The sequence below is a fragment of the Rousettus aegyptiacus genome, unplaced genomic scaffold (genome assembly GCF_014176215.1).
Source record: "Rousettus aegyptiacus isolate mRouAeg1 unplaced genomic scaffold, mRouAeg1.p scaffold_m13_p_5, whole genome shotgun sequence".
NCBI classification, from domain to species: Eukaryota; Metazoa; Chordata; class Mammalia; order Chiroptera; family Pteropodidae; genus Rousettus; species Rousettus aegyptiacus.
Window position 1 is genome coordinate 118490966 of NW_023416308.1, and position 111108 is coordinate 118602073.

Genomic DNA, 111108 nt, shown 5'->3' on the forward strand with positions numbered 1-111108 from the left:
CCAGAGGGCAGGATGCCTGTATTTTATTTATTTTCGCGTGAGCTTGTTCTCTACTGGCTGTGGTGCCAACAGCCCCCCGGTCGCTGCCGGCGCCCTGGCCCTGCGTGCAGGAGGGTTCTGCTTCCAGGAAGGTGTGGGGGCCATCCGGATGAAAATCTGAGGGCCCCACCTATGTGCATCGCTTGACCAGTGTGGGACATGCGTCCCGCTTGTCTGTGGCACCCACCTGGTCGCCACTGTGAGCCCCAGATGCTGGTTCCATGCCCAGGGCATGCTGGACCCAGGTTTTCAGTTTAAAATTTCTGCTTCTCCAGACTGAGAGGCTCCTTGACAAAGTAAACCAAAGCAGAGGAATCCCCAAGTTCTCGACCCCGGCAGGAGGCGCTGACCTGGGAGGTGGGGGTTGAAACTGGCCAGGACGTAAGTGCATGGGGCGCATTTGTTTGTAGAAGAAAAGCGAGCAAGACACCACCTCCCGGCCACGCACCCCCCGCCCCCAGCAGCTGCTGAAAGGCCTTGGCATTTCTCAGACAGTGGCAGGGGGCAGGGGAGTGCCTGTGGCCAGCCCTGCCTGCTCCCCAAGCCGCTACATGCAAGGACTCAGGGCAGCAGAGGGCATTGCTTCCACTTCTCTGGTGCTCAGACTGCTCTGTGTCCTGAACTCAGGAAGGGGGTCCCCTTCTAGGCCAGTGATGCCCATGGGATGTAGAGAGTGCCCACGCCTCCGGGAGGGGGTGCCCCTAGTGCAGCCCCCATGGCCCTCATAGATTTGCTCCCTTTTAGCAAAACAGGACAGGGGTCTGGGTACCTGAGGGCCACTGGCACCCAGAGGTGGGCAGGCTGGGTGCCAGCCCCCGAAGCCGGGGCTCCGGGACTGCTGGCCGTGCCTGGCCTGGACTGAGGGGTGGGCCCTGCCCGGCCCTGCCAGGGTTCCTGGCCTTGGAGCTCTGCAGCTTTCCCCTCACGCACGGGTGCGCCCTGTGGGGAGGGGGACCTCACGCCCCTGAGGACCAGGGGCCCTGGTAATAGGGGTGGGGATGGGGGTCTGGCCACCCCTGGGCTGCTGGGCGTCCAGGGCAGATTTGGGGGACTCTCTCTGCCTGGGGAGATACGGGATCTCCACTCAGGGCGATGGGTCTCTCCCGTGGCGGGGACTGGGGGCCTCTCCGCCGTCCCTGCCGCCCCTCCCCCGCCCCCAGTGCAGGGCCACCGCAGGGCCCTCCGTGGCGCTCCGAGTCCCTGCCGAGCTGCGGTCGCTCCCGCCCTTCTCGGGGCTCGGGGAGGGAGGCGGGAACCGAGCCCGTGACGCGGCCGCGCGGCGAGCGAAGCGCCGCATAAATAGAGCGGGCGGCGGAGGCTGCGGGCGCGACACGTCGAGGGAGCCCGGCGGCGGCGCGCGCCCGGCCTGCTGTCCCGAGTCCCCGTGCCATGCTGTGAGCGCCCCGGGCCGGACCCGACCAGACCAGACGCCGGACTCGCCGACACCCCGCCCGGACGCCGACGCCCCGAGACCCACCGCCACGCAAGGTACCGCGAGCCTCGGGGGTCGCAGCGGGAGGCGCCCCCTTCCTCCGCGCGCCCGTCCCCGCTGCGGGGCGCCTGCGCCCCTCGTTCCTTGCCGGGACCCCGCCGCCGAGCGCGTCGCGCCCCGCCCGCGCGGCAGGGTGGGGGGGTCCGGGCCGCGCCCCGGTGCGCGCGCCGCAGCCCCCCGCGCTCCCCTTGCAGATGCCCCGAGGCGGCGCCCTCCTGCTCGCCTCCCTGCTCCTGGCCGCGGCCCTTCCGGCCACCCCGGGGCTCGCGTCGCCGGTAAGTGCAGGGCGCGGGGCGGCGCGGGCGGCGGGGCGCGGAGGGCTGGGGGCTCGCTGGGGGCGGGGGTCCCCGCCCAGGCGCTGCGCCCCCCGCGGACCGGCAAACGTGCAGCCGCGCGCCCTGGTCGGTTACACCGCGGGGCGGCCGGCGCCGTCCGCACGGAAAGCGGGTAGCGCTGGAGTCACGCTGCGTATGGCGGGGCGGGGTGGGGGGGCAAAGCGAATTCCTAGCTGCTCCCCAAAGCGCTCGCGTCGCCCCGCCTCCTGCGCGGGCTTGGACGGCCGAAGCTCTGTCCCCGCGCCCGCCGCGCTCGCAGCCTGTTCCCGGCCTGACCCGCGTTTCTCCCACTTAAGGCGAAGGAGAAGAGGGGCTGGACTCTGAACAGCGCGGGCTACCTGCTCGGTCCACGTAAGTGACTCGGCACCCGGGGGCGCTCGGGACGCGGCCCCGCGCTCCGCGCGCCCGCCTGGCCGGGGCTGTGTCCAACCTGCTCGTTCTGAAACGCTGGCCTGGCCGCCAGCCGCCAGTCTGAGATGCGAGATTCCAGGTTTAGTCCCATGATGGGAAGTGGGGGGCGTTTCCTGAGACTTCGAGGAGGGGTTCCCCCACAGGTTAATGCTGGTTCCATGCCCCTCCCCGGCGCCTGTCTCCCCCAGAGGTAGCCCTGCCTGGAACGGTCCTCCCCTTTACCCCAGGCCCCTCACTGCAGCAGATGGACCGGTTCCTGGGCTCCCGCACCCCGCCACCCCAGCTGCCTGGAACCCGGACCCGGCTGCAGCTTGGGGGGTGGGGCACCCTCTCTCTCCCGCTGCCTCTGCCAGGCCCCCCCTTCAGCCTCCATTCCTCGAGGCAGAGGCGGTCTCAGTTCTGAATCCCAGAGTGTAAACAGGGACCTTCTCCTGCTGCAGACGGTCCCTTGTCCATCACCTGGGGCACCTTGAGAGCCCCGTGCTTTGAGAATCACAGGCACAGAGATGACCGAACGAGCTGGGGCCGCAGCCAAGGTCTACTAGCATCTTTGGCCTCGGGTCCCAGGCGGTCTTTTCGCCGGCTCAGAGGGTATGCGTTTTCCTGAGCCCTTTGCAAGCCTGGCTTCTGTCACTCAGAAAGCACCTCGGCTCTGTGCGCTCCTGGCCCGGGTTAACTTTGGAGTATTGACAATATGTCAAGATTCTGAATCCCGAGTTAGAGAAGAAATTCTTTTCACTCTCGGGTGTGCGTCTCTGAGTCGCATCACCTGGGCTGGACAGGCGGACCGGCCGTCTGTCAAAACCCTTTACAGCCTAGCGGGGCGCCCCTGACGCCCCCCACCCGGGCGAGAAACCGCGCCCCAGAGGCCGCGTCCGTGGCAGCGGCTGCTCACAGCGGTCTGTGCCTGGCGACTGACACCCTTCTCCAGAACGTAGCACCGCGAGCTCTGCCCCTGGAAAGACGAATTTCCTTTTGTCCAGCCTTGTGGGTGACGCGGCCCACGGGGCAGAGCAGCTGGGCCCCTGTGCTGTCCTTGACCCGCCCCCCCTCTCGCCCCTTCTCTGCATTTCCCAGGCCACTTGGTTTAGAGCCGCCATTGTTTCTTTCTAGTCGTTTCCTAAGGGATCTCTGATTGCAGTCAAGATCATACCACCCAACACACGCGCGCACACACACATGTACACACGCATGCACATGCACACACATATGCTCACGCACACACACACACGCGCACACTCAGCCTCCCCGCGTCCCTCCCTCCCTCCCTGTGTGTCTCTCTCCCTGGTTCCAGTCTATCTCCTGCACAGTTCCTAGCGTGGTCTTTGAAAAACAAGAACTTCATTACGTCGGAACTTGAACTTCCTCAGTGGCCTCGTTGTGTTCAGGGCCCCAGGGCCCCAGGCCCCCTCTGGACGCACCCTCGTGCTCCCCGCTGCAGCCAGCCTGCGTCCCCGCGGCCTGGCCGGCTCGGCTGGAGCCACAGCCGCCTCCTCCCTGTGCCCGCTCGGCCAGGCGGCCTCCCGCCTGTTCTTGCCGGTCTCAGGCCCGGGGACAAGTTCTCGCCTCGGGTTCCATGGAGAGGGACGCTCCCCGTCCTCTGGTTTCCACACCGTGGCTTTAGTATTACGTCCAGTCCTGTGAGCGTTTTGATGATCAGCAGCCAAAGGTCCTTCGGGGGGTGGGAGGCTGTGGCGAGCAGTGAAGACATTCGGAGCTGTCCTCTCTGACCTGCAAACAGATGCCATTGACCACCACAGATCACTGCACGACAAGCATGGCCTCGCTGGCAAGCGGGAGCTCCAGCCGGAAGACGAAGCGAAGCCAGGTGAGAGGTGCTCACTGTCCGTCACCTCCCAGGGCACACGGGGCGGTGGGGGAGTATCCAGCTCTGGCCACCGCCTGCCCGCGGCCTCCGCCCGAGTCTGGCCCGACCACATCTGTCGGCTGCTAGAAATGGAGGCAGCAAAACCCACGAGCGAGGCCCGGGGCAGTTACAGAGCAGAGCCCCTGGGGATTCGGGGCGTCAGGATCGGCGGGCCTGGGACTGACGGGCTCCCCTGCGCTGAGCGAGGCCCTGGGCAGGGCATGGTGATGGCTTCACGCTCTGGGCTCACGGACCCCTGGCGCCCGGGTCCCCGGGGACCGTGAGACCCGGAGCTCCAGCGGCAGGCCATAAACGCTGGTCCCGCCTGGTTCTCAGGGGGCTTTGACAGGCCACTGCCGGAAAACGACGTTGCACGCACGATCGTCGAGTTCCTGGCGTTCTTGCAACTCAAAGGTACGTGAGATGTGACCGAGTGACGTTTCCACCTCTTAGAGCCCCAGGCACGTAGAACGCCAGCTACGAAGGGATTCCACAGACACCCCGGGGAGTAACCGTCCCCTGAGTCCCTGCCGTCACTGCAGCTGGGATTACCAGGCGCAGGGACTGGGGCCAGCTGCCAGTCCTACGCTGTCCCGGGGAAGGGTCCTGGGACCAAACTGCTTCCAGGAAGAGGGCAGGCCTCGGGGGTCAGCCACCCCCCCCCCCCGGGGTCATCATCATGGCGGCAGCCGCCCTGACTGCGGGCGTGCGTGGCCGCGGTGCTGGCCAGGCTCCTCACAGGCCGTCTTAAACCATGTCTCGAAAGCACGGTAAGGCAATAGGAGCCCATATTTTAGACTTTGATTTTGCTGTTTGCTTTCGGGGCAGGTGCATTTAAATCTAATGGCGCTCCCACCCTGGATCTAGTACCCTCTGCAGTCACTGTGGACGAGGCCTCCCCGGGGGCCCGTTTCGGCCCTGGCTTCATGCTTGTCATCCATTCAGCGGCGGGAGTCAGGCCTTAATCAGATAAATTCTCAGGTCAAGACCGCCCCCGTGGAAGGCATGGCACTCCGAGAGCCAGACTTCGCGGGGTGGGGGGACGCGGGAAGGGCTGGATGCGGCGGTGCTCCAAGACAGACGTCGGTCGCGCGGCCTCACACGCCACTGTTCTGCTGTGGGTTTGGAAGAGTCTGTTCCGACCCCTTTGCCCTCCGGCCCCTGCCAGTGGGGCCTTCGGGGGTCTCTGCTGGAGACAATGTGCCCGCGACTTTCCAGCGAGGGGCAGCTCGACTCTTCCCGGGGTTTGTTTTGTTAGTTTGTTTGTTTGCTGTGTTTTACGTTTTGAATTTTGTAGCACGGAACTTCTTTCATTAAGAGATACCAATTCTTATTACCCAGACAGAAATTAAATTTCCTTAAAGCATAATTTAAAAGACTGTCAGTTTCAAAAAAAAGGAAACGTCCTACAGTTCAAGTGCTCACTGAGTATGAGAATTAAGCCGTGAGGAGGTGAGAAGCACGAGGCGCTGTGCCCGGCACGGGGGCTGCGACTCCTCTGTGCCGAGGCCGGGCGCGCCCCCCGCTGAGGGCCCCTTCCCTTTGCAGACGCCGGGGCCCTGGGGCCCGTGTTCCCCTCCGCCGTGTCCTCGGAAGATGCAGAGCGGTCCTGAGGCCGGGCCGGGCCGGAGCGCCGCGTCATGCGGGGTCGGCTGTCGGACGACGGGCCGGGCCGCGCGGAGTGAACCACGCCCGCCTTCCCCGCTCCGGTGTGGCCTCAGCGTTTGAGCTGTTTTCCTTTGGCAATTGTGTCCCGTGGCAAAATAAAAAATAGCAACCGCGGTCGCTCTCCTTTCCTTCGCTGCGCCTGCCGCGTCGCCTCCGCCCGCGGCGCGATTCGCAAGCGGAGCCTGGCCGGGTACCAGCTGCGAACCTGGCTTCCACCGTCGAGCGCGTCTCCGAGACTCTGTCTCACCACGGCCTGCCCAGGGAGCATGAAGTTATCTTGCTGGGAAGCCGAGTCAAACATCCTTACGGAGCGTCGCTGGGGAAAACCGTGCCAGTGCGGCTGGCACTTCGGGGGGAAGGGCGGAACGTGGGAGCAACCCCGAACGTCACGAGTGTGACAAGCGACAAGGAGAAAAGCAGCAGCCAGCGGGGTGGGGCCTGGGCTGAGGCGGGCGCCCCGGGGCACGGCCTTGAAACTCGCGGGGCTAGACGGCCAGGTGGCCGTCCTGAAAGTGGGACCCGCTTGTGGGTGCGGAGCGGGCGCTGGCACGTGGGAACAGCGCCGCTGGCCTGGCGGTGACCGGGCGCGTCTCCGGCGCTTGAATACGAAGGTCACAGAAGATCCAGAAAGAGCTTGCCGGAGATGGAAAGCTAAGTGACCTGACAACGTGGGGCTCTCTGGCATTAACCAGAGCAGGTCTGGGGGGGGGGCTGGCACGTCTTTCCCCGGCTGCACGAGAATGTCAGCTGGCGACACGCAGTCTGGGGGCCGTGTCTTTAATGCAACACGCAGCCAAGCGTGAGGCCTGCCCCCTAGAGACCTGCGCCGGGAGACAGTGGACAGGCGGTGGGGACCCGGGCCCATGCCTCCCTCTCCCCGCCGCCCGCCACTCTGGAAGCTTGCCCTCCGCCACCAGCCATTCCTCACGGGACCCCCATCCCGGCCACCTTCCTGGGGTTCCGAGACTCAGCCCGGTCTCCCCGCTCTGCACGCAGTCGCTCAGACCCGGGCGCCCACTCCAGCTCAGGGCGCAGCAACCCCCCCCGCCCCCCGCCCCCTGCCCCATGCTCCCCTCTTTCATGGCTCCTTAATTCTCCTCTGTTCTCTCAGGCTTGGGTGGCGCCAGGCCCTAGGGTGTGATTCGGGAGGGCCGGGTGGCCCATTCCCGGGTCCCCTTTCCCACCCCAGAGGTGGAGTGGGCTGGGCGGCCCCTGCTCGCGCCCTCCTGCTCGTCCCAGGTGTCCCTGGGACCGACAGCAAGGGGGTCGGCACAGAGAAGAACCGCGAGCTGGGACAAGGCCGTTCCGAATACAGCCCTGTCCAGCGCCGGGCTGGCCCTCCGGTGACTCGCTCGCCTGTGCTGGTGGCCGGCCCTACAGACACACCCCCTCCGCCCGAGCGCCTCAGAGTGAGCTTTCCAAACATGCCTAACACTTTCAGCAAACGCAAAATAAGACGAATTTATTTTCAGTCACTAAGTTAATTCCAACAATGAAAGACATTTGAAATTTTTATTCTTGTTTGCTTTTACAATAGAACCAAAAGAGTCAACTTAATAACTAATCTTACCTGCTGGCTTCTGCAACCTAGTCATCTTAACCATGTTTTACCAACAATAATAGCGTAATAATAATTATGGAGAAGTTAATTGGGTAGTAGAGCTTTTCCACAATTCAACTAGAAACACATAAGAAATGAGATAATTTTCAGGCCCACCACTGCAGACGCCACCACGAGCATGGCCCGGACAGCGGCCGTGCTCCGCGGGGCCGAGGACAGCCCTACCGCCCTGGTCCACGGGACCCCAGGGCACATCTGCACGCAGCGGCTCTTTGAGTTTTCTCTTAGCTGCTCATCTGGAGCATTTACTTCTAAATAATCTGGGGGGAGCTACTATGGCCTTTCCTGCGGGAAGCCTCCAGGGGGCACCCCCAGAGGAGGGTGGGGTCAACAGGACAGACCCCGCCTCCCCCAGGGCTGGCCTCCCTGCTCCAGTGCGGACAGCGCTCCAGGCTCACGGGGGCCCGTGCTCCCCACTCCACTCCCCACCACAGTGGCCATGTGGCCACGTCCTCGGAAGGGGGCTTTCGCTGGCCAAACCCTCAGAGACTACGTCCCCGCGGTGCCCCCGGGGCAGGGGAAAGCTGGCCTTGGCGACGTGCAGCGTGCCTCCCGGCCTCGCAGTCCTGACACTGCCTCGGAGGCCGCAGGGCCCGTCCACGGGGAGACGAGGTCCCCACGCACGCGCACCCCGCCACGCTGCTCCCTACTCGACTTTCAGCCCCTTGGACTTAAACTCGATGTGCAGGATCTGCGACAGGCATCTGCCGAACTCCTCCAGGATCATCTGCTCGGCCAGGCACTCTGAGCAGCGCTCCTTCTCGGCCTCCTCGCCCTGCGCCAGCAGGCAGGCGCACGCGGCCTCCACCACCTCCCGCGAGATGCACGACGAGGGCCACCTGCCGGGGACACACCGGTTACGGCCGCATCGAGGGCTCCACGGCTCGCAGACGCCCATTAGGTTCGAGCGGCCACGCCTGTCACAGCACGTGAAGGAGTGTCCCTGGGAACACCTACGTCTTCCTAATGCCGGAAACCGTTTTTAACCTTAATAACATCAATCACCGGTTGCTTTTAGAAAATAAATACAGAGGAAGGTAAATCTGTCTGCTTCCTGACCTCACTCTCATTGTAGATTCTAAACTTCCTCAAACTTAGGTCCGCTGACAGACCTGGGGGCTCGGGCCCCGGTGCCAGGCCCGGGGACCAGGCAGGGTGAGGAGCAGGACTCTCGGCAGAGACAGTCCCTGCAGACAAGGGCCTTGGTCCAGGCTCTGGGCACAGCACCTGCACCGAGGACAGCCCGGCTGGGCCGAGGCGGCCCCCAGGCGGTGTTGCTGCTGGGGGGCGCTGTCGGCGTGGCCTCACTCCCTGACTGAGCTTCCGGGGGCCGTGGTACCACATCCTGAGGACCAGCCACTTTCCCCATGAGCTCAGGAGGCAACTGTGGCCTAGCCAGACAGCTGCCCACGTCACTCGAACTGAGAAACCTCAGGAAAACTGGAAAGTATTAAAAAGTACTGGATTACGAAGAGAGAGAGAGAGGTTAGGACTGACTAAGGTCTCTGCGAAGACGACGCACAACAGCTTCTGCGGAAGGCGAGGGAGCGGGCTGCCCCAGGCCGAGCCCCGCCACAGGTCGAGGCTGGACTCAGGCACCGCGCCTCCGTCACCGTCCGCTGGACAGGCAGCCCCGACGGAGGCGGCGGCGGCCCACGTGCAGCTCCCCGATGGTGCGGCCGCGCCGGGGGACGCGTCTACTGACAATGAGCTCTGCAGGTCACGGAGTCGCGTGCTCCTGGCGTCCCTCCAACCAAATAAGCGCGAGCCTGGCTTTTCAACGACATTAATGGATGACTTCTCGCGCTTTATCGTGACATGACCTATCGCACTGGATGCAAAGACTTTTTAAATGGATGAATCCAGTCCAGTATGTAGTAAAATTATTAATCAACCTTTGACACCTATTAGGATTATCGTATGGCTTCAAAATAACTTAATGGAAAAATAGCCAACTGAAGCGGAACCCTAATGGCCTTAAGCGAGGCATGTGCTGGGGACGTCTCTGAGTTGTCACTGAACGTGGTGAAGGGCGGCTCAGGCCCTTGCTGTACGGACATCACGCTCCTGCTGCCTGAGGCCGGTGACCCCGGCAGGGGCCTTCTGCTCGGTGTGGACAAAAGGGCCGAGCTAAGAGGAAAAACAGGACAAAGCAGCAGGCCCCCTGGGGAAGGTGCGTGAGCTCCTTGGGATGGCCGAGGATGGCAGATGGCCCCTCTGTCCCTGTCTCTTGCCCGCCCTTGCAGACGCACCTGCATTCTTTCCAGCATGCACAGTGACTCCCCCTAGATTGACCCCGACACCCCTATCAGGAGGGGTAGCTCAGAGCACCCACCTTTCCTTCCTGAATTTGGGCAATCCTGCAAATTTAGTGGGTGACAAATGATGGCCGCCCTCAAAACCTCCAGCTTCCATATTGTTTGGCATGGTCATGAGCGTTTTCCGTTCTGGGCTTTCTTCATAATTTTTGCAACCAATGCATTTGCAAATAGAAGAGCACATAATTTTGGCCTGTAATATAAAATGCTTCAGTAAAATTAGGTTGCCCTATGATTCATCAAAAACAAATTCTAGAGAAAGAGCAAACAGGGAGATAGTTTATAAACTATATACATGTCTAACCAATGTAGTGTATACTTGACATTAATAATAAAATTCAATTTTAAAAAACGAGTTCTATTTGGACCTTCAATAACTCTTTTGTTTATATTTGCATGTGTGCGAGCACCTACAATCTGCAGTTTTTGTACCAAAAACCAAAAAGCGGAAGGGAAGAGGAGCGGCTGCCGTGCTGTGGAGAGCAAGGCGCACGTGTGCACGTTTCCCTGGTGCGGGGACACTGCGGTGCCGCCGACAAGGGAGGGGGTGCCTTGCGAGGCTGGGGGCGAGTGTGGGTGTGAGTCCCCAGGGGGGCTGTCCCCTCCCCCGCCGGGAATGCCAGCCACGGCTTCGTTTGACTCCCGTTTTGAATTAAGCCAGCTGGCTGCGACATTCCCGCTCTTTCCGCAGTCGGGGGGGCTGTGCTGGCCGTTGCAGAGAATGTGCAGACGGGAGAAGCAGAACCCCCAGGGGCAGGCCTGGGCGGGGCGCCCCAGGGCAGGCCCTCCCTGCTTCCTGGTGGGTGGACTGCATTCCCTGTCACATGGCGGCGTGACACTCGGGGGTTGGGGGGGCGTCCTGGCCGTGTCCAGCAAGCCCGCGTCCACCCCCTTGCCCATGCCGGCCCTGCCAACCACTGGGGTGTGGGCTCCCCCCGCTTCAGGCCCTGGGTTTCCGTTCTTTCCAGCTTGACATGCGTCTCAAAGGGTCACTGGGGTTGCTGGGTGTTTTGAGTAGGACCTTTCTTGGAATTTCTAGTTACTCGAATGCCAGGGGCTCCAGGATGTCCGCACACCCCATGGGACTCACTGACTCACGGCACGGCCAGTGTGCCACGACCGGCAGATAGAGACGCCACGTGCACACTTGAGAACGGACCCTGGGGCGACACTACGCGCCTTTTGGATTCTGCAGCTGCAGTAGCTTCGGCTGCATTTCCAAGCGCCTAGCTCGGGGTGAGGGGTTTGCTGACGCGGGTCTCAGTGTGTCTCCAGAATCGCGAGGACTTGTGTTAAGCCTGACCTTCCATGACAACCTTTGAAAAATAAGACTCGCAGTTTCCCCCAAAGGCCTCGTGGGAAAGAGTTCCCCGGCTGCCTCACTGACAGCTTCTGTTGTGCCCCCGGCGCACAAAGCAGAGAGGGGTGGGCTGCAGGGCAGAGCGAGTCCCTGCACTGCCACCAGCGCTAAGGACAAGGATGCTCTTGTGCAAGACCCGGGGTGCACCCCGGTTTGCCGGCACCCCTCCTGCAGCGCAGGCGACCGTGCACTCTGGCCTCCGAGGAACCGTGAGCCAGGGAGGAGCTGCCCGCTCCAATCACCCTGGCAAGTGTCTGCCTGGGGACATGTGCCCTGCTGCCCCTCTGAGAGTGGCTGCCAGCCTCCGATCCAGGCCACGTGGCGGGCACCGCGGGCTGGACGTGGGTGAGCCCTGCTGACCAGCTTGACTCGTAACGGGTAACTCGCATTCGAGACAAGGGTACGGACCGCTGAGAAAGGGTACAGACCATTTAGAAACCCTGAAAGGAGGAAAATGAGACCCTTTCTAAGTTAGGGCGCGGCTTGCAGCGCCGGCTGTGGGGGCCGTGAGCACGTGACGCGCGCCGCCTGCTCCGGGCGCTGCCGCCCCGGCCACGGGCCCCGGCCGCTGACCTCGTAGCACTCGCAGTAGTTCTTGAGGCAGCCCGAGCGCTTGCAGTTACAGCCCCGGTTGTGCCGCGGCTTCGCGTCCCCCAGGCTCCCCGGCCCGATCTTCGGCTGGAAAGCTTCCGGATTCCTGTCAAGACAAGCCTGAGACAGGACGCAAAACCCCATCAGGGCGTAGTTCATTATTAAAAAAGATGTTCAGTGAAAGGTGTCTCGTCTGACTGTCATTTTAACCTAGTTGTCACTTTATTTTTATTTTATTTTTTATTTATTTTTAGGCGAGGCAACCCTTGGTTAACCTCACAGATTGCAAGGACCTTTTCGGCTTACAATCCCCTATTTTTTATTTTTTACGCCTACAGCACCTGGTCTTCCTAGGGGGTCTCCCATCCAAGTACTAACCAGGCCTGACCCTGCTTAGCCCTGAGGTCAGATGGGATTGGGCTTGTTCAGGGTGGCGTGGCCGCAGACTAGTTATCACTGTAGAAGGAGCCACTGTAAGCCGTGTGTCACCTCACATGATTAAGAAAGTGCACCCCCTTGTTTTCTTTAATTCATTTACACACACAAAGGTATGCTACAGTCACGGTTCCTTCATTCTGTGCTTTTTCCCCTGAGTTTCAGAGTCATACATATTCATTATAGAGGATTAATGGTCGGTAACCAGGACAAGGAAATCCTGGTGTCCACGTGGACGCACTTCCTTCCGGCATTTCCCGTGGGGGATCTGGGCGCTCCGCTGACAGCTGGCGTTTAGCAAACATTCGCCGCGTTCAGGCGTCTTCCTGCGTGACTCACGCGCGCTCCCCACCCGCCCGCGCGGCTGGCTCGTGAAGGTGCTGCCGTCTCACATGCGGAGAGACTGAGGCGCCGAGCGCTTGGAATGGGGTCCCCAGGCCCCTGCCAAGCCAGGCCCTGGCCAGGCCCCCAACCACTGGGCCATGCATTCCTCACGCGGCCTACTCGGCTTCTGACCCGGCTTGTTTACTTTAGCTTTGTCTGTCTGTCTGTCTGTCTGTCTGTCTACCTATCATCTATCTATCTCTATCTGTCATCTATCTATCTAGACATACAACTGTGAATACATTTTAATTAACAAAATGATCCGATGCTCTTTATGAGGATTCGGGCAACGCAGAAGTCACAGTGGCCGTCGCTGTCCCCGCTCCCCTCCACGGGCTGGCAGCCCGGCTCTGTGCTGCAGAAGGCCCCCGGCGGCCAGGCTGGCACGTGCGTACGTCTGTGGAGTGCAGTGCGACGGGTTCGAGCAGGTGTGCCCTGTGCAGCCCCTCCCAGGGCCGGCAAGATGTGTCGTGACTTTCCTCTGTCCTGTGGACCCCGCTGTGCCCAAACTGACAGAGACATTTTCAACTGATTTCTCTACAGTTCAAGAGGGGAATTCAACTATTTCAGAAAAGATCAACAGACCAACCAAGGCACAGTACGACAGTCTCAAGTCTACAGGGGATGGCGGCCGACTCCCCTTTGCATAACGGAGGGCACCGAGGGGCGTCCTGGAGCAGGCCGAGGTCCCGAGCCAACTGTCCTCCCTCCTCTGATCACCCCTTGTGCCTACAGAGATGGGCGAAGCCGTAGGCTCCCACATTTAGCCTTTAGCGACTGGCTGCAAGGCTACCGACCCCGAAGGGAGCCTAGCTTGTCACCCGGAAGCCCAGGGGAATCCATACCGGACACATGTCACCCCGTTCTCTGACAGCCGACCAGCCACACTCGTTCAGACTACACTCTGCCATCGTGGGCTGTCCACTACGCATCGGACCCAAATTTCTCAACCCTGAATAGAGATATTTGCATGTCACATCGGGGCCTTTGAGAACCTGCTGCACCTGTGCGGCCACCCTGCCCTGCTGGGGGTAAGGCTCCCTCGAGGCTGCACCCCTTATTACAGCCCTGTATGGGAATAGAGTCACAGTCAAAGTAGAGTTCTCAACACTTCGGGTCCCCCGATATTGAAATCAGGAACCTCTGGATGGTTTTATAAACGTCGTAAGCACTTTTAAGTCATTGATGGAAACGTTACCTTAATGGCCTTAAACCGCTCGATTTCGTGACGTAAGTTGTTGCAGCAGTTATTGCAGTTGCAGTTGTTGCAGAAGTCCCCACTGGCGAAGCAGTCGCAGTACCTGCGGGGAGAGCAGCAGCCCGTCAGGGGGCCGGGTGGCCGCGGGCCAGGCCACCGAGAGCGCGGCGCACACGCGGGAGAGCCGGCCAGCGCTGCGGCCGCGCGGCTCCGTCCGGCGGCTCTGACTCCTCTTTCCGTGAAAACCGGGTCGACCGCGACGGCGTTCTGCAGTGACCGACGCGCACGGAAGCCATCGGCCTCGTGAGGTGGGTTTGCAGAGCCCCTCCCGGGAAGTGAGCACTGCTGTCAGCTCCCCCCCCCCCAAGGCCCAGGGCCACGCCCCGGAGCACTGGGCGCTGCTGGGCGGCCACTTCGGGTGACGCAGGGCGGCTCTCCTATCAACTACCCAAACCACCCGGCACAGTGGAGGTGGCGTCTGGGCCAGACCTCCGCGAGTGGTGAAAGCGGGCGGCACCCAGGCCAAGCCTGGGCTGCACCCGACTTCCATCCCGCCTCAGGGTGGGGGAGAGAGAACGATGGGGGGAGAGCCGCGCGCGTGACAGGGCCGCCGCCGCCCTCCGGGTTCCACCCTGCAGGGGGAGCTCTCGGAGAATGTGTCCCCTGTGCCCGGGGATTCGGGAAGTCGCCAAGGCGTTATTTGGGACAGACAGGCGTTGCCAAAGGACTTCTCTGACGCTTCCCTTGAAGAACCGTCAGTGTCAATGGCCAGTAACTGCCTCGCGTGCTCTGGTCTGTGCGAGGGGCGCTGGCGGGCGGCGGCGTCCTGTTCTCGGTGTGAGCGGGGATCTGACGCTTTCCTCAGCTCACGTGAGACCTCGTTGTCAAGGCGAGGACTCTAGTCCCCCACCTGTGACCTGGACCCCAGAGAGGCTTTGGGAGGCTCATCAGCCTCTCCACGGCTTCCGTGTGTGACGACAGAAGAGCCACGCAGTTCTCTCGAGAGCGCGACTCACCGGAAGGAGCTGCGGACCAGGGCTTTAGGGTCAGCTCTGCCGCCAGCTGCCATGTTTTCTGACGTAGCTACTTATCACTCGGCGTCTCAAGCTATAAGGTGGAAGTCATGGCTCCCGGCCCACCAGCCTCAGAGCACTGGCCAGGGAAGCGCTGCGGGCACGTGGGGGTGCTCCCGCAGAGGAGGGGGCCCTCGCGTAGAGGAGGGGGCTGAGTAAATGGGGGGGGGGCTCTGTGTCTGGCAGCATGGTAGACTAGAAGTCTACAAAAACCTGCCCATCATGGAATCCTAACGCCCTTAGCCTCCGGCCTTGACTCACACTCCTCGGCCAAGCCGCCCTCCTCGGGGTGAGCCTCGCCCGGCTGTCGCCGTGGGTCAGCTCCTCCCCCCACCCCACCCTCCCATTACTGCTCCTTTGCCCCGTTTTCCACATTTGCACTCTGACCTTCATTTGGGTGGGTATTTTATGCACGTGTGCCCCCCCCCCGCCCCCCCTCACCCCCTTCCCCCCCCCCCCCCGCCGTTAAGCCTGAGAGCGCCGAGGGGGCGGGAACCGTAACTATCTTGTTCATTGCTGTCTTCCTGTCCCTGAAATCACAGACAGGTGTTCAAATATTCGTCAAATGCACGGACACATGAGTTAGAGGCACGCGCGTCGGAAATGTCTCTCGGGCCTGTCTCTCCCTTCATCGCCGCCCTCCCCGCCTCAGTTCAGGTCTCCGTCCCCCCTCGCCCGCCCCCCCTCACCCGTCCCCACCTCGCCCGGCCTCTGTGGCTGCCTCCCAACTCCCAACTCGGCGCACTTTCAGCTTCCGCCACTTCGCCACGAGTGCTATTTTCTTAAAATGTGTCGCAGGCAAAAAGCAGCAAAGAAAAAGCAGCCATTGGAAAACACAAAATAAGATGGTCTTGTGCATTCCTGGCGGGAGTGAAAAACGGCGCAGGCACATGTTTCAGGGAAGAGACAGAATTAGCCTCTGACGCACAGTCCCCCTCCCGGGTGCGGACCCAAAGGAGCTGGGGGGACCCCAGGGCGCGCGCGCGCCCATGCGCACAGCGGACGGCGGAACAAAGCGCGGTGCGTCCGCACGATGGCTCTGGGCGCCCGGCCGAGGGTGAGGCGCCGCCAAGCCCTGCGCCGCGATGGAGCCCGAAGGCGTCGTGCTGAGTGCGGGACGGACACGCGTACAAACCCCGCGCGACGCCGCTTCCGTGCGGTGCCCCGAGCGGGCGTGGACGAGGGGCCGCGGGGCTGCGGAGGGAGGCGGCGGAGAGGCGTGGGATGCGTGCGGGGTCTCCCTTCGGGACCACGGGGAGCGCGCTGAGTGGACAGCGGAGGCTGCCCAGCACTGCGGGGGGAACTAATGCCGCTTAAAAATACACCCCAAAGTGGCCAAGTGGCAAACGTCATGCTATGTGTATTTTACAGCAATAAAAAAAGCCAGGAGCGAAGCAGCGCGTGTGGAACGCCGCCATCCCCGCGGAGGCGGACCCTGAACGAACGTTAGAACTGCCCAAGGAAGTGGTACGAACGAATGCGCATGTGCCGATAATGAGACAAAGGATGCCAGGGATTTTAAAAGCCTATTAAAAACACGGGTTATTAGATATGCTAGTTTTTAAGTCCAGCTATATTTAGTTTATAGGAGACACAAATCTACACACAGAAACTGTAAAAATAAAAGATGTTATAAAGTGTGACTTTCTAATACTAACCAAAGAGAACGTGATGCAGTGACATTACTATCAGACAAAAAATAATAATTTAAGGTGAAAAGCAACAGAATACAGAGTTATATGTAACAGCGGATGGAAGAATTCACTGAAAAGATTTAACGAGAATGAATTCGTATGTCCTTTTTACTGCAGACTCAAAATATATAAAATAAAATGGAATTATAAGAAAAAAATAGACAAATTTACAATCATAGTGAGAGGTCTTAACTCACTTTTATCAAAAACAGATAAAACACAAAAATTTAATAAGTATTTAGCAGATTTAAATAATAAACAAACGTGAGCTAATGGGTAGATAACAACCAATAAATACAGAATACACATTTTTGGTTAATATAGAATATTTTAAAAATTGGTCAAACATTAAGTCATAAAGGAAGTCTACATTAATTTCAAAGAATTGATATCACGTTATCTGACCACAGTACACATTTTTAATTAACAATGAAGATATAGTTTTATATATCTTCACACACACACATATACGTACACATACAAACACATCTGGATACCTTGAAATGCACACATAAACACCTCATGAGGTGAGGAGAACGTTACAATGAAAATAACAAAATATTTCGAGTGAGTGACAATAAAAGTACCTCCTACGAACTCTTGGAGGATGCAGTAAAGCACTATATGGGGGTAATTTATACTTTAAATGTACTTCCTTAAAAAATCAAAAATAAATAAGTTCAGCATTTAACACAAAAAAGACAGCAAAATACAAGAGTAAAATAATAAAATTATGAGGGTAATGTAAAAAGTAAAAATTAATGTGCTTCTGAAATAGGAAACAGAAATACAAGTGAGAAAACCAATAAAATCAAAAGCTGGTTCTCTGAAAAGACTACAAAACAGGCAAACCTCTCGTGAGACTGATCAAGAAAGAAAAGATACAACTATAGCAGAAATTCAAATTAGAAAATTAGACAATATAATAAAAGTTTACAACTACACATGCAGAGAGAATTTTAAAATAATATAATAATATAGAATGGTTTAAAAACAAAAAAACAATTTTCAAGAAAAATGTAAAATATCAAAATGGACTCAGTGAAATATCAAAATAAAAGAAAACGGTAACGACAAGGAAAGTGAATGAGGCATCTGCCCCTTCCCCCATCTGACCTCCAAAGACACCAGACTCAGATGGTTTCACAGGTGAAGTTTTGTCAAACGCCAGTGAGAGGGGGTCGGGAAGCCTGCTAGTGCATTTAGTAGGCAATGTAACACTGACGCCAAAACCAGATAAAGAAAATATGAGAAAGGAAAATTACAGATCTATCTCGCTCGTGAAAAAAGATGTAAAAATCCCAAGGCAGCATTAGAACGCTAAATCGCGCGGTGTGTACGGAAGCAGGCTGCACCCGGGCGCACAGCGCGGGCGACACCAGGACGTGTCGTCAGGGCCCCCACTGTGAGATTAGGGAGGAAAACGGAGCCTTTCAAGGAATGCAGAAGAAAGCATTCACTAAGACTCGGTTATAGGAAGGAAAAAGAAAACCTTGGGAAGCCAGCAGCCGGAGGGGAGCTGCAGGGCCGGGCCGGGGGCCGCAGCGCGCTGTCTGCAGGGCCCACCCGCCCCCTGCGCTGCGGTGACAGCAGGTCCGCTGAGCGCGCCTCCCAGCTCCCCGCCCAGCCCGGTCCGCCCGCGTGACATTGTTCCAGCGGATGGGATACGAGTGGGAGTGATGCCGGCCATTTCGGGGTGTGCCTCACGCGGTCAAGAGGGTGCCCTCGGCCTCTTCCTTCCTCTCCCCCATGGCTGGCCTGAACGTGAGGGTCGGGGCTGGGCGGCCTTCCCAGCCCCCCATGGGAGGGCTCCACCAATGCCGACCAACCGGCGGCCGCAGGAGCCTGCGACAGCCAGAGCTCGGCCTTGTCACAGCGTCTGCGCACATGTCCTAACACGGACCCCCTGTCAAAAACCTCAGCAATTCCCGATTCAGGGCGGGGCGAGAGAAGCTGGCAAGCATTACTGCTCGAAGCAAGAGCAAGTCAATGGTGACCAGCCAACCCCAGCCCTTCCATTCAGCACCGGCACAGGCTGTGACCGTAAGGCGAGAGGACGGAAAGGCATCGTGGTCCTCGCCTGCAGAGGCAGCGGAAATGCACGGATGAACCGCTACCGCTGGGAGGTCGGGTCCGCGCCCGGGGCGGGCAGAGAAGCCGGAGGCAGAGCCCCACGCGCACGTCAAACAGGGACCGCGCTGCCGACCCCCGGGGACCACGTCAGTGTCCTGCAACGTGTGCAGCTAGACGACTAAGCGCACATATGAAAAAAGCGGAATTAGGTCTCCACCTAACGCCATCTCAAAAGTCAATTCCAGGTGTATTAAGGCCTCCAAGATAAAAAGCTGGCCTTTAAAACTTCCAGAGGAAGCTCTAACGGTGCATTTATTTAACCTCGGGATACAGCCAGATAACTCAAACAGGTACCAAAAGGCACTAGTAATAGACACGAGTGACCATTTTGACCGCATTAAATTAAAACCTTGTGTTGGAGTCACTGTCCACGTTAAGCCACATGTCGTGAGCACCCACTAGACCGCAGACCTGAGTGCGACCCTGGAAGTGGAGCTGTAAGTTGGACGGGCCCCGGGCACACGTGCACCCCCTTCTCGCCACTTATGTGACTTTGCCTCCTGCCCGAGATCGTGCTCCTTCCCTGACGGGCTGACGGGTCTGCTCCCGTGGGTAACAGCGGAGGAGGCCGCAGCAAGAGGGAGCTGGAACGGCATCGTCCCCGCTGGCCACGGGCCGCCCGCCTCGGCGGGATCAGTCAGGACAGGCTAAAAGGCTCCAAGTCTTCAGTGGCAGGAAATCACCTGCCTGGGGCAGAAATGACTGGGGGTGGGGGGTCTTCCACAGTGTGCCTTATTCCTGGGGGTCCGTGCTTTGCTGCCATGGCACGCACGGTCTATGCCTTCTTGTGCTCAGCATTTGTACGGTCCTTTGCCTCAGTCTACTCTCATGGTTGCCCAGGAAACCACACGGCAGCCATCGCATCAAGTCTGGTGGCCCCTTGTCTGGCTGTGAAACACCAAATGAACATCACTCCATACAGATGCTGTCCCCAAAGTACGGGTGCTTCGGTGCTGGCAGGCGGGCAACATTCCAATGCTTTTTGGGTAACTTGACCATGTCACTTAACAAGGAGGTGATAACACAGATCCAGAAAACACCTGTGATGCCCTGTGTACATTCCTGTCCCACGGGCACACCGTACTCTAGAATTTTAGTCTTGATGTTTGCAAGACCTATGATGACATGCATCCTAAATCCATTCTTGATTCATTGGCTATCCAGACAAATGCCCTGCTATAAAACACTAAAACATTAGATTACATATTTAAAACCATTTTAGATGCATATTTGAGCTGGTAAAAAAAAAATTAAAGAAACCCTTCAAAGGCCAAAGAATAAAAGAGAAGCGAAAATTGGGAGGGGCCTGCTGAGGCGGGTCCCAACAGAGGCTTTGGTTCGACTGCTGTATGCATGGAGGGAAGGCGGGGCAACACCCGCTCCGGTGGGAACACCCACCACGCCCAGCCCTTGCTCTGAGCGCTTCGCATTTATCAACCCCAAGCCCAGGGCACGTTCAAGCTGGAGGGTCAGTGACGAGATCTACACCTGAAGCCGGGCCAGTGGAGTGTCTGTCCCCAGGGAAGGAGAAACCAAGAAAAACTGTCCTGCAAAGAAATGGTGAGGAAATGTGTCTGTCTGGGTGTGGGCTGGGAGGTTGGGGCTACCTAGGATTTGAGACCAGAATTTATACTATGTGACGTAAAAACATACATTAGTCAAAGACTTTAAGTTATCCAAATCGGAAATACCACCAAGCCCCACATGGAAGCAAACCCAAACTTCCTCTGAAGGGAGGAATGTACCCTCAAGCCAAATGCAAATGTTTCCCACATATAAAGTTCCAATGATTATAATTCACAATTTTTAAAAAATCACAAAATACATGAGGTAGCAAGTCATAATGAGTAAATATCCAAAGATGCAAATACCAGAATCAAAAACAGATTATAAACTATCAAATATAAATTAAGTATTTAATATTTTAAAATATAAAAGAAGGAATCCAAGTATGAGTAAGGAAAAAGAGACTATTAAAAATGACCATCTAGATTTGACCTTCCATTCCACAAAATTCTGGTTAATTAATAAGCTGATTAATCAGACAAAAGGCCATTTAAAAAACCAATATTGGAAACTTCCCAACCTATGATCAAAATCTCGATTTAGACTTGATCACAATAAAAAAAAAAAAAGTGGCTAATACAACAAACCCCACCCAATAATCAGCAAAGATTGAGTGAGAATGGCGGATTCTTTTAAAAGATGTTTCGTAGGGGGAGGGTGAAGTGGGTAAAAGGAATCACATATGTGGCCGCTGAAGGAAACTGGACTTTGGGTGGTGATCACACAAGAGAATATACAGATGGCAAATTATAATGTACACCTGAAAATTATATAAGCGTATTAACTAACATTACCCCAATAAACTTAATAAAAAAATAAAAATAAATAAAAAATAAAAGATGAGTTTTGATTTCTTCAGTCAATGCATGAAAACCCTAACTGAGACCGTCCTGAGAAACACCGATGCTCGTAACACACAGCGAAGGCCCCTTTGGGAGCACACGCGGCAGAGCCGGGGGACCTCTGTGCAGCCACCGAAGCGGCTCCTCCTCGCTCTACGACATTACCGCCAAAGGTTCAGCACTCAAGACTTACGTTGCTGCCGATGTCAGAAAAGGCCGTGATATAAAAATGTTTCACAATCGACACTTTACTAAACTGATTATGAAGCAAATCAATGTTTAAAATGCACAAAAACGATCACAGAGGGCAGGTCCGACAGCGATAGAAAGGTAGCAGTGAACTTCTTTAAAAATCTCAAAATCATTTTTAATAACCAATAAATTTTCAATGAAATAATCACAAAACATGTATCTACCTTTCATTAAGTTTGTTTCAACACCATTTTAATTACAACAGATTCTTTTTACCACGTAAAAACAATTGCCAACATCCGATGGCTAACGGGCGACACCGCCAAGGGCTGAGGTGTGTCCTCTGAAGCGCGAGGGTGACGGGGAAGGCAGGCCAGGGGGGCGAGTTACAGACGGACCCTCATCGCACAGCGAGAAGGCAGTGATGGGTCTCCACGGACGTGGAGGCAAGCCTGGAAACAAGCCAGGACGACAGTAGCTTCCGGGGACACGTCCGGGACCCCGGGGCGCGGCGGGGCGGAGCAGGGCACTAATCCTTTCCGTTGTAATCCCGGCTACATCATCACTTTTCACCCATGTGTATGTTTCTCTTTGATGATGATGTGTTTTTTCCTTATTGATGTCCAATGAGTAGCAATCCTTCTTGACCTTTATCCAGCAGACTCCCAGTAAAAGTAGAACAAACGCGCCCTGAGAAAGGTATGCTCCACTGCCTGGGTTGTGGGCAGCAAAGAGGTAAAGGAAACAAGGCTACGAATGGCGACTACGTCTGTCCCGCCTGCTGGTGACGTGAGCACAGTGAACCTGCGCCCGCTGTCGGCCCTCGCGCCGGTTTTCCAGGGCGCGTGCCCGAGGCGCACACGGACACAAAGCGGTGCCTCCACCAGCATGAGGGACCTGGCAGGGTGGCTCTGCTGGGGTGAATTTACACACTCCTCAGTCTTTCCAAAAGCAGCATTTCCAGAGATAACCAGATTCTCAGCAAAGCACGGGATCCAACCAAACCCTGGTGCATGAACTGGGACACTGAGTGCTAATTCGTGGCGGCCCCCTTCCCGTGACAGTGACGCTCACTCCCTCTGTCCGAGGCCCCTTGCCGCTCAGACAGCCATGTGCTGAGCCCGAACCGGAGTGAGAAGCACAAGGAGACGGCCGTGAGCCTCCCCCGGGGCCCGCGCCACTTCCCTGGGGAGGGCAGGGCCACATCCCCAGGGACCTTGCCTCCCTCCCCTGGCAGCACTGGACACACCGGAGCTCCCCTCCCTTTGTGCCAGAGCTGACCGCGCCCCTGTCATGATCTTCCCCTAGCGGGTCATCACCGATTAAGCTGGAAGGCGGCTTCTAGGCAAGAAGCTATTTCTTTGGGCTTCCTCTGTGAGGTCATCAGTAAGTGAAACCATTCCTGGATGCTCAGCTTCTTTCCCAGCCACTAGGGGTCGCCTCACTCTGTCCCCTGTCATAGTCTACACCTTGCTCAGGCTTCATGGATTATGTGGCATCCCTAGTCCCCAAACCCAGCCAGCGGCTTAGCAGCCCCTGTCCATCGGAGCCCACCACCCCCTGGCTCTGTCCACCTAGACACTGCCACCCCGTCCTCCGCCACGTCAGAAGTTTCCATCTGGGCAGGCCACTGGCTTGGCAACGTCACGTGGTCCGGGCTTCTCCCTCTGCTTCCCTCCTTCCTCCTGGCCCCGAGCGGAATTGTCAGTTGTCTCCCGGCGCTTCCGGCGTCCAGACAGGTCTGTGGCTGGCCTTCGCGGACTCAACCAATGACAGCTCAAGTATTTTCAGACAGTCAGCCCTAGATTGCAGCATTACTTTTTTAAAAATCAATTTGTTTTTCCAGTTTTGTTTTGTGAACCAAGTTTCACGGCCTTCTGGATTTTTACCCACTTCCGCACCCCCACATCACTGTCCATGGAGCGCTCAGTGACTTCGGCAGGGCTCTGCAATGGAAAACCATGTGGACATTGTGGTTAGGGCTGTGAGACTTTGGGACAAGGACATGCTCTTCTCTCCAACATGAACTCAAAGCTAAGTGGGCGCTCAGGGCAGGAAACGAGCGGCCGTTAGCCGGAGCCAAGGGCAGGCCGGACAACACGAGAAACAGGCCACGCTGGCGCCGGTGCCCGCTCGTGTGCAAGCTGCTCCTTGTTGCGTCTTCTGCAGACGAAACTCAAGTTCAACTATGGCGATTCGGTCGGCCGGCCTCCTGTTTAGCCCTTCTGCCCACCTGGGCCCACGATGCTGCTTCTCAATGTGCCCTACCACCCCCGTGACCAGGCCTCCTGGGAGCTCAATACAGCATATCAACTCATCAAACTTTTAACAGCTAGGGAGTGGAAATGCTGCAGTGCACCGTCAACGAGGATGCTGTGGTCCAGCACTTGTCTGACGGGCCAGAGGAGATACACCGAGCCCCAGAGAACGACACCCCTTGAGGTGCAGACAGTGTCCCTTCCTGCGTTCATTGGTCCAGAAAAGACCAAACACCTGGGCGGGGTTACATAAAGGGTGGCTGCCGCGGTGCAGGCTCAGGACGGGACTCAGCTGCGGCTGCCAAGTCCCACCTGGAGCATGCGCACTGCTAGCCGTTCGGGTTTGTCTGGGCTCTGCTCCACTCACTGACTTCTAAACAACCTTATTTCTATTTAATAATGAAGGATTTGCGATTACTTACAATTTCAGACACTGGGATTTGGTACAGTTACATGGCTTTTTAGACTTTGTGTCCCATGAACTAAGAGTTACTCTACAAAGATTAAAAAAGAAAATGTATTCAGATTGTTACTCTTCTTAAAAAGAGAATTAGCTAAGCATCTGGCGTTTCTGAACAATTACTGAAAATTTCCACACCAGGCACCAGGCAGTTCTAGGCATTATTTCTGGGTGCCCTATCATGAAATGGGGTGGCATGCGTGTTCACAGAGGGTCAGAACCGCCTGGCCAGCCCCAGCCTGCCCGCCCAGAGACCCAACTGGGGGGAGGAGGGTGCCCTGCTGCTGGCCCCTCCCCGGGAGCCTTCCCAGAGCTTCTTCCCCTGGTTTGCCTACACCTCTGCTGTGCGCGGCCCCCCACACCAAATAGCTCTTGTTATTTTTGTATTTTCTAAAATCTGCAAAGTACGAATTCAAGAACAGCGGTTACACCACCGCACATTTGTACTGCACTGCCCAAGCTGTCCGCACTGCATTATCAGCAACCATGTCTGAGCTCGCTTCGAGGGTGCCGTGTGACCATGGGGACCTCCCTCCTCACTCTTCTCTAGGGAAGGAGCCTGGAAGCCAGCTCCAGGGGCATCAGAGAGGACAAGCAACCGTGTCCGGGATGCCGCTGCCCGTAAGGGGCAGCGATGGCTTAGAAATCGGGGCAAGTCCCCCAGCATGGCTTGGCAGCGCTGCTCCCCAAGGAGCTCAGAACGCAGGTGGGGGGCGGGGGGACACGTGCAGATGCAGCAGCCGGGTAAGGGGTAGGGCTCTCCCTCTCCTGCCCGTGCGGCCGTCTCACTGGGCATCGTGCCCCGGAGGTTGCATGCAGGCTCCCGGGCGGGGCACCCCTCAGCCTCAGGTTCCTGCAGGGACTACAGCAGCACCTGGGCCCCGCCGCCGCACAGAGCACAGGGGTGCTCCCAGCCACTCGCCCCGGGCTTGTGGCTAGTACAAGCCCGCTGAGAGCGGGTGTGGGGCGGACCACTTCTGCAGACAGCTCTGATTTTTAAGATAATGCCTCCTAACTATGTCATCGAACACTATATTAATTATTCATCTAATTTAGTTTTTCCCTTTATAGAGATAGGGGAGTTGCAGCTTTCTGCCCTCATGGGTACCCAGAAGTGGCAGCTCTGGCTAGACGGCCCCTGGCCCATCTGCCTTGGATCACACTTGAGCTGTTTAGAGGAGGGGGTGTTGATACCCGCTCACTACTCTTGCCCTTGGCCCTCTCAGACCTGGCCCTGAAAAGGCACACAAGGCGGCCTGGCACTCCCTGTCCTGAGGAACCGAAATGCCTTTAAAAAATGGGGTGGGGGCACATGGAGACATCCCGGTGGTGACCCGCCACAATTGTGGAAGGAGAGAGTGTAGTTCGGTGAGTAAACACAGTGTCAGGAAGATGCCGACGGGCATTTATTAGGGGGTATCACGTGGTAAGTGCTTCAGAGAACGCCACTAAGATACAATTTTAAAATTTACAGTGCCTGTCCTGGAGGAATCCAGCAAATAATTTGGGACATGAGATTTATACAATCGAAAAATTAGAGAACAGAAGATATTATATAATCAACTGTCAAATTGCTTGATACTGACTGTAAACAGTATAAAATTCAGAGACCAGAGAATTTAATGCAGATGGAAGAAATTAAAACCAAATACTTCTGAAGGAAGGAAAACTCGACATCAACTTTTAAAGTTGTGAGGGTTTTTTTTTATTACTATTATTGGTCAAAAGGACGTTTCAGTTGAAATAAGAGCGCGAACAAAGACACCGCATTTGGAACGAGGAGGTGCATGAGGGGACCATAGGGTGCAAGTTGATCGTAAAGGAAACTAAACTGAAAAAAACCTTCCACGGCTGTAACGACATTTGACCACCCTCTTACGCCAGTCCGAAAACTGAAGAGTTAAAAAAGAACGTCACCACTCTGCCTTGGAAAAGCATCGTGAACACTGTTCCACAATGACAAACGACCTCATCTTTCAGAAAAAAAAATTTCCAGAGAAGCAGAATCTTTAATAGTCTTCTTTATAACCTTATGTTACCAAAAATAATATCATCAACGATGCATCAGAATTCATATTGCCACCTGATTATTAGATTATTAAAGCTATACAGAGTGACAGGAGGTGGACTTGTATTAATATGACGAGCTAGTTAATAAGTTAGCCAGTCCACCGCCCAGCTCCGAAGAACGAGGACTGGGTGAGTTCGCCCCTGTGGACTGCTCGACCTTGCGATCCTGTGGACGTGTAAAGCGGCGGAGAGGCAGGACTGACGCGCGGGGGCCAGGAACCAGCAGAGTGAGACGGCCCCGGATTGCGCCCTGGCCACAGAGAAAAGCAGGCGGGGATTCCAGTAGGCCACAGTACTGGGGATGTGGACACAGAAACAATCGGGGCGGGTTCAGTGCAGCGACACGAAGCGACATCAAATCAGGTAATTATTTGAGGCAAAATAATAGAAAGACAAAGCTTGTGTCATTCCTGGCACACCATTTACGATAGAAAACCCTTTTATGACCTGCAAAATTACTTTGAAATTCAGAAAAGCAGGCGACCGATTGAAGAAACCGAGCCGAGGCCGGACAGGAGGGAGGGGCAGCGGCCACTGCCACGTCAGGCTCCCCGGGGCCCGTCCACCGGCACCTCAGGGCTCCCGGACGCACTGCGGCGGGAGAGCGCACGCGTGGAGGAAAGCAGCAGGGAGTAACCCAACACTGTCACCAGGTGCTCCGACCGCGCGCGAGAAGTAAGAAGCTTTGGGACTGTAGCATCTTGTCTCTCTGTGTGACCGAGCCTGTGATGCTACCAGCAGAATCTGGAAGTCACTTACATAGCTTTGTTTTGTCCAGAAATGTGAAGGACCATGGCGACAAGGCCAGTTACGATAACAGCCACCACATCCTCGCCGACCCATCACCCCGAGCGCAAAGCAAGGAGATTGCTCCACATGGTCATATTCCAGTAAATTAAGTGAAAGTCAGCAACTGACGTGGGGCGGTGTCACAACCAGCCAAGCAGCGACTGCTAAAACAAAAGCAGCAAATCACGTGAGCCAGCGACACTCTTCCGGGACAACCGGGAGGCGAGGCGTCGGTCACGCTGCGGCCTCCGGAGGGTTGCCAGCAGCTTGCGTGGCCTCCTCACGCCACCAGCGCCACGACCGAGACGCACCCACGGCGACACGGCAGGGCCTGGAAAGCTCCGGAGGCCGCCGCCGCAGTGTGGGAATCGCCTGACCTGCCGTCTCCCAGGCCCCAGGACGTCCAGCGGCATCGGACTGAGCGCCGAACATCTCTCGGCGGCAGGAACGGAGTGACCTCCAGGACTGGCACACGGTCTCGGCGAGCGGAGAGGGCTGCCCGCCCAGCGTCAGCGCCTGGTTATGCACGGCCCGCTTGTTAGTTCAGTTAGTTACCATCACAGACAGCACTGTCAACCGCAAGACAAGGCCCCGGGGAAGAGGTGCAGCCCACGTGCGCCTGGAGAGCCGAGCGTCTGCCGGCACCTGCCACCAAGCACGAGCGGCCGCCCGGGGAAGGCGCGCGGAGACCGCCGATGTGAAGTGACTGCCACGTCGTTACTTATGCCGATGGCAGCAAAAGAGAAACGGGCCGGCTCGAGTCGCCCAGTGGGGAGCCAAGACAGAGCCGTGAACGGCAGCGAGCCGCTGGGCACTGGCGGCGGATGGCAGGCGGCGGAGCCTCCCCCGACTGCCCACCAACCGTATGGCGACGCTGCTCGCGGCACCACCTCACGCAAACAATCTTTGAAGTCATGAGCGCTGGCAAAGCCAGTTTTATAACTCCGAAGTAAATCACGAATGTACCCAAGAGCCTCTTAAACTCTTAAAGTAAGTGACAGCTGATGGCTTTAATCCTTACCCAGCCAATGTCATTTTGGGTGGTCCTGGAAGGGTGGGTCCGGAGGGGAAGGCAGACGCGCCGACCGTGGGTGGTAAGGCCCCGGTGTCCAGCTGTGAGAGTCAAGGCAAGCAGAGTTTGAATCAGTACATGTTCTAAAAGTTCCATCCAGTCGGCCCCTAGGTACCGACAAAAATACTTTTTCTTCTAGAGCTTTCCATCATGATCGCTTTACAGCAATGTCTGGGCCTTGTTACCACGGTGGTTGTACTGACCCAGAGCAGGCCCCAGCCGAGGCTGGGCAGCAGCCGTGGGGATGCCTGGCCCTGGTGGTGTCACAGACCCACCTGGCCGCAGGGTACAGAGGCCAAAAGCCCCTGACTGCAGGACAGAGAGAGAAATGGGTCACGGACGCAGGGCCAGGCCACCAACAAGCTGGCAAGCAACAGCAGTTGTCAGTTGGATGGCCAGGGACATTGTAATAGGCATCTTTTTCATTTTTATGAAGTACAAATTTTGAAATAAGTTCAATTATAAATTTCTATAAACTAAAAATGCCCTTTGTTATTATACTCTCGGTATAACATAAGAGAGCTTGACATTTCAAGTCTCATCAGCAACCAGTACTTTTTCATCTATTTGAAAAATATTTTGTAGTCGATTTTAACAAGTTCAAAAGCAACGTCATAATCTCTGCGTTATCCATGTCCTTTGCTCGCTCGGTTCTCATTTATTTTTCTTTCTGTTAGTCTCATGGCTCACAGACAGTATTCACGGGAAAGAAAGGGTAGCAATCACCTAATTTTCTTATCAGAAGCTTGAAGAAATTAGAAGTATCAGATAAATTTAAATTCTGAGATTATTTATATACACCACATTTAAACGTCCTACCCTTATCCCTTCCTCCCTGAAAACTTGGAACTTAAGAATAGCTTTGTTTAAGAAGTATAGGGAGAAACGCAACTTGGCTCCCTCTCCTCACCCTCTGCCCTGCCTCTTCTTGAGTCGTGTGTCATCACTGCCCGCAAGGCTCACGGACACGAGCCCCGGGCCGCGTAGGGCCTCAGCTGTGGCGTGTCTCCCTTAGCCAGTTCACGGGAGGGAAGCGTTCGCAGATCACTGTTCACAAACCAGTGTTTCTTGTGCGGCCACGGTCACCTACTTGGAAGGGCATGTCCCCAAGTGGTGTCCAAAGGGCTTTGATTCTTTGGGAGAAAGAGTTTCGCTGTTCTCAGGGTGGAGGCAATTCTCTGCACAAACCAGGTACAATTTCCTTTTCCCCTTTGTGTCTTTAGACCCAAAGCAAAGCAGAAAGAAAAAGATGTCTTCTCAGCCTTATGTCGGCCAGTTTTACGCTAAGATTGGGGTTTCCTCGGTGGTACAAGGCCACCAAGGTGTAAAGGAAGTGAACCCTAAAGCAGGCCAGGCCCTCGGTCACTTCGTCATGCACCTCCCTAAAATGCAGATCCTGCGTCAGTGAGTCGGGGTGGCTGAGACCCTCGTTCCTGTCTAGTCCTTGGGAAGCTGGCGCTGCTGGTCCCTGAGCCACGCCTCTAGCAGACCGGGGGTTTGGCAAGGAAGCAGGCGTCCTGGGGGTGACGCGGCAAAGGCACTGCTGGAGTAATTGTCCCAAGGGCCACGCCAGATAGGAAGTCGGGGGAGCCAAAATGGGGACGAGGATGAACGCAGCCAAGGGGGCATTTGTTTGCAGCGCAAGGCCCCAGAGGCAGAAGAGCAGGGCCACCGCGGGCCCTGCTGAGTGGGGCTGGATGGCGAGGGATGGAAGCAGTGGCTGGAGGCGGCTCGGGGGACGCACACGGGCTGTCCAAGCCAGACGCGGGGCCAGTGCTCACAGGGCCCGGCTTGGACTCACTCGTCTCCCTCGCTGACTGCAACTCTCCACGCCCAGCTAATGCAGCACCTGAGGAATATTTATTTACTCACTCAACGAATACGTCCCCTACTCACAGCCCCCGCCAGAGATCCCCTCTAGTTCCAAGCCTTCAATGTGTCAGTGTGCGAGGACTCAGCTGCCCGGCCCGGAGCACCCCACCTGGACTCCGGGCCTACGCGGCATGCGACATGGCCACCTGCATGTCTGACAGGCATCTCAGAGCTAATAGCCCGAATGCAACACTCTTAGTCTCCCTCACAAAATGCGCGCTGTCCTCTGTCTCTTGGACGCCCCGTCTTCCCATCCGTTCAGGCTCCTTCGGGGGCCACCCCTGACTCCCCTCTCTCTCCCACATCCCACGTCCAGCGGATCGGCAAACCCTCTTGGTGCGATCTCCAAAGAATCCAGACAAACCGCTTCTCGCCACCCCTGCTGCCGCCGGCGGTCAGGACCACCACCGTCCCTCGGCGAGGCTGTTAGGAGAGCAGCTTTACCCACTTCCACCCCGCCCCTCCTCCGCACGAGCCCCCTTTCTGGAGGAGTGAAAGCCACAGTCCTCCACCACCTCGACTTCCCGCTAACCCCCGCCCCCCCGCCGCCCGCTCCGCGCAGGCCCCACCGGCCTTCTCACTGTCGTTCCCGCAGCAGGCGTGACCCCCGGGCTGTGCCGTCCTCCCACGGGAATCCTCTCCCCGCTGACAGTCACACGGCCCCCCTCCCTCCTCTCTTTCCAGACTTCACTCAAGTGTCCCCTTCCCGACCGAGTCAACCGCGACTGCCCTGCTTAGACCTGTAACCCGCCCTTCTCCCCACCAAATCCCCAGGGCGGCGGCCATCCTCTGCTCCTGGCACCCGGCATGACTTACTGGGTTTGCCAGCTGTCTGCCTCCCACACTAAAATGTAAGCTGCAGAAGGGCAGAGTCATGTGTTGGGTTTGGGTTTGGGGGTTCACTTAGTGTTATCTTGCTGATGGAACTCGAGTGCTCGGACCAGCAACTGCCCTGCCGAATGGGGACTGAGGCCCTGTACTTGCCGGGCTGTGTCCCAGCCCCCAGCTTACAGAGACAAACGATGCTCGCAGCCCTCTGCCCTGGGGAGCTCGCATTCCCGGCTGGACGCATGCCAACAAATCGACCCAAAACACACACGACAGCGAAGGCACCGGCAGAGAACGAGACAGGCGCGGTGACGGCGGCCGCCTACGTTGGGCTCGGCTTAGACGCGCTGGGGAGCTATGGAAGGCTCTTCTAGGGAGGTGGTATTTTACATCAAGACTTAGGGAAAAGAGCACGTTCATCTCATAACTACATCTAATATATGCATCCTATGGTGTAATCATAAAACCATCTTATACTTTAAGAAAGCATTTCTGACATGAGGAAGGTAGGGACAGTCTCCATCAAGTGGGTGGCATGTGCTGATGGCAGAGCCACAAGAGACGCGTTCAGCGAATGGGACAGAACAAGGGCCTGCAGGCTGAAGGGACAAGTCTGTCGCAGAGCTGGTGAGGAGCCCCGTCTGGCTTGCGCCGTCCCCCCCCACAGCGGTGACACAGCAGGGGTGGCGCTGAGCACTTGGTAAATGTTCCACCGCTGATTTTTAAATGGAGTATAAATTATTCCAACTATGACAGCCGAAATTTCAAAAGGCAATAATACCCAATTGTATTTTTTAATTAAAAAAATGACTCACTTGTTGTGTAATGAGATTTAATTTTGCTGGTACTGGCAAAAGTCTTCCTACTAAAGCAGTCATTGGTTTAGGGACATCTGTAAAAAAGACGAAATGAATGGATGTCATATATTGTTTCTTTTCCAATTGCACATGGAAGAAAAAGTACAGATATGAAAATGTATCATAAATTTATCATGTGCAAAGCCATTTAAACTTTTATTTTTTAATTTTTCATTTTTAAACTTACTTTGTATTTTATAAAACCTTTGGGTCAATTTGTTTTAACTGATTACACCCTTTTCTTTGTCATAAAGTTACTTACCTGAGCTTCCAGAGATACTCTACTATGCTACAGGTCCCCAAACTGTGTGCCGAAGCGCCTGGAATGACACAGCTAACTCCCCAGGGAGCTGCTGGATGGGTTCCGGTTTCACAGAGAGCACAGTGACACCTGTTGGACAACTGGTGAACCACCTTCGCTTTATGTGTATTCTTTCTTTCAACTGGATGCTAAGTTCTTAGGATGTGAGTACTTATTAGGCTGTTTGGACCAAACTACTCGGTGACTGGAACTGATAGTATTCCTCTGGCTTAAGGGTGCAGTGGAAAACATTCCTGTGACACTAAGGGCCCCTGAACCTCCATGTTCATGAGTCTGACTGGAGAGAGATGTGTCTTAGCCCCCTGAAGCACCTGCCCACTGAGCACAAGTCCTGCTCCGGGGCTTATGAATCCTTTGAGTGATGCTAGCTTGAGACTCTGGTAACAGGATGTATTTGCTTTAAGGCGATGTTCAGTCTGCTCACAACATAACAAGGGGGCTGGGAAGGGGAGTTCTGGTTATATGACAAGGATGCGGATTTGGAGAGCACCGTATACACCCTCCCCTTCCGTAGATCTGAAGGCATCCTCATTTGCCACACACTGGAATTAGGAAAGGAACCCCTTCCCCAACCCAGGCTCAGCTCTGACCCACAGGGAACCAGAAGGTCTAAAGCTGGCCTGTGGCCAATGCCTCATACTGCTTCTGCATCCTAAGAGAGAGAAATGTCTAGAAGGCACTTTATGTGCCCCTGGACAAAGAGACTATGAAGACACCATAGGAGTCATAATCATTCTTTTTGCCCTGGACTCCAAAGGTCCATTGAAATGACATCCGGAATTAATGCTGATTTAAATTATGGGCAAGGTCAGTGAATCACCTCATAATGAAATAGTCTGGTTAACCTAATTATGTACACGGTCCACACACAGGTGCCCAGGTTTCAAGGTTAGTGTGTGATGTCTGTAAACACAATCTTAAAACTACGCCATTTACTCTTTCTTTAATCACTCACAGGGCATTTCGGGATACTCAGGTACTTATATGTCCTTTATCACTATTATTCCAGTTTTTAAAAGTTTCTGAGTAAATGAATGTCAGATAATTCAGCATTTGATCCAGTTATTTCAGAACTTATGGTGATTAAAGCAGAGTGACAATTCTCATGATTACACAGAAATTTACATTAAAATTTAGTTCATACCACAATGAACAGTCAACCCCCACCTGATCTGGGAAAGGTTGGTGTCTCAACCCGGGCACCTCTAGGCACACTACTTGTTGGTATGAATTGTCACCTGTTAGGATCATAAAGCTCTCTACAGCTTTCAGAAGTAGAAGACAGCTTTCTAGGAATTTGAGATAGTCAATATGATGTACATAAATTAGTCTACAAAGATATTTTCTATTCTTAGCTTACTAATATGGACCGTGAAGTTTTCTAAATTGTCTATTTAATATCCTGCCTATTTCGTTTTACTCTATATACAAAGCCAAACATATTCACTTACCAACTTACATATATGATATAATGTTTTAAATTAATTTGCTTCGTACCTGACTGTAGATAATTATTTTGGTCTTGATACTGAGGAACCAGATGAAGTGCTTTTAGTTCTCTTGTGCCAGAATTGTCGATACACAGCATCTGCGTACCCCCTTTCAGCTGACATATCACCTAAAATGAAAAAGTAATGATCATTTTTAAAAGACGTCCAAAATAAACTTTAATCTGAGAACACGGCTTTAATCTAGAATTTAAGTTTTAATAGAAAATGGGGAGCTGTCCATCGTCCTTGGCTTCCTACCCCCCAGTGGCACGCCCTCTGGAGGAGGGCACCCGAGAGGCGTGTCAGCATGCCGACAGAGGCTCCCGTCACGCCTTTCCCTACAGGTGTCTGACCGTCGAGGGTTACGGTGAGGACCAGGTGTCTACGTGAGTGCTTCCCTCGCCGTCCTCACACCCCACCGTCTGTGCGGGCAGAGACCTGGTCGGCCCAGCCCCGGTCCCTTCGGGACCACTCAGCTCCAAAAAGGACCTGGCCCCCTGACTCTATCTCAGTAGCTGGTCATGTACTTAGAATAACCTTTAATTTTATGACGGTTGTTCTTTCCTGTCGCACACACGTTATTTAATGTGTGATTTTTTGGTATCCATTCACTTTATTGCCTACTTAGAAAGGTTAATCCGAGAACTGGAAAATTCTAAGAAGCCACATCAGTCTCCCTGGGCCTGGCTAACGCTCTCAGATCACCTAGCTGGATTCTGGCTGTGGATGAACCCTCAGGGACCAGGTGAAGCCGTGTTGACAACGTCGGGCAGCGGAGCACGGGTGGGGGCCGCGCTGTGTGCGGCCTGTCCACCGTGATACAAAGGCCAGAGAAGCTGTAGTTTCTGCCCACACACAGCTTCCAATTCCAATGGCAAAACCATAAGACCTGCAGAAGCCGTGGTTTCTGCCCCGCAGGTTGCCTTTGGGCTTCCTAGACAGGAAAATCCCCAAAACCATAAAGAATCAATGTGACCAAAATAACACACATAGGGCCTATGTTAGCGAGGTGCTCATCACTCTGTCAAACCTTCAGATCATCCCGACACTGGACACGAAGCCAGCAAATTCATGGGTGACTGGAATTTTATTTGTCTTCGAGGACGAAGTTATAGCTCCTCATCCCCAACCCCACCACACACACCCTGAAAAAAAAAAATTTGAGAGAAAGGCTCAGAGTGGACTGTCCAGGCCCCTATCTGTTGCACAGCCCCTGGGCTGTGCCCACATCCTGGGTATGTGCTGACACTACTCAGGAGTCTGGTGTAATTATTGGAAGAGGTCCTGCCCTGCTTGCCTTGTCCCCGGGAGCTCTGCTCTCAGAACGTAGGTCTGAGTGGGACCAGAGACAGAGGGCTGAGTGCTGGTATATGCCACAGCTAAGCCAGCATTTGTGATGAGCTCGTTTTCAAGTCCTTTCCAGTAAAGTGTATGCCTTAGAGCAGCGGTCCCCAACCTTTTTGGCACCAGGGACCGGTGCTCCCATGAGAATCTAATGCCTGATGACTTGAGGTGGAGCTGAGGCGGTGATGCTAGCTCTGGGGAGTGGCTGCAAATACGGATGAAGCTTCACTGTCCTGCAGCTCACCTCCTGCTGTGCGGCCCGGTTCCTAACAGGCCGCAGACTGGTGCCGGTTCACAGGCAGGGGGGTTGGGTACCCCTGCCTTAGAGCTAAGGCCTCCTTCCTCAGAATGAAGAGAAGTTCACGGAAAAGCGACCTTAGTTCTCTGGGATCTTTGCTAAAGGAAGGCGTGGGGCCGGGTCCCCTGGCAGCGCTTTACAGTCGTCACTACTGAGACCTGGAGCCCTGGGTGCACCACTTGCCGCCAGACTATGTAACATTTTTGTTTTCTTATCCTTAAAAAGGAGATAAAAATAATGCCTACCCTACGGAGTTGATAAGAGCATTAAAGGGAATCACAAACGTGCAAAAGTATCATGGAAACCACGGATGTTGCCAACTGCATACATACCCGCCCCGAGTGCCAGGTGGTGGCCAGAAGGGAGGTGGCACCTGCCCTCAGCCAGAGCCACAGCTCCACGTCCCCACCCACCCGCCAAGCCACACAGCTCAGTGCTGCCCTGCCCTGGGCCGGCCTGGGTCTGCACTAGCTGATGTGACCTGTGGTTACTGTCCTTAAAAAAACATGGCAACGTCCTAATCTTTTCTTGATTTGCTAAGATCAGTAGAAATGAGAATCTTAGAGGTGAAAGAATATTAGGAAGGCTCTGATAATGTCCTTCTTGATAAATGAAACAACCAATAATGTTGATTCACCAATTAAACAGAATGAAAAACAAAGACTGAAATAACCATTACTGTTGTCTTGGTAATGACAAGGGTCAAACATGTAACACGATGTTGGTTAGTCACATTTTCTTTGACGTAATTACCATTGGGTTATTTTCCTTGTGAGAGCAGCCAGAGGCATCCTCTGCTTCTTGTGAAGACGGGAACTTGCAAGAGGATTCCTGGGCCGGAGGGGTCTGGAAAGTTGCTTCCTCGGCGTTGTTACTGGTAAGAGTGCCACCTCCTTCCTTGAGTTCGACCTGAAAAATCACTCGTTACGTTAGAAGTCGCACTGCGGACACTGGGTTCTGCAGCTGCGTGACGTAGAGAATTCCCTGTAAGTGACCCGTTTAAAGCACAGGGCACGCTCAGCCTCAGTGTCTCTCTCCCTTGCTATTAGTCTTCCGACGGGGTAACAAGTCATGCGAGAACGTGAGTACTCACGCTGCTTTTGTCTTCACAGACACTGGTTACTCTAACAAAAACAGGACTCCTTTCCTGAAGCCAGTGACAGCAATGGGGCCAGTTAAATCACTTTCATGTTACAAGCTACCAGCAGGGCTAGGCCAGGTAAACCAGGGACCCAAGGACATGAGTCACCTCCAGGTAGAATGGCTCGGCTGGATGATAGATCTCAGATTACAAAGCGATGCAGCCTGTTTGGACTGAGTAAACCCAACCAGGGATACTCCTGGCGCAGGAAAACCACTCGTGGAGGGAGATCCTGGGGTAAGCCAGCGGCCTCACATCCCTACACGGGAGAGGTGACGCGGTACTGGGCCTATCCCACGCGGATCTTACCGGAATCACCCGGACCCCGGGGTGGGCGGCTCCTTCCCGGGCCCAGGTGCCCAGGGGCACGACGGCAGGGCTCCTGTGCGGAGTCAGCAGCGAGGACAGGAAGTGCACGTTGTAGGCGGGCGGCGGTGGCGGAGGGGCGGCGGGAAGGACGGCGTCCTCCAGCGGGTTGAGGTCGGGGAGACTCGGATACTCCCCGAGGATTTCCTCCTCGTTTTCATCCACCAGGAGCTCGACTTTGACTTTATTCTTGCAGTCTACGTTCAGCGGGGGGTTGAACGCATGCAGGAGGGGCTCTTTGGGGTCCGCGGGGCTCAGGTACGCGTCTGGAAACACGTGGAACTCGTCCTCCTCGGCCTTCACCACCATCGGGCCTTTCAGCTGAATGTTTTCGGAAACAAACCGACTCTCTGCGCCGAACAGGTCTGGCACGATCTCATCCTCGGGACCGGACATTCCTCCGAGCAGGGGGGCCTCTTCCATGTCGGCTGACGGGGCCTCGGCCGGGGCATGGCCTTGCACCCTGCACCCTGCACCCTGCGGGATCAGCGCGAGCAGCGCACCTGCAGGGACGCGGCCAGGTGAGCAGGGCGCCGCCCCCGCCCCGCCCCACAGGCTGACGCCCGAGGGCCCCACCGCCCCCTACCGGCCGACCAACGGTCCGCCACCCTCGGTCCGGCCGGAGGGTTCCAGCGCCCCGGACGGGCCGACCACAGGGTCCGGCCACCCCGACGGATCGACAAGGGCTGACGGGGAAGGGGTCCCGCTGCTCCCGACGGGCCGGCCAGAGGTTCCGGTCCCCCCGACAGGCCGACGCGGCTGACGGGAAAGGGGTCCCGCTGCTCCCGACGGGCCAGAGGGTCCTGCTACTAACCACAGGCCGACAAAGGGGTCCGGCCACCCCCAACAGGCTGACGGGGAAGGGGGTCCCGCTGTTCCCCAAGGGCCGGCCGGGGTCTCGGGCGCCAGAGGGGCGCCGCGACGGGCCTCGTCAGAGGGACCTACCTAGGGCGGCCGCGGCACGGAGAGCTGGAGAGACAGTTGGCGGTTGGAGTGGGCGGAGTCAGGTGGGCGGGGAAGTGGGCGGGGCGCTAGGGGCGGGGCCTGGAGGGCAGCGCTCGTGAGAGGTCAGGGCCCACGGGGGCGGGGCCTGGAGCGCTGTGCGCGTGCGGGGTGGGCGGGGCCATAGAGGGCAGGGCCTGGAGGGCGGTGCCTGTGAGGGATGGGCGGGGCGACCGGGGGCGGGGCCTGGACGGCCGGGAACGTGAGAGGTGGGCGGGGTGCGGGGAAGTGGGACCTGAGTGGGGCGGGCCGGCGAATGGGAGTGGGTCGCGCCGGCGAGTGGGAGTGGGTCGCGAAGAGGTGGGGCCGGCACGATGGGGCGGGGCGTGAAGAGCAGGCCTGCAGTGGTGTGGAGGTGGGCAGAGAAGGACACTCCTTGGGTTAGGTGAGGAAACTGAGGCCCATAGGCCAGTCTGGTGCTGATGGGACTCCCTCGCTGGACTTATGATCTTAGTCTTTAAAATACAGCTTCTCTGCTCCCGGATTCCACAGGACACAGCCCACCCAGAGCTCCGCGGGCCGACAGAGGGCCAGGGGCTTGCTCAGGCATATTCCCAACGAAGCATATACTTCACGTCCTCGGTGCCGGAGCTTGGGATGTGTCGCTGTAAACTGGGCTCCCTGGTCAAATGTAAACAACCCAACACTGATGACTGATGTTAAGGGAGATGGGAGTTGCTCAGATCTGGAAGTAACCAATACAAGTAACACTAAGGATGAACTTTGGGTGGGGAGTGAGCTAAATCCACCCTTCATAGACGCAGAAAAGAGCAGAAACACTGCTCAAGAAAAGAGGATGAGGGCCCTGACCTGCCAGTCCAGCCAGGAAAAGCTGACAGATGTTCTGCGGATGGAAGTGGTGTGCTGTGGTTCCGAGAGATTCATTGTAACTCTCAGATACTGTTTCACGTGCAAGTATTGTTTGGGTAAAATTAAAATGTAAAACATCAGCTGCCTAATCTCATTTTGTAAATTAAATGCTTTTCAAACAGTAGTAACCAAGACACGGCAACACTGTATACTACTACTTAGCTATACACTTTAGCATTCAAGAAATCCCAAGGAAATTTTGTTGAGAATTTCTAGCCTTAAGCGTGTTAGGATTTCCTTCTCTGAAAAATTATTCTGAGACATCAGTTTAAAAGAACATAATGTAATTAGATCATCAGTGCAGGAATTTTTCTGCTGTGTGAATCACCTGAAATATATTCCCGGCAAGGGGTTCATTACAAACATGCTTGATTTGAAATGAAGTCCACTTCTTGGGGAACTCATTTTCTGTGCCCGTGATCTACAGGGTAGGACTCCATAGAGACAGTCTAGTGGCTTACTAGGAGAGTTTTTTTCTTTAATCAAATATAAAGATAAAACCTCCTACTGAAATATTTAAATGTCACAGGCGAAGCTGACTCCCTTGAGCACCAAGCCACCCCCAATCATGCTGCCTTTCAAAGAGGGGGCACTCTGAAGTCTCTGCATACATGTGTGGATGGATGGCTTTACTCTCATTTTACGGTGGGAACAATTACATCATGTCAAACTCATTTGAGTTCAGGGGCAGAGCCAGGTGCAACCTGGGCATCCCAAACGTAGAGACGTAGAAGGCAGATAATATAAATCCGTGAGCCCAAGTAAAAAATAGTGAATAGTCTGAAAAGTACATCTTCCCTCCTCCGGCCCCAACCTACCCCCATGATCCTCTTATCTGCCTGGGACACTAAAATCCTAAGAGTGGTTCTCTACCTCCTAACCCCGCCCCCGCTGGAATTCGATCTCCGTCCACTGTCAGAAACTTGCTGTGTTCCCAGCACCTAGGACAAAGGTTAGTGCACAGTATCTGCTTGGTTAAGAACTGTTGAAAAAACGGAATTCAAGCATTCATTGAACAGATATTTATTGAGCACCCACTACTATATGTCAGGCACTGTTCTAGGCGTGGGGCAGGGGAGCAGATGGATAAGTGGATGCAGCGTGAAAGCCCGCAGCCCTTCTTAGTTACTTCCCTTCTCGGCCAGGGACATGAATCCGGTGACACCCACTCTGCCTTTCCTACTTTTCTTGGTGTCTCACCATTGTCCTGTATGCCTGAGTTTGGTACCTGACTTGTAACTTCCTTAGCAACAACAAAATAGACAAAAGCAAATACTGTGACAGAATGGGATTAATGTGTTTATTAATGATAACATTCATACTGTATTTCTAAGATTTACATCCAAAAGAGCATATTGTGTTTACATGCAATGGACAGCCCAAGATAACAAATTCAAAATGCAGCTCCGTTCCGTTAAGACCATGGTTTGTTCCAAATTAAGTTAAATACATAATACTCTTACCTCTTCCTTTCAACACGTACAGTAAAAATCCACTCCTTCTAATTGCATTGACAATTGCACTGATTAGCAACAATTCCATTTGAAACATTTAAAACCTGAGATAAGCCCAAATACACTTGAGTGCTAACACGTGTACACTTGAAGGCTAGGTAATACAGGATAGTCAGTGGTCAATCACGCATGATTCGGGTGGCTCTGACAGTGACCTATGGGGCTTAGACTGGAAGCCACTCCCCCTCTACCCCCCAGGTGGAGCGGGCTATTTCCTCCCCGGCACCTCCTGGACTATGTACCACAGATGAACAAGGGTTTTTCTCACTGTGGTCGTTATTTTTTGTTTTTCTTTTGTCGGTTTTCATTTCTTCTTGCTTGTAAGAGAAAAAAAAAATCTTTGGCCCATTCAGGTGGGATTTTTACATTACGACATAGACACAAATAAAATACGCATGTGCTCTGTGGCAAGCACCTTCTCCAATGGCCCAGACCCACCTCGTGTCACTGGAGTGTAGAATCACAGAGGTAAGCCCGACAAGGACAGAGAGGTCAGAAACATAAACACGCGATTTTTAAATGGACAGCTAAGCTTGTCATTACAGCCCAGAGACAGCGGGTGTTCCATTCCGTGATCCTTTATCTTTACATTAAATACTGAAGACGATTCAGTGCATAATTGCTTTTTGGTCATTCCCCCTCTTTCAATAAGGCACACTCATCTGATGGGTGGGCTGTGCTACACCCAGAAGCCTTTGCCTGTGACAATGCCCATCTCCCCGAGAGGACTGGGCACACTGTTTCCGCCCACCCCCATCTCCTGCGGAAACAGAGCGGCCTTCTCTGTCGCCAGGCGGGCCGAGGAGGCAGTGCCACTCACGCCCGGGTGCGGCACTCCCCTGGCTATTCTGAGGTCCCGCTTCCCATTTCTCAAGTTTGGTTCCTTTCTCAGAGGCAAATGGCAGGCTCTCCCTGCCCGACAGTCTGGGTATGTAGCACTCCCGAGGCACAGGTTACATGTTATTCTTCAGGGAATGCTCTAGACACATAACATTTGACCATCCTACCCCTTTTTTCCCCATTTTGACCCCGGTCCACTCTTGAAAGGAAGCCATAGCTGTCCTCACAGGAAACTAGTCTTTCTAGGGGGAAACCACAGCAAAATGGCTGCTTGGGATTGTCCACTCAGCAAATTGAGAAGGGAGTAAGACATCCACGATTCTACCTAAAGACTTCACAGAGTAAATCTTCCATACAGTCTTCCCTGCATCTAGGGCCTTCTGCTTTTAAGGCACTGGGTTTTGAAGACAGGCAAGATCAGGAAAGCTAAAGATGTGGCAGGCTGCGTGCTTCAACCATGGAGAGGCGCACACACGACCAGTCTAGAGTTACCCACAGTGACAAAGCTGTTTCCCAAAGCATACCGTCTTGTTAGTACGCTACATGTGTGTTGGCCACGAGTTGTTAACGTCGCTGCTTTAAAGAATGCTCTTTCCTCTGCACGAATGTTTATACTATTCTGATGAAGTTAAATCCCCATAAGTACCAGGTACCTGGTCGCCACCAAGGAAGTGTGACAGTTCCACGTCCAACACGTGAGAAGCCACGACCCCACTGATTCCTTAATGAGCTCGGCAACATCCTACTCCCTTAATAAATACAAATTGATGCGAAGACTTTCAGGGGCATTTTCTCAGATGTTCCCAAAATTAGGACCTGCCTGGAGGAAGTAGGGTTATAGTTCACGTGGTGGAGCCTGCTGTTCTAGAAAAACAAAAAACACCGAACGCTTGATGGCCGGAACACTTCTAAGTTTTTTTAGAACGATTTTTCATCCTGAACTACGATCAGGATCAATAGCTATTTTTCATGTTTTTTTTTTTTTTCTCTCAGAAGAGCTTGATTTCTGCCATGGCGACTGGTGCGGGCATTACTTTTTAGAATTGGACTTGAAGCCGAACAGAGTGATCATGTCAGTCAACGCTTCTCTCAGGTGCTTCCCAAAGCGATGAGAATCCTTTTCATTTGAAAAACAAAACACAAACACACATTGCAGTGTGGTGAGTCCCCCATTTCAAGCCTTCTGCACCTGTAATCTCACTCGAAGAGCTCGCATCCCTTTTTGCCACGTCTCTAAGCTTTGATTAGTGGCTTAATCGCTAAGCTGTTTGAGACACACATGGAGGGCCGACAGAGATAATGGGCTCCGTGTCTGCATGCGTGCGTTTGTGATCTGAGGCGTTCCCCAACGTCAACATGTGACATAAACACAGTCTCCCCTGTTGACGGTGAACTTGGCGTTCCTTGTCAGGCCACGTACCATGTGAAAAAGGTTGAAAAATAAATGAGGATTAAGAGTGCCGTGCTAAGGAGGAGGGCACGTGCCCCATCCACAGAGAACACCTCAGACCCTACGCTGTCACGTACGTGCATGTCTTGGCGTGGGCTCACTAAGCCTTGTCCACCCTCTGAGGTTACAGTCTGGAAGTTGTTATGCAGAGCCCTCCAACACCAAGATCTAAAACCATTTTTGCGAGCAAACGTAACTGTTTCAACCGAGTCAGATAACTCCTTTAAAAACTAGGTTGAGAGAGTTTTAAAATTCATTAACGTGAACACGTCCAAACCGAGTAAAAGCGCATAACCGGGTTGAAATTTCCTGTCACATTAAGTGTATGCTCCCCTTTCCGAAGACAACAGTAAAAAATGTCCCATCTCTAGACAAGGGGACTTCGGTGCTTACCGTCTCAGGGCAGGAGAACTTGGAAGATACGTGGAAATTGATGAGGTTGTCTCCCACGAGAACGTAGGACACGCCATAGCCATCGTCAGCCACCTGCGGAACGAAGCGGGGGGAAATGCCACCTCGATGTGAACGGGGTCCCTTCTGGCACGCTCAACACGTTTTCCTGCCATCGGGCAGACTTCCGTGGGAGCCGCTCCGAGCCGCGCCGGGCACTTCCTGTCCCCGGGGCCTGCGGCGCTATGTTCGCGGGAGCCCGATCACTTACCGGCCCGAAGCCTCCTCCACTGGACACGTACTCCGGATTCTTGTCCAAATGGAACAGCTCCACCTGCTGCTGAGGGGTCTGGCTGGTTGACAGTCTCCAAGGCTCGGATAAGACCTGTTGTGTTAAATGAGGAAACGTTGCAGGGACACTTTTCCTGGTCCTACCCTCTTCTGTCCCCACGGAGCCCCAGTGGGAGACACACAGAGACGGCCTGCTTCGTTTTGGACTGTTTTGCGGCAGTACACCGGCGGTAAGGGGGGGGCGTAGGGGAGGACACCCGGGCTCGAGGGGGGGCCGACACCAGCTAAGGGTGCCTCTGGCAGGAAAGGTGGCGGATATATGGGATTCGGAGCGGGAGCAGAGCCGCACCAGCCCTGGAGAGATGGCTGCCGATTTTCAGGAGTTTTTCAAGCTGCTTGTTAAACACGAGACATTTTGTAAACTTAAAATTAAACTCTACCAACGACAAAGGTGACACATACTCAGAGCGCGTCGCCTCCTAATTATTTTAGCATGTTTTACTATACTCCATGCTCTGGACGTTATACAGGCCTCACAAGTCAGGAAGGGAGACAAGAGAGCGTAGCGGTCTCAGCATTCAAGACCCGTAGCCCTGAAAACGCGGCGGCCCAAGTTTTCCACTGAGACGACAATTAAGCCCCAAGACCCATGTGCCACGCCAGTTCCGATCTATCAACCTGTCCTACGCATTCAGGAAACTCTGGTGTAGCCGATAAGCCTGAGGGAGCGGCGACAGGCAGACGCGACTCACTTCCTTCAGGAAAGGGGACTCCACGGCGAGATACTTGGACACTACGTAAAGGCAGAAGAGATGGCGGTCGATCCCGGAGCCGGTCATCGCGAGGCGGTACAGATGCTGGTGCTTCTCGGATGCGATCTTGAATAACCGGAGCCTCTGCTCGACCTGAAGAACAAAGGGGGAGATGTTTAGTGCGGAGCGAAGCCCCCAGGTGAAGATCCCGGGCCTGTGCCCGCATGGGTCCCACGGGGAACGCGAAAAACCAGGCGACCGAGAGGGGAGGTTGCCAAGGTGACCTGGCCAGAAGCCCCGCCGACTAACAGCCCCTTCCCCAGGTTTCTGGAGACGCTCACTGGGGGTGCTGGGTACTGCCCACCTGGCATAATGTCATCTTTTACATAAATGAAATCACTAATGGAAAAAAATGGGAATAAACGGAGCCACTTTAAAATGGCGTCAGAGCTGCCGTCCCAGAGGAGCTGCCCGGCGGCTTTGTCCTTGAACCTCTGGGAAGGTCCGTGCTGGGGGCAAAGCAACTTTTGGACTCGGCCTAAGACAACACTGTGTCAAAGAACTGTGTGTACACAGAACAGGACGGCGGTGTTCTGACTGCTCTTTCCGACTGAAAATTAAACGCGTTGTTTAGAATTAGCATCTCTAAGTTGGTCTATCTGCACCAACAGAAACGCTTTCCTCCTAAGGAAATAACTGTCCCTTTCCCTGTCTCATAAACACCCTCGGCCCTCTTGTCCCCTAATCGGAACATTATTTGGGCTTCCGCCTGAATAGCTAGTCTCTTTTTGACCTTGAATAGATACGTGCTTGTTGCCTCTCTCTCTGGCCTTTTATTTTCAGGTTCATGTAAGGAAAGCTCCAGGTTCCTGCGGCCACCTCCTGCAGGTCGTAAATACTCCTCCAAAGTGATCTGCTAATGACTCACTCACACAGCGCCACTGGGCCCTGCGGTCTGACCCCAAAAAGGCCGCTCCAGGTTGTTCTGGGCTCTGCTGGGTCAGTCGCAGAACGGGTGGGACCTGTCTAGGCTATGACCTGCCTGTTCATGACCTGGTCTTCAAGGCCGTTTGGGAAGGCAGCTAGTGATAGATGAGAGTCATCTGTCATGACGCCTGCTGCTTTCTTTCCACAGTGGAAGCCCGTCCCAAAGAAAGATTTACACCTGCCACCAGCAGAGCAGAACGGAGCCACCTGGTCCCTGTCTCCTGGGCATCGGCGTAAGCGCCTGTGCCCACGGCTGGATTCATCCAGTGTCTGTCCCTTTATCTACAAAAATAAACCAATAATGCTTCACAGGCTACGGCCAGGAGGTTCAAGGACAGAGTGTGGGAAGTCCCGGCATCAGCCTGCTCGGGGTGGCAGCGTGGGCAGCGGGCTGCAGTCACCCCACGCAGAAGGCCCCTGGGGCTCGGTGGCCGCTCCCTCGCCTAGACACCGACCTCTCACACTGTCCTGCGGGACCACCCTCCATGCCTTCGTTCACCTGCTGCATACTGTTCCAACTTAAAGACTCTTAGGAAGCATCGCCTGAGGTGTTACAGATGTGTTACAGAACGACAGAGGACTGTAACATTTTAACACTTTCTGTTCCCTTGACAGGGTGGATGGCGGAAAGGAGAACCAGAACCTGAAGCCGCTGGGAAGCAGGTGGGCGCGGGACTTAAGGAGAGACGCCTCGAAAGCCCTTCTTCGAAAGCCCCGAGAAGCCGCGCTCCCTCGGCCCGGCGGCGCGTTACCGTTTGCGTGGGGTCCTCCATGGCCAGCACGAAGTCGCACGACTCAGCGGTACAGGATCGCACCGTCTCCGTCCTCCCCTCTCGGTACAGCCGGGTCATGGAGGCCTCGTACGTGAGGCAAAATTTGCCCATGTCCTGGGAAAGGAAAAGTATTTCCATACAGGGCATGCTGATGCGCCCCGAAGCGCAAGAAGGGGTCGGTCAAGGTCGGTGAGAAAAAGCAGAACTCGTCGTCGGCTTTAGTTCTCAGTCATCGTCAGTTTTACCCGGGGTTATGCGGCAGGCACATGGGGACGCCGTTAGCTTTGGAACGGGTTTGGGCGGGGGCGGGGGGGAGCGGGGTCAGTTCGTGGGTCACCCAGGTTTCCATCTCCAGATGCAGGTGATGCCATGGCACAACTTCCTGGGCCTCGCACACCTGCCCGAGGTGAACATGGTTATGGGAGCGACACACAGCACGGTCTGCGCGCGGCGGTTCCGCGTCATGCCCAGACGTGGCGCGTTGGCCGGAGACACCCCAGCATGTTCGGGTGATGGTGAGAACATCCAGCAGCGAGGCTGGTGCTTCGAGAGGGGGGACCATGGGTCGGGAGGAATGTCCTTCGGTGGGAGGGCGGGAGGCCGGGGCCTGGGGCACGGACAGCCCCGCACTGGACGGGGGGGAGATGGGGCGGGAGGAACCGCTGAGGGCAGCAGGCGGGTCTCTTTGTAACGCTCTCGTTTTCTCAGTGAAACAAGAAGGCCGCCTGCTAAGAGTAAGGATGGAGAAGAGCTGCTGGAAGTCAGATGCAGGGCGAACTGGGCATTTAGGGGCGTCAAGGGAGGGGTACCCCGGGCCCGACAAAATCAGTGCTTGTCAATTAAGTGAGACGAGCCAGGGAATTGGGGTTTTTCTCTGGCCTTACCAGCTTCTCGGGTATAGGATGAAGCAGGGAGAGAGCTGGGCTGCACTCGGGGCAGCTCTGCTGTGCTTGGGGCCACAGGGCTGAGGCACGGGGCAGTGGCAACAGGCTGGGGAATCAACGTCCAGCGAGGAGGAAGGGAAGGCAAGATGGGCAGAGGAAAGCGAGGGCAGAGGCCCTGATCAGCCAGGGCTCTGGCTGGCAGCAGCAGGTGGCAGAGGTGGCCAGGGACAGCCCAAGGAGCATGTGGCATCCAACCGCATGTGCTACGGGAGGAAATCACCTGCGACCTGCCCCAAGCCAGTGCCCACGGCCCCCGGGCCAGCTCAACGATGAGCAGGTTCCCAGCATGGGCAGGAGGGTGCAAGTGGCGGTTTGTGGACCCAAACTAGCCCAGACCGGACCCACATTCCTCAGCATTCGGGTGTACCCTGGCACAGGCCCTGGTGACCCCCGGGTGGCAGACGATGCCCTGTGACAGGCCAACACTGTTAAGTATACCCAGGAGAGGTGCCCCCAACACGTAGCACAAGGAACACCAATTCGCAACACTCGTCCATAAAATTCCGGTCAGTAAATTCCCCACAGGCGGGGCCCGGGGGGGCTTCTAACTCCTCGTCCTCCTACGGTGAGCAGGGGTCCCAGGTTACTCATCGGGCATGCCTTCAGAGAGCTCCCTAGAGCCCCCTCATCACAGGCCTTTCCCAGGGGCTCCCCACAAAGCGCTGGGGCGGGGGAGGAAAGGGTGTAAATACAGCATTTTAGTCATTTAATAAGGGTTAACTGGAGATGCACGATGCAGTACTTTATTTGAAGTCAACTCTCCAACGTCAAACTTTAATTGTGTGAGTGGCCAGCACAACCATGCAATTCCCCCCGCCCCCCTCCCGACTGAAAAAAAATGACCATCTGGAAACCTCTTGGCAAAGGCGCTGGGCATTAGTGTGCGCAAGACCCCTCAGAGCCAAGCCGGCCATGCCTGCCGCCCCACCTAACCTGCCGCGGCCAGCCGCCATCTGGAGGGTGGCCGCTCGTCACCGAACCATCTCCAGTGTCTAAGGAGCAGGATCGAAAGACGACGTCTATGAAGATAGCAACACACGCGGTATGAGAACACGGACCTATCACACACTGGGACCGCCGCGCCGTGGGTGCCCACGCGGGGTGGTGGCGCTGGGGGGCGTTTCCTCCCCCACCTCTAGTTTCCGAATGAGAAATAAGTATGACCCCAAAGCAGGAAGCGAATGGCTGCAGTCTGAAACACCGTGACCGCCACCCGGCATCTTCACTCCATCGGTCATTAAACATGTATTTACTGACACCTCTTTCTCTGTGGCTGGCATGTTGCTGGCACTGGGGACATGGTGGCAAACAAGACAGACCACGTCCCCGCCCTCTGGGAGCAAACATTCTGGCCGGAGAGGGACATGACGTCACGGCGTGGCAGGTGCACAGAACGGAACGACGCAGGGTTTGTGAAGAGAATGTTGGGGTGGGGGCCGTCTCAAACGGGAGAGGGTGGCGACCAATCGCGCCTCAGTCTGGGCGATGGCGGCGGCCGGCGGAGAGCGAGGGCACAGGCCCTGGGGCGGACATGAGCCTGGCTTTTCCGAGAGCGGCAAAAAAGGACAGTGTGGCCAAAACAGAGAGCACGGGGCCCAGAGTGGTATCGGAGAAGATCGGAAGGGTAGACAGGGACCAGGTCAATGGCTAGTAACCTTGGGGATGTGTGAACTTGGAAGGAAACACTATAAATATTTTAATTTCCACTAATGTCAAACTAAAATATAGTCTTTAGAAGCACAGGCAACAAACCACAGTAATTATGAGCAGTGCCTGTGGCTTTGAATAGAAAATCATAGCTATTTGCACATCGCATTATAGCTGTTTGCACATACCCCGAAATATCATCTACGCTTATCACCACTTCAAGATTCCAGCAGTTCCTAGACCTGCTCCTGGAACTTCAGTGCATAAAGAATTACAATGACTGCATCACAAATCTACGTTTAATCTCCTGGCATCTGTATTTTCATTAGCTGGTTAACCTTTGCAACCCGTGCATTCCCTCTGAGGTTTTAAAAGCATCATCCTGGGAGGGAGGGGACCCCAAGGCTTTTCCGACTGCCCAAGGGTTGGGGAAAGGCACACAGGAGGTTCAGGAGCCTGGAGCAGACCCTGGGACGCCTGGATTTATGCTGAGCCACGGCCGGGCCCTACAGCTCCGAGCTGGGCAGAGGTGGGTCTGAATGTCAGCTCCGCCAACAGCCCTGTGCCTGATGGAGTACGCATTAAAACTCCTGAACGGATGCATCTGCCCCGCATTTCTCACAGACCACTTAACTACACGGATCACTTTTCACAGAGTACTTGGTGAAGAACTGACTTGTGAGAGGGGCAAAGGATGAGTCCAATTATTTCTATCCAGAGAGCAAGGAACAGACGTCAGGGTCTGGGTTATTGAAAGGCGTAAACCTTAACTTTTAAAAAGCAACGATTTCTGAAAGAGTGATTGTAATACAAACGTGTGCAAAATAAATAATAAACAAAACACAGAAAAATCTAAGAAAATAAAGATCGACCTTCGCCACACCACCTGCCAATGGTTTCTATCTATGCTTTCTAGACTTTGCATATAATAAACATGCTCTGTAAAATGGGGAACATCTTCTGTAACACGCAGGTAGTAAATCAGTCTCCGTGGGCCAGTCTCTGCCACAACTCTCCGCCTGTGCCACTGTCACTCAAAAACAGCCATGGACAAACTGCCAAAAGGGGGAGTGTGTGATTTTTACGTGTCACAAAACACTACTTCTCTTTTGACTTTTTTCATTTACTAAAAAACGTAAAGCCATTCCTAGCTCAAGGGCAATACAAAAACAGCAAAGGGCTGGATGTGGCCGGCGAGCAAGTCTGCAGACCGCTGTAATAAACGGTTAACTTTCACGGTCCGTTTCACGGCTACCCGTTCTCCCAGGACATACCGCGGGCATCGCTTAACAGTTACGTGACATCCCACTGCATGAAAAGACCGTCGGTTAACGAGTTTCGTATCGACATCCTTTTAGACGGCTTCGACTTTATACGGAGGGGCACACGTAACTCATCTGTGCGAGCCTGTTCTGAAAAGGACCTTCTTCTCCATCGCACGATGCGTTTTCCTGGCCACCGACTCGGCCGCCCCTTTCTCAGGCCACCCTTACAAAGACACGGAACCACACAAAGACCTTAGCATCGACAAAAAAATCCAGTCCTGCGTGAAGCCCGCTTACTCAATCCATAACAAGATGACATTTTCTGCGTGCGTCACGGACTGCTTGGGCCTGTCTTCTCGCGTGAAGCACCAGTTTCTGCTCCGACTTCATTTTTCTATCGGGCGGTTTATTTTCTCCCCAGGTAGAACCATTAAGCCAATTTTTCCAAACCCCGTTTACCACTCAGTGCGTCCCTCCCTGCGATGGCACACGTCTCCCTCGGCACGTCCTATGTCACGGGACCGTTCGGGCACCACTACGCCACGTCCGCTACAATGATGGTCTAAACTCTAGACGTCAGGCTGCGAAAGCCTCCGCCTCACCCTGCCCTGTCTCTGCCTCGTGCTGCCTTTCTTTTTCAGACCATTACCATTTCTTCTCAAGTGACAACTCTTTCACACGCACCTGAAGATCACCTGGTCCAGCCTTCTCCCTACGTTCACCTTCGGATGGCTGACTACACACACACGTGAACTGGGGTCTCTCTATCTGAAAGCATCGGGTCTTTCTACCCCAAATCGCTGCCTTCCCTCCCTTCCTGAGCGCCTTTGCATAGTTCTGCACTGGCCTCTTTACTGAGCACGCTTCTCCATCGTAAAAGCTTTCCCACCTGCTCCGTCTTCCAAGCGGACGTGCAAATATTCCTCCTGCCCCATCGTCCAGTCCCCACTGTGCTCAGGGAGAGACCTTCGAGAGCAGCAAGGCTGCTGGAGGCAGCCTCGCCCTCCTGCTCCCAGGCCGCCTCTACGTCCCCCCCTCTAAAGCCACATGCTGGCCACTGATACGTGGCGGTATTTATCGTGTTAAGGAAATAGCCCCCGTGACCAGGAGTCATGGGGGAATGCGTGCTGCATTCTGAAGGCCTTTTTAGAATCTGCCAAATGACTGTCCAGCATTAATCTGTTACTGGATTTACTAACACCACACCATTCTCCAGCCGCGGGTATGAGCTGTTGCTGGTGATTATCTTTCTCCTGTACTAGTAGGTTCCCCTTGCTAATATCGTTTTGAGGCTCTTTGTGCTTACAATCACAAGCACAACCAGTCTGTGGCTTTCTTTTTCTGTGCATCCCTCAGATTAAGCTGAAGACGAGAGTTCTAGAACTAGCCCACCTGGATCCCTCCCGGCTCAGCCTCGCCGCTGCAGGCTGCAGGATGCAGGCAGGCCACCGCACGCCCGCGTGTGCAGAGCGGGGATGGCCAAGTGCCGGCTCGGGGCTGCCGAGGGTTAACCAGCTGCCGCGAGGCCCTGAGCAGGCGCCGGTGGGCTCCCTGCCGCTCATCATCATCATCATCATCATCATCGGGACCCCAGTGAGGTTGGCTGCTCCCCTTTCAAACTCCCGTGAGCGCTCGGCATGGCCTGGGGCACCAGCGCCTTATCAGTTGGCTCTCTGACACTGTGCCACGTCCAGCCAGGGGCGCTGACCTCGGCCTTTCTCCCTTGTCCGGGGTCAGCCCTTCTGCTCTGTGTTGCCACAGAAGATGATTACTCTGCCGACACTTTCAAAACGTATTACTATGCGACCTGGTATCCACCATTAAAATCTTCTCCGTGTGCGAGGTGTCCGTCACCTCCTCCTGCAGATCTGACACTGCACGTTTAGGTGTAAAGTCTGCGCATCGATGTTAAAAATCAAGCTTATTAATCCTAAAAGGGGATTCCTCAATCCCGCTATATCTTCAAGTCGCTCCATCTGTCAGACGAAGGGCTAAGGGAAAGTCCAGGTGTGAACTCTGGGGCCGCCACCTGGCCCTGCTCCTGCCGCGCACCCAGCATCGCCTGGGCAGGTCGCCTCACCTCTCCGTTCCTGTTTTCCAGCCTGCGCGATGGGCTGAGGACAGCGCCTCGCGCCCAGGGGGCTGCAGAGTGACGTGTGCGTGCAAAGCGCGGAGATCGGGATCTGGCACAAAGCTCAACGCGGACCCCGCGGCCACGGCTACCGGAGGGACGCCGCACGCCGCGCGGCACTCGGGTTTGAAAACGGGAGTTTCCAGCTCAAGACGTGCGTATCTTGCACCACGGCCACAGGGACTTCTGCAGTCCCTGGAAACCCAGAGCCGCCCTGCCTGGGGCGGACCGTCCCCTCCGATGGGCAGGACGACCCCTTCGCATCCTCCTGTGGGCCCGGGCTGCTTCCTCCGATAGGTCCGCCGTGTGCAGGCCAAAATGCGATAGGCCCTAGGCTTTGCTGCTTTGCCAAATTCTAGGACTCGGAGCCTGTTTTCAGGTTCGAGCCTCCCCTTGGTCGATCAATGCGATCTTGCTGTGCGTTTGTCCCAAATGCCCCCGTCCCACACCACGAGGAAGCCGCGCTGCCCGCCAGGGGCCGTGCCGACTCCTGGACCCTGAGCGAGAGACCCTCCGGGGTGCACTCCCCCGGCAGGCGCCCACCTTCCCTTCCCACTGGGCAAGCGGCCTGCATTTAGGGGCCCCAAAGGCGAGCCAGACAAACGCCTGGGCTCTGGGCGCTTACCTTGTAATGAGCCAGCTGCAGGGCGAGCTGCACAAAAGCGTCGGGGCTCGTCCGGCATTTCTTGATCAGCGCTTTCCCGAACGCGGTGAAGGGGAAAGAGTGAAAATCTATGTCGTCGGCCAGACGGTTGGCGCTGGTCAGGGAGGTCTCTATCACCTCCTGGCACTTGAGACAAAGAAGGAAAAGGTTTGCTGAGCGGGGCGCAGCATGACACACGCGCCGAAGGAAAGAAAGGGCACCCTCCTTTCCAGCGCAGCGGCCGGAGCCACTGCTCGGGGACACGCCGGTCACGTCCTGGTCTTGGTTCTTTCCAGAAAGGTTATCCGGACACCGCAGTGCATTAATAACAGGGAGCAGTGGGGTGCCCCCAGTGGGCCGAACACATGGTTCCCGGTGGGACCCCAAAGGGCGTTTCCAGCAGCCACGGGTTTTCTCTTCTTTAAAAAAAAAAAAAAAAAAAATCCACAGCTGCTGCACACTGATCAGGGATCCGATTCCACGCACTCGGACCGCGGTCCGCCGTGTGCCGGAAACGAGCCCCCCGAGCAGAGAGGTCACGGAGGAGTCTCAACCACGGCCCCGAGTGGAAGCGGCCGATCGGAGACGGCCCCACGCCGCATGGTTCCGAAAATGTGCCGTTCTGGAAAAGGCCAAACTAAAGAGGCAGTGGAGCGCTCACTGGTCGCCAGGGGTGAGAGGGCGGGCGGGACGGAGGGGTGGAGCACAGCGTCCCTGTGGGGCGCTGCGATGGTGGACACACGGCACTGGTCACCTGTCTGCACCCACAGAACGCACGCCACCAGGCGCGAACCCTCCTGCAAACTGACGGCTCCGGGGGACGATGACATGTCAACGTGGGGTCATTGATCCCAGCAAACGTACCATCTGGCGGGGGACGTGGACAGTGGGGGAGCGGCAGGGGGTACGAGGGGAATCTCTGCACTTCCCGCCAAGTTTGCTGTGAAACCAAAAACTGCTCTACAAAAATCATTTAAAGTTTTAAAAAGTAAACGGTAAGTAACTTGGCCATGGACAAGGACCCCTCCGCCCACACACGCTGGCAGAGGTAGCACCTCTCTGAGGCACACGCACCAGCCCCGGGGACGCAGGATGGAAAGACGCAATCAGATAGGGCCGTGGCGACAGACACAATGACTTTCTGGGTCAGAAAAATTACTTCCTACGCCCCAGGAAGTCCTGCTTGACTCGACGAGCTGGCGTTTCCAGCCTTAAAATCCCTTCCTGAAAGGGCTCGAACCGAACAGAGTGCACCTAGGAATCTTGACGAGGAACCAAAATGGTTCCAAAGTGATTCCGAGTATTTCAACACGAAAGGAAGTGTGATTCCGCTTTTCGCTTTGTCACTCACGGTGACGTGCAGCAGAGCGTGAGCTGGACACCTGACGATCTGAACTAGAAGCTTCGAATGGAAGCAGCAACATGGACTGGGGTTTCCAAGGCAACAGGGGCTGTAGCAGCTCCCTGGTGGCCCCAGCAAAGACCCTCGGGGCGGACAAACCAGTCTTCCTGGCCTTCAACAGAACTGTGAACTCTGGGGAGAGGACAGCGGGACACCCTGCCCTAAGGAGTAATTAGTGGCTGGGATAACCCGACTTACTTCCTCCGGGAGGTCCCACTGTAGCCGGGTGGGGTACGGGATGTTCGGGTTGGTGTCGCCTTTACAGTGTCCGTCCTCCAGATAACCCAGCTGAAAGCTGTCAGTGGCCATGACGTACTGTGGGGGCGGGCGGAGACACATACGAAAAGTCAGAAAAGATGCTGTAGCTAACGCCGCCACGTGACGCGTAACAGACAGAGCCTCGTTCTTCACAGAGGTGGTATCGGGACTTCGGTGGCTTTTAGACAACTCGGTTATCTTAAGAATTGAACGATGGGGTAAAAGGCATGCCCCGTTTTTATAAGCCAAGATTTCAAATGCTTGCTTCTGTGCGGCCTGAAACTGGGCGGATGAGGGAAATCTAGGAAACACAGCAAAGGAGAGATGGTTTCTTCCCGAGCACCCCGAGCTTCGGCTCTGCCCTGGAGTCACTGCGTCAGGAGCGGCTGCCGCCTCACTGCGCGGACCCCATCGGGAGGCGGCGGTCCGCGCGCTTCTACGCGAGGACCCTAAGCCACACGAAATGAAGACGCGATGTCTTTCACGCCACGTCACATGCGGGGCCCGCACGTGCCCCGCATGACCAGACACGCATCACACGGTTATGCTCACTCCGCGGCTGGGATTTCCAACAGCCGTTTCCTCATTCAAGTTAAACCTGCAAAAAAAAAGAACCAAGCAGCAGCAGCAGCAAAAACCCACCTCCCAGAGGTGGCCGATGATGGGCGCGTCGGCCCAGGAGTGCTCAGCGTTCAGGCCCATTTTCCCATTTTTGAAGATGATGAAGGTGAATGACTTGTCGAACCACCTGCGTGAAAAAACGGAACCTCAGTGTTTACAAAGACAAAAAAAAGAACACGCGCTTTCTGGATGGGCCCAAGGACCGGGCGCCCACCCCGCAAGCGGCTTGCGGACATTAAAGAGTCTCTGTGGACAGATCACGAAAGCACCCGCGGGACTGCCAAGTCCTTCGTTTCTTCCCTGTTCCGGGGAAGCAAGCATCTGTGTTCCGGACACAACAAGGGGAACAGGACACGTAACACGTAACACGCGGATGCCCGGGGCAACCGCGGCAAGACGGGAGGAGGCCCCCCCCCACGTGCCTGCACAGCCCCATCACGGCGATCCGGGCCCCGCCGTGACAGGCAGGCAGGACCTCACTTTACGTCAAGGAAACGGCAGCTCCAGGAGGCCAAACGGCCTCACCACCGCCATGGGGCCACATCCAGGTGAGGCCGCAGCCACCACCCTCTCCCGCTCCGGTGACCGGGGCACCACGCCTCTCTAGCTTCTCCCAACAGGGGCGATCATGCACGGAGACGGCAAGAATCTCGAATTCGCTGCTTCGGCTGTGCGTGTGTGTGTGTTGGTGACGAGAAGAAAATTAAGTTGTATTTTTATTGCTAGCCTCACTCCTTAAGAGTAGGGGTCGGCCACATGTGACATTTCTTCCAAGTTCGCTGTCTTTCAGGTGAGCACAATACCTGTCAAAACACCTGCCGTGTAGCAGAGACTTGGCGTAGGAATCCATCGATGTCACCGGGTCCTCCTCTTTGTACCCCTGCTCGGTTTCATCTAACGTCACAAAGAACGCGGCCTTTTCCACGGCATCCAGGGACTGCTTGTTCTTCCCACGTCCGAAATAGGCTTGGCGACACCGGGCCCAGGGCACTCTGCGGTAAGGATGCGATATGGTCGGCCCGCTGCGACGAGGTGCCATCTCCGGGCACGTGACGTTCAAAACGACGGCGTTTCCCACCGTTTTGGAGAAAACCACCCATCTGTGATTTCCTCCGCCTGCAGCTTGCGGCTGTCGGCCCGCTGGACCGCGGGGCCTGCGGGTGGGGGCCTCGACCTCTCCTCATTGTCTGTCCCGGGACAGGGCATGAGGCCCGGCACGAGACGCTTCGGTAAACGCTGATGGCCCGTGAGCCCGGTCACAGGGGCCGCAGACCCACAGAGAAGGAGACCCTGCACGTCCTCCGCCCCCTCCCCGGGGCCCGTCCTAACAAGTTCTGGCTCAGGAAGTCATGGCGAGCATGAGTGCGCGGTCCCCGCGAGCCGGGTGGCTCCAAGCCTCTTCCGTGGATGGCTCACTGACCTTTGCTCCCACTTCCACCATGAAGGTGAGGAAACTGAGGCACAGAGCTGTGGGCCCAGCGACTCTGTGGAAGGGTGGGATTCAAGCCCAGGCCAGCCTGCCTCGAGTCCACGCTACGAGTGGCACAGGACACCCATGACGAGGGCTGCCCCAGGAGCCAAATCCAGGGATTCTGCCCCGTCCTGCCCCACGTGAGAACGCAGAGCCAACAGGACGGCCCCTCGTCCAGACTCGCCCCGGCTGGGGCTCCTCTGATTGCTCCTGGGCCCGCTCACTCACCCCTGCCACCCCGGGTTCTGTGCCCCAGCCCACCATCCCGATCGGGGGCATCTGTTCTCTGCCCCCGTCCCGTACTCTCCCCAGGAGCTTGGCCGAGGTGGTCCAAGGGCTCCTGCACTCCACAGCACCCATGCCTGGGCCCACCCCCACCCAAGTTTCCACCCCGACGCCCACTGGCTCCTCAGACAAGCCTTCCTTCCTGCTCACACCGCCGTCTCCTGCCCTCACTGCTGGGGGACCCCTCTGTTTCCAGGGCCAGAAGAATCTCGTAAATCTATTTGGGTCCCTTCAGCTTGGTGGTCCTTTTGATGGCACCCGGTCACAGGATTGAGTCCAAACACAGTCAGGCACCCGGGGCCCATCCCACCCCGAAGGCCAGCATCCCACACCCCCCCCCCCAGTTCCCAGCATGCTCTGCTGCCCTGGTGGGCGGTCCACCCTCTGCATGCCCTCGCCTGGGGCACTTGCCTCCTCTCTGCAGGAGAGTCACTCACCACCTTATCCCTGACACTGCTACCCCCGCTGCCACGTTGCTGTGCCTTGGGGGTTCCCAACCAGGGGCGGTACGCACCCCCAGGGACACTGGGCAAAGCAGTCACCCCCGGGGAGTCGCTGCTGGCATCCCATGGGTAGAGGCTCCTCTCCCTACAGTGGCCCCTGAGTAAGGGGAGAGCCACACGACGTCCCCACCCCTCGGCCGAGACCCCTGTCATGGAGGAGCCGCACACCTTTCTCCCGCCGTGAGGGCCGCCAGCTTCGCCTCCCCGGCCTGAGGCTCCGACGGGTCATCCAGAATCCTCTGCATCTGCTGCTCGATCTCGCGGGGCCTCAGCAGCCTGCCGTCGTGGTAGAGCCAGACCTTGAAGTAGCGCCCTTTGTGGAAGACGACAATGTGCTTGCTGTCTCTTACGTGCTGGATGGTGTCTGGAGCGGGGGCGGGGCGAGACAGAAACCAGGAGCACGGGTTAGAGGGCGGGGAGGATGTCGCCCCCGCGGTCTGACTCCTCCCCCTGCGGCGCCCCACGCGGCTCAGGAGCCCGCGCCGCAGGAGTCGGCCCATGGCTGACCCATGGCTGACCCATGGCTGACCCACGGCTGCGCAGCGCCCGTGAGCGCGCCGGCTTCAGACAGGCCGGGCTTCCGCGCTCCGCTCGGCCGCGCGTCGGCCCTAGCGTCTCGGGCCAACGACCGGACTCCTCCCTAGGCCTCCATGTCCCTGCCTGAGCGTGGAGCTCGCTCTCCTCTCCCTCACGTGGTTGTGCAAGAGTTAAGACGGTGTCTCGTTCCTGATCGCGGAGGAAAAGCTGGCAGCTTTCCACCGGTAGGTGCGTTGCGTCAACACGGACAGACCCTGAGAGTGTGTCATGCCCCGTCAGAGCAAGACGGACGCAAGACGCCCTCACTCACGCGTGGACTCGAAAGACAAAAGACGACAACGTCAAAAATGCCCCGAGCTCGGCTGACACAGAGCAGGCAAGAGGCGGGCGGGGGCGGGGGTCCGGGGCGCGGACTTCCGGCCGCGATGGGGGTCGGGGGCACGGACTTCCGGCCGCGACGGGGGCCCGGGGCGCGGACTTCCGGCCGCGACGGGGGCCCGGGGCGCGGACTTCCGGCCGCGACGGGGGCCCGGGGCGCGGACTTCCGGCCGCGAGGCAGCGCAGTCCTGGGGACGCGAGGGGCGGCGCGGCGACCGTGCCGCACGCACGGCTCTCGGCGGCCGGGAGCAGAACCCGAACGCTCTCATCACGAGAAGGACAAAGGCGCGTGGCCGGCAGCGCGGCGAACGCCGCACGACAGACCCTGCGGGACCCAGATGAGCGGTGCGGGGGGTCCCCGAGCCCTGTGGACGCCGGGGTCGGACGCCCGACGAAGACAAAGGGACGACGGGGGTTCACCGGAAGGGACCGTCGCAAGCCTAAAACCGCTACACTCTCGGGAGGTCACCGCGCATCTCGGCCGGTGTCCCCGACGCTTCCTTTGCCGTCTCCTTACGATGACGTGAGGACGGGAAGTGCCGGTCCCCCCCCACCCCCTCCTCGCTCGCCCCAGGGACCCAGGACGCGCCACACACTCACCTGTTTCCTCGCCTGGGATCCGGGAGGTGTTGAACATCCGCTCCCACTGAGCGGAGCACAGCGGGACCGTGGACCCCAAGAGGAGGATCTGTGACAGAAAGCTGTGTCACTCAAACACTCCACAGGGAGCAGAGGGGCACACCCGGACCGCGCGCTCCGATGCCGGACTTGCGATGCCGGACTTGCGGTCTGACGCCGTCTCCCCCGAACTCCGCCAGGGACAGCGCCTGGCCTCGCCGGGGACTGCCTGCCCCAGGCCAGGGCACGACTCCCTGTGTGGCTACCCACTGAAGGACACGCTTCCATCACTCATGCAAACGCTGACCCTTGAACCAAAGGAGCAGCTATGGAAGAAGCTTCTCCGGGGAGGTTCACCAGCGAAACGTCTTTCCTTCGAAGTAAGAGTTTTTTCAAGGGGCAAATGACAGCGCTGAAGCACACCCGACGTGTACCCATTTAAGACACACAGGGAGAATGAAATCTCCAAACGACCCTGCGGAGCGGAAGACGCTAGACCCGCGGCCCCCTCAGAAAAAAAGGGCACGAGCTATGTGATCCCATTTACATAAAGCTTTGGGAAATGCCAAGTAGTCTAGAGGGACAGAAAGCGGGCCAGGGATTACGTGGTGGGTGACCGGTGGGGAAAAGGACGTAGAGAGGGAGGGGGACAGGGTGGGGAGAGGGCGCCGAGGCCCGGGGGAGCTTCTCCGGGGTGACGGATGAGTTCGCGACCTCAGTGGTGGTGATGGTTGAATAGGTGCATGCATATATACGTCAGCGTGACAAATCAGACCCTTGAGCACGTCCAATTAATCAGGTGCAGCCCAATTAACGCCGTCTCCAAAGATTAAAAAAAAAAAAAAGGCAGCGCGCCCGCTCACCGGCTTGATCTCCTCGCGGTCCACCTGGCGCCTGTACAGCAGGATGGCGTGGATGGTGTTGCCGGCTCGCGCTGCCTGGATATGCGTCGGCAGCACGTACAGCAAGTCCTGGAACGGGAAGCCGCGCGTCGGCAGAGAGCACGGTCGCCGGGAAGGGCGGGCTGGCCTGGGCGCAGGGCGGCGCGCGCCCCAGCCCCCAGGACGACGGCCCCCACAGGCGGCGGATCACGCCTGCCCTGCGAGAGGACAGCCTGCGCTTGCGTTTCCTGCACTTGGTCAGTTTCCTTTTTTTTCTCCTAGGACAGAAGGCCCCAGAGGTCATTCTGGGACTACTGACGGTAACAGTATAGTTTAAAGTTACATGTTAGACAAATGTAAGTTTTAAAAAGGTGACGGGATTATTTGTCCCAAATATCTTCACGTGATGCATTTTTTTTTTTTTTTAAAGCAGAAATAAGAGCAAACGGGAAGTTTTCTGGATGAGAAGCGACCAAAAGGTATAACATAACCTTTCGTAGAGAGCGGCTGCCGCGCCTGCAACTTTTCTACATTCTGAGACACATTTTTGACTGTCACTTCCCGTGACCGGAAGTGAAGACCGGGGGACACAGGCCTACCCCACAGGTGGAGGGAGCGTGTCCCTGATTATGTAGGAAAAGTGTCTTTGTGGGGAACAGACATTTCAGTCTTCAGAAATACAAAGGATGCAGGTGGACAGCTTACTGTCAAAAAAAGTTCTACGTCCCACACCAGCCACTGTTTTATAAGTCTGAGATTGTTTCCGATGGGAAAAAAAAAAGTTAAAAGGAAAAGAAGAGAAAATTTTCTAAAAGATAAAAACAAACAAACAAACAAAACATACGAGAAATGAAGGACAAAAAGAAAAGGAAACAGAAAGAATTCGATCCGCCGGTTATTAAGCAGAGACCCAGAACCCCAACCAAGGGGCTTCTGAAAAAGTGGCGTGTGCTGTCCCAGACCGTAACATCTCAAAAGACAAAGACATGTGACCCCCTGGTCCCTCGAGGCATGGGACAAAGTTGAGTGCGGGCCCGGGGGCCACACCCTCGACCAACCCGAGACCCCGGTGGGGTGCATTGGCCATGGATGGTGGAAGCAGGCCCTAGACCCCGAGCGCCCGCAGGCAGCCTGCAGGGCCGCCAAGTCACCACCCAGCGGCCATGCGTCCAGCAGACGCCCGCCCGTCCGGCTGGACGACTCACCATGGCGTAGTAGTTGCTGTTCACCATCAGCGGGCCCCGCCCTCGGAGGTAGATATACTTCTCCCACCAGTCGCTTACCTGTCGGTGCAAACGGACAAGCTCAACGAGCGAGCGAGCGTGAGGTAGGCGCCCTGGGCTGGCGGGGAGCAGGGGGGCGGGGGCGGGGCACTCGGTGCAAAAAAAACAACGGGAAATGGAAAGCGGTCTTTTTTGAAGTCATGGCAGCTAGACAGGAGATCACCTTCGTTTTATAGTTTAAAAAAAAGACCAAATGCAACATACGCGATGATGTTTGTCTGCTGACACTTCCCAACACTACTCTCCAAAACGATGTCACCCTGCTCCCCGGGCTCCCCAAAGCAGCCACCTCTCAATCCCGCAGAGCCTCGGTGCTCAAACGGGGTCCACAGGTGTTGTCTTCACCCCCTCCTCCCAGCACGACGCCCCACCTTCCCCCGAACGGCTCGCAATCTCTTCCTGGTCCCCGACCGAGGGACCGCACTGTTTTCTCACTGTGTTAAAGTGCACGGATGCATAGAACGGTGTGCACATCGGCCTGCGTGTACATGTGCGAACGTGGGGGGGATTCACCACCAGCGCCTGCTGAGCAAAGGAGGTGACCCTCCCGCCCCTGGCCTGCCTCTCGCGCTCCCTCTAGCTGCTGCCCGCGCAATCGATGCCCCCTTCCAGCCCGGGCCGCTGGCTCTGGCTCTGTCGGGGTCGCGTTGAATACTTTCTCTTCCCCACCCGCTGTTTCTCAAAACTGCCACCCATTTCATCTGCCAAATGCCCTCTCTCGCCAGCCACGCATGGGGAAGTCCAGCTCGTTCATGGAACTGATTCCTATTTTCATACAAAGAATTCCATCAGAACAAAGACCATGTGCATAGACTTACATAATTGGTAGCCCACCAGGACTTTAACTTCAGATACCACTGTAACTTTGGCCCAAGATTGACCGCAAAATCTTCTGCCAGAGCCGTCATCCGCTTAAAGTCACCTTCCTTCATAAGAGGCTTCACCGATTCCAGATACTGTGGTTGACAAAAAAAAAAAGGGGGCAAGTTAAAATGCATGGCGTCCTTAGGAAAAAAACTCTCAACGTCTTTAAAAGATTTTAAAATCTTCCCCACGTTGGTTTTGCTGGTCCTCACACAAGCTGGCTAACTCCAAGGTGAGTGATGTTTCAGATCGGTGATAAACAACAGAACTTTCTCGTCTTTTATTGGCTCTACAAGCTACGCAGATCCCGCATCAGCACAAAATCACCAACGTGGCTTGCAGATAATTTGGAAGGAAATTTTGATGGCGCTGCCTCTCCGTTATCTGGCCCTTAACAAGAGCTCCCCTCTCCCTTAAGCGGCCACGTGCCGTGCGGATGAGAACTCAGGACACCAGGGCAGGGAGGAGCCGGAAGGATGACAGGGACCGGGGCTGGCCACGCCCCCGGCCAGGATTTCCACGGCACTGTGGAGGCACCGAACGCCACAGAACCGCACACTTTAAAATGGTCACTGTCATGTCATGCATGTACGTACCACAATTAACACGACTGGTAATGTAATGCAGCAGAACCACTGAACTGGGCACCGGGAGTGAATTGTACGGTATATGAATTATATCTCGATAAAGCGGTTCAAATTTTTTTGCCAAGTGGTTTCCCTATCAAGTATGATGCCTTTATATTTAAACACACACACACACACACATACACCCCCCCCCAAAGGTGTGCTGATACGTTAGGGAAAAAAAACAAAACAGGGCAGCCCCACAAGGCGCCCTGCTGGGAACCGACATGGCCAGACGACAGCTAGCTAGCTGACAATCACCGTGACGTCGTATACGCTGTTCCTACCGAGACTGGCACAGTGGGCATCCCCGCGAGCCCACGCCTCACCTACCCTGTTCACGGTGTCCTTCACGGCTGGGACCGGCAGGCGTGGCAGAGAAGTCTGGAAGCTGTACAACATGGGCTTCCGGCCCGAAAAGATCTTGACCATACACTTAAAAAAAAAAAGAGGCCCATTTTAAAGGACGAGGCTTTGAGACTTCATGGAAGACGCGAAACCAGTTCTCCGGCGTCCGCACTCTGCCGATGGTTCACCGCTTTGTTTTCCTGCTTGTCCGCTTTCTGCCCCCACCCTCACGGGCCGTAGCGAACTAACAGGCAGCCCCCAAATAAAAACCAGGCTGAAGGGAAGTCCAGCTGCAACGGAAGCGCTGTGATGTCCCTCCTGGCCGGGAGGCGGCGGTCTCTGGCCAGGGCCTGGCCCGGGCGCCGTGGGATCACAATCTGGCTGCCCCACCCCACGTGAGGCGGGTTGGCCCACCTGCTTCCGCGAGGCCCTGGCTCTAGGGACTGGCTCAAGGCTCTGGCAAAGGCTGAGCCAGGTGCCTGGATCTCAAGCCCACCCCGGGAGAAGCCACGTGCCCACTTTGGTCTTTGGCAAGCCTAGTGGACGGCACACACTTGCCTGCTATCGGTCTTTGCTTTAGGCTGGAATGACCTAAACTTTGTGTGATAAGTGGTCATCTCGGGCTGACCAGACCACCGAGAAATATCTAGGGCTCACGGTGGGTGTGGCTTGTGTGTGTGAACGAGGTGAATCTTGATGCTAAAAAGCGCTGGAACTCAACTGGACGTCAGCTGTGAACGTCACACTCGGGGATGCTGTTTAACTTGTTTACACGGAATGTATACAGCACCGTCTCGGCATCTCTCCTGGGTGCTAAGTTCTGCTTCTCTGGAAATCAGACAACTTCATCCAAGCAACAGAAGTTGGTTGGGGAAGGAGTAAAAAGGCAGGGGTACGAGGCAGGCTTGCACCCGGGGGTGGCACCCCTGTGTCTCCCAGACTTCTCTCGCCAGCGGACCCCTGGGAAGGCTATCGGCCTGCGGATGGAGTCGGCACTCAGCGGAACCAGGACAATACCGTCACACAGGGCTGATGACCAACACCAGGCTAAGGGCTGCAAAGAGCTGGTGGAACACACTGGAAGCCAAAGGTGAGTCCAGGAGCCTGGTCGGCCTGGTCAGCCAGGGAGACCCGTTAACACCCACGTTCAGGTGAGAAAAGCTACAAAGAAGTGGACAGACCATACTTTCACTTGATGGACGGCCTGGATGACCAACCCAGCGGGCATGAAACGTTCAGAGCTCAACATCGTCGAAGAAAAGCACTCTTTGACCTAACCTCACGAGTCACAGTGAATCGGGCCTCTCCAGCAATCAGGAGGTCACCTGCCCAGTCACTGGCCAAGGGTCAAAGGAGGAAAAGGTCCCGTGAGGACACGTCTTTCACTAGCAAAAGCCGCCCGCATGAGAGACGCTAGGTTAAGTGAGATGAGCCAGACACAGACTAAAATACTCCAGCTCGTGGACGTGGCGACCATAGCGGTGACTGCCCGGGGCTGGGGACCTGCAGGGGTGCTGGGGAAAACACTCGCAGTTTCAGTCACACGAAACACACACGTCCGGAGGTCCACTGCCCCACACGGGGCCTGGGAGCGACTGCATAAACCTCTGCCAAGACGCTAGATCTCGTGTGAAGGGCTCGTCCCACAAGAGGGGAGTAAAGGGGGAGGGGGCCGTGAGGGAACTTCCGGGGGAGAAGGGAAGTGTCCGGCGTCCAACGCGACAACGGCTTCCCAGGTGCACATTTGTCCCCGCGCACGAACGGCCAGGGCTCTCACGTGCCCAGCCCCCCCCCCCCCCCCCCCCCCCCCCGCTTAGCGAACGGGTTCAGACGACGCAGACCAGGGCTGCACCCAGGGGACCGCGAGGTTACCATCCAGACTTTGGTGGCGCGGCTCAATTTGCCGTGCTCGGCGAACATCCAGCCGTGATAGGACAGCAGCACCTTGAGGGAGTAGCGCATGGTGACGATGAGGGCCACCCACAGGCCTGTGCCGAAGATGATGCCGCTGGCCACGTGCTTCATCTGGCTGGACATGCAGCCGCTGCCGGGACGAGACGGGACACCCCGCAAACGCGTCAGCCAGCAGAGGAGGCTGCGGGCGACCGCCCCGCGGGACGCTCCGCCCCGCCCCGCCCCGCCCTCCCCGGACGCCAGCGGCGCCGCAGGCCCGGGTCGGGGACCAGGGTCAGGCATATTAACCCAGCTACTCAGATGCAGGCATTTTTCTCCTCACCTTGAAATGAATGCCATCCCACCCCACCCCACCCCCGCTTTGGTAATCTTCAAAACAAACCTGGGCTAATTTGTGTAATGAGTAGGGGGAGGTGCATCTTCCTCTGGGGTCTGAGGACCACACCAGAGGTGACTGGGAGGCTGTGCCCTGCCCCATGATAACCGCACCCCAGAGAGACCCACACCGGACCCGCACCGCCTCGGCCGGGTGCTCATGGCAGGTCCCTGCCACCCCCATCCAGCTCCCTACGATTTCTTTTCTCGAATTTTGAAGTTCACTGTTATGCATAAAAACTCAGATTGTTTAGCAAAAATATTGCCTCGACGATTTATGTTGAAGAGCTTGTTTTTGATCTAGGCAGGCATGTTTTTCGTGTATAAACAAAGAAACTGATCGTATAAAATGATCGTTTAAATAATAAAGACGATACATTTTCATTTGCTAAGGAAAGTGATGTCTTTTACGGCAAAGACGAGGCTTTAGAAATGAGAAGAAATGGAGCTATACTCGCACCTCTTTTGTGGTTTTGCTTTCGGAAGCCACAAAATGTTTACAAAATAAAAACTAAGTGTGCTTCAAATGATTAAAACAAGCACGGTACAACCTGAAGCCATCGCCAGCATTTTGGAAATCTCCAATTTAACATCTTCTAATCCTTCAGTGACATAGAAACATGGATCTTCAAGGTAAAATGCTTCTGCTTCAAAACTTGTGTCTTTCCAGAACCTGTCAAATCTTGACTTCGACTTTGTCGTCTCTCCTTGAAACCTACACGTCGCTTTCTGTTCATCTCACCCACGAGCAGAACTTGGATTCAGGGGTTTAAGAAGCTGACTTTCAAGTGATCTACATTCAGTTGTCTCGGTGCTACTCACTTACCCGAGCCACAAAAATCATACAGTATCTGAGCATGAACAAATAAATGAACGCTCGGGATTTCCTACAAGTATAGATACAGCACTTCAATTCAAAGCATGAACAGAAAAGCTTCTTGTAAAGAACCCTGTCGTCCGAGGCTGCAGGGTATGGGCAGAGAAGCCAGACTCCTGAGCCTGAGAACGCAGCCGCCCGGGGTTGTGGGTCTCCTTTCCCCGAAGACTGTTCCAGAAGAGCCCTTCGGCCTGTTGGCACTGGCCCTTAACCTGGGCTTTCTAAATTTGGGACAGGGATGGCCCAGTTACCACAACTGGTTTAGAGGGACGAAGAAACAAATCTTATAAAGACCCAGATTATAAGGGCTTTAAATAGCCAACACTTCTAAATACCATCCAGTGTTAAGAGACAGCTCACACTCAAAAGTAAATTAAAAATCTCTGTTAGACCCACGAAAGCCTGAAAAGCAGGTAGGAACAGCACAGTGTGTGGGTTAAATAAGGTGTCTGCAGGCCTGCGGCCTCTGGGAACCAAAGGGTGAGCGGACGGAGGAATGGGGTGACAAGTGACAAGCCCCAGCCCCCACACAGACCAAGGGCTCTGGCAGGTGTCCAGGTCAGGTACACGTCCACTAAAAGGACAAGAGTTTTGATTCCTCGCCTTGCAGACACACATAAAGGCACGAGCCAGTTCTTGTGGCTACAGGCCACTGGGCTGGACTCTCAGTCTCTCCCATGAGTCCAGGGGCTTCTGAAGGAAGAGGATTTAAATCCAAACAACCCGCAAGGTACCAGTTTAGTGACGGCCCAGGGTTCGTCTGTTTAGCTTAGGCCGGACCCCCACCCCCCACTGCAGACAGGGCCCGGGCACCGGGGGGACGCACCCGGCTGCATCTCATCCTTCACAGGCTTCGCCCACCTTCCACACCCACTCCCGGCCCGACAAACAAGGCCGATTACGGGACGAGGATGTGGGGACCATTATGGTCATGGCAGTGGGCGCCCAGACACAGGCCCAGGACATGAGATGGGCAGCGAAAGCATCACGTCGAATCCGCAACGGTGACAGACGTGACTACGCCCCCGGCGAAGCCACCCGGGCACCCTGAGCTAGGGAAGGGTGGCTTACGTCCTGTCGAGGGTCCGATTGATCTTTGCGATGATCCCCAGCGAGGGGTCGACCTTGGCATACATCGTCGACATCACGCCCACCACCACGATGAGCCAGCTGGAGGGACTCGCCGGGTACACGCCCGTGATGACGCCGTTCTGCAGACAGACACAGGTGTGAGCCGCGCCCGTCCCCCAGAGTCCCGCCGGCCGCCGGCGACAGCCCCCGGGGAGGCGACTGCAGCGTCCAGCGGCTGAGTGACCGCACTGACCCCGGAGCCTCCACCTGCAGCTGCCCCCACTTCTGTCCAGCTCCATCCCGTGAGCCAAAAGCGTCCCTGAAAGTTTCCCCGAGTGACCTGTTTGAATCGCCCAAGGGACTGGTTTAACGCAGATCCCAGGTGCCACCCAGACTCACTCGTGATACCCGTGAAGGTTAAGGGCGTCACTGAGCCAACCATGAAGTCCTCTCTCCCAAACCTGCCACCCCTGGGGTGCCCAAACCGCCTCCTCCCCAACTGGGACACCTCTTGGCCCCGAGTTACAAGAGACCTCACTCCATGTCGAGACTTTGCTGTAAGAGAATTCCGCCAACCTGCCCCACACATCCCCAGAAACAAAACCGAAGACCAGCAGGAGAGGAAGGAAAGAGAAATACGTGAACCCAAATCGGTAACACGCCGCCCGCGGTAGCGTCTGGGAGGCCGGTGGTGTGGCTCGATCGGGCTAAGCTAAAACGGAGGGAGGACGGTCCCAGCTAGAGCGGCTCGGCTCTCCACACTGCGCCCGCCCCCAGCGGCCCTGCCGCCTGCGCTGATGATCCCCTTGGCCAGGCACAGCCGGGCGCTGGCCCGCAGAGTACACTTTCACACCCATTGGCCTTGCTTTCTCAGCTGTGCGATGAGGTCCTGGAAGTCAGAGGGCAACATTCCCACTGGGGTGCAATGTGGCTGCCCCCCGCTGGCACCCCGGTTTTATTTTCCTCCGCCTGAGAGTTAGTTCTCGGCCAGGCCGGGCGGGCGAACTTCGCTTCTCCAGCAGGTGGCGCTCTCCCCCACTTCCAGCCAATGGCACTGGATGGTGCGGGCCAGGGACGCGGTGTGACCCAGCTGGGCCCCAGCACCCAGCACCCAGCACCTGCTGGCTGGGCCCGGGGATGCCGGCCCTCCGCAGTCACTGCTCCTGCCTACTCTGGCTCCTGGGCCTGTCGCAGCAGCCCACCCGAGCAGTTACCCACTAAACAGGAAAAATGGAGAATGAAAACACCAACTCAAAGCGGGGGGGGGGGGGGGTCCGTGTTTGACTCGATACTGTTCCTCTTGCTTCAGTTTGTCTAAGCGCTTATTCCTTCTGTGTGTTTCTTTAAAACAAACAAAAACGAACCCAAAGCAGAACACGTGCTCAAAGCAGTGAGTTAATTTCCTCTCTTGCAGGTAAACAGAATCGAGGGCATGTGAACTGTGCTTGAATTTATGTGCGTATCTGCCAATGTCTGAACGTTTTACCAGGGAGATCGCTGTCGAATACACTCGTTGCCCTTTCACACTGCTAGAAAAGGATCTTCTGTCTACAAAGCGTGTAGGATTCTGGACTCAGGGCCTTTACTCTGCTTCTAGAGGACAGACTGCTCACCCTGAGCCGCGCCCTCCTTACCTGCCCAACAGGTGACTCGCCCCACCTCCCTTCCAGAATCCCCCTCCCGAACTCAGCGAGCCCAACAGACGTGACAGCCACTTTGTGAGCCTTAAGCGCAGTGAAAATGCAAACAACGTGCCAAACACCAAAATGCAAACAACGTGCCAAACACCGCTCGGAAACAGCTCAGACTCGGGGAGCCTCAGCGTGACCACCGCACAGACTGAGGCGCGCGTCTCTGAGAACCTTGAATCGGATGAACTTCTTCTTCCACGAGTGGAGTCCAGACAGATAGATCTGCTTGAGGGCCTCGTGGCTCAGCCGCAGGTCGATGCCGTCGGGCGTGACGGTGAACTGGAAGGCCACGGCCTGGTGGGCTTCCGCCATCTTCGCGGTCTCCTGCACAGAGAAGGGGGGACTGTAACACGGCGGACATCTCGCCGGACGTGAGAACGCCCCTGCGCGGGCGCGGCATCCATTCTGGATTTAAGGTTTCCCACCCCGCTGGACAGATTTGACATTTTTCATTAACAGATCCGATTTCATGGTTGTGCATCCCCCGTCCCCAGCCGGTCCAGCTGCCTCTGCTGAGCGGCCCTAGGTTATCGGCAAAGTCTCAGCGAGAAACCCCTCAGCCCTGGCCTGGCCTCCGGGCCCGTGGAAACCATTCCCTCTGGCCATTCCCCAAACCATCCCTCCAGGCCGCCAGCCCAGGCAGAAGCATATGCCATCCCTGCCACCAGCCACCCGGAGGCCACGGATAAGCCCACGATGGCCCCGAACCCTGAACCCTTCAGGTAGGAGCAGACGGACACCGAACACCGTGCTCGGTGTCTTGAGAAACCGTTTTAGGCACCATGAGAGACCTACGGACACCAAGCACAGAGGCCTCAGGACGGAGCCGGACCTTCCCCCTCGGAGGCTGTGACCAAAACCACACTCACGGCGAGGGGCGGCCGTGCCTGGAGCCCGCCTCATCCCCCGCACGCCCCGGCCGCGGCCCGGGCTGGCTGCCCCCCACGTCCCCCACACCCCCCACGCCCCGGCAGATGAAACACGTTTCAATGCCAGAGCTTCGGCATCGGCTGTTCCCTTCCTGTCCCCCATCATTTGGTTCCTGCCTGGCCGACCGCTGACGCGCGGTCCCCAGAGGCGGCAGTCTCCACCCTTGCGGCCTCCCCTCGCCCCGCTGGCCCCTCCGCCACCTTCTGAAGGTGACCGATCGACCGCACCGTCTGAAACCGTCTGCACAGAGCGCCGCGTGGATGCAAAGGCAGCGGAGAGAGAAAAGCCTATCGAGAACTGCAGTCCTTCCTGCTTTCACCCAGTTAAGCCTGTGGAGGGCAGCGGCAGGACCCATCACCATCAACGGAAAACCCCGTTCCGAAGGTGCCCAGTTAGGAAAGTCGGACCAGCCTCGTCTTCCGCGGCCCGGCTCGGAGCAAAGGACTCCACCAGCGGGCCCCGGAGAGGCGCCCGGCGCCCGTTCATGTGCTCCTGACGCAAGTGTCTGTTGACTGCCCCCCTGTGCCAGCTGTGACGGGGTCGAGATGCTGGCAGAAAACGTCCCTTTGCCCACCCCACCCCCCCGCTCTGACGGGAGGCAGAAAGAAGAGGAGGCGCCGGAGGGGATCCATCGGGGGACACTCGCCCAAGAGAGGGATCGACCAGAAGGCAGGTCTTTCAGGCTCGAAGGGAGGCAGACCTGTGCAAGGACTGGAGGTGGAGGTCAAGGGCACGGCGTCTGGGGTCAAGGGCAGGATGGTTGGGGGTCAGGGCTGGTGGCTAAGGTTCAAGGCAGGGCGGCTGGGGTCAAGGGCAGGCAGCTAACGTCAGAAAGGAAGGCCCGAGGCAGCCACGGGAGGCAGCTGGGAAAATGCACAAACAAGGCTTTAAGGCGGGTATGTGCTCCAGTTCTGTTCTAAAGACCACTCCGGATGCTGTGTACAACACGGGTGGGGCCGGAAAGCATGACCGGAAGCCGCCGAGGCAGCGCTCCAGGAGAGAGTGGCCCAGAGCGGGGTTGGCAGGGTCAGGGAGACAGGCTTCGGAGGCTCTCTGGGGCTCCTGGTTTGGATGTCCCGCTCGGTGGAGCCGTTCCCTGACATGGGAGAGTCTCAGCATGTGAGGAGCTCGCAGAACCCAAGAGCTCTGCTTTGAGGAAATTTTCTTGTTGGGGGGGGGGGACGCGTATAATTTTAGCTCAGTGCAATCTGCAAGCATTCCAGAATGTTCACATACTATTCAGCAGGCATGGAGCAAGCTGCCTTCGTCTGGCCAGCTTTGAAGAAACGGATCCCGCTCCTGAGGGCAGCAGGCTCTCTAAGCAAATGCTCGCTTCAGGTCCATCCAGAATGATGAAGAAAGCGCCCAAACCGACCACTCAGGATCCATTTCTCAGAAAGTACCCAAGTGGCTCTAAGGTTCTCCAGGCTAGCTCGGCACGATGAATCCTACACCCGCCCCCCCCCCCGCCCCCGCCGGCCCCCACGGCCGCCACCAGAGCCGTTGGGGTAAAAGGAGGCAGGTTCTGGACAGCGGGCACCACGACAAATAAAAGTGTGTGACCGCTACCCATCAATGAGTGTGCAAGGCTTCTCAGGGGCTTCGTGCAGAACGTGAAGGGATCATTATCGGCCGTAGATCAAGCATAAACACAGTGTTGGCGGCCAGTGCTGCCCACAGGCGTATACAGACCTTTGCTAGGAACCTCGCCTCTGCTGGGGATGCCCACAGGTGTATACAGACCTTTGCTAGGAACCTCGCCTCTGCTGGGGAGAGGCAGACAGACCGAGAACGTTTATGTCTCTGAATTTAAGGATTTGCTTGTTTGGATTGATTCAGACTAAAAACCCAACATAAAGTATCCTAAATGCTCCCTGAACAGTTTGTTTCTCTCGCTCCGCAGTGGCCGAGGTGGGACGTAACAGACCTCCCAAGGCTGACGGGGGCGTGAGAAGCTCCTGTGCGAATCGAACAGGTGAAAACTCCACCCTCGGCGTTGGCATCCACGGCCTGGGGGATGCTTAGGAACATTTATGATCGGGATACCACCTCGTGCAGCCAGCAGAGAAACGCACATCGAAGCCACAGGGAAACGGCAGGTCGCACCCACCGGTGACACGTGTCGGCGAGGAAGGAGCCAGAGAAACTGGGACTCGCACATGCTGCTGGTGTGGAGGGGAAATGGGGCAGCCCGGCCGCTCGGGAAGCCAGGACACCGAGCTCCCCGCCACGACCCCCGGCTGTTCCAGCCCCGGGGTGGGGGGGAGGGTGTGCCCGAGAGAACCGACCACGGCTCCGCACGACAGCGCGAGCCCGGGCGTCCACATCGTCACCACAAAGCAGAGGAAACCCCGAGGTCCCCCCACCGGCGAACTAGAAAACCAAAGGTGGTCCCTCCCCGCGAGAGAAGGCTCCTCGCCAGGCCGGGGAAGGAACGCAGCCGGAACACACTGCCGCACGGGCGGACCAGGAAAGGTTCCGCTTCAGCCGGAGGGGCCGGACACGAGAGACCGCACAGGGTAACGCCTCCGTTTACCCGAAACGCCCAGCACAGGCAAACCAGCGGACAGAAAGCCCAGCGAGGGGTCGCCGAGGGCTGGAGCGGGTGGGGCGTGGGGAGTCACCGCTAAGGAAGGGCAGGAGGGTTTCTTTTTGGGGCGGTGAAAATGTCCCCAAACTGCAGGCGGTGATGCTTGCACATACCTGTGCATAAACTAAAAACCACAGATGTGTGCCCTTTGGCAGGGGTGGGGGGGAGGAGGCGGGGGGGCTGTGTGGACGTGAACTGTATCTCGATAAAGCTGTTATTAAAAAAAAAAAACTCTGCCTCATGAGATCGAAGTGTGGTCTATTTAACGTTTCCACGCCTAAACCCTCCTAAACACGCAACCCGGGACGGGCGGGGGGACGGGTCGCCCCTCCTGCGCCCCCTCACGCGCCCACCCTGGCGCGTTGCTCACACCGGAGACCCCGTCAAGCTGACGGTCACCTCGTGGCGTTGGGGAGCGACAAGCCTCGGGTGTCATTCGACATCGACGTCGTGGTTACCTCCGTCCGGTGGCTGCTGCGTTTCGGCATTCCGGGCCAAAACCGCTGCCGACTCAACCTTATGTTCTTCACGCCTGATTTGCTTCGAAACCAGCGGAGGCGCGAGGCACGGCTGGACACCCCTGCGGATACTTTTCAGAGCCCCTGACCCCTTCGAGTGCACCCCAGCAACCTCGTGGGAAGCATGCCAGGCCCCTGCGCTTGGCCACAGCGTCTGCCACACGGAAATACCTACCCGCTCAGCCCATCCAGTTTAAGAACCGAAGAGGAAGCACGAGGCTGCCTGTCGGGTCCCCGTGCCCCTGGCCCCGCGGCGCCATCGCAGGGACGGCCAGCGCCACACCGGCTATAGCACACACCCCACCCGCTCGCCGCCTGTGGCCCAGGGGGGTGCGGGTGCCGCCTGCCCACACTGCCCTGCCTCCCGGGCCTGAGTCCACGCCAGACGGCAGCCAGGGTAACACAGCTGCCATCCTGTCTCGAAGGCTGACTGCAGCCCCTCAGGAGAAATCCAGTGCCGAGTCACTGGGCTGGAGGGCCCCTAAGGTCCCTAAAACTAGTGACCTTTTTCTTCAAATGGAAACACACAGGAAAGGTGAGCGGGTAAAGCCATTTGCCCTGCTCCCTCTTCCGTCGACCTTAGCGGTTGGAGGGCTCCCAGACCAGTTTGGATAGCCCTGTGACAAGGATCAAAACGGTCCCCGCTTTGGCTGATGCACTCTGGCCAACAGGAAGCCATCCAGTCCCTCTGGGCGTGACACCTGCTGATGTGAATCAGCACAGGAGGGCCCCAGTGCTGGCGCAGGTGCCTGGGGCTGCAGCAGCGGCCACATGTGCCCTCCCCACAGCTGGCCCAGCCACCTGCCTCGGGCACAAACTACCACCAGGCGAAGCGTGTGGGCAGAGCGGGGGAGGAGGCCAGTCACTAACTAAATCGCAGACAATCAGGGAGCACGGGGACCTCACAAAATGTGCCCAGTGAACGTCACCGCATCACACAGCAAGACCGCCTTCCACGGTTTAGGGCGTGGGACACAGCGAACAGAGTGCAGTAACACCGACGGACAGACGGACGGACGGACAGACGCGTCCCAGACGAACGGCCACTGACGTTTTGCCATGCTGCCTTGGGACCGCCCTGTCCCCAAAGCTCCCTTCCCGGCGGCCTCCGTGGAGTCCCAGGACCCACCTGCCCAGGCCGGGCGTGGCTATCGGCCCAGCTGGGAATCCCGACCCGCTGTGAGAGGAAGGGCCCCTGGCCAGCTGGCAGGCCGGGCGCAAGTCCGCATCCGGGCAACCAGCCCTGGACAGCCTCTCCTCTAGTGGCACTTCAGCAAAGGCATGGCAGGGCCCGGGGGTCAGGCGGGGCGAAGGGCCGTCCAGGGCTCCGCCAAACCGACAGTCTCCGCGCCTGCCACTTCCAGGCCCTCTCTCCCCGGGTGAGGTCTCCAGGCGCACAGACCGGCCTCACAGTTTATCTGCTGCCGCCACCGCGGCCACTCACCGCTGTCACTAGAGCTGGGGGTCACCGTCCCCCTTGCGGGCCCTCTGTGCCCATGGGCCCTGCCAGGAGCTTTGGCACTTGGCTCCGCATCTCTACTGATGTCAGGACAAGTCAACTGAGGAGGGACCTCGCCATCTTTCCCACACCCCTCTCTCTCTCTCTCTCTCTCTCTCTCTCTCTCTCTCTCTCTCTCACACACACACACACACACACACACACACACGCACACAAGCACGCCCGCGCATGGGGCCAGAACCCGACTCCGCCCCTGCCCCTCCTCACCCTGGGGCGCCCACCCCCACCTAGGCGCCCAGCTACCTGGGTGGAGAGAGGTTGCTTCCCTGGGGGCACAGAGCCGCGGGGACCCACCTGCATGGCACAGCGTGCACCTGCGCCCCAAGTTCTCAGGCGGCTGCAGGAGAGCATGTGTGTGCTGGCAAGGGAAGCAGGAGGGGGGGGGCGGGCAGGGAGAAAGGCCGTAAAGAAATGAGAAAACACAGACCAGAAGCAAAGCGCGCTCAGCCCGTCCCCCGAGTCAGCAGGAGCAATGGCCCGGCCCGAGGGGTCAGAGAGGAGGGGACAGAGAGCCAGGCACCTTCTGGGGACGCGAGCTGGCTGCCCCTCCCCCAGGGCTGGCTGGGCGACAAGCGAAGAAGACCTTGGGGACTGCTCTCGAGGTAAGGCCACCCCTTGCCGTGCGTCCACGTGGGGCTGTGGACCCGTTTCCCTTCCTGTAGGACGGGACGGAAAGCACTTCCGGCGGGTCAGGTGGAGCCCCCACCTGGCGCCCCACCTGACAGTGAGCCGGCACGAATCACCGCCTTGCCTGGACGCCTGGGGCACCAAAGCCGGGGAGCCTGTGCCACCTTAGAAATCACGAGGCCACGAAGGGAGAGAGGTTCTCCAAGGTCCGCGCAGTGCTGAGCACGTAAGCGTCTTAGGCTAATCGGATTTCAGAAGAACACCCGGATCCGGAATAAGACACTCTGGCTGGGCACAAAGACCTATTTATTACGACTTTCACAAATTCACTTCTCTGCTCTGTGCACTATAAAAACCCTCACTTCTGATCTAGTCCACGGCTGTTCCCTACACCTTCCCAAGGTCACTCTCCCTGCCCCTCGGCCAGGCCCACCGTGGCCCACCGGAACTCCATTTTTTTCCGTTTCTACCTTCCAGCTTCACACCTAGCTCCCCTAAATTAGAGCAGCGCTCTGCTCAGCCTTTCCTTTGAACCGTGAACGGAAAAAAGGGAGCTCTAAGGAAAGTAACCTCACAGGGTGATCGGATCATCCATTCCTACCTGGGCAGGTCAAGGTGGGCAGTGACTCCTCAGGCCTGTCACTTTCTAGTAAAAGGTTTCATCTTTGCCTTAAGCAAGCCTTAAGCAAGCCTTATCCGTTATTTGGCATCTCATCTACGTCAACACATCTTTGAAATAACACACACAAGGGGAGGGAGAGGGGAAGGGGGAGAAGGTGGGGGAGGCGGGGCACACACTCGGAACCTTGCTAACCGCCCCTCCAGGTCGGGGCTCCACCTGACTCCCCAGAAGTGATTTCCGCGCTGGGGGAAAGTTGAGAATTGCCTCACAGCCACGTCGGCATTTGTCTGGTCCTTGCCTTGCTTCCTCCCACCTCCATGATCTTCCTTTCTGTCCCTTCCTTAATCTCGAATGCACAAAAGAAACTACGGAAACTGTCATTCTCTGGAGCATCTGAGATCTCGTTCCCCCGGCACGGGTTGTCGGTTTGGCTCAAATAAACTCTTAATAAAAATTCTCTACAGGTTTGGACATTTCTTACATCAACAGAAACCACATTCACGAAACACGAGGATTCTGCCCCTCACAGGTAGCGATGTCACCTGCCCCCGGACCCGACGACCGCCTCTGTGTTGTGTTCTTCGTTGACTCCCCCGATATCCGTTTCAAGCTGCTCCAGGACAGGCAACCTTGTGTGAGTCTCTGAATCAAATCAGGAGGCCCACAGACATTTCTCCAACCCTGAACGTCAAAGGAATGGTTCTGGTGGGAAACGCTGCGACTCCGCGTTCAATTTCAGTAAGATCACCTTAATTTTCATACCTTTGCCCAGTGCCCCACCCCCCGGGCCACAAACCCTCGGCCAATCAACGGGTCTGTGCTGTGTTTCTCACCTGCGTCCACTTTGACGTTTTTCACAGTCAATTCCTTTTTAACCTAAAACCTTCCACCTCAGAGATCAGAGGCCTGCAAAGCCTAATGCTGGCCGCGTGATCCAGAAGCCATCCAAACGACAGGTCTGTTCCCCTTAAGGATGGGAGCAGGCCGACCCAGCTGGGCTGCCATTCCCCCTGTGCCCTGGGTCCCGAAACCATGGACGGAGGGAGGGGAATTTGACCAGCATAACGCAAAGCGTGGTGCCAGATTTCAAGACGTACCCCGGGAACTGAGACGTAGAAACCATTTCCCGAACATAAAACAATCAACAGAATGTGCCATGTCACAAAAATGGTCTGTGTAGAAACCGAAATGCGTACCTAAGTTTTGTGCTATCAGGAGTCTTTCGACATAGCCTTGAAAAATCAACAGATCAAAAGATAATCTCCCAGTATCTTGATGCTGTAGGGCAGTAGATACCTGTATTGGTAGGTAGATGGGCAGGCACACAGATTAACTTTTTGTGCTATGACCGATGAAGATAAAAAATATTCTTTCTACTAAATTCTGGCATCTGCCAGACGATGTCCCAATTTTACCTTCATTAGACATTTAATTCCCACCGGAACCCCTAGGGGACATGTACTACTGCTATTAATAAGAAAACCAAGGCGAGGCTTGGCAAAGGTCACTGCTAGCAACAGCAAGAGCGGCACACAGGTCCAACTCCAAGGGTCATGTGCTTACCTGCCTAGCCCCGTAGGCGCTCTACATAAACAATTCCACTCAAGACTTCTGAAGTTACAACACGGATACAAAATAAGGTGACTACGTTGTAACCAGAACGATGTGAGTGTAGCCAGCAATAAAATACAGTTAACTACAACTCTAAAATTATCCGCCTGCTCACCTTCCCACTAGAACTGTACCATTCACAGGCACGGAGTGGCAGGCCCTGGCTCCCACTGACACCTAGCCTACAGCAGGCCGACTCCTGTAGTGGGGAAACCAACGACTGCGCTGGAAACCCTGGAAGGCGTGACAGCTTAGTGCAGCATGAACACCAGACAGGGCCTCCAGGAGCACACCCCGTGTCCCCTTTTGGGGAAAAAGGCAGGCTGGGTGACACGTGGGGCATCACCCCTGAAAAAACTCCTGAGAGAAGACACTGCACAGAGAGAATCTGGAGCACCACCATTAGCGGAGGGCGGAGCGGTTATCACAACATCTTCGCCTGTGGTCTGGTGACCAATGCGCAGGAGCGTCCCGTCCTGTCCCCCAGGACGGGCCCCAAGGTGGGGCAACCACATCCCTGCCACATGTGACTGGCCTCGGCGCTCCTGCCCAAAGCCCATCAGGGGAAGTACCAGGAAGGTTCTGGAAGGGCAACACCAGCCCAGGGTATTTCCCTGACACCTGGACGTACGGCGAAACTGGTGGCTCTTCACAGGTCCCTCCTTGTTCTTCGGCATTTAGTATTCCTTCCGTTATGCAGCTGATGGGGACGAGAAGTTAGGTGCGGGCGAACATGAGCAGTAACAGAAAGAAATGAAGAAACGGCCCCTCTCTCCTGGTGTGTGGGCGCACATCGCCCCGCGTGCGCTCCGTGAGCCCTGCCGTCAGTTACACGCACATGCGACACTAGTAATTGCGCCCTTGTGGTTTTTCAGCAAGTGTGTACGCACATCCAAACTCTCATTCCCCGCACCTGCTAGAGGCATCATGGAAGCAAGGCCGTGAGACTCAAAACTCGCTCGCCGTTTCTGGGGACAGGCGGGGAGGCGTCATATACAAGGAGGTGCAGGGACTTTCACTTACGAGAGGTTCCATCTCGAATTCATGACTGAGCATTCAACAGTTGCATTATTTAAACTGGCCACGTGGCTAATTTCCTGCAGCGAACTGGCTCATAACAAACCATTTATATTTACAGAGAAAATGTGTTGAGTCAAGGCAGGTTATAAAGGGAATTCTGAATCATTACACTTTTTTTTTTTTTTTTTTTTACAGCTCTCAAAAAACCACACAGCTTCTGCCTGCCGAGATGCTCTGAAGATAAAGCAAACTCAAATTTAAGCCTCACATTGTTGACAAGTACTGGGTGGTCAGATAAAGAGAGAAATGCGGTCTTCGCAAGAATCGGGGAGAGGTCACCCAGGGTCACGTTCTCATAAAGGAAACAGACCGTCTTGGCGACCCTGGCTCCCGGCGCTGCCTACTCAGACCCCAGACCCATGAAGGGGCTTCCTTGCCCAGGGCCCCAACCGCAGGACTGCAGGCTGCTGGGGGAGGCGCGTGCCTACCCGAACGGGTCCCTGAACTTCTCCTCGTCCCAGGGTGCTGTTCCCACAAACGCTCCTAAAACCATGGGAGTGCCCCACATTCCCCGCTGCACCCGGAAGTGCAACTGAACTCGTCAAACCACACCTTCCGCCCTCTGGGGAAAGCAGAAGGCTGTCACCGCCATTGAACCTGGATTCACCTCTAACCCTCTGCACGACACTCTTCTCACTGGGTCCTCATACAAGCCCCGTGTGACAGCGGGACAGGTGTCAGAGGCACCGCTTCCCAACGAGGAAATGCAAACCGAGACGCGTGCGTGCCTCATTCGGCATCACGTCCAGTGGGCACGGGGGTGGGGTGATGCCTACACCCCGCCCCGGCCCTCTGCCTGCACAGCGGCCTGCGGAAGGAGCCAGGGAAAGGAGGGCCCCAGGCTTCGGGGAACACAGATCCCTGGGGGACCGCCAGCTCTGCCACCTGCTCGTGTGTGTGTGTGTGTGTGTGTGTGTCCCCTTGAGCAAACGTCATCGCCTTTCACCTGGAGGCGGGTATATAAAGTGCAGGTGCTCCTTGACTTACGACGGGGTTACATCCCCATGAACCCATCGTTAAGTTGAAAATATCATTTAGTCAAAAATGCATTTGACATGCGGAACCTACCGAGCATCAGAGCGCACTCGGCCGAGCCTGCTTTCAACATGCCCAGAGCACGACGTCCAAAAAACGCTGGGGACACGTTGGTTGTTGACATTTGAGACCCGTGGCCGACGGGGAGCTGCGGTTCGCGGCCGCTGCCCGGCCTCAGCCTATGCATGCCACCGCTCCCGGAAAGGAGGAAAAACACAGAATTCGAAGTTCGGCCTCTATGGAATGTGGGCTGCTTTCACACCACGGCGAAGGCGAACCATCCTGAGGCGAGACATCCCGAGCCGGGGACTTCTGCACGGCCTCACTTCACAGCAGCTGGAGGAGGACGAGGGGCCCAGGCGCACGCGAGGTCTTCGCTGCGGGACCTTTCTCTCCCAGCAGCAGCATGTGCTGCACGCCGGCCTCCGAGGATGCGGACTTCCGTCCTCCTTCCCACGGCCCGCCGCCCGGGTCTGACGCCGGGCCCTCGGCCCCTGCCGCGCGCGTCTGGGACGCGTAACTTTCAGCAGTGCTGCCGATTTATTTTTAGTACACCTCGTGAGACCGCACGTCGTCCAACAAGGTGTGCTCGGAAAAACTGGACACCAAAACGGCACGCATTCGTTAAATCTTTTTAAAGGGCAGTAGAGGAGCTGACATCTGGGAAAATCGGTGATAAGCACGTAACTTTATAAACGGAAGAATCAATTCACAGAAAAAAGCGAAGCCTGACTTACAGCATGTGACGGTCTCGTAAAAGCAAGGTCGTTTTGTTTTTATTACAAACACGTATTTCTTTTTAAATAAGAGGCAAAGGATTCTAGAGAGAGAATTAATTCGTAACTTGACCCCTCAGAAATCCAGTGTCCCTGTCCTCACAGAGCTTCCCCCCCCCCCCGGGGCCTCATAATACGAAGTGCTGAATGCTGCTGAGCCTGACCCCACAGAAAGCCAGACTGGCGGGAGGAGGGGTCGCTGACCCCCTGATGTGGGGAAGGCACGAAGCTGCTGGTCTCTGGTCCACACATCCCTGACCACTACAGCAACGTGCCCCGAGGAGACCCAACGGCTCCCTCTGCTTCTTGCTTCCCTCCCACGGACTTCCTGTGCCCCAGACAACTCCCGCCTTAGGGAGCTCAAACATTCTGCTCTGGCTCATGGAAACAGGGAGGAGCCATCTGGGAAGAAGAGCAGGTGGGGCGTGGTGGACCTTCTGGAAGAATCCAGGACAAATCTCAGGTTTCTGGATTTGATGGGTGTGCCACACGTGGACAGTACAAGAGATTCCTTTCCGTTTTACGATTGGCCCACAACACTCCGTGACCACCCTACCCTGCAGCCTGAGAGGCAGACCTCACTCAGCAGCACTGCCGTCACCAACTTCCAAGAGCAGTCCAGGACGGCAAGAACAAGCCACACACAAGGAAAATAAAGGTGGACAAGTGCAGAACTGAGGCTCCCAGTCACGGGAAACCAAAGGTCAAGTTGTCCTCAGTCCAATGCCTGCTGGGAACACAAAGTCCACCTAATATTTGCCTAGGGTAGAAGGTGAAGTTCACAAAAGGCAACAAAATATTACAATCCAACAAGCAGAAAACATTCCTTACTTAAGTATTAAGTAAGTTTTTTTTCTTCTTTGAAGCATGCTGCGTACAGTCTAGACTGTTTCTAGAATCATCAGAGTAACTGTTAACAGCGGCGGTTTCTGGAGAGGGCCAGCTCTGCCCAGTACTCCCATATGCACCCCATTTCCCTCTGTGTCCAGCGTTTGTCTTACTTATTTTTAAAACAGAAAGGTCCTTGCTGGACTTGAACCTGGCTCAAGCCACAAAACAGAGGCTTCGTTAAAGTATGAGGCAGATTATCTCCTGAACACACTTTCCACATACGAGCTCGAGCCCCGGTTTCCGGAATTCCAGTCCAGGCTTCGACCGGCAGGAGCGCTCCGGCCTGCCAATAATAACCTGCGGAGTTACTGAACACTTTTTCCAACAAAGGGAAAAAAAAAAAGTGCTCGCGAGGAAAGTACACAACCAGCCGCGGACCAGAGCGGGCGCGCGTTTCCGCCTCCCGCCTTCCCACCGCCTCCGGAGCTCAGGCTGCGTCTGGACAGCCCGCTCGGGACGAGTCCTCACAGGCTCCGCCAGCGACTGCGCCCCGCGCGCTCCGCCCCCTCCCTCCCCCACCGCGCGCGGCGGTCACGTGACGGCTGAGAAAAGTAGGGGAAAGGTTACCGCGAGCCCCGCCCCTGGCCTGGCGCGCCGGGGCCGCTCAGATCTTGTTCCACCAGCAGGGCCCGTAGAGACGTTCCGGACCTAGCTGGCGCGCCTCGCAGGCCCTGCCACCCCGGCGACAGCACGCGAAACGCAGCGCCTCTTTGTGGGAAGGCTGAGTTCTGCGTGGTCAGCCTCGGGGGCAGTTAAGGGCTGACCTCGCCTGATGACATCGCACAGCGGAGAAACCCAGCACCTCGTCCCCGCGTCCCGAAGGGGCTCGCTGCAGATGCCCAGGGGAAAATGAACGGTGTTTCTATGAATGGGCACGCGGGGCTGGGATTGCGTCCGCGCGCGGGCCCTCGCCCCAGGACTCCCGGGAGGGCCCGGTTTGACCCTTCGGTGACCACTGGTCCTGGCCAGGGCCAAGGGCGGCAGCGACGCCAAGTTTCTTCCCGTCAACTCCGGGTTGGGCCGCTTGTTTTCAGAACAAACTCGAAAGATTATTTTGGCCTGTGCATGACGCCAGTTTCTGCCACCCTGACCTAAAGTATGTGCACTCCTACAGACGGCCCCCTTTTGTCTGACTCCAACAGCTGTTCGGATGGAGCTCAGTGGGCACGGTCGGGTCTAGCCACTGCAGCATAGGACGGAAACCAGTTATTTGCATACGAAAAGAGCCCCCGGGGTGCACAGAAGCCGACACTCCAAATGCGGCGTTCAGGTCCTATCACACACTCCCTCGCTCCGCGACTAGTAGTATCAGCATTAACGTCCTCACATGTACGCCACACTCACTGCCAATCACCTTAAATAATTTGGAAAGGGGTTGGGTGATGCATAAATGAAAGACCAGTAAGTTCGGCCATTTTTTTTTTTTTTCCGTTTGTATTTGTGGTGTAGAAGGAAACAAACATGCTTGAATATCTGGAATGACCAGAAACTGGACGCTTGTTGCCAAGAAAATGGTGTAATAAAATACGAGTTTCAAAAGCTTAGATTGATTTTAATTTTATTCGGTATCTTACAAAGTTACCAGTTTCCTACTAAACTCCTCCCTTTATTTTAATAATACATGGAGTGGAGCATAGAGGGACCTAAAGCATATCCAGAGTTGGGAATTTTAAATCTGTTCTGTATTCAACCTGATTAATTACTTGGGATTTTAACTCTTGGCGTTAAAAAAAAAAAAAAAAAAAAAAAAAACACCTCATTTTTGTTCCCTTCGGCTCCGGTAAAAGCCAGCTACCATTTTATATTCCGAAGACGAAAGAAGCTGGCTGTTGGCTAGCGGAGGGAGTTGGGGTTAGGGAAAGGCCGCGTCAGGGTCGCAGACCAGGTTCGTCCGGGCCTGGTCACGTGACCCCACCCCCGCGACTGGCGCTGCACCTCCTGGGTCCCGAACGACCTTGAGCAGGTTCTTCTCGCCCACCCGCCCTGGACCCCGAGAGGCAAGGGAGAGGGTGCGGGCACTCTCAAGCTGGGACCCCGGCCCAGCGCCCTTATCTCGCGCCAAGGGCGTGTCCCGACTGGTGCGCTGCGGAGGGGGTCAGCTGTGCGAGGTCCGAGGGCCCCTGGGCTCCTTCGGGGGACTATTGTATCCCCAGACCTAAGCCATTCCGGCCAAGGCAGTTGCATCATAGGGAAGAAAGCCGGTGGCCCAAGTGTCCCCAGGCCGGAGGCACTCCGCCAAGCCCGGGGAACCAAGCCTCCTCCACCTCCTGCACTGTGCCTGCCCGAGGGTCGACCGACCCTCGGGCTGATCCCCAGACCCAACCCAGTCCTGGGGAGGGGGGTGAGATGGGGCAGGGAAGGGACCGGCAGCCTGACAGGCCCCGGGCTGGAGGCGTCGTGCCAAGTCTGGAGGGTAGGGCATCCCTCCCGCCGGCGCATGGGACCTGCCCGCAAGCAGACCGACCCCGGGGAGGATCCCCAGACCCAAGCCTCTGTGGGGGGGGGGGGGCGAGGTGTCCCCACTCCGCTCCGGCTTCTCTACTGATCCGCCATCCAAGGGGGATGCTGGGGGTTCTCCTCTGCGCCCCACCTCCGGCGGCGGCCCCCCACCCTCCGCCTGGGTCCGGGCTCCCGCAAGCCCCGGCGCGCTCCCGGCCCTCGAGTCCGCCACAGCCCGCAGGGCAGCGCCCATCAGCCTTCCCGGAGGCTCTCGGCCTGCGCCCGGCCTTACCGAGTCCGGGAGCGGATGCGCGGCGGCGGCGGACGCGGAGTGAGCGAGCTGCGATGCGGCGGCCGAGGCTGGAGCGCCGCGAGCCAGGCCAGCTGCACCGACGCCGGCTGCCGCGGATTGGCGGAGGCGGGCGCGGGCGGCGACTTGGGACTCCCGCCGGGCCGGGGGCGGGATCTGGGCGGGGCGGGGCATCTGGAGAGGCGGGGCCTCGCGGGGCTCCCGGGGCAGCGTGTCAGGTGAGGAAACCGAGGCTCCCGCGGGTGCTCATCGCCCCTGCCTCCGCCTGCATGGGGTCTAGGGCGAGCCGTGGGCCAACTCATTAGGGCCCTGCCCACTAAAGCGCTTAGCGCGGCGCCCGGCCGGAGCTCGCCCTTTAGAAGGCATTGCCCTGTGTAATCCTCACGGCACCCCTATATATAGCTGATCCTAGCCGGGCGGGAGAAAGGATGCTAAGTTGGGCAGGATCACACAGCTAAGAAGATGGATGCGACATTGGCCTCTGGGCGACTCCAGGGCCCACGGCCCAAATCCGACCTGATTTCCCTGGGGAGAGTTGATGCAACTCGGAGGCAGTGTGTCTTGTGGGGCCAACACGCTAATGGGGATTCCGGCGACCTTTTATAGCTCCATTGAGGGCTTTGATATGATTTCGTAAACTAATCCTTTAGGCGCCTAACGCCTAGTAGGTGCCAGGAAAAAAAAAAAAAAAAAAGGCCGGAGGTGGAGGCAGAGTGACTGAGAGACCCTTTCCGCCGGCGACTGACTCGGGAGGGGGACGGGAGTGGAAACTGCGCACCGGCGGACCCCAGCGTCTAGGCCCGCGGCGGCGGCGGCGGCGGCAGCGGCGCGGCGGGGCGGGGCTCAGCGGAGAGCGCGTGCGGCGGGGTGAGCCGCCCTTCCTCTGTCCTGGCCCGCAGTGTACCCCAGGCCCGAGCTGCAGGTCCTGCGTACAGCAGGTGCTCCATACATGCACCGGTTTTACGAACAAAGATCCGGCTCTCCTAAAGGCCGATCACCCCTTTTTTTGTTATGAAAACTCCGCTCTTGCCTCTATCTTTCTGTTTGAATCATTTGGTCCTGACCGCTGAAGGGTCTGGAAGAGAAAATGAAAGTTCCCTCTCGTCCCCGCCCCCGCCGCTGCCAACGGCACAGTTAGCGGTCGGTCGGTGCACACTGTCCAGGCCGTTTGCAGTGAAGTCACGGCGCGTGCGCCATGTGCAAAGCTCTTCTGTTTTCACTCGGCTTCTGTCGGGGGCTGGTGCTCCCCGTCGAGGCTCAGAGATGACCGCGTCCTTCACAGTGTATAACCTGCCCCAAGGACATTTAGGTGCCCCCCCACCCCAGCGCACACGGAAAGCAGCGTTGGTTTTCCCTGTGTGTCAGTGAGCGCCCGTTTTTCTCTGCAGATCCCTAGGAGGAAAGCAACCAGGGCAGGCGAGCGAGGCATTCGGGCGGCATGTGCCAGGCTGCCTCTGGAAGAGCCTACTGGCGTCCATGCCCACCCGCGCGTGGGAGCGCGGCCTCGCCTGCCTCCCTTGCTCGCCGGCGCTGGCCGGCGTTTCCCCTTCTTTAAATCTTTGCCAGTCCTGACGCTGTGGGTAGCTATCTCTCTCTCTCCTTATTTTAAGTTGAGTTTCTTTGCGGTTAGAAGTTGGGCCCGATCCCCGCAGATTTCGCTGCCAAGAGAACAGGTGGTCAAGGCCGGGGCACGCCTGCCCCACGTGGCTGCACTGCCCCTGCGCCGGCCGCCCCAGGGGCCCCTGCGCGCCTCTCCCTGCACGCGGGACTTCCTGGAATCTGGACTGTCACCCTCACCTCAAATACCCTTCCCTCTTCTCCCTGGAACCCCAGCCACCTGAAGGCCCCCATCCCAAGGTCACTTTCTCTCTCACTCTGTGCTGTCATGCGACCCGCTGGGATTGGCGCGGCGCCAGGTCTGTTCCCGGTACTCTAGGCCCTGATCGTGCGCCCCTCCCTGCGCCCCGCCTCTGTGCCACCTGCATTCAGGCAGGGCGGGGCAAGAACGCGGATCCTAGTGGGTCCCAGCCCCGGGGCGTTGGGCGTTGCGTTCACCTATGACCCAGTTACCCGGCTCTACCCCGGCGGTAATGAGTTCACGCCCACTGTCAACTCCAGCCCTGCTGTGAAGGAGTCACTTCCCCCTAGAGCTCTGCTCCCCAGTACTGCAGCTTCCTGGGGCGGCTGGGGGCGGCTATTAATACAGAGCAGAGGAACTGGGCCCCTGGCCAGCTCCTGGGTTGGGTCCCATCCCGAGTTCCCTCCAGGCCCAAAATATCCCAAAGTCAGCCTCAGAAACTAATGATCTCTTTCTTAAGCTTTTTTCTTTCTTTCTTTCTTTCTTTTTTTTTTTTTTCAAATTCTTCCCTGGTTTGAAACGGACATATTTTAGCAAACATACTTTAGCAGCTGCCTATTATGGCTATAAGGAAACTTTTTATTTGCTTCAATGCATATTTAATGTTTTTATTATCACTAAGGGATTTCCTCTTTTTTTTTCTCCAAAAATATCTTTTTATGGAAAAAATTCAAACATAAAACATTAATGGGAATAGTATAATAAAGTCCTATATAACCCAGACCCAGGTTCAACAGTAATCGAGCTAGGGCCAAGTGTTTGTGCCCCGGCTCCCTACTGATTTCTTTTAAAACAAACCCAGAAATCCCACCGGTTGGTCCACAAGTTCTCAGGTATGAATCTCTACAAGATAAGGACTCTTTTCAAAACATAACCGCAATGCCATTGTCCAACCCAAAGTGGAGAAGCATCTGTGAGACGGAACTTGCACGGCCCCGTGGCCTGCCAAGAGCTCAGCTCACTCAGGCCCTGTCTCGCTTGCCAGCCTCTTGCTTGCTGGCAGCTCCCAGCAGGTGCCGATTTCCCACAGGAAACGATTTTGTAATCTCAGAGTTCGGCGCTTCCCTCTCTTCTCCAGAGCTTTGACTCCCTCTGAACTTGAAGCGTGAGCCCCCATAGACGTGAAAGGCGGTGAGTAAACATGGCCTGTCCCCGTCAGAGTGCCCATACTGTTCGCTCAGCCAGTATCGCTGGGGTTTGATGAGGATAAAATGAGATAATATAGATGCAAGCAAACAGAATCAGCAAGATGAGGTACCAGGGAAAAGAATGCACAGCAATAGTGAAAATGTATTCCTAATTGAATGGGCTTGCCCGATGACCCCGTAATCCTACTTCTGGATATATACCAGAGGAAGGATGGCTCATGTCCACGGAGACACTCCTGCAGGAACCTTTACAGACAGCTCATGCGAACCGACAGAAATCCAGAAATGACCCAGACAGACAGCGGAATGGACGACTGACTACATGGCGGTTACTCTATACGGTGTACTAATTAGCAGCAAGAAAGGGGAGTCGACTAGTGACACACATGACGTGGATGAATGTCGCAGATCTTACGTTGAGCAACGGAGAGTCGAACACGCACACAGAAAACAGAAATACCGTAAGTTCAATAAGGCGAACGATGCGTCTTAAGGGCAGCGCTGGGCACGGACGGACTGAGCACCGCCCGAAGGAGCCCCCGGCGCCGTGGTGCGGCGGGCGGCAGTGCGTGGTGCGGCGGGCGGCGGTGCGTGGTGCGGCGGGCGGCGGTGCGTGCCGCTGTCTGCTGGAGATGAGTTACGTTCTTTGCTACCTGTATGTTAGGCCTGACTGTTAAGATTAAAAATGAAAAGTGATCGAGAGGTGAGTGGGGCATGGACTGTGGGGTGGCGAGGCCGAGGCCAGCTGGACGATCATGAGGCGAAAGAGGAAGGGGTGAAGCGGAGACGCTGGGACCAGCGGAGTCGGGGGGAGGGGAACGGAAGTGGTCGAGTGCCAGCCCAGGGCTGGCCCGGGGTGAGGGAGAGTCCGGAGCCTGGGCAGGAGTGGGATAGGAGGCCTGCACCCCTCAGCCCCTCCCCCACCCCCTGCCCCACCTCCTCTCCAGGGCAAGACCTTCCCTCTGCTTCTGCTGCACTTCGAAGTATCCAGCACCTAACAGCTGGTCCTAGGCAGAGGTTCGTTCACCTTCCTGGGTGGGCATCATGGTCCAGAAGCAAGAGCAGCGTGCCCAGGAGGGGGCGCGCCTGGCCTCCAGCCACGGTCTGGCTCTGGCTGGCCGCACTGGATCCTCGCTCTCCTATCTGTGCCTCAGTTTCCTCACTTAAAAAAACATGAGGACATGAGGCTAGGAGAGCAACCTTTTCACCACTATTTTTCATTGATTTGAAGAAGCAGTCATTCTCATTGCCGCTAGACGCCACAGCATGGGTTCAAAGCCTGACTCTGGCACTTGCCAGCTGAATGCACTTAACTTCCCTGCGCCTCTGTGTAAATAACAGAAGCCGCCTTGGAGAGTCTCAGGGACGATGACATGAGGGTCTGACGGGAGGTGCACGCCCATGAAGCTGGCCCTGTCTCCAAGGCAGACCCAGAGATCTGCGCCCCAAGGACCACCGTGTGTACAAGCCTCACTGAAACTCTGTGCTTCTTCAGCTCGGGGTCTTACCCTACTGCCCGCCTCTGAGCACCTGACCTTTGCCAGCTCCCGCTGCCTGGAGCGTCTTCCCGCTCACCTCCTCCCTTCGTGCCCAGCTGTGGGCTAAATGCTAGGGAGAGGCATGGGATAGACCAGGCCGCGGTCCTGACTCCCCAGAGGCTCGGAGGGCATTTGGAATCTGGCTCGGCTACAGCCCTGCTCAGCTGTGAGGCCCCGAGAGGCTCAACTTCTCTTGATTGCAAAATGTGTGATGACCAGGATGGTGCCAGATCCGCTCCGGGCTCTGCCTGCAGCCCTTCCTCCCTTTGCAAAAATCTACTAGGATATGACTCACGTCTATCATCAAACTCATCTCTTGAGATCGTACAATTCGGTGGCACGCACTGTATACATACACGACACAACCATCACCACCGTCTGATCCCAGAACGGTTTCCCAAAACCCGCTCCCCTAAAAGAAACCGTGACCCCCAGACCCTGGCTGCCACCGGTCTGCTTTCTGTCTCCGTGGGTTTCCCTGTGCTGGACATCTCCTAGGAGGGAAACCCTGGGGCGGGCGGCCAGCCTTCACTGAGCACCACGCGTGCCAAGCTCACCGGTGCTGCGGCCTGTGTCAGGCGCCAACCCTTTTCATGGCTCAGCATCCCTTCCCCTACGGTCTGGCTGGATTGCGTTTTGCTCACCCTCCCTTCCTTTGATGGGTTGCCCACAACTCTTTCCCTCACCAGCCTCCAATCTGCCTGTGGGGGAGTGGGGGGTGGGGTGCAGCGCCCCCACTCTGACCTCGACCCTTACATGCAACTCCATAGCTCCATGGCTGTCTGTGTCCTTTCCCACCTAGAAAATTCCCACTTAGCCTTCATGGTCCAATTCGGAGACCACCTGCTCCAAGCAGCCTCCCAGATCGCCCCCAGAGAGACTGATAAGCCCTTCCCGGGTTCCAGAACACCCCCCCCCCCGGCTTGTTCTAAGATCTGAGGGGCCTCCCCCGCCCCACTCCAGATCCGCAGCTGCGGCGAAGTCTCCACCTCTGAGGACCCGGCTCGGCCCACTGCGCCGGAACGCTTGCGGCGAGGAGAAGGGGGGGGGTTGGCTGGGCGCTGATGGCGCTGATTGGCCTCCGGAGAAGCTAATTGTTTCCTTGAGGTCACTTGTTTTCTGATGGGAGGAGAGAGGAGCGGGCCGGGATTTCGGGAGCGAAGAAACGCCCAGTTGCCCTGCTCCCTTGAATTTGTGCCTCCCCTGCGGGCAGCTGGGTGGACGAGCCCGACGCTGCACCCCTCCCCTGCCCGCCTGGGTGCCGGCCGCGGACCCTGTGAGCGGCTGAGGTCGTGCGCACGGCCGAAGTGCCCCGCACCGCGCGCTGCTGCGGGTCCTGCCGCTGGGGACAGTGGGCTGCGGGCGTGGCGTGCGGGCCCGTCCGGCCGGGGGACCGCACCCCGCCTACGGGGCGCCCGGATCCGGAGCGGGGAGCGGGGAGCGGGCGGGGCACTCGGGGCGCGCCCGCCCTGCGCCCCACCTCGCGCGGGGCGAGCACTTCCTCGTGGGCGTCCGCGCCGCGCCGCCGGGCTTCCTGCTCCGGGTGCCCTCGGTCTACACCGCAGCCAGCGCCCCAGCGGCCGGAGCAGGAATGGGCCTTTGGAGCCCGCTTCGGAGCTCAGGCCCCTCTTTGTTCAGCCATAAAATTACGCAATTAAGGTGTATTCATTGTGGACAAAGAGGAAACACTGAACCGTAAAATGAGAAGCTTTTTAAAAACTGCCCTAAGTCTCACCGCCCAACTGACGCTCGCCTGCGCTTCCTACTGGTCTTTTGTGTCTTTACAGTCATTTCCTGCTTTTTTGCAAAATGGAAGCCGCGTGGTGTATAAGTACGTGATTCTGTCCTGTTTTTCTTGATCGACCGCCGTTAATTTTTCCAAGGTAATAAATGCATTCTTAGGAATAAATGGAAACCAGGAGGAAGACCCCTGGTCGCCTCCCTCCCCACCCCCACCCGCCTCGGCCCTCCCGCAGTAACCGCAGCCATTAGCTTGCTGTGTATTCTTCCAGACCTTGCCATACTTCCATCGCACCCTGTATACGCGTAGAAATGCAGCTTTCTTCCAGGGATCTCTTCCACGTGTCAGACGGGGTCGCGTGCCTAGTTCTGCAACCGGCCCTAGACCCACCTCCTTAAATTCAATGCCTGACGCGATTCCAGTTTGCTTGGGCCCTCATTCATGTCATTCGTTCTCTGTTGTTTCCTGTTTTCAGTTCGTTTCCAGTTTCTCTAGCCCACCATCCGTCCCCAGCGGGCCCAGCGGGCCCCTCTCCCGGGTTCAGGAACTAAATAGTGAACAGAAAAGATGCCGCTCTCTCTGGGCTCGTTTCCACACGGGCGGGCGACAGACAAGTCCCCTCCCTGCTGGCAGGGTGAGGAGGGGATGTTTTATTTTTTGAAAAAGGAAAATGTTCAAATCATTAAGATGGTCCAAATTGCGAATCCGCATGCACGGTATCTAGGGGAAAGCCTCATTCTCACCCCCGCCCCATCTGACACACAGATAACCGCTCACTAGCTTCTTGTGACGTCCTTTGAGAGTTTCCTTATGAAAATACAAGCGAAATTGAATAGGCGTGTACATTTCCTTCTTTCTCAAATAAAAGGAAGCTTGCTATAGGCCCCTGCCTTGTGTTTGCTTTTGAAAAAAAATTCGCTTATATGTCTTGGTGCTATTTTCCTGTCATTATTATATAGAAAGCGTCTTCGTTTACGTTTCTATGTCGTTTAAGGGTACACACTGTTCCATCATATGATTGATTTTATCGCGGTTTATTTATCCTCCAGGGCATTGGGCTGTTTCCTGTCTTTTGCCCTAGAAATATTGTTGCAGTGAATAACTGTACGAAGGTCAGTTCTTGGTCCTGCAAGTCTATCCATAGGGTGGATTCTCAGGTTAGGTGTGGGCACGATATTGCTGTATCTTACTGAACTGTCAGGCTTCTCCAGAGAAACAGAACCAATGTGATGCTATGCAGATATGTAGAACTTTACACAGAATATACTATAGTATAAAGAGATTTATTATTAGAAAGAATTGGCTCACACAGTAACGGAGGCTGACAAGTCCCAAGCCTACAGTAGGCAAGCCGGAAACCCCGGATTGCCGATGGCATAATTGCAGCGCTAAGTCTGGCAGGCTCAAGACCCAGGAAGAGCCCATGTTTCAGTTCGGGTCCAAAGGCAGGAAAAAAAATCAGCACCCCAGTTCCAAGTCAGGCAGGCGGAGCTCTCTCTTAACCCAGCGTACTCAGCAGAGGGTAGAATGTTCTGTTCTCTTCACACCTTCGATTGATTACATGAGGCCCTCCTGCATTGGGGACAGCAGCCTGCTTTATTTTCCCACTGATTCAAATGTTAACTTTATCTAGAAATGCCCTCACGGACACACCTGGGATAATGTTTGACCAAATATCTGTTATGCAGGTTTAAGTTAGTGGCCTTCTCTACTGATTAAAGATTTGGTCTTCATCCTCTTCCTGGTACAGAGAAAGAGAAACACTTGTTAATGAAGATTTAGCTTATAAACGGAAGTGTCTCTTGCAAAAGGATAACTATTTAGTTCTCAGAGCTTCTTTCGTGTCTGCAGTTTCTTAAAAATGATCAGCTCAAGATCATTCTCATCACGAAAAGCCGTATTTGGGTACAAGACACAAATTCTGCTCCCCTGCAATGTGAAACAGGCATCAACTTCCTCCCCGCCTCCCCTAGAATCCGTGCTGTGTCCTGGCACCCCTGCGGGGGAGGGATTTCGATCAGATGGTCAGGAAGGCCAGCGTGAGGGGGTGACATTTGCAGGAATGAACCTTGCTCGAGAGCCTGCCAGCACTACAGACGAAGAAGGCTGCAGCTGCAGAGGTCCGCAGGTCAGAGGAAGCTCAGCGGGTTCCAGGAGGAGCGAGAGCCGGTGGCTGCAGGCGGTGTGAGGCCCAGAGCCTAGGGCTGGCTTCCAAGAAACGGCCGGATCGGATCCTGCGGGGCCTCATAGGTCACTGTGTGGAGCAGGCCTTTATTTGGAGTTTAATGGCATCGAAGAGCTGCAAGTCAGACCTTTATGGCTGCTTGCTTGATAAGATAACACCTAGAAAGGAGACTTCTGGGTCCAAGGTGAAGGGCACTTCTAAGTTAGCCGCAAACTGCTAAACTGTTCTCCGATAAGGCTGTAGGAAATTATTCTCCCCACCCCTCACTTTGTTATTGCAACGGCATTTGTCATTGTAGTAAATATTTTTAAATCATGGTTTAATGACTGCATTTAAAAAAAAAATCTTTATTGGGGTATAATCGACATACTGTGAACTATGCCTATTTGAGTTACACACTTCTCTAAGTTTTGGCCTATGTATACATATATCCATAAAACCGTCACCACAATCAACATAGTGTGGATGCAAAAGGGGCCCCTTTTCATCCCGATAAGCTCAGGGGAGGCCAGCATGGCAGGCCCCACAAACTCAGAGACCTACAGTAACCACACGGGATGGTCTGAATATAAAAACTCCCAACCGAACGTAGGTCATAGCAGGTTGTCACGTCCCTGGCCTGTAGCTTCCTTGACACAGGCCAGTCTTTACCTTAAGTGAGCCCGTCTGTTGCTTTTTTGCATCTCAGATAACACACCTTCGGAAGGTCAGAGTGATCTGTTTTCTCAGACCCCGCAGGGCGCAACCGGGCACCGGAGCAGAGACCACAGAACAACCGTGCTTTTCTCGGCCCCGAAACGTTACCTCTGTGTGCTGTGAGGTTAACTCTCGGCACCTGCCCGTGTAAAGAAGTGTGTGTCTCTCCGCTTTGCTTTTCATCCAATCCCGGAGATCTCTCCGATTCGCTTTTTCCTGCCTCCTTCATCTGCCACCCATGGGTGTCACGTAACCCTCCCTGCGTCTCTTCCTTGGATTCTAATGCCTAACAATAAGCTGCAGACTGCCATTCTCTGGAGCCTTTTCTCAGTCCGTTGAGATTTGTCTTCCCAGCAGTTGTCATCAGTTAGGTTCAAATAAACTCATACAAATTCTCTACAGGATTTGGATAATTCTTAGGTCAACGACAGTGTTCAAAAAAAAAAAAAATTCAGTGGAGGAAAGGGGAAAAAAATGACGTAGATGACAGAGGCTCTGTTCATGCCTCTGGCGACCAAATCAAAGTTGTGACGGAAACAAGGAGCAGCGGCAAGGAATGATCGCCTGGGATCTGGATGAACAAGCCATACAACTAGGGAGAAATCCAAGAAAGCACCCTGCGACGGCAGAAGGCAGGCCGGGCTGAGGAAGGAGGCTGCCCGTTCCTCAGCGGTCAGTGGGATAGAGGCTGTGGCAGCGGCGGACGCCTCTTAAAGGGACCGCGTGGACTTGCGCGGTGACGGACCTGCTCGCTCTGAGCACCAGTGCTGATTGGGCTGCATGCAGGGGCACCAGGGATTTACAAGGAGAGAGTATCAGAGTGAGGGCCGAGGAGAGACTCGCTCTGTACAGACGTGCCCAGTGCCGGGAGTATCCATTGCTCCCTGTCGAGCTCTCCCGGTTCCCAGCGCCGCCATAGCCGTGACGTCATCAAACTGGGTAACAAAGGTCGCTCCGCCCAGAGGATTCCCCGAAACACCACCTCGCTCAACTCATGACCCCACTCAAGCCATATCCAGGTGTATCCTTAGTGAGTCAGGTGTTCCTTCTTGAGACTCGCATGGGTGGCAGCTGGCATTGGTTTCTGGTGTGGCCTTTTGAGGCTACTATAAGCACAGCATCTGTGGATTGCTTGCTGAATCTTAACAGGTGGCCCCAGAGGGGCAGAGGCTGGGGCTAAGTTTGGCCTGCAGCTGAACCCCTCTCAGGACTGCGCAACTGGACACCTACTTTACAAGTCCACACTAATAAGACTGGGAGAAGTAGGAGCTTTGCTTAGTATATAGAAACAGACACGGAAAGGCAGCCAGAATGGAAAGACAAAGACGCAGAAACCATATGACAGAACAGAACAGAGATCCAGATATAACGGAGTCAAGTAATCCGACAGACGCAGAGTTCAAAACACTGGTTATAAAGGTGCTCAATGAACTTTTGGGAAGTATAGATAAATTCAGTGAGAACTTCAACAAAGATAAAAAAAAAAGCCATAAAAATCAAAATGGAAATTATAAAAGGGAAGCAGTCTGGAATGAAGAACACATTATCTGAGACGAGAAGTATGTTAAAAGGAATAAACAAAGGAATAAACAAAGTGAATCAAGAAAAGGATCCAATGCCCTATCTAGAGGACGGGAAAGCCGGGCACACACCCTCAGAATGGCGAGAGACAAGATGCCAAGACTGTAAAAATAATTTAAGGAGCATGTGGGACGCTATCGAGGGTCCAAATATCCGTCCGATCGGCGAAACAGGAGAAAGTCAAGGTGTTGAACTGTTGCAGGAAGCGACACCCGACGGAGGAAGTCGGGCGCTCAGACAGCTTTGTGAGAGGAAGGAGGAGTCATCGCCGGCGGAGCGCGTGGGGGCTTTCGACAGCGCCAGAGCACGAGCTCTCTTTGGTTAGATTCATTACGCTTTATACACTTTCGCAGTGTCCGTGCAAGGGGCACGCGATTCCTTCGTCCGAGGTGGTGCCGCATGACTCAGGATGGGGAAGAGGAGCTTCAGGTGGGGGCTGCAGGCGGGGAGGAATTTCCGGACCGCTGGTCTTATCTATTTACAGGTCGGTCGTTCGCCTTGTCGACCCCGCAACCTTGGCGGTATCAGCACTGTTATAGGAGAGACGAGATACCGAGGCCAGAGGCAGGAAGTAGCACTGACCGAAGCCGGCGCTGGCTCAGCGGATTCCTATCCAGAGGTTGTGTGGTGGCTGAAAAACGACTGCTAGAAATTTTATTACTTGCAGGAAATTACCGTTTGACTATCGCCATAGGAACTTAAGCTTTTAATTATAGGAACATAACATTCTAATAACAAGCTTTCTGCTTCCGTACGCCCGTTTGCATACCCGACCTGTGGGTCGACAGGTAATGGATAGAAGAAATATAGACTTTTGTGTTCAGATAGAATGAGGAATGGGATTTCGGGCTTAAAAACCCTGTACGTCTACATTTCAGTGCTGCTTAATTTGGAGTCTGCGTACCCCTGGCAGACCCAGCTGGCTGAATAAAGAGTGTGTTTCCTGTAACTCACTGAGTTCTGGTGGTCCGTGTGTCTTTTGGGGGCTGGCAGCTACAACAGTTGAGCCCCGGTCATAACATAACAAGCAGTTTTATACAGTCTTGTTATTCCTACACAGCTACAGAGATAAGGAAGAACGTTAGTTGGGTAGCAAGCTATAAATCAACAGATGTGAGTTGGAGAGTCCTTGAGGTGAGGGAGGGAGTTATGGGAAAACATATTAGCTGGAGAGTCCTGTAGGGAGGAAGAGGGCAGTTGGGAATGGACTTTAGACAGCCGAGTTGGTCATTTCTGCAAGCCCTTTGCTTTGCATATTTCAGATGCCCCCTCTCCTCTCTTGGAACATCTGTTTGAAAAAATAATGAAGATAAACTTCCCTGACCTGGTGAAAGAAACGGCCATAAAACCCAAGAAGCTCAGAGAATTCCAAAACTCAGGGATTCAAAGAGGCCCACACCCAGGCACATCATAATTAAAATGCCAGAGGGTAAATACAAAGAAAGAAAATTTAAAAACAGCAAGAGAAAAACAGATAGTTACTTATAAGGGAACATCCATGAGACTAGCAGCTGATTTCTCAAGAGAAACTATGCAGGACAGAAGGGCTTGGCACAAAATATTCGACAAGATGAAGACCCAGGATCTACAACCAAGAATAATTTATCCAGCAAAGCTATCATTTAGAGTTGAAGGACAGATGAAGAGCTTCCCAGACAAGAATAAGCTCAAGAAATTTATCACCACCAAGCCAGTATTATAGGAAATGTTGGAGGGACTTCTTTAAGAAGTAAAAAAAAAAAAAATGTGTAAAAAACAGGAGTAAAGAATAGCAACAACATTCCTATCAATAAGGACCTTAAATGGAAAAGAATTAAGTGCTCCAACCAAAAGATAGAGTGGCCGAAAGACCCCTACGTATGCTGCCTACAAAAGACTCACTTCAGATTAAAAGATGCACACAGACTAAAAGGAAGGGGATGGAAAAAGATATTGCCTTGATGGACCTAGAAGGTAGTTAAGTCAGACAGAGAAAGATAAACACTATGTGATTTCACTTATATGCAGAATCTAAGGAATAAAAAGAACAGCCTAATCAAAAACAGACTCATAAATATAGTGGACAATTTGGTGACGGACAGAGGGGAGGGAGGTTTGGGGGGCTGGGAGAATGGGGTGAAGGGTTAAAGAAGTACAAATTAGCAGCTGATGAATGGTCACAGGGATGGGGAGCAGGGCAGAGGGAATGTAGTCAGCATTAGTACGTTGGCTACGCGGAGGGTCAGGGGAGGGAGGGAGCAATTGGGGGGATCGTTTTACGAACTATATAGATGTCTAACAAATGTACTATGTACTTGAAACTGATTAAAATAAATAAACTAAAAAAAAAAATTCAACGGAGTAAATGTGAAGGTCGATTGGCCTTATCAAACAGTTCATGAATTGGGCAGCCTCCCATCTTGCAAGTGGCAGGTGCCCCGGTTATCTGTGTGAAACGGAGGACTTTCACAGGCACTGAGACAAGGAAGTCCCAGACACAGGAAAGGATTCTTTCGGGCAAGGTCACCTCCCCCGAGGGGCCGGGGGTGACAGGGGTCTCACCAGGCAGATGACATCGCTGGTGTTGATCGGGAAACTCCAGGCTGGTTGGTTGAAAATTCTACCCCAGGAAGAAGTTGAAACTGTAATTAAGTCTGACTTGGGATCGGCCAAGTGACTCTCTTCTGGAGATGGCTGCATCAAGGATGTTTAAATAAACCTTTGTTCAACTTCTTCCAACTCAGCAGGCTTCTCTGAGCAAGGCTGGGACCTCTAGACAAAGGGTTCTTGAGTGGCTGAGAGCAGACTGAGGCAGACAGACAGGGTTGAGGGTGTGGGGCTGGGGTACCAGAACACCAGAACGTGCCATTCCACCAGACCATGGGCCTCTTTGGCCCATGGATGATTTCGAGCAAAGGCCATTGAGAACCACCAGATGCAGCCAAAACTATAAAACAGGGTATAAGTTTTCCTTTTGTCCAGGTAATTTACATTTATAAAGGAATTTCCCTTTGTAAAGAGTCCCTCTTCCTTAGGGGAAGCAGAGGGCACTTACCTCTCATCAGTGGAGAAGACTGGAACTTAATTCTGCATAACGAGCCTCACTAAGCAACTGTTGGTTACCATGCTCCCCCTGGTCACCTTCCTACAATTTGCATCCTCCACCCAGAAGCCTCAATCCATTTCCTTGGTTTTAGCCTAAAACGGTACTTAAGCCCAAGTTGCAACAACTCCACTAGGTTACTCGTGGCTGGTGCTCCCATGTGTTCATGCGTGAAGCACACGTTTATAAACTTCTGTCTGTGTCTTTGGCCAGTCTCCTTTATAGGGGGGCCCAGCTGAAGAACGTGAGACGGACAGAGAAAAGTATGTTTTGCCTCCCCTACGGGCGTGTTAAAATGAGAAACAGCCAAACCCGTAGAACATTTTTATGAGTGTATTTGAGCCAAACTGATGACATATGCTGGGGAGGAGCACGATTACATTAAGGTGGGAGGAAGCAATGTGGGGCTTTGTAACTGAGTCAGGCTCGTGGGACTCTGTAACTGAGTCAGGTTCGTGTAGCTCACCACACAGCAGCCGAGATGTCGAGTGACAAAGGAAGTGGCTTCGTTCAGAAAGTTACCAAGCCGAGAAGTTGGCAGACTGGTGTCCTAAAGACCCATCTTAGGAGAGTACAGAATTCAGCCTTATTTTTTTTATCGAGGGAAGGACAAGAGGTGATCGACCACGGCAGACATCTGGGTGCCAACAGGAGTCCGAGGACGAGCGTGAAACTTTTCCGTTCTTAGTCCGTTGGCACTAGTTGATGTGAGTCTGGTCACGAGGTTCCTGTGCATCTTTGATAAACGATCGTTATTTTTGTACGGAGGTCCCTATTTCCTCCAGGGAGGCACTTTCTGGGAAGGGGCAATTTTTTGTAAAGCTCAAGCCGTAGGCGGGATTCCTCTAACGGTGAGCATGTCTTCATCCAAGACCAAGCAGACGCTAGTCACGCGAAGGCGATGAGATCGAAGGAGGCTTGGACAGGACGGAGTCAGAGAGGCGAGCATGCCGCTCTGTTCCAGCCAGGTGACAGGAGAGCCAACAGGGTCATGTGCCCTCTTGAGGGTTAACACCCCCCCCCCCCCCCCCCCCCCCCCGTGAAGGGTATCACTTCTGGCATCTCCGAGGTGTGTCGACCCAAACGCACAGGATGACAGACCGGGCAGGCTTAAAACCTTTCACTAATGAAGTTATGTGCCTGGGGCATGGCTGCCCGCTATGACCTGCCCAGGTAGGAATTGACAATCAGGTCACCCTGCGAGGCCACTTTCCATGGAACCCCTTTTTTGCCCACAGGCGTAAACCTCCCCGGCAGGCTTTGCACATAGGCCCCTGGCCTCAAACCTAGGTGTCTTCGTTGACTAGCAGTGTGGCCTCGGATATGTTTTTTCACTTCTTTGAGCTTTGATAAAGTGAATCCTATAGGTTCCTATGAGAACTACGTGAGTGTGATGGTGAATTTCATGTGTCGACTTGACTGGGCTGCGGGACGCCCACAGGGCCGGTAAGGCATTATTTCTGGATGTGTCTGTACAGGTGTTTCCATAAGAGATTAGCATTTGATTCAGTGGATGGAGTAAACAAGGTCCCCGTTGCCGGTCACCAACGCTTGTGGGCACCATCCCACCCACCGAGGGCCTGCATAGGGCGACGAAAGCTGCCTCCCCACACTGAGTGTCTTTGGCATGCAGACGATCATAGGCTGATTATCTTTAAGACATAGAAGACTCAGGAAGTCCTCCTTTCTCTCTCCCCGAACTGCCCGCAAGAATTTAGGCAGAGGAGGAGGAGCGCTATCCCAGAGCCAGTGCCATGGAGTACGAGCCAGGTGGACTGAATTGGGGGAGAAACGTAGTAAGACCAGTTTGTTGACATTCCTCTCTGTCTCCTTTTGTCACTGCAGGGCACGGCAAACATTTGCTTTACCAAACATTTGCTCTTCCCCTCTCCCTGTGAGCTGCCCTCTTTCCCTTTGAAGCCCCAGACCCCTACCCCTGCCCCTTCACTCAGAAGGGCACGTAAGTCTCCGTTGCCTGATTGCCTATGAGTTTCATATTCTTATGGGGCTCTTGTATGTATGTAATTAAATTCGTCCCCCGGCCCCCCCCCCCTTAATCCGTCTCACGTCAGTTTAATTATTAGACTGGCGAGAAGAATCTAGAAGGGTAGAGGAAAACTTTTTCTCCCGACACCTGAATAGAACGAGGAGGCGGAGGAAGGGCGAGTTTCCTCCCCGCGGGAGCTGGGACGCCCATCGGTCCCTGCCGTCCAGTGCTGGTGCGCCTGGTTCCTGGGCCTTTACAAGCAGATTCGGGTTTGTACCTTCGGCTCCCTGGTTCTCAGGCCTTCAGGTCTGGATTGGAACTAGACTCGTCTGGTCTCCAGCTTGCAGATGGCAGAGCATGAAACAGCCTCCCTCCCAGCGTGAGTCATGGTAAAGCTCTTTCTATAGACCTGTACCCAGCCTGCTGCTTCTGTTTCTCTGGAGAGGCCTGACTAATACGAGGGAATTATTTTGGTGATTGCACGTGAAAACTCACGCAAAGTGCCGGGCACGGCGCCTGGACTACAGGGGGCACTGGACGGGAGGGAGGGATGCGGTGGCCGGAGCCTACGTGCTTAGCCTGGCCGGACGCCTTGCAGAGTTGGGGAGAAGGAGAAAGGGGGAGAGGGGAGCCATGCTCGTCTCACACCTGCTATGGGCCGCTAGGCCGTCCACCTGTAACCTGACCTCACAGTGACCCCCCCTGCCAGGTCCCCTCTACTTCCCAGAGGTGGACACTGAGGCGTGGAGAAGGTCGAGCATGGGCCCAAGACCTCAAAGCCCGCGAAGGATTGAGCCCGGAACGCAGAGGGGTCTGGGCGCCGACCGAGGGGCCGCTCGATTCGGGCGACAGGAATGCGGCTTTTATTTCCACAGTCAGGTACTTATTTAATAGGCATCAATTAGTAGCTGCTACATCAAGGCTGCCATGGTTTATGACGAGGCCGAAGGAGGGGTTTAAGTAAAAAAAAAAGAAAATGAGGGAAATTACAGTATTAAGTAATGATGCCCTTGTGGGAGGCTAGGGCAGGAGTCACGAGGACCAGAGCCGAAGGGGGTTTGGGAACGGTGGTGACAGCCGGGGGGTCTCGCTGCGCCATGGAAACGCCTTCCTCCTGGTGTGGACAGCAGATAAGGTGGCCGGATGCAGGTGGTGGTCTCACACACCCATGTGCCTCAGCCTCGCCCCCTGCACACACACGCATGTGCATGCGTGCACACACACAGAGAGACACACATGCACGCATGTACGTGCACGGAATGCACACCTGCACGCATGTGCACACATGCACAGACACACATGCGTGCACACATGTGCACATGCACAGACACACGCACGCACACACACATATGCATGCACACGCATGCGCGCACACATGTGCACATGCACAGACACACGCGCGCGCACACGCACATATGCATGCACACACACATGCGTGCGCGCACACACACACAGACACACACACCTGGCCTGCTGGAAGCACAAGGGTCCCCAGGTCCTACCGCCCACTGTCCTCTGTGTCCCGCAGGAAGACCGGCCCACCTTCCTGGCCCTGCACCCGACCCCAGGCCCCTTCTTGCCCTGCAGAGAAGGACCAGGTCACTGGTCCCAGGTCCCCAGGGTCCCACGGCCTGCTGGAAGAAGGAGGATGTGACAGGGAGGAGCCAGGCATCCCCAGGGGAGGGTCCCAGGTGTAAGGTAAATGCGTGACATGCCGAGAGAAGTTTTAAACACAAGCCTTTATTGGAAGAGCGCTCCCAGGCGAGCATCACTGGTCCCGAGAGGAGAGGGGCCAGAGATGTCGCACCCTGGGACGGGAGGGTGTAGTTTTTATAGGGTTATGTGGGTGTAGGGTATAGAATGGGGAGTGTCAGTTGAGCATCTGGGTTAGGGTAGTGGCTCCAGGGTTTTAGGGCGGGCCCTTATCAGTTGGGCATCAGATTCCGATTTCAGGCTGGGAAGTCTCTAGGTAGGTAGCCAGCTGGCCCTCCTCCACCGACCTAACATCCCAACCTCTGTGGTATAGGGGCGTCGAGTCAAATCTGGCTACTTCCTGCTGGCCAGGGGCGAAGAGGTTGGGGGTCTGAGGCCGGGGCTTTGGTAGGGAGGCGAGGGTATGGATGTAAAAGTAGCTGGTTGACCGTGATCCGGGAGACTTCGCGGATGCGTGCCTGAATGAATCGGAGTACACATGGGGCTATTATTAGTAGTATGCAGAGGAGAAGGACAGGCCCTAGAATTGGTGCAATTAAGGTAATGAGAGGGGATCTCCACCAAGAGGGGCGTGCCTCGTCCTCTCGGTGGGACTGGCGGAGGTCCTCACTGAGCTTCGAAAGGGTATTTACATTAGTTTCAACTAAGGCCGATTCATTGATACAGTATGGCAACATTCTTCTCTAAGGAAGAGAAAGGTACCGCCTTTATCCGCTGTCAGAAGGTCTAGGGCTCTGCGATTTTGTAGGGCTACCTGAGCTACGGAGGCGATTTGGCGTTGGAGCGAAGCTACGGATCGGGCTGAGGCATCACCTGCAAGTCGTAGCTTTTCTGCCAGGTCTCTAGTGGCAGTGACAGAATGGGCTAGCGCACCCCCTGCCAGGCCAGTGGCCACGAGGGAAGATGCCAGGGAAACTCCAGCTACTCGAGGGAGGAATACGGCTCGGCAAGGGCGGCCGGTGATGGGAGGAGGGGATGCGAAATTCTGCCTGACTATGCAGGGTGAGCTGGGGTTCTGAAGCTACAGGGAGACAAAGATCAGATGAGCTGGGCGATGATAGGTTTAGGGCCCCTGCGATGGGTCTCGGAAATAGGAAATTGCGGGTGAGGTGGATAGCGAGAAGGGTCTTTGAGGCGGATGCGGGTAGGAGTGTGATAAATAGCCATGACAGGGTGGATGTGTTCCAGACGGAGGGAGCGGCAGGGTCAGGAAGCGTAGGAGGAGGAGGAGTGGAATCCAGCGCTAGGAGAGGTGGCAGGAGCGGAGAGACCTGTATTTGTGGCCTTGTATAGAAGGAGGCCCCGAACTTGCGTAGGAGCTAAGAGGGGAGCTGGGCTTGAGGAAATGACTGAGAAGGAGTGTGAGCAGGGGAAGCCGTCCAGGGACTGTGAGGGAGGAAGGGTTTCAGGTGGGCACGAGGCCGTGCCGTCGATCCCCGTAACCTAGGTGAGGGGACTGTGGGACCCGAGGGAGATGGCAAGACAGAGAAGGGGGCCCCCGCGTCCACCAGGAAGGAGGTGGACTTTCCTGCTACCTGGAGCGTTACCCTGGGCTCGGCGAGAGTGAGAGGGGTCCCCGAGTCCGGGCCTCGTCAGTCACCCGCTGACCCGAGAGGTTCCAGTGACGATGTCGCCTGACTGCATGATCCCCCATCCGCCGCCGATCCGGTCGTTGGGCAATCAGATTTCCAGCCGCCCGTCTGCCTGCAGACTGGGCAGGGCTTCGTGGGAGCCTGTGGGCTGGGCACTGATGGGCCCAGTGGCCTTCATGGCCGCATTCGAAGCGTGCCCCAGAGGGGGTTGATTTGGGGTCGACCCCAGCTCCTCGGCCCCTGGGGCCCGCCGGCCTCAAGGCAGCTACCAAGGCCTGGGTCTGGAGTGCCACCGGCTGGTGGAGATGGGCCTGGCGGCGGGTTTCAGCCGCCCCTTCCCGGGCACTGAAACTTTAAAGGCCATTTTCACCAAATCCTGTATAGGGGTTTGAGGGCCATCCTCAGCCTTCTTTAATTTTTTTCTGATATCTGGGGCTGACTGGGTAATAAAGTGGGTGGCTAGGACCATTGTACCCACTAGGAAGTTGGATCTAGACGAGTGTATTGAGCAAGGGCCTCGGTGAGGCGATGGAGAAAGAGAGCTGGGTTTTCATCGGCCCCCTGGTTTACCTCCCGAAGCTTATCAAAGTTAACTCATCTTGTTAGAGACAGTTCGCATGCCATTGAGGATGCATCGTAGCATTATCGCCGGCGGCCATCTTGCCCAGCGTGGCCTTCCCATCCTGGGTCAGCTCCCGGGAGGGCCTGAGGTCCAGTGGGCACGGTGGCGTCCGTGAGGTGAGTTTGCTCAGCAGAGGCCCTGGCAGCAGTGAGGATGCGATCTCTCTCTTCAGGCCTGAGGGTCGAGGCCTGGAGGACAAACATGTCGTGCCAGGTTAGACCGTAGGCCTGAGTGAGATGGCGAAATTCTTTGATGTGATTAGTGGGGTCAGAAGAAAAAGACCCTAACCGCTTTTTCATTTGAGAGAGATCCCGTAAAGAGCAAGGAACGTGGATTCGATGGACGCCTTCAGTCCCGGCGACCTCTCGAGGAGGGCAGAGGAGGTCAGAGTCGGGGGCAGGGGCAGAGTGAGGCGGGGATGGAGCAGGTGGAGGCGGAGGAGGGAGAGAAGGGTTTATCGGGTGAGCGGTGGAGTCCGGCGAGACTGACGGACGGCAGAGGAGGAGCTGAGGGACGGGGCAGGGAGGCGGCGGCGGGGTGGGCCGGGGCGCAGGGGAGAGAGGATTTCCGGAGGGTCGTTGAGAGCAGAGGCGGATGAGCTTGCAGCTTCGCCTTCTGCATCACGGGTCGGCGAGGCGGGAGGCGTAGGGCGCCTCCCGAGCTAGAGGACCTGAGCAGCGGCGCGTGGAGAGCGGAGGGAGGGACCGGAGCGCAGATCCCGAAAGGCTTGCACACACGGGGTTTCAGCCCACCTTCCCGTCCTATGACGGTAAGTGTCCAGATCTGTCAGAGTTCGGAAGGTGGAAGTGCCTCCGGCAGGCCACTCAGATTGATGGTCTAATGGAAATCTAGGCCCGGCGGCGACGGTGGAGTGAAAGATCAGTCTTTTACGTTTTAAATCTTGACCGAGGCCTGGACGGCTAAAATTTGTTAAGAGACACCCAAGCGGAGTTGTGGGGTCTGGTTTCAAATTAGAGGCTCCCATGGTCTCGGCCACCCAGACAGGTGAAACCAGAGATCAGGCGTCCCCCCAAGACTCTGATTTACCCCAACGGCAGAAAGGACCGTGGAAAGTTGGAGGCGTCTCTCGTGACTTACCAGGTTGGGAGTCAAATATGACGGAGGCGGAGGCGGGGAGGGTGACCCTGACGCAGCCGTGATTACAAACCGGGGTCCCAGCGGGCTAGGCCCGGAGAGGGTGGAAAGGGAACTTACCCTCTCCGACAGTAGGAGGTGGGCAGCGAAGGTCCCAGAAGAAGAGGGAAGAGAGGCCCCCCAAGGCCGGGAGGCCGAGGGACACAATCTCCTCCTCGGTTTCGGCACCAAATGTAAGGTAAATGCGTGACATGCCGAGAGAAGTTTTAAACACAAGGCTTTATTGGGAGAGCGCTCCCGGGCGAGGTTCACTGGCCCCGAGAGGAGAGGGGCCAGAGACGTCGCACCCTGGGACGGGAAGGCGTTGTTTTTACAGGATTACGCGGGGTTAGGGCATAGAATGGGGATTGTCAGCTGAGTGTCAGGATTAGGGCGGTGGTGCCCGGGCTTTAGGGTGGGCCCTTGTCCGGACTGGGAAGCCTCCAGGTGGGCGTCCGGCTGGCCCCTCCCCCCACTGACCTAACAGTGGCGAAAGCAGCGGAGCCGGGAGGACGAGTCCCAGCAGAAGCAGCGGCCTTGGGGTCAAAGCAGAAGGCCGAGGACAGCGTTGGGCTCGGCTGGGCTGCCGGGGAACGTGGCGAGGTCCCCGGGCGGAGTCCCGGCTTGTAGGAGAGGTGACGATTTCAGACCGAGCGTGTTTACAGTGGATTTACACACACTCGCTGTGTCCCACTGGGGACGCTGTGGGGGTCCCCAGCTCCATTCCGGCTAAGGGTTCGGCAGGGGTGGAGTCTCTGCTCTTAGCTGCCCCTCGGGCATCTGACGCACTGCCAGAGGGTGACTTCTTGGAAGCCTGGTCCGGTGGCCAGCGCTCAAGTCAGGTCTCCTGGGTGTGCTTGCCCGGGACTCCAGCTAGCTCGTGCTGGGCCGCCCCTGGAGGGGTGCAGGCCACCAGGGCGAGGAGGAACTGGATGGCCCCGTGTCTGGCTGGGCTTTGGAAGGAAAAAGCGCCCCTGGACCGCGCGCCCCGCTGGACCCGGCAGGGCCAGCGCCGGGGGACAGGTGGGGCGTCTGACCGTGGGCCAGCACGCCGGGCGGACGCGAGACGGGCCTCGGCGTTCATCCCGCATCTCGTGCCCTCTGCGCGTCCCCGGCTGCTGCGGCGCGTGACGCACTCTGTGGGGCTCCGACCGCAGAACGGCGCCGCCTCGCCGTCTGGAGGCCGGAGGTCTGAGGTCAAGGGTCCATCCCCACGCCCTCTGCTGCCTCCCGGGAGCTCCTTGGCTGCGGCTGCGGCTGCATCTTCCCCAGCTTCACCGATGTCCTCCCCGTGGGCGCGTGTCCGTGTCCGAATGTCCCCTTTTTGTGAAGACATCAGTCGTGGATCAGCGGGCACCCCGCTGCGGGGCGACCTCATCTTAACTGACCACACCTGCAGTGACCTCTCTTCAGACGCGGCCACATTCTGAGGTGCTGGGGTTAGGACTTCAGCTTAGGAACTTTCAGGGGGACGCATTCCGACCCGTGGGGCCACGTACTCCTTGCTCTTTTAGCCAGGCCGTCTGATAGGGCCCCCTCCCTTCTCCGCATCAGCCATGGTGACCTGCACGCGCTCTCGGGTGGGGCCGTGGTGCGCCCCGCTGCCCCCAGGTTGCTCGAGGCCTTGAGCGCGGCTCCTGGTGGCTTTCGGTCACCCCGGGCTCTGATGCTCTCCCTGGGAGCAGAAACAGAACACGCCCCACCCGGGGCCGCCATCAGAGCTGTGTAAATACCTGTGGCTTTCTCACCTGCGTGGCTGTGAGCAGCGTTCAGAAGATGCAGAAGAGAGAGGCCCGCGCACCTGCCCACACACACCTGCCCACAGCCTCCTCTTTTCAGAATGCCACGCGAGAGGCCAGAGGCTGTCCCATCCCTGCTTACGCCCGCCTAGGACAGAGCTCCCCCGGCAGGAACCTATGGGGTGATCGCCGGGAGCCCCCGATGCCGCCGCCGGGACGCCCTCACCGGGCTCCGCTCTGGGAAGCTGGCCCCCCATTTGCATTTTGTTTCACAGCGGGGCTCAGAATTTACTCCGATGCTCAGCTAGGTAGAGAAGCACATTTGCATCGAAGCCTATGTTTACTCTTGCGACAAAGAGGGATCTATTTTTCTTAAGTCCGTCGCTTTGGCCGTTTCTTGGACTTGGCAGTGACCACCAGACGGGCAGGTGCCGGGACGTCAGAGCTCTTTCCTGCCTCTGGGGCATTGGGAACTTCGTGCCTCTTGTTTCCTCTGTGTGGAGTCCCCTCCCGGTCATTCTCTGCCACTCTCTGTTTCTGAGCTGCGGCTCACAGCACTCCCCCTAATGGCCTTGTTTATGAACGAGCGTGTGGGCCACCTGCCTAGGTCACCGCTGTGTCCCCAAAACAGGCCTCCTGGCAGGCCGCCTGGTCTGGGTGAGACCGGGGAACCTGAGAGGGTGCTGTGGGGGGGAGGGACAGGGACGCACCACCCGCAGGGGCTGCCCCTGCTCCCTCGCAGAGCGCAGAGCGGGGGACAGGGCTTCGCTCCACCCTGTGTGTGAGGAAGCAGGCGCGCAAGGCTAACCTTTAGTCGCAGGAACGGCAGGTATCAGGCAGGGCAGGAACCTGGATTCTGAACGCTGACTCCCGTGAGTTCCTCCCCATCACGCCCACTGCCCCCGGGGAGGGCGGCAAGTCATTCTTTTCTTTTCCGAGACACTGGCCTGGGGCCTGCTAGCTGTAGCTAATCCCTAAAGATGGGGAGCAGCTTGACAAGGGTGTGACTTTCAGATGCAAATCGACCATCTGGAGCCAAAACCGACCTCCCCTGTCACACACTCAGGGTACAGTCCCTGGCCCTAGGCACCCCGGGAAGGGCCCCAGACCACCAGGGACTGCTCGCACCCCAGAGCCTGCTGAAAGTGTTCAAACTGGCCACGCCCAGTCTCCCCGCCCTCCTCGCTGGTTCCTTCCCACAGAAACCACGCTCCAGGCCCCTCAGGCCCCTGTCCACAGTCCCCGGCTCCCTCTGCCTCCTGAGGACCTCGGTGTCCCCCGGGTGTGGTGTGCCCCGTCCTCTCAGGAGCTGGCAGTCTCCTGATCCATTGGCCTCACCACTTAATGCTATGACAAAATGGTAAATATAATGAGAAAACCCACATTTTAAAACAGAGGGACGCGGCTTCCTGAAGCACACTCATCGAGGCGCCTGTCACCAGTGCCCAGGGAAGGAGTCGCTGCGCCCTTCCCGCTGCTGAGGCTGATGGCCCAGGCCGAGCGCCTCACGGAGCGAAGACCGCGTGTGCCCCGTTTGGCCGAGGAGGAAGCTGGGGCTCAGAGAGGCGAAAGAGCTCGTCAGAGCTGGGACTCAGGCCCAGGTCACCCGTCCTTGGAGAGGGGAGGGGTCTCCCGAGCACACCCCACACAGCCCTGGCAGAGAGAGCGTGGTAAACGCTCATTCACATCAAGTGTCACTCGTGTGTAGGCACATTAAAACCTGGTGACTGGGGGTGGGGCGGGAAGACCAGGTGGGCTGCAGGTGGGGGGGGGGTGCGGATGCACCGCGGGGCAGAGGCTTCCTGGGGCCCCGGAGGGCTCGGCGCCCAGGCCACAGTCCTGTCTCCTGACACGGCCCCACTTCGGAGATGTTCTCTGAGCCTCCTGGGACCTTTCAGTGCAACTTCAACGTTCCTGGGAGAGAGACGTCCCTCGGCCTGGTGAGTCCTTTCCCGCCCCTGACTGAGCTCCAGGGGGGGCCCGTGTGGGCTGGAGTCAGGATGCCAGGGACACGGTGGCTTCCGGACGGAGCCTCTGGCGGGCCCTTCCAGAGAGCCTGTTCCCTCCACTTCCCTGGAGAGTCGAGAGCTTCTTTATCAGATGCGATGCCAGTTTCAGTTGCAAGGCGTGGGTGTGGCAATTAAGTAGGGTCCCCCTGAAACGGGAGGAACTCGGGAGGTTCCGTTTCTATGCCTCATCTCTTGAGGACAGAATTTTCTGCAAGGCAAGAAATGTCAGCGTGCCATAGAGCTACACGCGTTGACATTGACGATGAGGGCAACATGCACCCCGGCCCGCCCGCCGGGGCGAGGCTGGGCGGGTGCCCCCGTGCCCCCACTCCACAGATAAGGACACTGGGGCACGAGGCATGAACTGGCTCAGGGTCACAGAGGGAGCAGAGGCAGAGGCGGGGTTCAGCCTTTCCGGGCTGACAGGGACCAACTGCGTGGAATTATTCAGGGGTCTGCAGAACCCCCCCCCCTTCGTTCATTACCTACCCCTCTCCCCAAACCTTCAGCCCGAAGCCTTCCTGACCCTCAGTTGATAGGGGAGGCTGTAGCCCAGCCTCTCAACCCCGGCCACATGGATCAGAGTCGCCTGGGAAACCAAACAATTGCCTAGGCTGGTCTGGCTCCCACCTGGACCCAGCGAGGAGGAACTCTGGGGGCTGGCTGGGGGCTGCCACGCTGGCTCTGACGGCCCCGCGACCTTTCTGCGGGGTTCGTCTCCTCGTGTGTAAAATGTGTGAAAAATCACGTACCTGTCAGAGTAAGAAACGTCCAGACTTGTAGAGAACCTTTGTAAGAGTTCATGTGAGCCCAACCAAGGGCGTACGCGGGTGAGCAAGGTCTCAGGTGCTCCGAGACGGAGGTTTGCAACTTCCTTCGTGCATTCGAGAGGGCGGGACAGCTAACAAGGCCACGTGCTCTCCTGAGGGTTAACACCCCCTTCGAGGGGCATCCCTTCCGACATCGCAAAGGTGTGTTAACCCAGACTGCACAGGGCCGGCTCACAACCTTCTCGCCAAGTCACCCTGACCTGCCCAGGTAGGAACCGATGGTCAGATCACCCTGCGAGGTCACTTTCCATAGAACCCTTCTCCTTTGCCCACATACCGTGTCACAGGGCTGGTGGAGGCTTAGCCGAGTCAGCCTGTGTGACATGCCTGGCCCACGCCTGCACAGGGCACTGTCGGAGCCGCCAGCCCCCGACAGACACACGGACCCCCAGAAAGCAGTGAGTTATAGGAAGCATGCTCTTTATTCAGCAGGCTGGGTCTGACAGGGGTACGCAGACCCCAAAGTAAGCAGCCCCGAAATGTAGAGGTACAGGGGTTTCTAAGCCCTAAACCCCCATTCTTTATCCTATTTGAACACACAAGTCTATTTTTCTTCTTTTTACTAACTGTCGACCCACAGGTCAGCTGTACAGGCGGAGGGTATGCAAGCTGATTGTGAGAGCGTGACGTTCCCATGGGCCCTAACCAAGCAGTGGTTTTTCAGGCAGTACAGGACATGCTTGGCAAGCCTCACCACTGTCGCTGTCTTGGAAGAGTGCCTTCCCAGGCCTGAGGTCCCGGTCCCCTGGACCAGGAGCCCGGTCAGACTCCGCGCCCCTTCACCAGCTCAGGACGGCGCCTGTGAGGTCACCTTCTTGCTATCTCCTCTTTGAAGGCCTGGCTCCAAGGCAGCCCCCACGCCATGGAATTTTGCTTTAAAACGGTCCCTCCGACCTCGTTCCTGGGGACGCTGACAAAGCCTCCGCCAGCCCTGGACCTTTATTAGGGTGTAGAGCAAGACCCTCGGCTCGCGAAATCTGTTCCGCACCTGGCCTGGGATGGTTGGCCAGGTGCCCGAGGGGGAGCGCTGTGTCCCCTGGCAGCCATTCGCGGGAGGAGAAAGCGGGTGGCGCCCGACGGGGGACGTCAGGCCTGCGCCCCGCGTCTCCGCCAGCCTCCGCCGCTCTCACCTGCACAGAAAGTGGGTGAAAGGGCGCCCAGCCTGGCAGGCGTGCACGCGTACCTGTGAGTCACCGCCCCAGGGGAAGCGGAGCCCGGAGGCCGTGGGTGTGGAGACGCTGGCAGGGTGCCCCAGCCCGGCCTCGCCTCGGGGCTCTGCCTGCGGGAGCCAGAGCAGCCCCAGGGGCGGCTTTGCTGAGCCCCGCCGGGCGGGGCGCGGCTCCCTGTCCGGTGGTTCTGGAGCTGTTTTCCTGTGGCTCCTTCCCAAAAGGCCTGGACCATCGGCCTCGCTCCCTGACCCCGCTCGTCCCCGACGCCTGCACCGCATGGAGGAGCCACTGTCGTCATCCTGGGTCCGAGCCTGGTCGCCAGCACTGTGGACGCGGACTCGACAGCGACATTCGTCCACTCGCAGAGGGCCTAAGCCCTGGGCTGTTGGCGCCTCGCTGTCCCCTCTCACGGGCTCCTTCTCCACCTCACCCCCACTGCTCTCTTGGCACATCCTGGGATTGCCCGGCAGGTTTCGGGTGGCACAGTCTGGAGCCTCGGGCCGCAGTCCAGGGGAGCACGCTGGGGTGAAAGGTCGGGGACGGTGCTTGCAGAGGGCAGCCGCAGAGCCGCAGAGCTGGGTGGGGCCGGGGTGGGTGCCGACCCCACTGGTGGGCAGCTGGGTTAAGGGGGGCCAGGCGAGCAGGTGCGTGGTGGCCCCTGGGGGACGTCTTCGCTGTTAATGGGGCAGCAAAGTGTTCCTGTGACCAAGGGGACAGACCAACCCGGGCGGGACAAGACGACGCGTCCCGGTGTGGCCACGGCGACCCACTGGCCCGGAGGTGGGGCGCAGCATGCCCGTGACCGCCCGCCCAGAACGGCTGCGTCAGGAGCCTGCCGGGAACATTCATGCTCCGCAGGCAGTGACACAGGCGACTTTGTTTTTCCAGTTAGCCGCGTGACGAGACGCTCGTCCGGCTGTGTTCCGCCTTAAGTGCATGCACCTCCCAACTTGCCGTTGGATTCGACACTTCCCCCTCGGCACACCACCGAAGACATGGCTGTCGCCAGGGGCCGCCGCCCCTCCCGGGGCTGCTGGTACTGCAGGAAAAGGCTGCGCCCCAAGTCTCGCTTCTGCCCAGGCGCCCCTGACCCCAAGGCCCGCTTCTCGGACCTGGGGCAGAAGCGGCAAAGGCGGACGAGCCCCCGCTCTGTGGCCGCCGGGTGTCCACACCAACCAGCTGTCCTGTGCCCGGCGGTCAGACCCGGACGGGTATGCCGCGGCCTTTGGAGAGCCGCAGGGCACGGCGGCCGGGTCCACACTGGCCACCTCGTTATGCCCGTCGACACCGAGCTGCAGAGCACGGAGCCTGTGACTGAGGGTCTTCGCAGGGCCAAGTTCAAGTCCCCTGGCAGTCGGAAGGAGCCTGCCTTTCCCAAACCCAGGCATCCTGACTCTCCTGTTCCTTTCCACAGATCACATGGGCGAGAGGTGCGGCTTTGCTAAGCTCCGTACTGAGGAGCTCGAGGACGTGGTGGCTGAACGTCGGACCCCCCCCCCAGATGGCTGTGGGGGCGCACCGTCCCTGATCGTGGCCCCCCGGGACAAATGGCCGGCCAGCACTCATGAGCCTCACTCAGCGCTGCCCCTTTCTTACACCCACCTGGAAACCCCACTACCTGTCAGAAACACCCCAGACTTACCACTTC

At 56.4% G+C, this 111108-nt stretch overlaps 3 protein-coding genes and 1 pseudogene across 3 annotated transcripts; 1 reads left to right on the top strand and 3 right to left on the bottom strand.

Moving 5' to 3' along the window:
• The first annotated feature begins 1725 nt into the window (after nucleotides 1–1725).
• GAL (galanin and GMAP prepropeptide) lies at nucleotides 1726–5768 on the top strand. The gene is made up of 5 exons (XM_016132914.2): nucleotides 1726–1806; nucleotides 2163–2217; nucleotides 4019–4105; nucleotides 4481–4558; nucleotides 5693–5768. Exons 1-5 carry the CDS (start codon nucleotides 1726–1728, stop codon nucleotides 5755–5757), a joined length of 366 nt encoding a protein of 121 aa, XP_015988400.2. The 3' UTR covers nucleotides 5758–5768.
• Nucleotides 5769–6900: 1132 nt separating this feature from the next.
• TESMIN (testis expressed metallothionein like protein) lies at nucleotides 6901–37443 on the bottom strand. The gene is made up of 10 exons (XM_016131771.2): nucleotides 37332–37443; nucleotides 36330–36889; nucleotides 35633–35788; nucleotides 33245–33365; nucleotides 31384–31460; nucleotides 27818–27909; nucleotides 13720–13822; nucleotides 11685–11822; nucleotides 9769–9944; nucleotides 6901–8272 (listed from the first exon to the last, which is right to left on the bottom strand). Exons 2-10 carry the CDS (start codon nucleotides 36807–36809, stop codon nucleotides 8080–8082), a joined length of 1536 nt encoding a protein of 511 aa, XP_015987257.1. The 5' UTR covers nucleotides 36810–36889; nucleotides 37332–37443; the 3' UTR covers nucleotides 6901–8079.
• LOC118603074 lies at nucleotides 12032–12149 on the bottom strand (annotated as a pseudogene).
• A 2088-nt stretch (nucleotides 37444–39531) lies between the features above and the next one.
• CPT1A (carnitine palmitoyltransferase 1A) lies at nucleotides 39532–82942 on the bottom strand. Its single transcript, XM_016131758.2, has 19 exons — nucleotides 82819–82942; nucleotides 68060–68212; nucleotides 66198–66337; nucleotides 63833–64004; nucleotides 61946–62047; nucleotides 60941–61078; nucleotides 60045–60122; nucleotides 58822–58929; nucleotides 57941–58028; nucleotides 56594–56789; nucleotides 54970–55158; nucleotides 54188–54293; nucleotides 53486–53602; nucleotides 51868–52032; nucleotides 45235–45369; nucleotides 43496–43648; nucleotides 42724–42837; nucleotides 42456–42548; nucleotides 39532–41729 (listed from the first exon to the last, which is right to left on the bottom strand). The coding sequence occupies exons 2-19, from the start codon at nucleotides 68198–68200 to the stop codon at nucleotides 41643–41645; spliced, it is 2322 nt and encodes a 773-aa protein (XP_015987244.1). The 5' UTR covers nucleotides 68201–68212; nucleotides 82819–82942; the 3' UTR covers nucleotides 39532–41642.
• Between the last annotated feature and the right edge of the window lie 28166 nt (nucleotides 82943–111108).

Coding starts and splice junctions, on each gene's coding strand:
- TESMIN (XM_016131771.2), bottom strand. CDS start 36,809: ATGGAAGAGGCCCCCCTGCTCGGAGGAATGTCCGGTCCCGAGGATGAG. Junction 11,823..13,719: donor AGCGGTTTAAGGCCATTAAG/GTAACGTTTCCA, acceptor GTCCTGTCTCAG/GCTTGTCTTGACAGGAATCC. Junction 9,945..11,684: donor ACTACTGCGAGTGCTACGAG/GTCAGCGGCCGG, acceptor TTTATATTACAG/GCCAAAATTATGTGCTCTTC.
- GAL (XM_016132914.2), top strand. CDS start 1,726: ATGCCCCGAGGCGGCGCCCTCCTGCTCGCCTCCCTGCTCCTGGCCGCG. Junction 2,218..4,018: donor GGGCTACCTGCTCGGTCCAC/GTAAGTGACTCG, acceptor ACCTGCAAACAG/ATGCCATTGACCACCACAGA. Junction 4,559..5,692: donor GGCGTTCTTGCAACTCAAAG/GTACGTGAGATG, acceptor TTCCCTTTGCAG/ACGCCGGGGCCCTGGGGCCC.
- CPT1A (XM_016131758.2), bottom strand. CDS start 68,200: ATGGCGGAAGCCCACCAGGCCGTGGCCTTCCAGTTCACCGTCACGCCC. Junction 56,790..57,940: donor GATCCCAGGCGAGGAAACAG/GTGAGTGTGTGG, acceptor CCCCCGCTCCAG/ACACCATCCAGCACGTAAGA. Junction 54,294..54,969: donor CACGGCAGGTGTTTTGACAG/GTATTGTGCTCA, acceptor TTTTTCACGCAG/GTGGTTCGACAAGTCATTCA.